The sequence below is a fragment of the Mauremys reevesii genome, linkage group 25 (assembly GCF_016161935.1).
Source record: "Mauremys reevesii isolate NIE-2019 linkage group 25, ASM1616193v1, whole genome shotgun sequence".
In the NCBI taxonomy this organism is placed as follows: domain Eukaryota; kingdom Metazoa; phylum Chordata; order Testudines; family Geoemydidae; genus Mauremys; species Mauremys reevesii.
In genome coordinates, this window is record NC_052647.1 from 18,648,641 (window position 1) to 18,768,827 (window position 120,187).

Below are 120,187 nucleotides of genomic sequence, written 5' to 3' on the forward strand. Positions count from 1 at the left end.
AAAGCAAAAGGTTACATTCAACCCCAAACCAGGTTTGTTTGGGGTTTTTTTTCCCCTACTAACCAAACATTTCAGAAAAAGTTTGTTCTGGATCAACACACAAAAAAATTCCCCCAATTTTTTGGCATTGCCAGCACACCAAAAATTCCATGGCCCACAGCTCTAATCCCAAACTCAAACATTTAGGACCAGCCTCAGCTGGCTTTAACTGGCTTCTCATTTTTCTGCCTACCACTAGATACACAACTTACTTTTGCACTGTCAAAACAGTAGAAACGGGCCTTAATGTAACTGAGAATCCAGCATCATCTCGTTTGAGAGGACGTGCATTTCCTTACACAGCGAAGTGTCACGGACACGCATTCGCAAGTGCAAAACCAGAGGTAACTTCTGAAGATCATTCCGTGGCATGGCATCATGCAGAATGCAGAATGCTTTTTTCCTTCCCCCCCCCCAGCTAAAAGAATTTGGCAAATTTGGGAAATATTTGTTACTCCTTAACTGGAGAATATTCAAAGGCCTTTTGAAGAACAGAGAATTTTCATTGCCAACCAGAGTTCCACTGTTAATTTCAGACAATCCCAGTGTACCCACTGCCACCAATTTTATATACATTTCCTATGGTGCTTTACAACCTACCTGCTCTTGCTTCCATGAACCCAGAGCAAAAACTGCCACTGATTCAATAGGAAGCAGGGTCAGGCTCCCCTACTCTGGAGGACTTCCAGTTTGCTTAGGCAGACACAACACAAACAACCAAGAAAGCTGAAGCAGCCAGTGCTGGCGAGGAGATCAGTGCCGGTAGCGTTATTAAACTTACTCCACTGAAGAGCTCATCTACTTTATCATGGTCCTTATCAACACGGCACATGTTAAGTGGATTTAAAACTGGCTAGCGGTAGGTCTCAAAATGTAACTGGCAATGGGGAATCATCATGAAATGTGTGTGCTAGTAGAATCATACAGGGATTGGTTTTGGGCCCTACACTACAGAACATTATTATCAATGAGAGACACCAGGCGGGCGAGGCAATATCTTTTATTGTTCCAAGTTCTGTTGGCGAAAGAGGCACGCTTTCGAGCTACATAGAGGTCTTCTTCAGGTCTGTGTACCTTAATAGTTTGCCTCTTTCACCAACAGAAGTTAGTCCAATAAAAGATATTACCTCACCCGCCTTGTCTCTCATATCCCGGGACCAACATGAGCAATAACACTGCAAATGATTTTTATGAATGACATGGAAGAAAACATAAAATCATTATTGATCCAGTTTGCAGATGGCACAAAGACTGAGGAGTTGTAAATGATGAAGAGGACAACCGAGATATAGCAACCTGGATCGCTTGGTAAGCTGGCCTCAAGCAAACATGTATTTTAATACCGCCAAGTGTAAAGCCATCCATCTAGGAACCAAGAATGCAAGTTATATCTATGGAAGAGAGGACTTTATCCTGGAACAGCGACTATGAAAGAGACTTGGACGTCTCGGTGGATAATCAGCTGAACATGAGTGTGTTTGGTTTTGAGAATTTTTCGAGAATTTTTCAACAAAGGTTACGGTGGATCATTCATCCTTGGAAGTTTCTAAATCAAGGATGGATGTTTTTCAGAAAGAAATGCTCTAGTTCAAACAGGAAAAAAATCAAGGAAACTCTATGGCCTGTGTTATACAGGAGATCACATTACATGATCACAGTGGTCCCTTCTGGCCTTGGAATCTATGACCTAAGACTGTTTTAAAGGAGACCCACACACACACACACACACACTGTCCTCTTCCTCCTCCTTTTAAATGGAGTGAAGGGAAGGTTGTTTTGCTTTAACCTACAATTGGTCTTTTAAAGTGAAAGTCCAGACACGTGGCTGGTTGTTCTGCATTGAAAAATGTCACCAAGGGAGGGTCACATTTTTGCTGCATCCATCATCTTGCACAATAGGATCAAACAGGGCAGAGTAAGTGAGCTGACGAATTGTAAGAAATGATGTGTTTGCTTGGAAAACCCAGCTGAGTGGGAGTACTTCCTTGAGTGAATTATTTCATTGCTATCATAAACTTCCACTAGGAAAGCAGCACCAATTAGCCACACATTTAGCAGTCTCAGCAGAGAGGCTGAGCATCTGATTGATGGGGAAAAGAGAGTCACTGTCTCACCCCACTCCACCCAACCAGTGTGGTTTCTATGAGTCAGGAAAGCGGCATTAGTGGGAATGCTTGTGCCACTGCCATCTGTTTTGAAAATAACCAGAGAAATTCACACTTAAATGTCATGCAGCACCTTGCACCGGCCCTGAATTCACTTAATCTTGGCTTGGGCATCAGCTGAGCTAAATGGCCATAGCTCCGCTGGCTTCAGTTTACATGAGTGGTGGATCCGCCCTGTAGATTTTAAGGCCAGAAGGGATCGTTATACATTCCAACTGCTCTCAGGCATGTAATCTCCCAAGGAACAATCCTGGCTCCAAGCATGCTCCTTATGGGAATGGAGCCGACCCCACTGTGCTTGCAGAACGAGTTGGTTGCCTTATTGGAAGCCATCAGGCAGCCTCACCTGCCCCCAAATGGGAATGTCTTGGGTCAATGGCTTTATAATGCTCCCACCTCTTCCCTTTCCGGACCTCAAACACCCCTGCATGCTGCTGAGCACCAGGGCTGAGTGGTCATCATGCAAGGGGATGCAGATCACGCCCCTGCTTACCTTCAAACTCCTTGCACCCCACCCTACGCATGGTATTTTAACGATTTCAGACATGTCATGAGACCCCCATAGCACGGATTTTATTTTCATCAGCTAGGCCAAAACTAGATAGATATGAATGAAAACCATCTATCTGGGTATCTCAATCTCTCTCTCAGGATAGGGATTTATCTGCCTGTTGTATTTGTACCATGCTCATCATCATGGTCACTGAACATCAAGGTGTCACCATCAGGTGAGATGTTATCCCAAAGTCCTGACCACCTGCAGTCTAGGAGCACCTAGAACTCCCAAGGGTTTTATCTTTCCCCACAAAAGTATGGAAGTTCTTGCCAGTGTCCTGTCACAAATTCCCATTGGGTCATTCCATTCTGCCCAAATTCGGTTCCCTGGTTATTTCTGTTGAATGCTGGATCCTTCTCTCTCTGCCCTGAATTGCTATCAAGTATTGGGGAGCACTGATAAAAGGTCTTTGACCCCTGAGGTCAATGCATTTCTGCGATGGACAAAGTGATCCTTTAATGTTTGAGCTGGTTGACATATTTCATTCGAAGCAATGTTTTCAACAATAACAAAAAAATAGCATTTTCATCCAAATGTTTCTTTCCACAGGAAATGTCCATTTTTGATTAAATCTGGGAGGGAGGTGTGACATTGCACTCAATATGTTTTATGGAAATATGCTAATAAGTGTGAATATAATGTAACTGGAATATGCTTCATGCAAAAGGTCTCTTGTAAGGTATCATTACAAAGCTTATAATCTACTGAGTGTGTTCATCCTATTTATATGCATGTATCATTTTTGTGTCTAATGCTAGAAATATGAAGTGTAACTCTGAAGTCCTGTTGTAATTATGCAAAATGTGCGTCATTCATGGTGGTTTAGAATCTTGATGGCTCCCATTGACTAGGACAGTTGGTTGTAAATGGCTCTGTTTACTTGCAAGCCTTCCTGCATTTGTGTGAGTCAGGCTGGGAAGAATGGAGGTTTGGGGTATCACAGGACATGTGACCATGTCACCTGGTACTGGAATCCATCTTAAACCTGGTGCTTTTCCATTTAGAAAGAGGGGTGGGGACCCAGAGAGACAAAAGATTCCTGCCTTGTGCCAAAGCTACAAAAGGGCCTGCCAGTCATGAGAAATCCCCTAGTTACCACCTGAGCTGGAACTAACAAGGACTGTACCAGGGGAAAGGGTTGGGCCCAGACTAGGAAGGAGTCTAGTCTGTGAAAGAAGCTTATTGGAACATCCCAGAGGGTGAGATTTACCTGTAATCAGTTTCTTGATGTATTAGGCTTAGACTTGCGTGTTTTGTTTTATTTTGCTTGGTAACTTACTTTGTTCTGTCTGTTATTACTTGAAACCACTTAAATCCTACTTTTTATACTTAATAAAATCACTTTTGGTTATTAATTAACCCAGCGTAAGTGATTAATACTTGGGAGAGCAAGCGGCTGTGCATCTCTCTCTGTCAGTGTTACAGAGGGTGGACAATTTAGGAGTTTACCCTGTATAAGCTTTATACAGAGTAAAATGGATTTATTTGGGGTTTGGATCCCATTGACAACTGGGTGCCTGGGTGCTGGAGAAAGGAGTACTCGCTGAGCTGCTTTCAGTTTAGTCTGCAGCTTTGGGGGCATGGTTCAGACCCTGGGTCTGTGGTGCAGCAGGCGAGCGTATCTGACTCAACAAGTCAGGGTTCTGGAGCCCCAAGCTGGCAAAGAAAACAGGCTCAGAGGTAGGTCCTCAAAAAAACCCACCAAATTGAAATATAACTAAAACCTGAAAAATATTGTTAAATCTGGCAAAAGTTTTCTGTAAAACCAAAAAATGTTGACCAATCTAGTGAAAGTTTTCAATTTTCCATTGCTGACAATTTTTTAATGGTTTGGGGGCGGGGGAGCTTCTATGGAGTTTTTTGGGGGTGGTGGTTTTGGTTTGGTTTTGTTACAAAAATTTGAAAAGCTTTGTAGAAATTTTTTTAAAATAAAATTATCTTTTTGTTTTAATTTAAAAATTTTGTCCGGGGAAAACAATGAATATTTCCTACCTACATCTACCAGAGTTGATCAAATGCTTTCAGCTCTTTCAGTGGGTTTATAATTATTACAATGTAATAAATAACAATAATAAATTCCTTGGGCAAAAACCAAACTAACCCATTGTATTTCTTACTGTAAAGTTTAATGAGATACGATGCATCATGCAGCAAGAAAAGGAACTGAAAAAAGACAAGCAAAAGTCACTACCATGACAACTGGTTGGGTGACAATTGTCACCATGACAGTTGGTCTCTTTGAGGCAATACATAGCAGGTTATTGAGCTGTAAGGGACACCGTTCGTTTCTCTTTTGGATGTCAGGGTTGGGTGGCAGGGCTGAGCTGCAGCCATTAGATGATAAGAGAAGGCACCATCTTCTAGACTCTCCTGCTTGTCGATTTCACCGATGTGGAGGTGACGGTTGTTTTCGCAATGGTACTGGACCCGCCTCCAGATCCGTACCCTCCCTTGCCTGCACTGTATCCTCCACCAGAGACGGATCCTCCACCTAAGGTATATCCACATCTTCCACTTCCAGAACTGAAACCAATTCTACCACCACTGCCTCCTCCTCCTCCAAGGCAAATCCCACCTCCAGAGGTTAAGCTGCCACCCACCATGGCTGTGGAAGAAAACAAAGGCAGTTGGTTATTCCAGAAGCAAGCCCAGGAGTCTTAGTGAACAACCTACAACCTGACACCACCTCTAACAGAACAAGATGAACGTGCAAGCTACTTACCGATGCTCACAGCACTTTGGCATTCTCCAGACATCCTGCAAGGGAAAGAAAGTGGTATGTGTTACACATCCAACAGAGCCGTTATACTGCTAGGAACCCTGCAATCAGTGATATTTCATCTGCTGAAGGCCAGGGTCAGTTTTTGGTCAGGAACTGGAATTTCCATTCTGCAGGATATTCTCACATTTTGTGGGTAAAAAATTATTCCGGTTCAGAATGAAAAGCTGAAATTTCGAAATTTGCCATGAAAGAAACATTTCAAACTTATTCGTAACAGTGTCATTTTGACTTTTGTATTGTATTAAAATATTACCTATAATATATGTATTATGTACACATGCTACTAAATGTAATATAATGTTAAAATTAATATTCTCCTATCATCTAAAAAAGTCAAAATGAAATTAGACCGAATGATGCTACCAAAAGGGAACATTTCAACTTTGTCCTGTTGAAAAATTCTCAAAACCAAACACGCTTCCACAAAACATTTCAATTCCTACAAAACTGCATTTTTCAATGGAAAAAAAACTGTTGATGGATCTAGGTGGTACAATTAGACAAGATCTGTATTCTCTTCATTACTATTTTGCCATAGCAGCAAAAAGCCCCAACCAAGATCACACAGCGTAGTAGACCGTTCCTGTCTCAAAAGAGTTCGCAAGCTAAACTGTGAAATAATATGGGGCTGGTCTTCACTACGTGGCTAAATCAGTGCTGGTGTGATTAATTAATCCACCTCAATGAGAGGAGGAAGCTAAGTCAATGGGACAGCGTCTCCCATTGACATAGCACAGTGGAGAACCAATGGGACAGCGTCTCCCATTGACATAGCACAGTGGAGAACCACTTCAGATCAATGTAAGTTACCTCACTTAACGCTCATAACTTAGACTGACTTACAGCAGTAGGGTAGACCAGGCCAAAGGCACACAGTCTTGCTTAAGGTCACCCAGCAGATCAGTGGCAGAGTAGAACCCATGTCGCCTGAGTGCCCACCCAAAGCCCTATCCACTAGACCAGACCACCTCTTGCTCTTAAAGCAGCAGCATGTCCTAAATGCTAATACGCCAATATTATTCAGACTGCCGCCTTCGTTGCCAGGGAGTTAGGGGCATCGTTTTAAAAGGGTGAGTACGACATGTGCTAAGTTTCCCCATTGACTTCAAAAGATCTGGTCCTCATTATATTGCCCTAACCTGCATTCTTCTCCTTCCAGCAGCTTCCGGTAGGTGGCGATCTCAATATCCAGCGCCAGCTTGACGTTCATCAGCTCCTGGTACTCCCGCAGCTGACGCGCCAAATCTCCCTTGGCCTTCTGCAGGGCACCCTCCAGCTCAGCCAGTTTGCCCTTGGCATCTTTGAGGACCAGCTCGCCTTGCTGCTCGGCATCGGCAATGGAGGTCTGCAGCTTTCCACACTGCAAGGCAAGACAAACATCTGACGGATTCTTCTGAGGGTAGCACAGAAACCCAGGCCTGATCCTCCTTTGCCCTGTAGTGTATGTCATTGGCAATGGTGCAAAGTGAGCGTAAACCACTCCCATTTTGGTGTGATAGTGGTTTACCTTCCATGTGCACTGGTAAAAATGACTGAACGAGGGAGAATCCGGCTGCCGGAGCTTTATATTACCCCAGATTTTGCAACAATAGTGAGATCACCACAGTGGTTTTCATTCGTAAGCGTGGTACAAATCCCAAGACCGGCCACAAATGAAACACACAAACTCACGGCACAATCTGATAAAAGCAGCAGTCACGGTATTGCCCAGGCATTCAGAAATCATGGCACCAAAAAATCCTGAGATCAGAATTCATGAGATCATACTAAATAAGTTGGGGCTTCTTTTTATCAGCCTTCTGGTTTTGGAGTCTGTAGTGTTCAAGTTTCATCTCTGCAATCATGAGGCCCTTTCTTAAATGAAAGCTGAAAATCTCATGTCATCACCTGATTCCAGGAGCTGGGGCTTAAAAAAAAAAAAACAACCACCAAATACCATGCAACGTGTGATTAAAAAAATCACAAGAATTGACAACATGGTAGTCACCACTCAAGAAAGGCAACTAGACTAAACAAAACTAGAAGAACAAGGGGTATAGTGGTAGAAATTATGTTAAATACTCATCAGCACTTAGCTGTTGTTGAGTCTATAGGGAGACAGATAGACCTCAATATTTTCCTTTAGCCAGAGCGCTTATGACATGAACAGAGATGACTGGAAAATGGAAATGTGCATTTTTCTTTTAAAAAATCCCAAATTGGGGCAAAAAGCCAAATATGTGAAATTCTTCACAGGAAGGGATTTGCAGAAAAATTCCATTTTAGGAGAAGGCTCTAGTCAAATTTGTTTTCTCCAGGCAGGACTTGAAATTAACAAGAGCTTTTCCGGGAGGAAACTGGGGAGTTGCCATTTTGATTTTCCCAAAAGAAAATTGAAATTTTGTGAAAAGGGCTTTTTCTAATAGAAAAATCGTTGCCGTGGAAAGTTCCTCATGAGCTCTACGTCTACCAGATTTGACTTGCCTGCAGTGAAACACTAAAGGAAATCATCCCAGGTTCACACTCACATGCATGAAAAAAAAAGCCATACCTGCTTCTTCACATTTTCTATTTCAGCCCGTAGCCTCTGGATCATCCGGTTAAGCTCTGAGATCTCGCTCTTGCTGTCTCGTAGACTGTCTCCGTGTTTCCCAGCTGTCACCTGCAGCTCTTCAAACTGGTGTTCAGAACCAACATAACCGGGTGGTGTCAGACAAAGGCTAGTGCGTATACTCTTTGCAGCAAACCATCACCACCTAGGGAGTTATCTCCCAAAGAGGACTCTGTTCAGAAGAATCCAGTAGAGTATTCCAAGTAGGGAGATGGCCACCCTCTTGGTCCACATACCAGGGATTGAACCGGGGACCTCCAAAGCTAAAAATTATGAGCTGCTGCTTGAGTTAAAGCTGCAGAAGTTGAGGCAGCTGGCAATTCATCAGCCCAGTGGGATACACTCCCCAGTGGGTTGCATTTGTAGCAGAGGTTCGTAACTCATGGGACCGGCTGTTTTTACATGCCTTCTCCTTTTGCCACTCACTTGGGGGGAATTGCTACTACTGAGGAAGTTTGCTTTTTGGAAATGCACGTGGGAGTTTCACACCTGTGGCTGCCAGCAATAGTGGGGTGTTACTTCACGTTCCTGGGCGAAGGGGCACTTTGGGGTCTAACCATCTAAGGACCCGCTGTGGAGCTGCACGGCAGCACCAACTGGGGTTGCTTGCGTCTTATGTGCACGGCTTAGCCAAGTTGTGAGCAAGTGGTATAGCAGCAGAGACACAGTCTTTAGCAAATAACCTTACAGAGCCCCGTCCCTACACATACACCACCCCCATCACAGCTTAGATCTCAGTCATCTTGGTCTGCAGCACCAGGGAGGTGACAGCCTCTTTGCCTTGGCCAAAGCTGCATGTGAAAAGACAGAGCATCCTACCTGTGGATGGCAGTCGCTACTCAGCTCTACAGGATAGCATTAGGTTTATATTTGTCCAGTGGCACATGGCATTTTGCATCCAAACTCCCTGCATCCACTGAAGCCAACGGCAAAGCTCCCATGCAAGGCATGATCAGGACCCTAGATGCTGGAGGGCTCACCTTGCACTGGTAGCAAGCCTCTGCCTCCGCTCGGCTCCTCTGAGCAATCTCCTCGTACTGCGCTTTGACCTCCCGGATGATGCTGTCCAGGTCCAGGTTTCGGTTGTTGTCCATAGACAGGACCACGGAGGTGTCAGAACCGATCTGCTGCATCTGAGACAGTTCCTGCAAGTCCCATAAACATGGACTTTAACCCCACCATGTTTTTCATTGTACCTGTTCCTCTCTTTCTCAGCCCTTCTCCATTTCAGATTCTCCCTGACTAGAGAGGTTGGCCTGAATTTTCTGAAGCGCCTAGTGATTTGGGCTGCCCAGCATCAGACACCTTCAAGAGACCTGATTTCAGAAGCACTTCCTGAAACTCAGCCCCCCCCTTTAAATGTATCACAAGTTGGGCCCTCCCAGGTCACTAGAGTTTATCCAAGAGAGATTTAAGAGATGACTTGATCTCCGTCTACAAGTATCTTCTCAGGGAAGAGATTTCTGATAGCAGACAGTTCTTTAATGTAACAGCAAAAGGCATAACGGGATCTAGTGGTTGGAAGGTGAAACTAGACACATTCAGATGAGAGACAGGGTGCGCATTTTTAATAGCGGTGAGGATGATTTAACCAACTGGAACAACTTGCCTAGGGATGGAGTCTCCATCACATGAAGTCCTTAAATCAAGACTGGACTTCTTTCTATAGGAGATGCTCTTGCTTACAAAGTAGTTATGGAGTTGATACAGAAATTTCTGGGTGAGTTCTTTGATCGTATTATACAGGCGGCCAGACTAGATGTTCACAACGGTCCCTTCTGGCCTTAAACACTAAGAATCTATTTAGACCCTGGTGCTGCTTCAGTTTAAATTGGAGAAAGGCTGCTAAGACAAAACCCCATCCTACACAGTTGACATGGATGTATTTTAGAGAAGAATATTCATCCGCAGAAAGCCAAAAATCCCAATCCCCAGCTATCTAATGGTACCATCCAGCTGTTTAGAATTAGCTCTCCCGGGCTGTATTCCCCAGCTGACCAAGAGAATGGCAAGCCACCTTACCGCCTCATACAGACATCTCAGGAAGTTGATCTCATCAGTCAGGGAGTCTAGTTTCGCTTGCAGCTCCACCTTGTTCATATAGGCCACATCCATGTCCTAAAGGAAAGATCAGTAATAGAGTGAATCTTTCCATCTCCTGAGGCTAATAAAATCAGGCTTCTATTTAGAGCTGGACAGAAACCAGATTTTCCATTTTGCAGGAAAATCCATGATTAAGATTTTTTTTTTCCTGTTCTGAAATGAAACGAAACCAGAAATTTCCTGCACAGCTCAGTTTGGGCGAGGGAATAATAATTTGGGATCAATTGAACTGTTGTTGTTCTGAGTTTGTTTGTTTGTTTCCAATAAAAGTGAAACATTTTCTTCCGATTTTGCTCTTTTTTTAAACTTTTAAAAAAAACTTTTAAAATGAAAAAAAAGTGAAATGCTCCTTTCCAAAAATATCAAACTGGGACATTTGGACATCAAAACACTTCCTTTCATTTTTTAGCTCAAAACGAAATTTCCTCAACATTGACACATTTTTCTAAACTTTTCCGTTTTGACGAAAACTGCATTTTGGGGCAAAAAAAAGTTCGGACAAAAAAATACTTCTAATCACTTTTATTAGTGATGCTTCCAAAAAATGGTCTCTAATGTTAGTCTGCCTATAGTAAACCCGAAGCTAGGACAAGCTGGATTGTGTACTGAGGAAGGGTATTTCTATGCAAACTCATACAATATTGTCTCGTCGTTTTCTTGTGCTCACTGTCTCTCTGCCTCTACCCTTTTGTCTTACTATACTTTGATGATAAGCTCTTTGAGGCAGGGACCATTTTTTGGTCCTGTTTTTGTACAGTACCTTGCACAATGAGGTTCTGGGCCAGGACTAGAGCTCCTAGGTTCTATTGCAATATAAATAAAAAATAATAATGGAGTAAAACACCTATTGAATTAAGGCTAATCATGTACAAAAAAGAAAGAGGCAGGCATCTGTGTAAGTGGTGTTTTTGTCTACACGGTTTGTGTACTTCGCCTTCAGCAGTAGAAATACTTGTACCCAGCAACCTTTTTCCTGATCTATTTTGCTATGATATCAGCCTGACCTGAACTCTTTTCTGAACTCAGACCTGAAGAAGAGCTTTGTGTTGTTTCTCTTACCAACAGCAGGGACACCCAGGGGGCCTGGGGCAAAGCAATTTCAGGAGGGGCCTTCCATAAAAAAAAGTTGCAATACTATAGAATACTATATTCTCGTGGGGGGCCCTGCAGGGCCCAGGGCAAATTGCCCCACTTGCGCCCCCCTCTGAGCAGCCCTGACCAACAGAAGTTGGTCCAAACTCAAGATAGGCCAAGATCTTAAGATGCGTTGGGGAGCAAGATTCACACGGTGGTGTTCTGTTAAGATGAAGCTAACGTTAAAGAGTAGAATTTTACTGAGCAGCAACTCTTAGCATATTCTGAAGACCGTTTTAAGAGCTATCTTAGCAGCGTCCTAGCCACAGGATATGCAGTGGAACAAAGAACTTTGAAAATAGCCTAAGATAAGAAGTGTGTACCAAAGAAAGGAAACAGATAAGAACCAGAAGATACACAATATGGGTAACAAGGGCATAGTGGCTCCTAAATCATAGGAGAAGTAAGACCTTAGGGGTCATCAAATGAAATTAATAGGCAGCAGGTTTAAAACAAATAAAAGGAAGTTCTTCTTCACGCAGCGCACAGTCAACTTGTGGAACTCCTTACCTGAGGAGGTTGTGAAGGCCAGGACTATAACAATGTTTAAAAGGGAACTGGATAAATTCATGATGGCTAAGTCCATAAATGGCTATTAGCCAGGATGGGTAAGAATGGTGTCCCTAGCCTCTGTTCGTCAGAGGATGGAGATGGATGGCAGGAGAGAGATCACTTGATCATTGCCTGTTATGTTCACTCCCTCTGGGGCACCTGGCATTGGCCACTGTCGGTAGACAGATACTGGGCTAGATGGACCTTTGGTCTGACCCGGTACGGCCGTTCTTATGTTCTTACCCTCTGCAGACTGGATGCAGTCAAACGCCGGGGAGGTCTTCAGCAGTAACTGTTTGTCTCTCTGTGTGTGTGCTGTTTTTACTAACTGTTACTTCAATAAATCCAATCAAAGCTGACTTACTGTGGGTTTGTTACTGAACGAATCCCGACTCGAGAGAACCGCTCTCCCTAAACATATAATCACAGTTTAAAATTGTAGCAGTCATTGCTTATCAATTCATTGGTTGTTGATGATCAGCAAAATTATGAACGATCAAGTCTCCCTTTGTTCTTTTGGGGGGCACTTTTAAACAAACAGTTCCTGATAATCCCAACCATTTTCTGTTCATCGCTTAAAGCTTCCTGTGGGTTTTTACCCGGCTGATTTTCTCACCTTTTTCAGGACCACAAAGTCATTCTCCACAGCTGTCCTCTTGTTTATTTCCTCTTCATACCTGTTGAGTGTAAAGAGAGAAAACAGGGTCCAGTTGCTTATTTTTATTCTTGCCTAAGTCATTGGCAACAAAACAAGGAGGCAACAAGACCCCTTTGGCAAAAATCTACCACCATGTCTGAGGATTTATGGACAAACAGCAACATTTTGCCTTCCCAAATGAACCACTGATTGCTGCCATCTTTCTAAAACACCCAACCCAACAAAGAGCCCAATGATGCACATACTTCCTAGCGAGAGTAGCATGTGTCCTCCACCAGGAGCTTCATTCACTTCAGTGGGGCTACTCATGGTAGCCAACTTCACACCCGACAGCAAGGGTTTGCAAAATTAGGCACACAAAGTGGTACTTCCATACTACGTCTGATAGCCCAACTTATTATGATATAACTGCACTCAAGTATTGAATCATGATCTCTCAGGGACTTAGCAGTGCAAACACCTATCAGGTCATCTGGGTCATCTGGGCTAAAACAAAGCAGCAATTTGTTTTTTTAGTGTTTTTTGTTTTTTTTTTTTTTTTTTTAAAAAAGTCAAGGAAAAATAATATATAAATACAGGACTAGAAGGGACCTCCAGTGGTCAGTGGTCATAGTCCATCCCCCATCCCATGCTGCTGGAGGAGGTAGGATCAATCCATCTCATCTCTGACAGATGTGTTTCTCTACTGTAAAAAAAAAAATATGGTGGTGGTGGGATAGAGAAAAAACTCTCTCTCTTGGCCATGTGCTTGCATGTGAGAGATGTGAGGCTGAGAGAAGAGGTTCTGGATGTGAGGGAAGGAGGATTTTGTTGACTTCTGTGAGTTTAGAGTTTTAGTTTATGTTTGTGGAGTGGATTTCTCATGGAACTGGAAAACAAAAATGGAACCCATCACCCATCTCTCTCTCTCTCTTCTTCTCTCTCTCTTCTCAAAAACAACAGCCAACAAAACGCATCACGGACTGTGGAATCTGGTGCTTTTGTTAGTGTTTGCAGATACTTTAAAAAGATCTTCAGGGAGACCAGCATTTCTCAAATTGGGGGGGAATTGGGTCATGGTGGTGGGGGGGGGGTGGGAGGTTATTTTAGGGGTCACGGGGTTGCTTGCCTCCCTCAGCGCTCAGCGCTGAGCAGAGCTGGGTGCCCGGCAGCTGCTGACTGAGGGCCCAGCAGCAGGCAGGCAGCAGCAGCAGAGGTGCCATGTGATACCATGACAGGCCATCCTTGGCAGCTGCTGCTGCTGCTGCCTGCTCTGCTGGGCAGAGCTGGGCTCCCCAGCAGCAGCCACTGAGCTCAGCCCCCCAGCGCAGCGCAGCCAGCCAGCAGCAGCGCAGCGCAGAACAGCCTGCAAAGTGCCACAAACCCAAACCCTAACAACCAACAAACAAACTTTTTTCCCTTTCAATCCATCTTTGAAAAAATAATTTTTTAAAAATTTAAAATCAGAAAATAATAAATTTTTAAAATTTAATATTTAAAAAAAAACCACCATGAAATGACTGATGACCATGAATGACTAATTGATAGGGCCCTACACATACATTATTCACATCCAAGAGTAGTCATTCTTTTTGTCCAATCTTAAAATCAAATAAATTGGTTTTTCAAAAGTCCTACCATTCCATCCATTTCTTCCATTTTCTTCCTTGACACAAAGAAAAAACTGCTGACACAAAAAATTACTCAAGAGCTTACAAATCCACCATTACTAATACAATTATAATTAAATATAATTAAAATCTAATAATAATTATAATAAATCTCAAAAGGTCAACTATAATAAATAATTCTCTAAGATTTCAATTCTCTTTTTTCATCAGTAGAAAAATGAGTTGTTCAAAATGAGTTGAAACAAAATTGATGAAAAATGAAATGAAAATTTTGAAAAATTGAACAAATGTCATCAAAATTTTGAAAAAAAAAATGACCATTTCTACAGCTGTTTGAAAGGGTGACGTTTTCATGAACATTTTGACAATTTCTTTTCTCAGCATTTGAAATTTTTATGGACATTTCATCCACATTTCAAATTTTGAAGAGTTTTTTTTTTTTACCATCTCTACAGCTGGTTGAACCACATGATTCAATTTCTGTGACCATTTTGTCCATTTTTTTGGTCAAAATTTGAAATGTCAGTAAAAATTTTACCAATATTTCAAATTTTGACTTTTTTGAAAAATCAAATTTCAGAACATTTTCAAAAAATGTCCACCAACTCTAATTATTACTAGAAATTGACCCAGACCAAGCCCCAGAACCCAATAATCTGAACTTTGGCAAATTTCCAATTGGCTTCCCAGCTTTCTGACTGGAGTCTGACTGCAATGATTATACTTTATTATTTCCTTACTTGTTCTTGAAATCCTCCACCAGATCTTGGAAGTTCTTTCGCTCGGTATCCAGCTGTCGCCTCTCATTTAACAGGCCGTCTAGCTGCTTTCTCAAGCCATTGATATAAGCCTCAAAGAGCTGGTCAAGGTTCTTTTTAATGGGCCCTTGGCCCTGTTCCTGCAAGAGTTTCCATTTCGTCTCCAGAACTTTATTCTGCTGTTCTAGAAATCGGACCTGAAAGCCAAAAGAAAGTGGTTGGGAAAAAAAAATTAGTTAAAATTTTCATCCTTCTTTTTTGTTTGTTTGCTTATTGTTTTTGACCAAGTCTAGTGAGTTTTACCTTTTGCCCTATACACCTATCCTGAGGGCAATGACTCAGCAACCCTGCTCCAGAATCCTCTTGAATAAACAGGAAAAAATGCTCCTCGAACAGCAGAAGCAAATATTTGTGCAGGGATTTGTTTCCAGACAAAATTCTCAGTCACAGGCAAAAGAAACTCGAGTTTTCTCATCACAGAGACACCAATGGATTAGAAGGATCCACACCAATAGGGATAACTATGTAAATGGATGGTGTTGACAAGATGGGAGATGACATTTAGCAGGGAATACATCGTTCGATTTGTTGCCTTGGTAACCAAGGCTAATGGTCCAGTAGGTAGAGCAGAAACCCATGGTTCAATTCCCTAGTCTACCAATAACCTTCTCTGTGATCTTGAGCAAGTCACTTCCCCTCCCACTCTTTGTCTTGTCTATTTACAATGTAAGCTCTTTGGGGGAAGGGGCTCTCTTTTGCAAAGTGTTTGTACAGTTACAGGCAGCTGGGAGGGGGGGCACTGATCTTGTGTGGGGTCTCTAGGAGCAATAGAGTGTCCCTTCCCCCACCCATCTCACCTTGTCGATAAAGGAGGCAAATTTGTTGTTCAGGGTCTTCATCTGCTCCCTTTCCTCTTTCCGCACTTTCTGGATCTCTGGGTCGATCTTCAAGTTGAGAGGAGTCAGGAGGTTCTGGTTGATGGTCACTTCTTGGATGCCACCAGGTGGGCAAACAGGAAATCCAGGGCCATCCCATCCACCATTGAATCCTCCTAAAGCCCCACCACCAAAGCCACCGCCGAGCCCACCACTGAACTGTCCCCCAGACCCAGCACCACCGCCAAACCCTCCATCTGCTTGGCCACCGGCCCCAAACCCTCCACAAGTGCCACCAAATCCACCAATGGAAATCCTTTTATTTCCTCCCAAGTTATGCAGGCTCCTACTGCCAAAGCCTCTGGGACTCCAGGCTAAGCCCGCGCATCCTCCGCGTGACACCGTGCTGACTTTGTTCCCACCACCAAAACAGGCAGAGCTGGAGCTGAAACCCCCAATGCTGCCTCCCAGGCTTCGGCCATAACACTGGCGAGACATAGCGGCAGCTTCTCTGCAGCAGAAGAGAAGAGAGAAGGAGACCTTGATGGGGCAGCTACCAGAGGAAAGTCCCAGGGCAAAAGCCGTTGAGTCCCTCTAAAGACAGTGCAAATCTCTTCCTTTTTATCTGTTCAGGGAGCTGGCGAGGTAACAGGGGAGTGGAGAAAGGTGTCAGGTTTTGTGTTCCTGGGCTTAGATGAGCCATCGCCTTTGCCAAAAAAATTGACCTTCCCTGAAACACACCCCAAAGAGCTAAAAAACCTGCAGCAGTACTGTTGTCTTTGGGAACTCTTGTTTGCCTCAAATTACTTGTGTTTTCCTTGTACCAACCCAGAATAGATTATCCAGCGTCTTACTTCGATGACACGGCATTCTAAATTCCTTGACATATTTGCCCTAGGGCAAGACCCTTCCTATATCCAGATCACTGACTTTTTAAAGTCTGTTGGCAAGTGTTGGTTTAGTGAATTCAGAAGAAATACCCTGCCTTTCACAATTCAGAAGACAAAACAAAACAACACAACACACCCCAGGATTGCCCCATAAATCAACTTTCTGCTTGGAAAAAAAAAATGTTGATTTGCATTCTCCAAAATCAGTTTCTTAATCCAGAGGGAAGCGGCCTGAACTATAACAATGAAAAGAGGTTGTGGGTTTACTTAGTTAAACCATTAATCTCCATTGTCATTTCTCGGTCCTATTTAAGAGGACTGATGGCACGCTAGCTGGAGAACATACATAGGTGTGCAGAGATGTGAGGAGTTTCATTACCAACCGTTCTAATCAAATGTTTAGTGTCTGCAATCTACCATCCCCCTTTCAGCCTCGGCTAGAAAAGACAAGGTCATTCGCTATATGGCAAGCAGAGAAGAGAGACTGAGGTGACACTGTTGCCCAAGATCCCTGCAATGGCAGGGAATTGATTAGGGGAAATATGCATTGATGAGCCTAGCAATCAATCCACACCCTATGCTGCAGAGGAAGGTCAAAACCCCCAACACCCCAGGTCAGGTTGGCCTGGGGGGAAATGCCTTCCCAATCCCAAATGCGTGTATCAATATGTCCCACCTGCCAGGCATCTAGGAAGAGGATTCTCTGGCCCACCTCAGAGCATTGATCCACCCCATCCAGTGCCCCATCTCCAACACGGACCCATTAGCGGGTTGCGCAGAGAACTGGCCCTCACTGTCTTTGTCAGGACATCACATTCAGTTAATGACGATGTGTGTGCTCGTGGCGAGGGGTATTCTGCTTTTAGTATGAGTCATTCACTGGGCCCTGCGTCCAAACTACATCAGAATAGTGCTAGTGATCTCCACCCACTGAGGTATCAGCAGGTAAGTATGCCCAGTGTTCTGTGATGGGATGTTAGATGGGGTAGGATCTGAGTTACTACAGAGAATTCTTTCCTGGGTGCTGGCTGGTGAGTCTTGCCCACATGCTCAGGGTTTAACTGATCGCCAGATTTGGGGTCGGGAAGGAATTTTCCTCCAGGGCAGATTGCCCTGGAGGCCCTGGAGGTTTTTTGCCTTCCTCTGCAGCATGGGGCACGGGTCATCGGTCACTTGCTGGAGGATTCTCTGCAGCTTGAGGTCTTCAAACCGCAATTTGGGGACTTCAATAACTCAGACATAGGCTAGGGGTTCGTTATAGAAGTGGATGGTGATATTCTGTGGCCTGCATTGTGCAGGAGGTCAGACTAGATGATCATAATGGTCCCTTCTGACCTTAAAGTCTATGAGTCTACCACGCTGGTTAGAAAAACCATTCCTTCTGGGTTGGTGAGGACAGGAAAGATCCCAGTGTGGCCCTGTACATCACAGCCCATCAGTGGGTTGTTGGTCTGTCTCATGGGGTTTCAACAGGTCAGGTGACCTTTTGACATGAAATCAGGAACATTTGGGTGAACTGATCCCAGGCTATTTGACTTCGGAAAGAAAACTGGTGTGGGCAATGAGCATACCAGCGTTGCAATGGTCACATCGGCTAGTGTTACATGCCTTTATTGTGTTTCACTAAACACACTGAAACCTGAATGAAAGCCTGCTTTGTGACACCATCTCGTGTCTTAAGAGCCCACCTAAAATATCCCATACGTGTCTGGAGTGAGATGAATGCGGACCTTCCTTTTCTTAGAAGCCCAGCGTGATCTAGTGACTGGGGCACACTCTACCACAGATCGGCTGCACAACCTTAAGTAAAACATGCCACTTTTTCCCCTCCTGTGTTTTGTCTATTTTGATCTTCAGAGCCGGGACCGTCTCTAACTCTGTCTTTGCAAAGTGCCTAGCACAATGAAGCCCCGATCTTAGAGCTTGTCTGCACGTCAGGTTACTCCACAGCAAGCCTGGGTGTGAATCCGCAGAGCGCCATATAGTAACTCATCATGTAAACAAGCCCTTGGGCGCAGGCCGAGGGTCATGCAAATGTAAACAACAGCACCTAGTACTTCGCATCAGTAGAGCTCAACATTCTTTACAGGCCAATCTGATTATCCCCATTTTACAGATGGGAAAACTAAGGCAAAACAGGTCATATGATTTTCTCTACGTCACCCAGAAGGCCAGTGACCTGACTAGAAGCCAGGTCTGCTGAGTCTCCATCCAATACACGACTCACTAGACCACTGGCCACTCGTGTAAACTGGTTTCACATTGGCCACTTAAAACAGGAATCACTGTGCATATATTTATACAGGTGTCTTGCATCTGTTATACTGCAATTTCAATATGCTCCTACGCACTTTTTTGGGGTAGCTCCTGGCTGTATAGAATTATAGACACAGAATAGATAAATACAGATATAGAAGAGTCTATAGAGAATTTAATGGAGATGATCACCTTTCTACAGACTTCCTGCCGACCAACCTGCCGAATTCTACAGCAAGGATAAAACTCTCTAGCAAACTTTATCAGGCGTTCCTAGTGAATGCCCTTTAATTTCTACAGAAGCTTCTTGGGTTGCAGTTATGAGATTCTACAAGGCTTTTCCATAAGACTTCATGGTACTTCACCCAAATAGTTTATGGGCAAGGGCAGACACCGCCCCCACCCCTCCAGCCGCAGAATTCAGCTCCAGCTGCCAGCTCTGATTCCTGAACAAGGAGGGTGGCTCAGATTTGGTGTTCTGCATTGGGCCTATTTGAGTGACGTACAATAGCTACTGCTCTAGATTCGGGTCCATCTCCGTCACATGTCAGGCAAGGGAGACCTAGCGACCACAGGAGTTGAGCTAGAGGGGAATTTTTGAACACGGTTTTTCTTTTAGCAAATGCGGATTCTTCAAAATGGAAACTTTTCACACAAGCATCTTGGCTTCAACAAAACTCTCTCAGGTCCAGCCTAGAATTTCTCGGGGCAGGGGTGGAAGGGGGAAGCCTAGGATAGATTAGCCGAGCGCTCAGTGGTTAGGGCACTCACCTAGTTAAAAATCAAGCACAGCACAAATTTGCACCTGCACCTCCCGCAGCCCAAGAGTGAAAACAGCCGTCAACCCCCCTCATTTTTCACAAAACGGAATTCTGGCTTTCCAGCCAGCCCTACGCAGGCGCAACTCTGTTAAATCACACCAGCTCCACCACTGTAAAATTGTGTGATCGGAGGATCAAGCTTCTGACTCGGGCTCTAAAAGATTGTGCCAGTTTCCTGTGCTCACCAGCCATCTCCGATGGACGGCAATCACAGTAACTAACCTCACCCTGAAACTCTCGACCAACTCTTGGTACAAGGTACAGCTAGCAAGACAGCTCTGTTGTAGAAGTACCGAAGTCCCATGAATGGGGCATTGGATTAAGAGGCCTGGGTGCTGCTTCCACATCTGCCACTGACTTTGTGTGAAACCCCTGGGCACATTGTTTCTTTACTCTGTACCTCAGTTTCCCTAGCTGTAAAATGGCCACCTGCGAAGTGCTTTGCAGATCTACGGCTTTAAAAGGTAGGTATCATTATCCCTGATAGGGCTGGTGGGGAAAAAAAATTACGTCTCCGCCCTTCTTCCAATAGAAAACTAGCATTTCAACGCACAGACACTTTTCATGGACCATGTCGGCTTTGGGGAGAAAAATGTGACTTTTCATCCAAAAATAAAATATAAATAAGTAAATAAAAGGTTTTAGCCTGAAAATTTCAGTTTTTCAATGAAAAAGGGCAAACTTTTCCATGGGGAAACCCCCCCATTTTCTGACCAGCCACTCTCCTTGACACGTTGCAAGACATTTTTAAAGCTCTGCCACGTTCTTTTTCTTCCACCCTCGTGAGATTCTTTCTGCTGCTTCGGCACTAGTCGTCTACAGGCTCTTTCGCTGCAAAGGAGGGGGGGAGGGAAAAACAAAGCAATACAAATCGAATTGCTTCATTCAACTCTTAACTTATATTGTAATTAGCACCGCTGTCCTTAGTCACACAAATGCGAGATCTTCACCCACACGTTGCACCAACCCCAGACTGTTCCTGAGCCAAGACACGGAAGCCAGATTTTGTGCTGCGCACTCTGCCACCGTCTCATTTCTTGTAAGGCTTGTGAGTAATCTTTCAGTGACCCAATCCTTCAAATCCCACTTGTTTTGCCACAGCTCTTTCTGCATCTAGCTAGACCATACATGGAGTCTAGTCAATAAACTCACGCAGAGGACCTCTGGGGATGGGGAATCCCCCCAGGAGGCCATAGATTCGGAGGAAAGACATTCCCTGCACTGGAAATGCAGCCTTAAGGCCACACCATCTTCTACCTGAGGGGACTGGCCAATGAATTTGCACAGCAGGTGAAAATTCACACTGTGCAGAATAGAACTTGCACTATGTGCCATTAGTTTGAAAGTTTAAGCAGTGCATAGGCCTTTTCCTGGTCGTGCACAGGGCTGAATTTCACCTACTATACATAACTCTCTGTCCAGCCCCAGGAAACCTTTTCCGTGCCAGAACTCCTGGATCCCCCATGTCCCTAGCTCGCCCACGGCGCAAACGGCTTCTTTGCAGGGCTTCTCCTCATACTTCCCCCAGGGCGTGCAATGAAATGAATAGGTAAGGCACTGAACTCAGCTCTCCACTGATGGGAGGGAGGTGGAGTCTGTCTCTCTCCCGTCTTGCGCAATTGACAAGTCTGCTAGAAAACCGAATCAACCTGTTTGACTGTTGCAGGCCATTACAGGGAACGTTGTTACCGGGAGTTTCCAGAGTAGCTACTTTACCTTATGTCCTACACGTTTACAGTGGGGCATCCCATTCACTTTATCTTCTGGGCATGACAACAGCCAGCCCAAGTCCCCGGCCCATGGGGTACTTGAGTGGGCCTGCCCGCTTGTGATCATAAGACGTGGCATCATGTTATAGAAGTCGATGGGCTGCCCGCCCCTGGGGCTCTCTGGCCGCCCATCTCACAAGAACAGAGCAGAAGGAGAAGGTCAAGGAGAATGACTAGAGATCCTGAAAAGATCAGGAGCCTAGATTTTGCTAGCGATTTGCAGTGTCCAACCCCTGGAGAGGGCGCCTGCTTTTCAGAGGGGCTGTGTTCAGAGCTTTCAGATCCCTTTAAGGTGTCCCAGGCCAGACACCCCAAAAAATGACTGCTAGTCGCTTTTGAGAATACAGGCCAGGACTTCTTGGTTAAGGAGCCATTTAAAAGAAAGGGAATTTTGCCATTGACAGCTATGGGGTGCAGTGTCATGCTGTTAAGACATATGAAAGGGGATAGCGCCAGGTGCCATAATAATGACGGGTAGGTGCAAAGACGTTCCAGGAGGCAAGCGGTCATAATTCAAGGACTGTTGGTAACAGATGTGAAGCCGATCCCTGGGAATGCTTCTTTGGCTTCTCCCGCTCTTTGCAATGTTGTGTTAATTTCAATGGAATAAGTGGGCCCGTGGATCCAGCAAAGTAAACATACTCCTGCCATTGCACAAGGTTTGGGATTACAAGTACAGAGACCGCAGGCTGCTTAGTGAAACGGCAAACGCTAGAAAATCCACGCCGACGTTTGGAAATGCACTGATGAGGATACACAGAAGAAAACGAAATCTAAAGCCTTTTCAAAGGGAAATGGAGTGGCTATGGAAAACCATCTTAATGAAAACATATTCAAGCCCCATTTCTCAGAAAGAGAGGGAGGATATTTGACTAGGGCTTCTTGATCTGACAAGCAATCCTTTCTAATGGGGACGAAAGGGCTAGTTCTGTGGTTGAATTCTGACCCAGCCTTTGGCAAAACAGACCAACACCAGAAGGAAACGAAACAGGATAGGAAAGCCGAGGGCAGGGGGGAAGCATGGGGTTTTGTAGATGTTTTCTGGACATAAGATGACCGATCAGTCACAGGTAGATGTTCCCTACCTGTCCCCTTGATTTTCCTCCTCTGTTTTTATTTTCTCCTTCCTCCCATTGCCTTCCCCGCCTCCCCCAGCCTCTCTTGTCACATCTCCATATTTTTCCCTCTTGGATGTTCCATTCGTTCCTCAGCAGCTGTTATGCCCAATCCCTGAATATACTGTAGATCAAATTCCCTGATTGGAAAAAGACGCCATCACGATGCTAAAAGAGGAGAATGCTACTGGCAGAGCTCCAAGACCCCAGAACTAGCCCAGATTTGATCACTTCCCAGGCACACTACACAGAGGCACCTGTTTATGGAAAGAGCTGGGATATGTTCCCTAGATGAAGGAGGGAGGTGGTTGGCTGGCTGAGTTCCCGTGGAACTGCTGATTTTAATGTTTAATTTACACCGTACCCATTATATAATTAATTATGTTAAGATACCTAGAGCCTTGGGCTAGGCCTCGCTCTCATTTTAAAATTAAATAAATCAGCGGCACACCTGGGCACGTACACACTGCCATCAGAGGTGTATCCAAAACAGGACGCGGATACATCCCAGAGCTAGTTTTGATCTAGCTACCTCAGATATCCATACCCGCTGCACACGCCCGCATGGGATCCTGGGTACTTGCTCAGATGATCCCCCTTGCTGAAATCCGTGCTGCTAGGGACTCAGCACGAGCTAGCTAGGGTGTGTCTACACCTCGGGTTGTCGTGTAGACGGAGCCTTTGTCTTCTTGACTAGAGGCACGTAGCAACCCGTGCAGATTACCCTGTTTGGAGCAACATCTTGAGACCTTTCTGCCCTCCATATTTCTTTCTCTCTCTGTGCCGCCTTCTGTCACGCAATGCTAGGCAACATTGCCAACCAGATGCGGGATGAAAAGACCACCCCTCCCCAAAGAAGACCAGGGACACCACAATCCACACACCCCAAAACCCCTGGCGGGATTGTCACGCCAGTTGCAAAAGAGATCTTGAGCCAAGGATTCATGGGGTGGGAACACGCTGCCACTAGCTGAGCAGAACTGCCCTTTGAAATCAACGGGGCGTAGCGTTGGAAAACCTGATGGAACAACATGGCCCCGGAGTAAATTGCCTCCAAATTCATTCCACCTCTCTAATCTCTGGTGCCTGTCTCATTGCAGGCTGGAGCGAAGGTTCAAGTTACAACACCTCCTCTCTATTATCATCAGTGACTATTGTTATTACGTTAAAATTGCAGCAGCACCCAGAAGATGCAAGGCTACTTTGCAAGCACTGCGTGCAGGGCCGGTGCAAGGATGTTTCGCGCCCTAGGCAAAACTTCCACCTTGTGCCCTCCCTCCCCGCGCCCCCACCCTGAGGCACCCCCCACGGCAGCTCCCCCCCTCCGCCCTGAGGCGCCCCCCTTGCGGCAGCTCACCACCCTCCGCTCTGAGCCACCCCTCCCCCCGCTCACCCCGGCTCCGTGCACAAGCACCCCAAGCATGCTGTGGCCACTTCACTTCTCCCGTGGGCGCCACAAGCTTGGGAGGCGGGAGAAGTGAAGCGGCCACGGCGTGCTCGGGGAGGAGGCGGGGCAGGGGTGAGCTGGGGCAGGGAGATCCCTTGCGTGCTGTCCCCCCCCGCCGCCCTTACTTGCTGCAGGCGGCCCTCCCTGTGCTCCCCTGCCCCCTCCGCCTAAACGCCGGCGGCGACCGATGATCCGGCCGCCGCGGTCGCTGCTGAAGAAAATGGTGCCCCCCAAATGCCAGCGCTCTAGGGGACCGCCTAGGTCGCCTAAATGGTTGCACCGGCCCTGACTGCGTGATGCATCGAGTCCCTGGCTTAAAGATCCCACAGCGGCAGGCGGGAATTCCTTCCCCTACCAAAACCCAACCCACAACCCACGCAAGACGTAAGTCCCATATAAGGCTTTAGAAGCAGATCCTTAGCCGCTGTAAGGAGATGGAGCGGTGATAATTTATGCCACCCGAGGTTCTGCCCTTTGGGGATTCATTGGGATTTCTGTGATTTATGGGGCTTACGCTGCACAGGTGTGAATTTCCAGCGAAGCACTTAGACGCACGTTTAATTTAAAGCATGTGAGTAACCACATGCTTTATCTTAAGCACACGCTGAAGCCCTTTGCTAGAGCAGGGCCTAAATGCGTTAAGTGAAGTGGGGGGGGGAAAATAAATCAGACACTCCCAGAAAGAGAGAAGTAGCTGACTGAACGCAAATTGGTTTTAAATGCAGCTCTTTGCAGCCGACACGACTTCTGTGCTCTGCAGGGCAGTGATACTTTTAATATGCGACTTGCTTGGGGCTTCAGATCAGCCCCTTACAAGTCAAACTATTCCAGCAGACTCGGTCGCCCCTCAGCTCCTTGGAATGTTAACATTTGGTGCCTCTCCTGTTTCAATCTGGACCCGATCCCCCGAGGTGGCAAAGGCTAGATTGTTAAAGGGATTTAGGCACCTCAAGGTGCTGCTAGATGACTAGTGGGATTTTCAGAAGAGCCTGGGCACCTCAGTCCTGAGTGCCTTCAGCTCCCAATGAAGTCAAAGGACCTCACTCCGTTTTCTACTGAGGCCAAACTATCCCTGGGTTTTCCAGGGGAGTTGTGGGTAGAGCCGGTTGGGAACATTTTGACGGGTCAAAAAAATTCCTGACTAGCATGAGCAATTCCTAACCCGAACAGCAAACGTTCCTGACTCTTTTCCTCTCCCACTGCGGCACTGCAGACCAAGGGGGCTTCTGCTGGCTTGGGTCACGCAATGCTTCATGCAGAGCTGCAGTGCAAGGACTCCCAGCGGCTGCAGGTAATCTTATGAGAGCAAAGTGGTTATTAACATACCTGCCCTACCTGAACGCGTGTTGCACAGCGCCCATTCCAATAGGCTTGTGTCTTGCTGTTGGGCATCTCTCCGATTGTACCAGAACACCAGGCCTGTAATCACCTGTTCCGCCCAAAACCTCTCCCAAGCCGCTGTTCTGTCGTTGCAATTGGAAAGGAGATTACTGAACAGATAAATCTGACTCGGTGCACTTGGAAGATACCACAGCGCAGAGACCTGATTCTCCACTCACGTGCAGCTGTGTAGATCAGGAGTCACTCCACAAAGCGGGTAGAATTATACTCGGCTGAATCAGGAGTAAACCCCATGCAGCCAAGCCAGTGTAAAACTGATGTAAATGAGAAGGGAATCAGGTCCTAAAATAAGAGAGAAGAGGATGGTCATTCTCTCCATCTCCCGTGCCACATTCTGGGAGCAAAGGAGATTTGGACATAACCAAGACACCTCCCCTTGAACCTGCCACCTCTGGCTTTATTTCAGCGAGACACGGCCTTGACTGTCCCCTGTATGCTTGTGTCTTGGCGCCATACATGTTCCACCAGGAAGAGGCCTTAGCAGGAGGTACAGTGCAGCCAGGTCCTACGGCAGCAGAGTACCTTTGAAGAGTTACCCCTGAAAACCTTCTCCCAGCAGAGGCGAGCGGGTAAGAAAGGGTGACTCGGCTAGACCTCTGGGGCCTGATTCTGATCTGACACACGCGGGTGTAAATCCACAGTGACACCAGTTAAATCAATGGTCTGACACCACAGGAAAACTAGGGTAAGAGGTCAGAATACTTCTCACCCAGCATGCCCTAGGGGTAAGCTTGAGGAAGTATAAAGAGCTGCCCTCCTCCATCCCATCCTTCCTGTAACATCTAAGGGCCTGACCACTAGCCAGGGACTCTGTTGCATCTTCCCTTTGCGGTAGACTGATTCAGCACCCTCGCCTCTTGCTCACTCGCATTCCACACCCACTGCACGCCTGTTGGCAAGTACCACCGGCAGCAAGGTTCTCACACTACAAAGCACATCAGTGAAAGACAACAGAGCACTCTGCTGACTCACCGGGCTCCACCTGGCTCAGCCCTGCAGAGATTTAGTTGATGGGTTGTCATCAGATGTGTAGTCAGGGGACAATAAAAACATAAAAACGGCCGTACTGGGTCAGACCAAAGGTCCACCTAGCCCAGTGTCCTGTCTTCCGGCAGTGGCCAATGCCAGGTGCCCCAAAGGACACGAACAGAACAGGTAATCAAGTGATCCATCCCCTGTCGCTCATTCCCAGCTTCTGGCAAAAAGAGATGGAGCTAGTCCCAGAAATGGGAGGTTTTCCCTCTGTGGAAAATTTAAAATGGAAAAAAACAAAACACAGTTCAGTTTCTTTGCTTCTTGCTTGCATCTATATACCTGCCCCTGGAAATTTCCACTACTTGCATCCGACGAAGTGGGTATTCACCCACGAAAGCTCATGCTCTAAAACGTCTGTTAGTCTACAAGGTGCCACAGGATTCTCTGCTGCTTTTACAGATCCAGACTAACACGGCTACCCCTCTGATACTTCAGTTTCTTTGCAATTTCCAACCGGAAAAAAAAACTTTGCATCATGCCTCCCGCACCCCTTCTGTGCATATCAAGGGCTTATTAACACCGAAAGCATTACTGGGTGCAATGGTATTTACGCACCAGCGCATAGATTACTCACGAGTACGGGGCTGCAGGATTCAACCCCTCGAGCCTGAATCTCCACTGCCCTGCGACTTGCGTTGGCCTTTACGCCAGTGTAACGTAGGCGTAAACCACGTTGCAGTTGAAGCGAGAGCAAGCTGCCCTGGTGTAAGTGAGCACCCCAGGGAGCAGAGAATCAAGCCCTTTCGGACAGATCCTTGGTGTCAAATCAGCACACCTCCGCTGGTTGCAGTGGAACCTTGCCCATTCACACCTGCTGAGCATCCAGGCCTCTCTCTTAAGTGGAGCAGGGACTTGAAGCAAGATCTCCTACAGGCCAGGTGAGCGCCCGAAGCACTGGGGGATAGAGTCGGTCTCACTTGTTCTGTGGCCCAAAAAGACTATTGGGTTATTCATACAAAGGCGAACAGCTTCAGCGGGAGAGATCGGGAGAGATCCAGGCCACAACATCCCCTCACACAGAGGTCAGGGCGCGCTCCTGAGATGTGGATTCCAATCTCTAGCCCACAACAGGCAGAGGGCAAACGTGAACCTAAGTCACCCCCCTCTTGGCTGAGCGCCCTAACCTCTAGGCTAGAAACGGAGGAGGAGGCAGCCCTCATTTGGGGAGGGGGGAGGAGAGAAAGGGCCTAGATATCTAATGTCAGGAGAGGATTCACAGCTGTGAATCCAAAGGGCAGATGAGCGTCTCCCTCCAACCCAGAACTAGACCCCGAACTCCCTTTGGCATTTAGGCCCCACCTCTTGCCTCAACGTTTGCTCAGGCAGCCCTCCCCGCCCACCTCCCTTTGGTGAATCCTATTCTCAGGCACCTAACTCTCCCCATGCATCCCATAGGGAGCCCGGGCCTCTAACTCGGGGTTGCGAATTCCATTAAGGCTGCCGCACCTAAGGCCTCTTTGTGGATCTAGCCCTCCCTCGCAAGGTGGACTCTCTGCAGGAGTTAGAGATGCCTGTCAGACTTCTACGGGGACTGAACTTTTCAGTGATGCTCCTCAATATCCCCTTGGTAGCTACATAATATGCCTGTTTCAACACCAGACTGTAAATTAGCCCAATAGAAATTATTCTTCCTCCACGGGCAGGAGAATCCAGAAAGCCCTCGGATACTGTGGTGATGGGCACGATCTAAAAACCTAGAAAGAGGCGGACGGAGAACCCCACTTGGGCTGAATTTAGAACCTATTTGAAAAAAGGGTGGATTCTAGATTTGGGACAGAATTTAAGATGAGATCTTTAGATAGCCATTATGTTTCAAAGCATACTACCAGCGAAGTTAGGTACAAACATAAATACTCTTGCTGGAAGGTTGCAACATAACACGCCTTTTTTTTTTACTTAGAATTCAGGCCACCACTACAAGAACCCAGAAACAGAGAGAGACAAAGCAGGCTGCTCCCAAAAGCAGAGAGGTACAACCCACCACACCTTATTTTAGACTGACCAGCTGCAGACTGACTGCTGGTAGGCCCAGATCGCACACTTCCCTATAGAGTCCCCTGGCCTGCAAGCAGGACCAGGGAAAAAAAACCTTGAAATTTAAAGTGACAGTTTACAATTTTAAAAACACCTTTCAATGCATAAAAGCATATTTTAATAGCTAGCATGTTTTAACTCCCAGCACTGTGAGTCTTTTAAGCACAGGAAGGACACGGCTGTGGTGAAGGCTCAGATTTGAGAGTCAAGATTTTTGGAAAGGGAAATCATGCCTCACCAATCTATTAGAATCCTTTAAGGGTCAACAATCATGTGGACAAGGGTGGTGATCCAGTGGATATAGCGTACTTAGATTTTTCAGAAAGCCTTTGACAAGTTCCCACACCAAAGGCTCCTAAATAAAGTAAGCTGTGATGGGATAAGAGGAAAGGTCCTCTGATGGATCAGTAACTGGTTAAAACAGTGGTGGACAACTTGCAGCCCATCAGGGTAATCCAACTGCGGGCTGCAAGACATTTTGCGGATGTGGATTGTCCGCACACACGCCCCCCCCCTACACACACACACACACACACACACACCCCTCCCAGGTTGCCACCCACCACTGGGTTAAAAGATCGGAAACAAAGGGTAGGACTCGAGAGACAGTTTTCAGAATGGAGAGAGGTAAATAGTGGTGTCCCCCAGGGGTCTGTTCTGGCACCTGTGCTGTTCCACGTATTCATAAATAATCTGGAAAAAGAGGTAAACAGCGAGGTGGCAAAATTTGCAGATGATACAAAACTACGCAAGATAGTTAAGTCCAAAGCAGGCTGCAAAGAGTTACAAAGGGATCACAAAACTCTGGGTGACTGGGCACCACAATGACAGATGAAATTCAGTGCTGATGAATACAAAGTAATGCACATTGGAAAATATAATCTCAACTATACAAATCAAATGATAGGGTGTAAATCAGCTATTACCACTCAAGAAAGAGATCTTGGAGTCAGTGTGGAGAGTTCTCTGAAAACATCCACTCAGTGTGCAGCGGCAGGTCAAAAAAGCAAACAAACAATGTTGGGAATCATTAAGAAAGGGATAGATAATAAGACAGAAAATATCATATTGCCTCTATATAAATCCGGGGTAACGCCCACATCTTGAATACTGTGTGTGGATGTGGTCGACCCATCTCAAAAAAGATTTTCTGAACCTTTTCCAATTCCAGTAAAAGGGCAACAAAAATTATTAGGGGCATGGAACAACTTCCATATGGAGAGAGATTAAACAAGACCTGGCCTTTTCAGCTTGGAAAAAAGACGATTAAGGGGGGATATTATAGAAGTCTATACAATCATGACTGGCGTGGAGAAAGTGAACAGCGATGTGTTATTTACTCCTTCTCATAACACAAGAGCTAGGGGGTCACCAAATGAAACTAATAGGCAGCAGGTTTAAAACAAATAAAAGGAAGTATTTCTTCACACAACCCACAGTCAACCTGTGGAACTCCTTGCCAGAGGATGTTGTGAAGGCCAGAAGACTATAATAGGGTTCAAAAAAGAACTAGATACATTCATGGAGGGTAGGTCCATCGAAAGCTATTAGCCAGGATGGGCAGGGATGGTGTCCCGAGCCTCTGTTTGCCAGAAGCTGGGAACAGGCAACAGAGGATGGATCACTTGATGATTTACTGTTCTGTTCATTCCCTCTGAAGCACCTGGCATTGGCCATTGTTGGAAGATAGGATACTGGGCTAGATGGACCTTTGACCTAACCCAATATGGCCGTTCTTATGTTTGGCGAGATCTGGGTTTTATCTACCGCACCCTGTGATATTTTGAACAAGTCCTGTCACTGCTTAGTGCCTCAGTTTCCCCCATCTGTAAAATGAAGCTAGGCACTGTGCAAACACAGACTAAAAAGATGGTCCTTGGCCCAAAGGTCAACAAACGTAAACCTCTCGGCAAGTGGGGAGCATCGTCATGGCAATTAGCACCTGAATCCAAGTGTTATCGTAGTTAGGCTCCTCTGAAAAGCCCTGCCTAATTTATGGACATTTCAGGGGTCCTCAGAGACTGGTGTAATACCACTAAAATGAAATGGGTCCGAGCATGCCCGGGCTGCCCAGTACACTAATGGAAACACATCGAGGCTATAGTCACAAAGAGGAGAAACCAAGAAGCTATTTTCGAAGAAATGTAGAACACTGTCCCATCAAGACAGGAGCCACGAAGCTGCAATTTACTAAGATGGCAAATTGCAGGGTTGGGACATGAGTTAATAACCATGAGGCAGAAATAGGAAGGTGGAGCCTAAGCAGCGATGAAAGAAGACTATTAAAGAAAATTGCCGGCACACCTAGGCCGGTCATTGTTATACCTTCCAGAGAACAAAGGAACCCCTGGGCTTGCAATGAAGGTTTTTCTTAACGCACTAAGCTACTTCATTAACATGTAGCTTACAGGCAACACCTTCCCCGTGGGAACTGGTGTCACTCATGTGGCCCTCTGTAAATACTTAAAAAATAATAATAAAAGATTATACACCTTTGCCCGATTGTGCATTAGCATTAACCTCCCTACGTGTCTAGTATTTTCCTACTACAGGAAATCAGCATCTCTATGCCTCTGGAAGATTTAAGGCCTGTTTCTCTTCTGCTTTGCATTTTGCAGCATCGTTTAGTCATAGCTTTGAAAGCCAGAAGTGACCACTTCCATCTAGGGCTCATCTACGAAGAGCAGTAATTCACGCGATGAGGCTGAGAGGTCCAAAACGAATGTGCTGCGCATCGATTGGTCCACGTAGACCCTCCTGCAGCCTATGATGTTTGAAACTGTACGACATTAAAGTGCATTAGGGAACTTTTCGTGCATACCACGAAGGTCGCCAGGGACCAATTAATGCACAAAACTTAGGTGCCCTTTAGAAATCACACCCCTGGTAGTCAAGTATCTAGAATGTGTTGAACTAGGACCCAAATTTATGGAGCCACCATCTCTTTAATATCAGAGGGGTAGCCGTGTTAGTCTGGATCTGTAAAAGCGGCAAAGAGACTGACAAACGTATTGGAGCATGAGCTTTCGTGGGTGAATACCCACTTCGTCAGATGCATGGTAGTGTACGTTACTACTCCATGTCGACAAGCCCTTTCTCTGATCTTCTGCACATCCAAACGTCATCCTGCTCTGTCCAATCAGAATGGCAGCATTTTACATTCATTCGCAGGATGGGCAGGAACCGGATTTTCCATTTCATGGGAAATGTCACAGGTTTTAATTTTTTCCCACTGTGAAATAGAACAAAACGTAAAGAGTTTTGAAATAGCCTGCAAACCAAAATTCACTTCGGCTCGATCAAAACATCTCGTTTCAAGCAAATCAAAACATTTTGTTCCAATTTGAACCTTTTAAGGTCGATAATCAAATTACATCAACGAGTTTTATTCTCGAAATAAAAAAAGTTCTGTTCCTAAAGTGTCAAAACAGGACACTTGGCCATTAGCAAAACGTCTCTTTTGGGTTTCCCGCCACCAATGCAAGTTAGTCTTAATTGACTGATATTCAAAACATTTTGATTTTTAGGAAAGTGGCATTTTTTGCCAAAAAAATCTTTGCAATGAAAAGAATTCTAACCCGCTCTGCAATCTTTGCAGAAGCATCAGTGACAACTCAAGATGTGAGGTAATGGTGGAATCAAGCCACTAACCTAGAAAGAGGCCTAAGTGGCAAAAATATGGATCTAAGTTTAGGTCAGGATTTCAAACTCCAGTAACCAACATTAAAGAGATGGTGGCTGTATAAATTTGGGTCCTGGTTCAACACATTCTAGAGCCAAGGCCAAATTCTGCTCCAATAGCTTGTGTAAATCCAGAAGAGCTCCACTGAAATCATTGACGCGCCTCCATATTTACATTGGCGTAACTGAGCAGCAGTTCATAGAATGTCAGGGTTGGACGGGACCTCAGGAGGTATCTAGTCCAACCCCCTGCTCAAAGCAGGACCAATCCCCAACTAAATCATCCCAGCCAGGGCTTTGTCAAGCCTGACCTTAATAACCTCTCAGGAAGGAGATTCCACCACCTCCCTAGGGAACCCATTCCAATGCTTCACCACCCTCCTAGTGAAATATTGTTTCCTAATCTCCAGCCTAAACCAGTTGCCCCATTGCAAAAGATTAAACTCATTGCAGTACCAGTGGGCTCCAGACCATTCAGGCCTTGCGTCAGCCCCGTGTGAAGGACCTAGGGTGAATTTCATCCAAAATTCACATGCGTTTCCAGCTCCAGATTTTGAAACTCAGCTTCGCTTCTGAGCTACCCAGTTTTTCAGATTTGTGATCCAACTTAGGCCTCTCTCAAATTTCTACCAAGAAGTCAACGCGGGAACATCTGGGACTGCAGCAAACCTGAGAAGTTACACCGGGGCCAACAAACTCTCTCTCTCTGCACGTGCCATTTCCACCTGACACTGGAGATACCACAGCACTAAAAGGCCACAAGGGAGTATGTTTCTGGAATGGCCAAACTAGGAAACGCTGGAGAATTTGCAAGATTGTCCAATCTTGAGTTATTTCCAGGTCAAAAGCCAGATAAAGCATGACACGTACATTCAGTAGGACTGTCCCGAGCTTCATAATATTCCATGTATCAGAGGGGTAGCCGTGTTAGTCTGGATCTGTAAAAGCAACAAAGAATCCTGTGGCACCTTATAGACTAACAGACGTTCTGCAGCATGAGCTTTCGTGGGTGAATACCCACTTCTTCAGATGCAAGAAGAATATTCCATGTTTGCCCTAAAGCCCAAGCACCTGGAGTCACGTGACTAGATGAGACTCTGTTTTCATTTGTGTTTACAAAACTCGAAGTGTTTTGTAAACACACCCAAAGGGTGTGTATTTTATTATTTTTAAAGTCTCGTGATTTTCAGCCACTCGTGGATTTGTGGGGAGGGCAGATTCATGATTTTTGAACACCTGGGGTTGACCATAACGCTGTTCACACAGGCGTGTCGCTGGTACCACGACTAAGTTAGAGCCAAATCCCTATCATAGCTCCACTCGTGTCAATCAGGAGTAACCTCGCGGGTTCTGGTTTTTGCCCTGGGGTCTTGAACCCGTCCCCAGGCCTAGCTGCATTTGTGCGTCATCCTGACGGGAGGAGGAGACACAGCATGAAAGTGGGAAGAGGGGGCTGGTTGCAAAGCAAGAAGCTGCTTGACATGTGTCCAGCTTGAAGGGAGCTCCTCGTTTGCCAGCAATGCCACCTACAGGCCGCTGCTGTCTTCCTGCTGGGCCGGTCAAAGCAAAGCAGGCAGCTGGCTGGGAACCGCTGATGCAGCCTGGAGATTAGAGGTTTTCCCTGAGTAAGCATCCCAGGCCAGCAGCCAGCTCTTCATTTCCTAGGGGGGAAAGAAGGGATGCTCTTCAGCCACGCTCTAGCTACTTATAATCAAGATCCGCAGCTGCAGTGAATTGTCCGAGCTCCACTGGCTTTACAAGAGCTGTGACAACGGACGCCCAGCTGAGGATCTGCCCCCGCCCTCCAGAAGTAGATTGATTCACTGTCCGCAAGAGGTTGTGTCTCCCTGTTCCTCGGAGGAGGATTCAGCCCAGGGTAAGAACTGCCACCCTCCGTCCCCCCAGCAAATCTGCCAAAGACACCTGCAGAATCAGCAGGTGGCACACTGCCAGAGGGGTCCCATGGGGATTCGGTGGCATGGGGTGCTCTGCATGGGTGCCCCTGCCAGGGGTGAATGAGACCCATCATCAGGCATAATCCCATCCAGGGATGGGGCAGCAGAGAGGAACCAGCAGAGAAGCCTCAAGGAAGCCGTGTCATCTCCTCACTGGAAGAATGTGTTTTGGGACCTAGATTTCAGGGGCCTCCCTTTTCCCCCACCATCTCTTTACGGGATCCTGGAGGCCCTGGCGGGTTTTTTTGCTATGTCAGACCTGCCTTCTAGAGAGATCAACTTTTCGAGGGACTGAATGGTTCCATCTCCAGCTGTGTTCATCTTGCTTCTGTTCTGCAGAGAGACGCAGGCAAGCTTACCTCCAAGGACCAGGCTGGACAGACAGACAACTGAAAAGTTTAAAGAGACCGTAGAGTGGACACCTAAGACAAGGTACTTGCCTGCTGGACATGATGGCCCTTAGTGCTACTTCCACTGTATATTGACGCCATGTATGTTTCTTCTTCTTTAACATTATATGACCAAGACCTAAAAATAGGTAATAATTGGAGATATACCAATCTCCTAGAACTGGAAGGGACCTTGAAAGGTCATCGAGTCCAGCCCCCTGCCTTCACTAGCAGGACCAATTTTTGCCCCAGATCCCTAAGTGGCCTCCTGAAGGATTGAACTCACAACCCTGGGTTTAGCAGGCCAATGCTCAAACCACTGAGCGATCCCTCCCCCCTGGGAAGGCTTAAGAAGTTTCAGTAAAACTGAAACATGACGGGCATTACAGGTGGCACAAATCCAGGCCAGGTGCCACATTCCTCCTCCCACTCGGCCCATGCCACCAACTCCTGCCCGCTCCCCAGCCCTGTACCTGCATCCCGCTCTCTCTCACTTGTCCTCTTTGTGGTAATTTCAGACCCAGTTCTGGGGACCTGACCCTGCCACCCTTTTCCGTGGGAGTAGCCACTCCCCATACTGAGAGTCACATTGACCTCAGTGGCTCTCCGGGGGAGGATGAAGGAAGGTTTGCCATGGCATTCATTTGCCACAGAATGGGGTTTTAATCGCTCCTGTTGGACTGTGGCCAGAACTTGCGGGTACAGAAAGAGTGGCGCACCCAGGGAAGCGCGGATGTCCCAGTACACAGAACAAGAATGGAACAAAATTGTTAAGCAATCACTTTGCAGACACCTGGACGATAATAAGGTGATAAGTAACCGTCAGCGTGGATTTGTCAAGAACAAATCATGCCAAACCAACCTCCTAGCTTTCTTTGACAGGGTAACAAGCCTTATGGATGGGAGGGAAGTGGTAAATGTGGTACATCTTAACTTTAGTAAGGCTTTTCATACTATCTCACATGACCATCTCATAAACAAACTCAGGGAATACAACCTAGATGGAGCCATTATAAGGTGGATGCATAACTACTCTCTGGGAACGGTTTTCCAACCCGTTATCAGTGGTTCACAGTCAAGCTGGAAGGACATATCAAATGGGGTCCCGCAAGGATCAGTTCAGAGTCCAATTCTATTCAACATCTTCATCAGTGATGTAGATAATGGCATAGAGAGTGCACTTATAAAGTTTGCAGATGATACAAAACTGGGAGGGGTTGCAATTGCTCTTTGAGGAGAGGATTACGATTCAAAAGGATCTGGACAAACTGGAGAAATGGTCTGAAGTAAATAGGATGAAATTCAATAAGGACAAATGCAAAGTGCTCCACTTAGGAAGGAACAATCAGTTGCACACATACAAAATGGGAAATGACTGCCTAGGAAGGAGCACTGCGGAAAGGGATCTGGGGGTCATAGTGGACCACAAACTAAATATGAATCAACAGCGTAACACTGTTGCAAAAAAAAAGCAAACATCATTGTGGGATGTCTTAGTAGGAGTGCTGCAATACAGGCACAAAAAGTAATTCTTCCGCTCTACTCCACGCTGGTTAGACCTCAGCTGGAGTATTGTGCCCAGTTCTGTTTGACACATTTCAGGAAAGACGTGGACAAATTGGAGAAAGTCCGGAGAAGAGAAACAAAAATGATTCAAAGTCTAGAAAACATGAGCTATGAAGAAAGATTGAAAAAAAAATGGGTGTGTTTAATCTGGAGAAGAGAAGACAGAGAAGTTTTCAAGTACATAAAAGGTTGTCACAAGAACAGTTTTTCTCCCTCCTACTTAACTTCTGAGGATAGGACAAGACGCAATGGGCTTAAATTGCAGAAAAGGCGGTTTAGGTTGGACATTAGAACAAACTTGGAATGCTGGTGCCTGGAGCCGGCCCTGGGTAAGATACATGGGGGATGACAAATGCTTGGGAAGAGCTCTTCCCCCATAGAGACAGAAAAGATCATTGACCTAACTTACAATACTATGACTCTTACCACAAACCCCACCAATACAACACAATCTCGAAATACAGATCTATACACAGCTTTCTAGGGTTTGTTTTTTTTCCACCCCCCCAAGATAAGCAGAGAGGTAGGTACGTAGGCAGGCAGCTGAGCCGAATTAAAAATATATATAATTTTTCACAAAAAAGTGTTTGCAAAGAATCTTCTAACTTTTTTGCTGGAAAAATATCTCATCAGAAATTTTTCAAAGTAGGTCTGGCAGGTGGGTGAATAGATCCTCTACCATATTTAAGAGTCTTTTTTTCTTTTTGTTTATAGAGAGCTGTTCTCTGGCATAATGGACAGGCATATGTTATAGCAAGGTATCTATTATAAAGACAGTCTACTGGACAACAAGGAAGGGAGGAGTGGAAGAAGAAATGCTTGTTCTAGGCACTTGTCTGAGCCTTGCTGAATGTTTACTCGGACATGTCAGAAACACTCTGTGGTACATGGTAGACTTGTGAGCAGTAGCTATTCACTGCCAATGGGTCAGCTGCTATCTTCACTGATGGCTCAGGGCTTGAATCAGGGACCTCCAAAGCCATGCTAATGCCCCAAGGCCACCTAGCTGCTGCTGTAAGAGACTCGCATCCTCTGGAGAGCGGGCACAGAGGACGATACACATGCATATGCTGTTTTGGCCTGGAGTTCGCATCTTGTTAGATCCCTAACGCTAGTCAACAGCTGCTTCAGGAAAACACTCAAAGGGAGGATCAAGAGATATGGAGAAAACTGCAAGCGGAGAGCCCTCTGGTAGAGGAGGAGATGGTGGATCAAAGGTCTCAAGGATTGTCAGCACATGCTTCCTCACTTGTTCCCAGCAGCGAGACGTCATTACCTACAGCCACATTTCTACCCTGTCATTCTCATGGAGATCTAGACACCCTAATGTGCTTTCCGCATTGCTAGGCTAGATATGCACACGGTCGCCACAACATGGCCACCTGTCCAGGTTTTCCCGGGATCATCCCTTCTTCGAGGTAGCCGGGAAATCCGTTGGGGCACTCAATGCACAGAGCCAGCTGTCCAATTGTATGGGCTGCGGACTATCCCAGAGCTCCTGGGTTTTTGGACCTTGAAGGTGAGAAGCCTCATGGAATGTCATCTTCAGACTAGACCCTAGAGGCAGGGCATCTACCTAGCAATTTGGGGTCTGGATTCAGAGCAGAACCAAACCCTTCCCAAAGTTCTGGGGGGACTCAGTTTTCAGACAGCTCCACTGTCTAAACATTGTGCTGTTTTTTTGAGGGGGTGGGGGGAGTTAACACAGAAAAGTAGTTTTTTTCCTGCAAACTGAACATTTGCATGGGGAAATGTCCCTTTTCATTGAATTTTTTCATGCTTTTTTGGAAAATGTTGGCAATAAAGATTCGACTGTTCAACTCCAACATGAAATCAGTCCTACTGTATGGAGCTGAAACCTGGAGGACAACCAAAACAACCACCAGGAAGATCCAGACCTTCATTAATAGCTGCCTCAGAAGGATTCTCCAGATCCGCTGGCCACACACCATCAGTAACATCCACCTCTTGGAGAGGACCTGTCAACTCCCAGCAGAGGAAGAAATTAGAAGGAGAAAGTGGGGCTGGATAGGACATACACTACGCAAGCAGCCAACCAACATCACCAGACAGGCACTGCGGTGGAACCCCCAAGGCAAGCGGAAAAGAGGCCGTCCAAGAAATACCTGGTGACGCGACCTTCAGGCTGATAGCAAAAAAATGGGCTATACCTGGAACCAGCTAGAGCGAATGGCCCAGGATAGAGGACTCTGGAGATCTGTGGTTGGCGGCCCATACCCCGATTGGGGTGACAGGCATGAGTGAGTGAGTGAGTTGGAAAATGTTGGTTTTCAGAAAGCAGAAATCAAAAATCCAGGGGTATTAAGTGAGAAATGCCCAGATAATCCCAGAAAGTGACCCGCACTTCATGCTGCAGAAGGTGAATAAACCACCAACGTCACTGCCAATCTGAGCTGGGGAAGATTCTCTCCTGACCCCACATATGGCCGTCAGTTAGACCCTGAGCATGAACCAGCCAGCCACACACCTGAGAGAGAGAATGCTTGGTGCCACCTCAGAGCACGGAGTCAGCCTACCATGTGTCCTGTCTCCAGCCGTGCCCAGACCTAATGCTTCAGAGGAGGGAGGCTGAAAAACCCTAGGAATGCATGTAGCTTTGTGCGTGACAGCAGAAACTCTGGAGTCATAACCCTGCCTTTTCCATTGATTCACTATGTGGCCTTGGGCAAAGGGCTTAATTCCTCTGTGCCTCAGTTTTTCCTGAGGAAGGCTGTAAAATGGGGCTAATGGGTCAAAGTGTTTTAATTGCCAGATGCTCACAGTGTCCATGATTTGCTGCTACAATAAACCATGTGAAACACTGCAATAAAAAATGATATTGCAGCAACACTTACAAACCCAACACGTTTCCCATACTGATCTCTTGATATGCAACAAATTCCATGTAATGCTCAGCTCCGGTATTTCTCCCAGGGTTTTAGCTTGTCTTTGATCCCCCAAGCTAGCCTGGACCTGGAAAGGCCCTGTCAAAAATCTGCAGGATGAAACCAACAGAAAACATCTGGATGAACCCAGGTTTTAAACATCAACAGGCATTTTGTCCTGCTGCTCTGATGTCCGTAATCAACGCTCTGCCACCGTTAGCCAGGGAGGATGTCCTGCCACCGCACATCTCCAGCATCATGAACGAGGACGGACTTATTTCTGTCTGTGCTGATATTTTAGTTCACAAGCCAGGTTTGCAAGAGCACTCAGCCCCCAGCAATTCTCCATTGGGGGACAGGGGGGAATTTCCTCAAGAAGAGAGGCTGGGGGCTAAATGCTTTTGAAAAATCTGGCTGCTACACTACTTAAGAGCCTAAATGGAAACTGAGCTCTTTGGAAAAGCTGGAGCTAAAATGTGTAAAAATATGGTGGGTTGGTTAGAGGACCAGGGGGAGAAGGGGGCGGTGACCAAAATATGGAAGTGTTGGAAAAAACCTGAAGTTATTCCCCCCTCCCAACTAATCAATTGTTAAACTCCAGGATTTGGATCCAATTCTGATCTCACTTACACCTCTGCTAACCTGGAGTCACTCAACTGAAGCCTAAGGGGGTGATTCCTGATTTAAACTGGCGTAAAGGAGATCAGAATCCCGCTCCCTACTTCGAAACCCGAGGACTGGATTCTGATCTCAGATTCAGTGACTCCACAGGCATCGCTGGGGTGAAAATGGTGCAAAGCCAGCGTGAGGCTGGAATCTAGCCTGACCGGCAGGCCTGACAGTAAACTGGGGTAAAGCAACATAGCGCCAATGACTCTAAGGGTTTGTCTACACGACCCGCTGGATCGGGAGGCAGCGATCAATCCAGCGGGGATTGATTTATCGCGCCTAGTCTAGACGTGATAAATCGACCCCCGAGCGCTCTCCCATCGACTCCTGTACTCCAGCGCCACGAGAGGGACAGGTGGAGTCGACGGGGGAGCGGCAGCAGTCGACTCTCCGCGGTGAAGACACCATCGATCTAAGTACGACGACTTCAGCTACGTTATTCACATAGCTGAAGTCGACGTACTTAGATCGACTTACTGTCACGTAGCTGAAGTTGCGTAACTTAGATTGGGGGGTGGGGGGGAATCAGTGTAGACCACGGTCTGGTTTCAATTCCCACCGTAGAATCTAGAGTAGCTCCACCGTGTTCAATGAGCTAAGTAACTTCCTTTACCCTGAACTCTGAATACCTCCATAATTATACTTTGCACTAACACACACTAGCATCTTACCTCGGAGTGCTTTATAGAAAGCAATTCTCACAGCCATCCTACGAGCAGGTAACTTACGATAGGTGGCGAAACCAAGGCAAGGGAGGTGAAGTGACTTGTCTAAAGTAATTACTGGGAGAACTAGGATGGGAACTAAGACGACAGCGATGCCGCTACGTCTTCAGTAAGGAGATGCATAATAGTTAAAAGCCTCTAGGCTTTAGCAACCAATACACAAGATGCAAAGGAATTGGATCATTGTTCTTATGTTCTCACACACACACACACACACACACACACACACACACACACACACACGCTCCCCAAGGCAGTCTCCTTTTCCTTCTTACACTTAGGCCTTCCTCAGTAACTGCCTGATCTCACCTCCTCCCCACAAAATTCACCCTTAGGATCTGCTGGGGAAGGGACTTTCCTCTTCAAAGGGGCTGCTCGGATTTAGGCAATTCATGTCAGGAAAGAGCTGCGATGGAGCCCAGCGGCAGGGAGAATCTGATCAGAACATCCAAGCTAGAAGGTGAATGGGAAATGTCCCGTACCTGGACAGAAAAGTGCTGGAACGAGGCAGCACCCCTGGCCTGAAGTGATTTCCAGTTTTGTTGAATGGCTTTCAGCACCCCACTACAGAAACTGTTCCAATGCCTCTGCCTTTGTCAATTTCATATTTGGTCCCTGGAGATAGGGGAGGCCCTCTGGAGGAAACAGAGTGACAGCTTGCACCTAAATCCACTAGGATTGTGCGTTTACCCAGGCAATTTTAGACACCGGAAAGAAAGACACCTCTCTTCCTTTCAGAGAGGGGAGGAAATATGACCACTGAACAAGCTTGCGCTGCTGCTTTGCAACACAAACACGGTCTCCCGACTCAACTGAAGCCGCAGAAAGGTTTCCACCAGCAAACCCTGCTTCTCTTGCAACCAGATGTTTCCTTTTCCGCTTCATGTCCGTGGTTCTTGCTTTCACACACATGCTAACAAACACCGCTGGCCTCGCAAACTCAGTCATTCCAACATCAGTGTGCTGCAAGGATTGCAGCGTGTCCAACATACAGTCAGGAGGCAGCCTCCAGTGAACAAGGGGTTAACGTCAGTGCATCTTCTCCCTCCCCCTACACTGGGGCTTGGGGGATGGGCTGGTAGAATAGCTACCTGGAAGCAGAGAAGACAGACTGCCTCTGGAAAGGGAAGTTTCCACTGAGGGTGGGGGCGGTCATTAGGTTTCTCACCATTAGGCTCTTTGATTCTTCCTCCTCCCCCTAAAATATTGTCCTCTAACTTTCAGGAATAAATCTGGTCTGATCTTGATTCCACGGATGTCGATCAGGAGCGACTCCCTCAAAGTCAACAGCCGTACAGGGGAGGAAGCCTGGGGTTCTGCTCCTGAATCAATCCATCACCTTACACCCTTTTCAAATGAGTTAAATAAGGAATCAACCCAAGATAGCCTTTAGAATAGGCATGTGCCTCAAACCCTGCACGCCTCTGAATTGCAAGGTGGGGGGAGGGGGTGGAAATATGAACCCTGATCTGGATCCAAATTGCAAATACCCCCCAAAACATAAACAGGCCCAACCAACTCCCTAAGCAGAACCCCCAAAAATGTGATTGTTCAGAATCTTGCAATTTTGCATCTTGAGCCACATCTATGTTAAAACAAACTGCAGCTAGAATCTGATGGAGGGAATAGAATGGACGATACGCTCGATGCCCCCAGGTGGCCCCATGAATCAGATGACATAGGAGCTGCCATCTTCTCCATCCACCGCAAGCACCAGAGCAGGATTGATTGTCCCCTGCAGCTCATCCTCCAATGCTCTGTCCAATCTAGTCTTAACATCCTATGCACTGGAGCCACGCTTGGGTGAGCCTGCAAAGACGTAGGTAAGCGTGACCTCTAGAGGGCACAGACATTATTGCAGGATGATGCTTCCCATGGAGCACAGTTAAGTCCACAATAGGGACCAGATGTCCCGATTTTATAGGGACAGTCCCGATTTCATAGGGGCAGCCCCATTCTGGGGGATTTTTCTTATATAGGTACCTATTACCCCACCACCCCCTGTCCTGATTTTTCACACTTGCTATCTGGTCACCCTAGTCCACCACGAAGCTTTCTCCGATTTCGTTTTCATTCCAGGTTTTAGAACCCAGGAATTTTAAAGCCTCCCTTTGGACGCTATACCAATCCATCCCGTCACATCCTGGGTAATATTATCCCAGAAGGCAACGACCCCTCCGAGATACGCTACATCAGCAGAAGTTTGAATCGCCTTTTTGCATGATGTCACGAGATGCCAGAAAGGGGTGAATAGAAATCTACGTATACTCTAAAAGCAAAACCTTTGTATTGGCTTCAAACAGGCAAAAATCAGCTGTCCAGACAGCTTTTGTTCTTGTTGACTGTTTTCAACAAAGAGCCCCTTTTTGCACTGGGTTTGAGGACAGGAAGGAATCAAAGGGTGTGCGTGTGAAAATGTGAAGAGACAAGCTTTGGGTGGGGCCTGCATAAGCTATAATTTTCAATTGGAAAAACTCCAAAGCAAGCCAAATCTTGCTTTTCAAGGGACGGCCAAACCACACCCCGTTACCTGAAAGCCAACAAACCGCATGGAGGAACGCACAGCCTGACATGCATGAAAAAATATAATCCAAATATAATACACAGGCCACATAAAAACCAACCCTCCCCCCCCCCCTTTGATTTTGGGAAAAAACAGATGGATCAACTAGACGGACAATTCTTAGATATTTCTCCAGTGGAGAGTTGTCCACTAGGTGGACCAAGGATTAGGGAACAGAGGGATCAAGAGGGAGATGGATCTTTCAGAGAGCAAAGTACAAAGCTCTGATATGGGCAACAGTAAAAAGCCAAAGAACAGAAGAAAAGGGCTTGCAAGGCTACGCTCCAGTTACTGATGAGCTCCAAAGAAACTCCAGATAGACTGGACCCAGATTTCTGATCTCTCTACCAGGGCCTGATCCAATGGCCATCAGAGTCAATGGAGAGATTCCCATGGATCTCAGTAGCTTTTGGACGAGTGCCTGCAAGATTATTCAGTCTGTAGCAAGGGGGGTGGGGACGCTGGGCTAAATTCTCTCCCAGTGGGACTCCTTAGAGGTTTCTAAGGCCCAGCTTGACAAAGCCCTGGCTGAGATGATGTAGTTGGGGTCCCACTTTGAGCAGGGGGTTGGACTAGATACCTCCTGACGTCCCTTCTAACCCTGAGATTCTATGACAGAGGAGAATTCGGCCACCATTAAACGGTGAATGGCTAAAATGCGGAGGGTGCACAGTTGGCAGGGGGGCAGCAAGCCAGCCTCCCATGAGCGCAAGGAGTGGGGACAGACGTTGCATGGGGCCGCGGCTAGATCCAGGATGAGAAGCCGGCCTATCGCACCCCGCGGAGATTGCTAAAGGTATGCACAGAAGACTCTGGAACCAGACAGCCACACGGCCTCCAGTCTCATCCCCTTTGGGGCAAGTCTGCTGGAGGAGACAGAACCGGGGGAAACGTCTGGTAGTGATCTGGGGAGAGGACGGTGCTGCCCACAGGAGAGCACAGCTGGGTGCAAGGGCCTGTTGCTTCTGACAGGCAAATGGTAAGAGCAAGAAGGGACCCAACCGTCTGGTCTGTCTGAGCCGGGTTAGCACTAACCCAGTGCTGGAAAGGGATCACCTGGCCTAGACAAAGCAGCCTAATGGTTAGCACACGGGGCATGGGAATCAGGAAACCTCTGTTCAACAGCAAGGGTAGGCAACCTACGGCACACATCCCGAAGGCGCCACGCGAGCTGATTTTCAGTGGCACTCACACTGCCCGGGTCCTGGCCACCGGTCCAGGGGGCTCTGCATTTTAATTTAAAATGAAGCTTCTTAAACATTTTAAAAACCTTATTTACTTTACAGACAACAATCGTTTAGTTCTATATTATAGACGTAGAGAAAAAGAGACCTTCTAAAAACGTTACAATGTATTACTAGCACGCGAACCCTTAAATTCGAGTGAATAGACTCAGCGCCCCACTTCTGAAAGGTCGCTGACCCCTGGACTATCGCAAGGCTAAAGAAGGAACCCCCTGGTCCCAGGGGCTGCAGACAGCCCAGCCCCCAGGAAACGACCTGGATTCCTTTTGCACTGTTTTGTTTACTGCCGGGCGCGTCTCCTCATGGGCTGAGTGGGAGGCAGAGTGCTGGATTCTCACCACACCCCGACGCTGCTCTCAGAACCAGGCAGGACGCTTGGCAGCCGGCCCTGCCGCTCCCTAGCATGGCTGCTGACTGCCATCAAAAGAAAGCAATGCGAGCCAGAGGGGGACAGGTTGAGGGGCTGGAGGGTGGTTTGGCTTTTGGGGTATTTCCCCCCTCCCCCTTCCACCCACCCACTCTTTGCTGCACGAGTGGAATCCCTGTAAAGATTCCAAGCGAAATCGCTAGCGTGCAGGGCTGGGAACAAGACTCGCCTGCAAGTGAGACCATCCATCGCAGTAGTGACACGGCCCTCATCCCCGCAGTGTCTCAGCAGCTCACGCCAGCTCTTCCGTAGATCTCAGCGGAAGTCGGGATCGTTATCCCCATTTTACAGATGGGGAAACAGAGGCACGGGAGGACGACCTGCCCGTGGTCACCCGGCAGGCCCGTGGCAAAGCTGGGAATAGAGCCCATCTCTCCCGACTCCCAGGCCAGTCGGCCTCACAGCATCCCTGAGAGATAAGGCAGTATTAGCCCACCCATTTTACAGATGGAGAAACTGAGGCCTGGGGTAGATTAAGTGCCTTGGCCAAGGTTAACCACAGGATTGGAAGGCTGTGGCTGTAGACAGGAAGGGAAGCCAGGTCTCCTGAGTCCCAACCTAGTGCACAAAGTCTCTCAGAGGACGGCAGCCAGGCCAGGCCACTTTGCGTATGAAAATCCCACCCTCCCACAAAAACATGTTTCATTTCTTTTGTAGGAAATCTTCCTCCCACCCCCCGCCGACTCCAGTCGCTGCGCCTTACACCTTGCGTGGGGGTGAAATTCACCCCGCCTCATGAACAGCGACCCCACAAGGCCTAGGCACCACCTCTCCCTTCACATAGCGCCTCAGCCAAGCCCTCTGCACAGGGATGAATTCTAACCTCGGGGAAAGAGCTGAGCAGCAGCCTAAGAGGGAGACGGCCTATCTCCAGCCGGGCAGCTCTGAAATCACTGGTAGAAGGGAGACTGAGCACACACAGGGACAGGGCTGGGCCTTGAATCGCAGAGTCCTGTCACCGCCGGTCCCCTGCTCTAGCCACTAGGCCCTACTCCCTCCCAGAGCCAGAAGAGGAACCCAGGAGTCCTGGCTGCCTACACTCCGCAAGGCAAGGCAACCAGCCGACAAGCAAACCCCCTAAAGCTCCATCTGTGGCAGGGGATGGCAAACCCCTTTGCCACCTGCCTGGGAACTCGGACAGCAGCACATCAGGAACGTGGGGGGACATTGCTAGGGGAAGCCCCAGTGTGACAGCATAAGGCCTAATGCAACGACAGGTCAGCCAGGACGCAGCACAGGCCCAGCGTGTGAAACACGTCGCCACCCGAGGAGCAACCTGGCACCAGCCCATTGGGCTGCAGCAAAGGACTCGGCCACTCCCCTGGGGATTAGCACCCAGCGCGGTCCTTTGCTAGCACGCCCTGCCCCGGAGGGCGTTGTACGGAATCCCTCGATGACTCAGGAGACCTGGCTGCGGGCCACCGCTCCCCTCTCCTGGCCCGCCCAGGACAAGCTGAGTCAGGAGCTTCTGGTTGCTTCTCTCAGATTCTGGGAGCCTCCCTCTGTTCCCCCCACCCCACACACACACACACACACACACACTCCCTGTGCAGCCAGAACAAACCAACTCCATTGGTACCACGGCAATGGGGAGCGAATGTGCTTTGCAAAGCCGTGCAAAAAAAAAAAAAAAAGAGAGAGCGAGATGAGCCCAAAATGCTCGTGGGAGACGCCCAGAGGGATGGATGATCCCGAGGGATTTGCTCTCAGAGTCGCAGCTGGGTCAAAAGCTGCTTGGGAGAGAAATTCGCAGTTACCCGCAGTGCACAGCGCTGGCAAAAGGGGCCGTTTGCTCCGGGCCCCCTGTTTGAGAGGGACCCCGCGGCAGCGAGCATTGCACGGGGATCTGGAGGGGCGGGCGGGCCAAGCCTGAGCGACACAGCGGCCCCGGGCCCCAGCTCGCAATGCTTGGAGGGAGAGAGACTCAGTTCTCCGCAAGAGCTGCCCCTGCAAACGAGCCCGTCACAGGTCAACCCAGCGGGGGCTGGGCGTGGCGCAGACTCAGTGAACGAGGCCATGGGCCGGCAGTGATGGCTCCACAGGGATTGGCGGTGACACCCGGGATCTCGCCGGTGCACGGGGTACATGTGCGTCTGGGGTATCTTGAGCATTGCAGGGCTGCCCCATCTCTGGGCCACAGCTTTTTCCAGCGGATCCACAAGCCAGCAGCTGCTGTTGTTCTCAATGGGAAGTGGCCAGGGCCTGGGGCGGGGGCCGGAGATCTCCATTGTTCCCCACAGGAGCTGCCAGCTTGCGAGCGTTTTTTTTGGATATCTGGCCACTTCACCAAGCTGCCCAGGGCTCCGAGTACTCTGGCCCCGATCCAGCAACGCACTTTAGCATGCACTTTGCGTCCAGTATGTCGGCCAGCCCCTCAGTGCCCCAACACACGTTCTTAATGCTTTGCTGCTCCGAGACGTAGCGTGGTCAGCGCTTTGCAAGACCAGCCCCTTGAATGGTAGCCGGGACGGGGGTATCTTGAGCAGCGAGTCCAAGAACTCGGGTTTCAGCACACCGCCCTGGTGGTTCTGAGGGGGCTTTTCGTCTCAGGTGTTTTGTTCGGGTTTGAACCGGCTCCACATCCAGACAGAGGTTGCCACGTGCAGAAGCTGCCCAACTCTCAAGAGTGAAACGGACTCGAAATCAGAGTGAAACTGACTGGCTGGCTCGCCCTGTCCTAGCTGCCTGAAATGCCAAAAAGGGAACAGACAGAGCAAATCAAGCCCTTTGCTCAGTCCTGAACCAGACCTTCAGCCCGTGTAAACCGGCCTAGCCCTATAATCCAGTATTATGTCTACTGCCCTGACTGCTTCATTTAGCTGCCTAAGTGAGCTGATCTCTTTCAATATTGCCAATCCCAAGCCTTCCCGAGCATGCGTCAGGCCTCAAATCTTGAAATTTGCTTTAAAAAAAAAAACAAGGGTTTTTTAAATGGCGTTCCTTATTCTTTGGTTTAGGAGCCTTCACGATACACTTAGGTTGTGTTTTTAAGCCACAACCATGAGGGTGGAAACTTTTTTTTTTTTTTAAAAAAGCAACGCTGACATTCTCATCTCACCTGACTCCAGGAGCTGGAGCTTTAAGGAAAGCTCCAAAGCGCACAAGACTCATGATCAAGTCAGAGTTGGCAACACTACAAATCAGGAGACCAGTGGCAGGGTTAGCAGGAGCAGGAGACGATTGAGGCCTTGTGTTTGGGAGAACTCTGGAAAGGGCAGAGCGGGGACGGCCAGTTAGGGTGACCAGATGGCCCGATTTTATAGGGACAGTCCCGATTGTTGGGTCTTTTCTTATATTGGCTCCTATTATCCCCCACCCCCGTCCCGATTTTTCAAATTTGCTGTCTGGTTGCCCTATTGCCAGTATGAACAAGGGGAACTCCCTGCTGCAAAGGAGAGGGAGACTGGAACAACCAGCTGCTCTGCAGAAGACCAGGGCCCATGAGCAGACCCCTAACAATGATGGGTCTGTGCAGCAGAAGCCAACGCACCGTTACTGTGCAGGAAGAGCCAGATCTGAACCTGCCTCCCCACTGCAGTTCCCTTAAGGTGGCTCCTGGCCTGGCTTTCCTCCTTTCTCTCTGCACCCCTGCTGCCCCTCACTCTGAAGTGGCGTTCGCCAGCTCCACGGGGCAGCGGCACGTGAACCTCTTATCTCTTGCAAGGCCTCCGCGCTGCGCTCCCAGCGCCACGCCTCTGCCAACAAACCCCTGTTCTTGTTCCAAAACCCATAATCGCCCTCATGCAGCCAGTGCATTCCCAGCCCTCTGCCCGGGCCTGTCCGGGCGGGGCCGCCCCACCCGCAACCCAGCTGCCTGGAGCCCCGCCAGGAACCACAAGCCCGGCGTTTAGAAAGCTCAGCAAAAAAAGCAGTTCCCAAGGCTTTCGTCAACGCAACCAGGCTGGGGAGGGGGACGGAGGAGACAGCTGTAGTGCTGGGGGCTCCAGATCCCCCACCCCCCAGCCGGGCAGGGAGATTGGGGGAGAACTGGACCCGCCCCTGCCGTTAACTGGCTTTTCAAATTGCACCTTTGGAAAAGGCGTTGAGCCAAAGGGTCGTCAGTGATCAGAATAAGGCCTTTGATCAGTTCTTCCCCCCCACCCCCTTCTTTTTTCAGATAAAAGACACACACACACACACACACACGGGATCAGAAGACAACCCACCCCAGCTTCGGATTTTTGCAATGTGCAAACCCAGCCAATGTGTAGCTGCAAGCTCAGGTCAAACCCCCCGCCCCCAAGCGCCAGCCCTTCAGCATAGCAAATGCCCCCTTTCATCTGCAGAGCGCCAAGTGGTTTCCAAAGCCTCACTCGTGAAAGCACGCAAGCCCTCTGAACCCCAGGTAGATACAGCAGCACGGCCTAGTGGCTCTGACCTGGGAGCCACAACTCCTGGGTTCCGTTCCCAGCCCGGCCATTGAGCTGCTGTGCCTCTACCCTGCTCTGTGCCTCAGTTTCCCTCATGTGTAAAAGAGGGGACAATGATACTGACCAATCGGCTGGCAGCATATGGAGAGTTATTCATGAAAAGTGCTAGGTGAGTGCCGAGAGCGTCTCACACCTGGAGAAACTGAGGCAGAGAGAGAGAGAGAGAGTAGTGACTTGTCCAATGTCAGTGCTAGAACTGGAGAACCCAGGGGTCTGGCCTCCAAGATCCCCCTGTTCTAGCCACTAGACTCAATGAGGACGCATGCAATGGATAGGAGCAGCATGTGCTTCTCTCTATACTCCCCAGCTCCAAGAGGGAACGCTCCCAGCTCTCCAGGAGAGCCAGAACTTGGAGGGGTCTGACCACGCATGTCCTTGGGGAAACAGCTGTCTAGCGCCTATCTCCCAGCATGAATTAGGAGCAAGACACACACACACACACACACCCCTCTGCCTCCACCTCGCTGCAGGATTTAATGGGAGGGCACCAGGATATTTAATCCCTTTAATTAAAATAAATTACAAGCTTTGGCTCAACGTGGGTGCTTACGGCAGGTACAGAACATTCGGCTCTAGCTTGCAGGAAGCTGCGGGATTTTCTCTGGTAGCCAGAAAACGGGTTCCTGGCCCCTGATGCAGAGAGAGGCTCCCCAGCAATTTAGTCTCGCTGTTCCCCTTGCCGCCACCCTAAGATCAGGAGCAGTCAGTCCGCCATTTAAACAAAGTTGAGGCACAGATGAGAGAATCCCATCCGGGTTTTAAGGGGGAGATTGCACCATCCAGCGACTCCAGCAGACGTTAGGGGTCCTGGGTGCTCCAGGATTGCAGACAAGCCACTTCCCCGCACCATGCCTCAGTTTCCCCATTGGTAAAATGGCGGGGAGGGGCGCAGTGATCCTGCCCAGCCAGGCGTGGGGAGGATTAAGAAGTGAGGTCAAAAGTGGCTGCCAGTTTCCTGAGACCTTTTCAGAAGCCAGGCTGTCAGGTCGTGTCTAGCCCCCACCCCCCCCATCTTAAGTCAGTGGGGTACAAAAAATCAGGCACCCTAAAAGTAGCACCCCTCAAAATGAGTGGCCAGGTTTGCAGCATAACCGATCATGGGAAGCCCGGTGGGTGCCGGGAGTCCTGCACGGGGACGGCCAGGCCAATCAGCGAAGAGAACACCGCGGCGGCTGGGGCGGTCCCTTCTGCCTGCCGTTTAAGGCAGGCGCTGGCTTGGCACCATGAGTCTGTGGCGGGTGCAGCAAAAGCTGGGAGAACGGAGCCAAGAACGGCAGGGTCCTGCAGGGCTCCCCAGCCGAGCGCCTCCCCTTAGCTTTTCCGGTGGGGGCACCCTGACTCCAACATAACCCTGGGGCGGCGTCAGCTAGCAAGGTGCTGCAGGGCCCTTGCCTGAGATGGGACAGACAGGCTGCTGGGGAAGGGGGGAACGGTGCTGCAGAGATGGGGGGTAGCTGAGAACAGGGTTCCAGTCTCCCTCCTACCACAGCCCCGAGGAGAGTGTGCAAATCAGTGTAAGGCAGGCATAGGGAAGTCTCTTCCCCGGTCCCCCTCCACTTGCAGCAGCACCAATGCAAGGAACACAGATCTGCAGGCACCAGGGGCAGATTGGGCCCAAGAGGCAGAAATCCTGCAGAGGACAGAGCCAACGGCTGGCAGGAACTCACGCCCGAGGCAGCCCAGGGGCCCCCTCCCTCGGATATCTGCAGCACCACGCAGGTAGCAGCAAGCGATGCCAGTGCAGGACAGGCCGGGGGAGCCTGCAAGCCCAGGCAGATTCAGGTCATCCCTGGGCAGAATCTGGGGGACAACGGGCAGGTGTTTTCCCAGCGGATAGATCCTAGCAAGGCCCCAGTCTCCCCTTACCCCAGGCACGGGCCGCGTTCACATATGATGCAAAGCATCCTGGCTGTGTGCGGTCCTTCCTCGGGCTGTGAGCTCTTCCGGACTTGAAAGATCAGCCCTTGGGAGGGAGGCCACCAGGGAGAATTGAGCCACAAGAAGTGTGTGGGGGGAGGGGGGGCGGAATCCAGTGCACAGCTGATCCTGAAATCAGGGCCTCAGGGGGTGCTGTGCCGTGCGGCAGGGGGTGTCAATCAGCTGGAGAAATGGCCTTTGTACCTACCCCACAACTCACCCCCGCACACACACACCGTTTCAGGGGGATACACAGTTAGGGCCGGGCCTCTGGGTTCTATTCCTGGCTGTAGCCCTGACTCACTGCGTGCCCTGGGGAACGAGAGACTTGTCCACATCTCACGCCCATGGCTGAAGAAGGAGCAGTTTTGCCTGGGATGAGCTAACAAGGCTTTTCTCGGTGAGTCACAGGGGTCCTGTGTGCGACTTAACTCCTTAGTGCTTGCTAAGGGCTTTGAGGTCCTGAGGGGAAAGACTTCGGTGAGTAATAGCATGAAACGCCTGCAGCCCTCCAGCCCAGAGAAAGCCGCCTTCTAGGGCAGATCCCTGCCTATTTGCTTTGGGATCAAGGCCCCATAATAACTTAAGATAGTGTCATTAGGACTTTCCCCTCTCCTGAATCATTCCATTCCCGGCTGATGCATCAGCTCCAGAATCCTATGCCAGATAGGGCCTGAACTAAGGTCTGGTCTACCATGAAAAAATTTGCCAGCATATCTATGAAAGACACCACTAGCGGGCATAGCAGTACCAGCAAAATCCCCACAGTTATGCCAGCCAAAAGCTACATGGGTGAGAGGCAGCTGCCTCTCAGCGAGTTTGCTCTTCTCCCCTCTTGGCCAGATGCAACAGAGTCAGCGTAACTAAGTGACTTGCCCAAGATCAGACAGGAAGCCTGTAGCAGAGCAGGGAAATAAACCCAGGTGTCCTGAGCACCATGTTAATACCCGAGACCGTGGCCCATTCGTGCTCTGCCGGGATGATGCACTGAAATGCAGTGACACTGTGCACAGATTTTTTTTTTAAGATCGCACATCCTGGTTGAAGATCAGCTGAAGGAAGAGATGCTAACTTGGATTTTCAGAGTCACTGAACACCGCCAACGGCAGGGAAAGTTCATGAGGATGGATGGCACTTGATTCCTCTGGAAACTGGCAGTGCCCCATAAAATTATTATTATTAAGCTGCTTGTCATCCATCCATCAAGGCACTGAGCATCACCGTTTTACAGAGATCATGCCTACACTCACACTAAGTCAGGTGAGAGCTGGGGACAGAAGGCCCCAATTCCTTCTCTCCTGGGTTCTGCTCCTGTTCTAATCACTGCTCAGATCCGGGAGGAGAACCCAAAAGCCCCCGTTCACACTTCCCTGCTCTTAACCCCCAGACCGCACTTTGCTCCCAGAGACAGGAGTAAAACCCAGGAGTCCTGCTCCCAGCCTGCTGCGGGCTTTAAAAAAAGTTGACGAGAGTCCTTGGTCCTGCGGCTGGAACTGGCCTTAGAACAGTTTCCAGGCCCAGCTCACCAGCAGGTCTAGCAGCTGGCGTCTTCTCCGCACTGAGTGAAATACCCACAGGAGTGTCACAGATTCACCTGCCAGCCACTCCAGCCTGGAAAACACCGGCTTCGTTTCTGTTCCTTTGCTGCCCTCCAGTGGCTGCTGCCAGTTCTGCAGCCGCTGCTCATCCCAGCCTCTGCACAGTGTATCACAGACCCCATCACTGAGCCATGGGGGGCCGAACCAAGAGCAATCAAAAGAATCCAAGTCAGAGACGTGGACAAGGCCTAGTCAGTCCCCTCATCCATCCAAGCACCTTGGACAGGGCAGAATTGTTCCCTACATCATATTCCCCTGTGCTTTGGTAGGGGGCTCCCTGTCCAGGGGCCAGTTACCCAGTCTCACATTTCCAGGTCAGGGAGATCTTCCTGGTAATTAAGCAAAGCTCCCCACAGCCGTCTTTATTTCAATCCATTGCCCCTAGTTAATTTCACCCACAAGCCCCCTGGCCAATTTCATCCGCAAGCCCCTAGTTATTCACCCTATAGACCAGGGGTGTGCAAACTTTTTGGGCCGAGGGCGAAACCTGGGTGACCTATCGACAGCACCTCAAGAGTCTGGAGAAGTACCACCAACGATGCCTCCAGAAGATCCTTCATGTCAAGTGGCAACATCGCCGCACTAACACCAGCTTCCTCGCTTCCAACGTCACCAGCATTGAAGCAATGATCCTCATGCACCAACTTTGCTGGGTTGGACATTGTGTGCGGATGCCAGATTCTCACCTCCCAAAACAAGTCCTCTGCTCTCAGCTCACCCATGGTCAGAGATCTCGCGGTGGTCAGAGGAAACGCTACAAAGACACACTGCAAGCGTATCTTCAGATGTGATGTGGACATCACCAGCTGGGAGGAGCAAGCCACAAACCGACCCCAATGGCGCCATATCCTCCATTAGGCAGTGGCTTGCTTCGAGGAGAAGTGCCTTACCCTCGAAGCTGAAAAGAGAGAGGAGAAAACTTTCTCCCAGCAGGCAGCTGGCCTGCCACAAAATGTCTGTACCTACTGCGGACGGATTTGCGGTCCAGGATCAGACTCCTGAATCATCTCAGAACCCATATGTAAATCATGGTAGAGCTTATCCTGCAATTGAGAGACCGCCAACACCAATCAATCGTGTGGTTTATGGTCCTTTTAGACAGTCTCGATTTAAAAGTTGCCAGCGAGGAAGAATCCACCCCAGCCCCTGGTAAGTTGTTCCAATGGTTAGTTCCCCCCTCTCACTGTTAAAAATGTACACCTGATTTCCTCTTCACAGGATGAGTCACGGACATGGTAGGAAGGAACCTCCCAGGATTTACGTGTCCAGGGTGAATACTTTCGCTGTGTGTTCCCCTCAGTTTGTGACTCTGACACACATTGCATCCCAGCTTTGAGAGTTTGTCAGACACATTAGGATGGCGTAGGGTGACCAGACAGGGAGTGTGAAAAACCAGGACGGGGGTGGGGGGGTAAATAGGAGCCTGTAAAATCGGGACATCTGGTCACCCTAGGATGGCGGGGCCTGGTGTGCGCCCTGTCTGGTGTGCTGCTAGCTGGAACAGCTGCCTAGCTGTACTTCTGTAACTTAAAGAAAGTTCTGAGGCTCTGTTGCTGAGCTCTCCCTCAGCCCCAGCCTGGAGGGCTTGTGGTCTGGTCTTTGGTCCCTACCCTCTGGCCTCGGTGCTCCTAGCCGGAGTTAAAGGTCCCGCCAGCATAGCCATTGCAATGCACAAGCTTCCATACTCCACCAAGGTGAAGTCCCTTGGACTGTGGGAAATCCAGAGGTCTGAAGGTGGACGTGTGGCAGCCCTCAGGGTGGGTGGGTCTGTCAGGATTGAACCCTGGACCAAGAAGTACAACAATTATCCAGCCAGTTGGAAGATTCGCGGGAGGAGCTCGCGGGAAAGGGGGCACTCCTCACATGTATCCAGGCACGATTTGCCCACCTGTCCAGAGCCTCCATCGGCAGGGCTGGGTGGAACTCAGCCCACCCTGGGTGCAGGAGACTGATACCAGAGGGCTCTGCAAGGAGATACAGAGGGGCAGCATCAGACCTTGTCGTCGGAGGCCTCCCTATGGAAAGCGTTGCATTAATGCAGCGGATCTCCTGCTCTTCCAAGTAAAACCCACTGTGTGGCTCTCTGGCTCCCTCTGGTGGCAAGCCCACGTATGCCTCCGCTACTGCATCTGGAGTTTACAGCTAGGGCCATACTAAATTCATGGGCCATTTTGGTCAATGTCAAAGTCATAGGGGATTTTTAAAATCAGAACTTTCATGATTTCAACTATTTAAATCTGAAATTTCACAGTGTTGTAATTGTGGAGTCCTGACCCAAAAAGGAGTTGGAGGGGGTCGCAAGGTTATCGTAGGTGGGGGGCTATGATATTGCCACTCTTACTTCTGCGCTGCTTCCTGGGCCACTCTCCGGTCTCTCATCTCTGAAGGCAGCTCAGAAATAAGGGTGGCAATACCACAACCTCTCCCCCCCAATAATCTTGCAACCCCCCTGTAATTCCCTTTTGGGTCAGGACCCCCAATTTGAGAAATGCTGGTCTCCCCATGAAATCTATATAGTGTAGGATAAAAGCACACGAAAGACCAGATTTCACAGTCCATGAGACATTTTTCCATGGCTGTGAATTTAGTAGGGCCCTATTCACGAAGCTGGTTTTATGGCTATGGCAAAGGAAGCCAATACTTTCGGCTCCAGGCTGGGTTCAGTCCCTGCGGATGACCCAGCCAGGGGTGTCTTTGCAGCAGAATCCCTGCAGCAGGAGACCTTGCTCAAGAAGCAGACAATTAGTCAGCACAGGAGGTATTAAAAAAAATATTGTATTGCAGCCTGTCGAAGTGTTTTGCCACCAGAGGTCTCCCTTGCATTGAGGATGAACAGGGTAGCATGGCTGCTCTCCTAATGCAATATTTTTGTTCCTGATCTTACTGTAGAAAGCTGGCCTCTTTCACCAACAGAGGCTGACCCAAAAAAAGACATCATCTCACCCACCTTGTAGGTGCTAACGTCTGCCCACAAGAGGGGCTGATTCCCCAAAGGTTTAGCTGCGTTACCCGATCACCAGCCTCTTGTGCATCAGGAAATACAATTTCTCAGCACAGCGTCCAAGACAGGTAAAGGGCTGGTTTGATTTCTCCTGGAGATGGTGTTTATATCCTGGTCCAGATTTAGGCTCCTGTTTGAGTTAGAGACTGAATCAAGATTCAGGCCGGGGCTGCTGCTCCACCAAGGTTCTGTCCCCAAAATAGCAGATAACTTGCCAGTCTTCCACCTCCTCACTGATGGAGACCTGCCCGGCTCAGCTGATCTGGAACCAAAGCCAGCACCTGCCAGACTTTGTTCTGATTCAAAAGCAAGACTGTAGGATTCATGAATTGCTGACACTGGAAGGGGGTGGGGGCTGGATTCAAGCCTCGGACTTGGGCTCTCTTCGACATCAGCTTCACGTTCTTTTCCAGCCTTCCTAGGAATACCGAGCGCTTTTCAGCCCTAGATCTCCAAGAGCTTTACAAAGGACTATCGCCATCCACACTTGACCATGGGGGAAATGGACCCACACAGAGGGAAAGTGCTTTACCCAAGTTCATCCAGCAGCAGAGCCAGGAATGGAACCCAGGTGTCCTGAGGTCTAGGCAGTACCTAGCAGGCCACATTGCTGTAAAGTTTAAGGCCAGCAGGGACTCGATCATCTCCTCCGACCTCCTGGATATCCCAGGCCGCCACCACCACCCAGCGCCCACACGCTAAACCTGACGCCCAAGATTAAACCCAAGTATTTCAGCTCTCCAGTGACTAGACTGCTGTGCCACAGGCAGAGAATAGGGGAGACGGACTTGCACCAGTGCCCAGTGGCAAGGAAAGGATTGAGATACTCCCCCATAATCCCAGCAAGGGACCCGCACCCACATGCTGCAGAGGAAGGCAAAAAAAAAAAAAAACCCAAGGTCACTGCCAATTCCTTCCTGGTCCCACACACGGCCATCCGCTGGACCCTGTCCAGGTGAGCAGGAACCAGCCAGCCAAGCACTTGAAAGAGACTATTCAGTGCCACCTCAGAGCCCTGGCCCATCCCAATCCCATCTCCCATCGTGGCCCTGCCTGATGATGCTCCAGAGGGAGGAGATCACCTCCCGGAATACATTGGGAGGCACTGCCTGGCTTTGCAGAGGCGCTGAGATCCTACCATAACAGTTACAGGGGCCACATGGAGGGAGACCAAGGCCAAAAGAGAAGGAGGAAGAGGAGAAGAAATGTCTGTTGCCCTTCCAGCCCTGCTACCCCAAGGAACAAAGCACAGCTCTGACCCCAGTCCGTGTCTCTGTTGGGTTTCCATGTTCTAACAAATGAAACACAATGGAAGAGGAATTGTGTGGATCCCGGCAGCATCCCCAGGAGGGGCATCCATAATTTACGGGCCATCACGGTAATGTGGAAAAACGAAGGCACCATATGGCAAGCGAACCTGTCCCCCTCCGGCCTAAGGCAGGTTGTTTGCACTCACCCCACAGGCTGCCAGTGTTCCAGGAGCTCCGTGGAACAACATCTGTGGCCGGATCCCACATGCTGATTCACACAGAAACAGACTCTGGATCCCAGGCAGAGTCCTGTTGAAGATGATGGGGCTCTGCGTGGGCATCAGGATCTGCCCAGGATTGGGGCCCTCATGAATAAACAAGGGGCGTTCACTGTATTGTCAGTTGTGGAGTCGGATTATTCTGACATCTGCTGGGTAAGTTCTTTGGGCAGGGACTGTCTTTTGGTTCTGCTTGGACAGTGCCTAGTACAATAGGGTCCTGGTCCGTGACAGGCACATAGGTGCTACCATAATGCACCTAATAATGTACAGCACCTAGCACACTGACTGGACATCTCCCCAGCAGGGCTCAAAACACAGGCCGTTCAAATGCAAAGAGTAGAACTTTACCACTCGAACAGAAGTAGTAAATCCGTTGGCTGCCAGCAGTAGTAGGTGCTTATCCTCTACCTAGACCCCCGATAATACAGCATGTCACACTTGCTCTTCATTTTTTTTGTCCTTCAGCCACCATTTTAAAAGTTCCAGTCATCCAATCCAGGAGCAGGAGCCATCCCATGTGACTTGGGCAACCAATCAACACATGACCAGTAGTATATAGGCAAAGTGGTGAGCTGCCCAGAGGCTGAAGTTTGTTCCCGTTAGCTATTTGGTGATAGAAATCGGTGCCAGGCCCCCTGAGATGCTAACCAAGGAGCCTCAACCAGAAATGTTTCCCCTGCAGCCTGAGCCAGACCCCAGTGCCCGAGTCTGCTTTGGCTGCAGCGAGGAAGGAACTAGACGCTTAATCTGTCCTCTCTAGGTTCTCATCCCTGTAGGATCTGAGCACTTTCTAGTCATGCACTAAGTGACGCGACTAACCTCCGGCACCCGTGCCTCACGCTCTCTCCCCAGGGGGAGAATTGTGCGTGGCGTGGTCCAGCCGGCTTTTGTTTTTAAAGGCCCCCACAGCTATGCGTTCCCAGCAGAGAGGGCAGGTCAGAGCAGGAGGGCTGTTGGACGCATTCCAGTCGCTCTCCGGGGAATAAAAACATTTCTTATCTCCAAAGAGGAGCAGCAAGGAGAATCAAGCCAGTTTTCACCTGGAAGCAATTCCCCCATGCCCCAGCAGGGGGCACTGTGCCACCTAGCAGAGAAACTTGCATGCAGTGCCCTTGACAGGAAACGCTGTTCCAGCAAAACCTGGATGGCTTGGGGCACCCAGGACCCAACCCTCAATTGGCCTTGCACCTTGCGTTAGTCATTTACACCTGTTCCTAAGGATAGGGCATGAGCTGGGGCTTAGGAGATGCAGGGCCAATTCCCAACTCAGCCACAGGCTTCTCGTTTGACCTGGAACAAGGCACTTAGCCGCTCTGTGCCTCAGTTTCCCCATTTGCACAATGGGAGTAATAGCCCTGCTTCACAGAAGGGTTATGAGGCTAAACACTCAAGGATTGTGAGGTGCTCCCGTGCTATGGTAACGGGCCGTATCAGTGCCTAACGTGGGCGTACAATATTGGTGTAGAACGCGACCGGGTCCAAATGCTTCAGCACTGGAGATAATCCCCCATTAAGCCATAGTGGGGCAGTTAGTCCATACCAGAATGAGTTCACCAGCAGAGCTCCTAGTGTAGACACAGCTGACAGCAGCAAGGGTGCTTATAGCAGATGATAGATAATATGATTTGTGCTTAGTTGTCTGTTTTGGGAATGTGCTTGGTTGTTCTAGGAAATGATGCTATTGCTGAAATGATGATGACCTTACAATAACTAATAACAAATATTGAATAGTACCAGGAGATCAAGGAAAAAACGGAACGTTTAGAGTACAGTATAGATAAATGTATATGTATATATCCCAAAAAAAAAAAAAAAATAAATATCATCACTCTGGTCTGATATGTGAAAAAAAAAATATAATATATATATGCTGTTCTGTTGTGTGTCACTCCTCTGGTATGAACGGGGGCACCGGGCAGCAATACCGGTTCCAATCCAACTGCTATCTGTTTATACTTTACTTCTCTCTCTGTGCTCCTTGGGGTAATTGGAGACTCCAGGGGGAGAACGAGCCCCTGGGCTACAGATACCAGCTGCCACGGAGTCACTGGGCGATGCTCTGGAACTACTCCATACAAAGCCAGCCAGAACTTCCTCTCTCGGAGCAGACTGTCTTCAGGGTAAGAAGCTTCCACAGCTTCCACCTTCCTGGGTCTGACCTCAGAGCATTCAGCATCCCCTTCTCACACCGGGCGCTTCCCACAGTGAGTCCACACAGGCGAGGCTCCTGGGGAAGCCAGAGGGCCCTGCCCCCCAACTCCGCAGTCAGACGTGACTCTCAGCCAGCGTAACACAGAAGGTTTATTCGTCGACAGGAACACAGCGTAGAACAGAGCTTGCTATTACAGACCTCAGTGACTTTCAGCCAAGTCCATCTTGGGAATCCTGGACCAGATGCCCTGGATTCCCCCTCTTCCAGCCCCCCCCCCACACACACACACACACACAGACTGCCAACCTCCAGCCACCCAACCTCCAACACCCACCTAATGACCCTCCTCCTTCTCCTTGTCTCAAAGGTGTCACCTGGTCACAGGTTACATAGATGCAAACAGCTGGGCAGTCTCACCTGCCCTGAGGGCCTCAGCAAAATCACACCCCCAATTCCCACCACCGAAGCATTAGTGCAGGACGCTGGGAAACTAAGGTACACACAGTATTAGTATAGGACGGTTAAGACTGACATGCAACATAACAAGATGAATAAAACCCCCACTTCATCACATCAGCTCCCCAAACGAGCTAAACGATGCTGGCACTCTTATGCCAATACAACTGTGTCTACACTAGAGCTTTGCCACACTATAAAAAGAAAAATCACACCCCTTAGCAATATTACTGTACCAGCAAACGTGCCTGGGGTTGATCTCATCAACCACCAGGACATGGGTGGCCACACCTAGTGTTGGGAGCAGGAGTCAATCAGCAGGAATGAGAGACCAGAATCACAGACCGGATACCAGGGGTCAGAGCTGGTATCAGAGCCAAGTTACCTGGAGTAAGGCCAGGCCGGACCCAAACAGGTACAACCACAAATGGTACAACCACGAATGTTCTCAGCAGCTGCTAACCTAAGAGTGGTCTGCTTATTCTTCCTGCCAATCAGGCAGCCAACTCCAGGCCAGCTGTGCTCGTTAGGTTGCCCAGAGATGGCACTACCAGGCCCTGGTTCCTGACAGACCTGGCTTGAAGGTACGTCTACAGTGTAATCAAAGGTGCGATGGCAGCACATGTAACATCCCCAAGCTGGCTTTGAGCTGGCCCGGGCCACCACACTTATTTCAACGGGGTTTTTTACTTGAATTATTTTTGCACATTTTTTTTTTATTGAAACAGATTTTTCCACCAACATTTTGGATTCTGCCCAACGGCGGCGCTGGGTGGATAGCGTGGGCTGTTCTTTGTGCCAGCGGCTGGGCTCGGAATGTTGAGCCATTTCTCACGTTCGCTCACACTCGCTCCCCCCGTGCAAAAGTGCAAAAAGTGAGAAGAGGCCAGCTAGGGGCACCATCTCCACCCACAACAGCTGGCACGGGCTCTGGAGCGAGACCCAGCGTCCTTGCAGAGCAGGAGGAGAGGGGATATTTCGAGGGAAGAGAGGGAATCTCTCGCCCATTTGGAGAATGGGGGGCGGAGTAAACATTTACTCAGCTTCTGCGCCCCCAGTATATAAACTGCCAAGGCTGCCCAGAGATATGATCTGCTCTGCACTCCCCAGCTCCTGTCCCAGCTGGCAAGGGAGAGAAATGTCTCTTCTTCATTCCCTTCCTCATTCCTCCTCTTCCACCGGTTTCTTTGTTAGGTCTCTCCTCCCTTCCAGTTTCCCCAGATCCGGCTTACTCCCTTCCTGACCCCATCCTGGACTTTTCTCTGCTCCTGTGATGCCTGGCTCATAAAAGCCCTTCCCCTGCCCTCAAATCCTCTCCCACGCCCATCCCAGACCCCCGTCCCTGCCCAGTTTGAGCCGGTTGGAATACATCGGTCAAAATAGTTTGCTGTCAGAAAATGCCATCTTGCCAAATCTGAATTTTTTTGCGAAATCATCTCCATTTCTATGAAATTTCTTTAGGAAAAAAATCAAGGGGGGGGGAGAAAAGTTTTGATTTTTTTGTTTCGGCACAACTTCTTGATTTGAAATTTTCTTTACTTTATATTTAAAAAATTAAGAATAAACAAAGGTCAAGGGGTTGTTCCGATTGTGGCCTGAAATGGTCATTGTCTCGGAATTTCGTTCTGCAAAAAACTTTGACACTTTGGCTTTTTATCCCAATTCAGGATGATTTTTTTTTCCTCCCACAATCTCCAAATTTTTCATGGACCAGCAAATCCGTCTTCTGACCAGTCCTATTCCCAATGCACCCCACTCACCCAGCTCTGCTCAGTAACATCGAGTGGGTCGTTGATCCCAAAACAATCACAGACCAGCTCCCCTGCTCAATTCCTGACTCCAGCTCCGACTTCTGGTTCGAGCTCTGACCCTTGGTTCTGTCTCCTGACTACGGCTCTGACCTCAGAACTGTGCCTGGCCGCCGTCTCCAGCTCTGACCCCTAGGCCTGACCACCACTGCTCCAACAACTAGGCCTGAGAACCCCCCCACACACACACACCGGTCCTGACAGCTGGGTTTTTTAGCACAGGCAGTAGAGGAACAAACTCTGTGGATCAGGGACCTGTAACACATGCTCACTAGTGAGTTTCACTTGTCTTGTAAGGAGAACAGAGACGTTATCCAGAGGTGAGAAGTTTATTGGGTGAACTAAGACCCTCTCAGGGCAGGGGAGAGAGAGGAAAGAAACGTAGACTGATAGGGATCAAACGCTGATGTCAGGGGACACTGGCAAACCCTTCATCCCACTGCTGCTTACGCTCCCCCCATCACCCAACTCCTCTATTATCATGCACAGAATTTGCAAACGCTGCTAGATTCAGGGTAGGGGGGAGGTCCCAGATTTCTGCCCCCGTCCCAGTCTCCCCCTGAGACTTACTGGCTTAGCTGATCAAGAAAGGCCCATCTGTTAAGGCCCTTGTCAAGGCTGAATCCCCACTACCTCACAGCTTTTCTCTGCCTTAGGCTTGGTGAATGCAAAAAAAAAAAAAAACTTTGGACCCAGGAAGGAGCACTTGGGAATTCCTCCCTGTGGGGTACCCTCAAGCCCTCCCCCACGAAGAGCTGAGAAAGAAAACAGAGAAATCAGCTGTTGCCACCGGCTAATCAAACAGCATGTGCACAAACCTCTCAGGACACCAAAGATCCAATCCTGTTCTTAAAAAAGGTAAATTTTATTAAAAACAAAACCGGCTTGGAACTTCGGCTTTTGCTAGATTTTAAAAGTGCAATTCCAAAATAGCTTGCTTGGGGGCGGGGGGTCAGCTTAAAGGTTACAAGCAAACAAAAGCATCCGGGGTTAGCACAGAGGAGTCCACAAGAAATAAAAGAAATAACCCTGATCGCGTCTTTTTAGACATTCCCTATTTTTACTTACATATCTGAGGCTCCCGGTACGTAGGTTCGAGGTATGAATTGATCATCTGTAATCAAACCCGGCTTAAAGCTGCTTATAACATTACTGCCCCATGTCCCTGCAGCCCAGAGAACAAAAGACAAATAGCAAGTTTCTTTCTCAATTTTAAAAAGTTCTACCTTCCCATTGGCTCTTTTGGTCAGGTGCCCACTCCTTGTCTTTCACTCCTGGGCTTGTTAACCCTTTACAGGTAAAACAAGCAGAGAACAAACCAAGAGGGATTGTACAGCTAACTGGCTGGCTGGGTGTCCATCAAAGGGAGCTCCCCTCCCCATTCAGGTATCACAACTCTAACGTAGCAGAGGACACCTGAGGAAGCAGGACACCAATTTTCCATCCCCAGGTTTATTTTTCTCAGTCAGCCTTTCCAGGGGGAGGAACCGGGGGCAGCACCAACGCTTACGAGCTGCCAAATTTGCCAGGGAATCTTGTGCTCATCCCACCTGGAAGAGAAGAAGGAGATGGGTGCATTAGCTGACGAGCTTCCAACCCTGCATCCCAAAAACAACTGATCAGGGCAGTGCTAAGGAGGGGAAGAATCAAGCATGCTCAAGGACAACACCTGTAGGAGACAGACCCACCATCCCAGATCACAGGCCAGGACAGTGACCACGCAAGGTCAGAGGGATGGGCCAGATGTGGTCTATATGCATTAACCACAGCTTACTGGTTGCATCAGCAGCCATTAGAAGGGGCTCTCTGCTACAGGCTCCACTTTGCTTATGTAACCCACACCCAGAAGGTGTGTGGTGTTCTGACCAAGCTAGTGGTATGGAGATGACTTAGAAAAAGAGATAACATTAGTCTGCTCTACAGCCTTAGCTAATGGCCATGTACTAAGGTCCCCGGTTCAATCCCGCCTGCCGCCACCGAGACTTGAGTGGGATGAAACACACTCTAGGAAATCTTTTCTATTTATGATTTTTTTTCAGACTTTCCCATGGAACATTTTGAGGCTTTTCAATTTAAAAACAAACCAAAAAAACCATCCCAAACCAAAACAATGTTTGTTTTTTCTAAAGCCACATTTTGGTACAAACGTTCAGTTTTCTAAACCGACCAAACAAAATGTACGGAAAACTGAAACCAAAAAAAAAGAATTTTTTTTTTTTTTACAAAACTCCAAAAACTTGACCCAAATTTTTCAGTTTCTATAAACCAGAAAATTTCAGCCAGAATGGAAAATTTCCATGGAAAAGTTACACATTGGTCAAAAAGCCGTGTTTTGCCAGGAAAAAAAAATGGGTACATGAAATTTCGGCCACCGGCAAGCTTCCCAGCTCTGTGAATGTGGACGACACCTCAGACCCATTCTAGTGAAGCAGAGAACAAGGAGCACCCACCAGCCAGGCCGGGCCTTTGTCTATATCCTGCCATCTCAGCCAATGGGATGGCATGGGGGAAACTGAAGGCAGTAGATGGACTTTTTTTGTCATTAACCTGATTGCCCTGGGGATGAGAGTTTAAGCAAACACGAGGCCAGAAAAGGTCAGAATCTAGCCGACGGTCCCAGCACCGGACAATGGCACTGGAACACTTTTAATAGTTGGGGTGCTGAACGCCAACCCCCCTTGCCCCGGGCGTGGGGCCAGCAGCCAGGACCCTGGGTGCGGGGCCGGCATGGAGCCCCCGGCACAGGGATGGCAACCAGCACTCCAGGCGTGGGGCAGCAGCTGGGACCCCGGGGGACAGGGGGCGGCAGCCGGGACCAGAGGTGCCGATTCCGTGGGTGCTCCGGGGCTGGAGCAGCCACAGGGAAAAATTAGCAGGTGCTCCACACCTACTGGCAGCCAAGCTCCCCCCCCCCGTTCTTCTCCCCCCCCCCCTCGCTCCCGAGCACACCGCATCCCCGCTCCTCCCCTCCCTCCCAGCGCTTCCCGTCCCCTCGCCACCTAACAACTGTTTGGCGTCACTTAGGACCAGGGCCGCCCAGAGGATTAAGGGGGCCTGGGGTCTTCGGCAGCTGGGGGCCCCCACCGCCGAATTGCCACTGAAGACCTGGCACTTCGGCAGCGGGTCCCGGGGCGGAACGACCCCCCCACCGCGGGGTCTTCGGGGCACTTCGGCGGCGGGTCCCGGGGCAGAAGGACCCCCCCACCGCAGGGTCTTCAGGGCACTTCGGCAGCGGGTCCCGGGGCGGAAGGACCCCCCTCTGCTGAATTGCCGCCGAAGACCCGGAGCGGAGGAAGCTCTGGGGGCCCGGGCCCCACGAGAGTTTTCCGGGACCCCCAGAGCGAGTGAAGGACCCCACTCCAGGGGCCCAGAAAAACTTTTGTGGGGGCCTGGGGCAAATTGCCCCACTTGCCCCCCCCCCCCCCGGCGGGCGGCCCTGCTTAGGACTTTCCAAGAGGGAGGGAGAGGAGCAGGGATGCAGCGCACTCAGGGGAGGAGGCGGAGAAGATACGGGGTGGGGGGGGACTTGGGGGAAGGGGGTGGAATGAGGGCAGGGCAAGGGCAGGGGCTGGGGCAGGGGTGGGGTCGAGCACCCACCAGGCAAAGGGGAAGTCGGCGCCTATGGCCGGGACCCTGCATGGCAGCCAGGCTCCTTGACATGGGGCAGCAGCCAGGACCAATGGCACAGGGCCAACAGGCGGGACCCCGTGCAAAACCTGGGGGTGCTGCAGCACCCCACGCTCCCATAGTTCCCACCCCTATGGCACCGGATGTGATTGTCGACAGTGGGGTATGTTCTGCAGCTCACAGGATCAGGACCTTAGTGAATCACAAAGGGCAAATGTCTCCTCTCCGACCCACGTGACAGAAGCTGTCTCTCATATTCTGCTCTCCCTGCATGCGCCAAACTCCCACTGGCTAGTAAAGTCCAGCACCGCTATGCGGCTGGGATTTTGTCCCGGTCTACGGGCTGCCCTGCTGCCCGACTCCTCCCCGGTGTCCCAGTGAAATATATTTACTAGAATAGCCGGTTGTCGTGGTCAGAATGCTCAGGTTTTGCATCCTGGAATCCAATCTGCAAAGTGGAAGAATGACAAAACTTAGTGCGGGTGGGGTGCAGAGAAGGACACAGTTAGTGCTGTGCGTGCGAGCCACTGTCACAGACTCAGAACAGTTCATCTGTGTGTCACGAGCCCCATACTGCTAGCAGCTAACAGAGATTCTCCTTTGGCTCAATCAATAAGGGCCTGTATTGTGAAGTAGAAGGACCGGGGCTCTACCCAAGAAGATTTGAGCAGAGAATTAGCATGCTGCATAGCCACCAGAGTGAAGCCCTAGGTAGGTAGAAATATTTCTTACGAGATCATTATCCTTATGTTACTAATGAGCGGTTAAGTGACCTGCCCTAAGCTCACAGTGAGGCAGCAGCTAACCTGGGATTAGAACACACGAGATCCCAGCTGCTTTACTCCATTTCATCCACTGCATGAGGCTGGCTTGTAAAGGATATAGATTGCTGGGAACCGAGTTAAAGCCCAGCCATTTGGCACCTCACTGACTCCATGACTCACTCCCCGGGAAGGCATTTCACCCCTGATTTATCACAGCCGCAGACAGAGGCTGCCTGCGTAACATACCACCCTAAGGGAAGGTGTCCAGTGCTCAGCTGGGAAGCGGCTGGCACGCTTCTGCATGAACAATTATCTCCATAGAATGCCGTCTAGGGTGACCAGATGTCCTGATTGTAGGGTCTTTTTCTTATATAGGCTCCTATTACCCCCCACCCCGTCCCGATTTTTCACACTTGCTGTCTGGTCACCCTGCGTGTGACTAATCACACACACAGGGCCGGCTCCAGGCACCAGCTCAGCAAGCAGGTGCTTGGAGCAGGCCAACGGAAAGGGGCGGCATGTCCGGCTCTTCGGCAGCGGGTCCCTCAGTCTCTCTCAGAGGGAAGGACCGGCCACCAAATTGCCACCGAAGACTGAAGCGGCGGCGATAGAGCTGCCGCCAAAGTGCCGCCGATCACGGCCTTTTTTTTTTTCCCCCACCGCTTTGGGCAGCAAAAACACTGGAGCCGGCCCTGCACATACATCAGAACGTTGTTGTGCACCCGCAGTTAAAGGACCAGCAGCCCCGGGTTAAGAGATAATTACGGGTCAAGTACAGTTTATTGGGGGGAGTCACCCTGAAACAGAAGCAGAATATGTACAGGCCGACCAAGTGGCTCCTCCAAAGATTCTCCACACACACACAATGTCCACTTTGTCCCGCACAGCTAAACTAATTTCCAGTCTGCTTGTTTCTGCAACTTCAGCTAAATTTGAGGGCAGAGTTAAGGAGAAAGCTGTGAAAAGCAGAGGCATGTGGTGCCCCGTGGTACTCTCGGAAATAGAGGTCTTCGTGATGCAGCCCAGAGGAACTTAATTTGTACAGCTCAATCACAAACCCGTCTCCTCCGATGACATGGCAACCTTGGTCAAAATAAACCTAGCACTGGACTGGCCTGGCCTGTTGGGGCCAGTGCATAAGGACTGGACTCATCTGGTCTCTCTGATTGGCCCTCCCACCAGGAGAAGGCATCCAATCGCATCGTGTGCCGCCTGCCCCCCTTCCAAACCCACCTGAGCTTCTTTCCCAGAGAGAGGTTAGCAATCAAAGGGTTAATCCACCTAGTTCAGAGACAGACAGACAGGTGCACCACATAGAAGCCTACTTTCTGGCACTGGGGGCTGGCCTAGGGTACTCAGCTCTCTCATTGGTTCTCCCATTGTTGGGTGTGGGGGAGAGCCATCCAATCATGACACACGCCATCCCTTCCCAAAGCCCACCTGCTCTCCTCTCCTTCCAGCAGCTTGCTGTAGGTGGCGATCTCGATATCCAGCGCCAGTTTGAGGTTCATCAGCGCCTGATACTCCCGCAGCTGGACCGCCATTTCCTGCTTGGCCGTCTGCAGGGCTTGTTCCAACTTCTGCAGCTTCTCTGAAGCATCCGCCACGGCGATCTTGCCTTGCTCCTCAGCCTGGACAATGTCCGCCTCCAGCCTGGCATTCTACAAAAGAGACATTTGACAGGTTTCCCTTGAGACCTAGGTCTCTCCTTGGAGCTATCTATGGAGGAAAGGGTGCAGCTTACAGCAGAAATCAGCTGGGGCATTCTAAGGCCAACTCACCCATCATGTGGGCATCTCCAAAGACAGCTAGTTACTGTGTAAGTGGAAATTTCCCATCAAGAAAAGAAGTAAGCACCAGAAGAGAGGTAGGGTCCTTATAACTGACAACACACATTTTGGAAGGGGTATTAAGGCTTACGTATCAGGGCTTAATCCAGTCTCTAGTATTAGAGATCAGGAGGAGATGAGAGGTGGGTGACATTTTTCATCCAACACTTATTTTTCACTGCAAAATGCAAATTCACATCAGCTGAAATATTTTGTGACTTCGGGATCCATTCACTGAATCGCTTCAGACGAAAACCAATAAAACAACAACAGAAAAAGCCAAAATGTTTTGTTTTGACATTTACAATGTGGGAACTGGGAATTTAAATCAGATCTCCTGAGTCCCAGTCCAGCACAGTAACCAAGATTGTAAGGGGCTGAGATAGATCCCCAGCAGGTCAGAGAGAGACAGAGAGACAGATATTCTAAAGCCAGAGAGGACCATTTTGATCAGCTAGTCTGCCCTCCTGTGTTACATGGCCCATAGAATTCCCCCCCAAATACTTCCTGTTTGAACTAGAGCAGATGTTTTAGAAAAAACATCTGATCCTGATTTTAAAGTGTCCAATGATGGAGAATCCACCACAAATCGTTCCAATAGTTAATTACCCTCACTGTTAAAAATCTGCCCCTTATTTCCAGTCTGAATTTGTAGCCTTTGGATCTTGTTAGCTTTTGCCTGCTAGATTGAGGAGCCCATTATCAAATATTCGTTCCCCCATGTGATGATGATGGACGATCACTAGTTACCGAGTATGATCATCTTCCATGGGCGTTATGGGTCCTCGGGTGGCTAATAAGGCCAATCCTTGAGCCGCAAGTTCTATTACAATGAGGGCAGATGTTTTCAGGCTCAGCAGGAGGCTGTTGAGACTGGCTTCCAGTCATGGTCTCCTTCCTCCTGCGCTTCTTGTCCTCTTCAGCTTGTCGGCGAGCAAGTTCCAAATGCAGGGGACCATCAGGTAGGACTTCGCTCCATTTTAAGCGATCCTGGGCAAGTGTCTTCCAAGTGTCAATGTCAATATTTCACTTTTGTAGGTTGTCCTTCAGCAAGTCCTTATAATGCTTCCATTGTCCATCTAAGTTATGGTGCCCTTCTTTCAGCTGAGAGTACAGGACCTGTTTTGGGAGGCGATGGTCTGGCGTCCGGACAATGTGACCAGTCCAGTGGAATTGCTGACGGATGATCATTGCTTCGATACTGGTGGTGTCGCAGGGCAGAGGTATAAAATCTTTGGGTGCCCTGCTAAAAAGCCGGTTTCTCCTTAGGGTGGCCGGGTGTATGGGCCAAGACCCTTAGCTGGGAGCCCAGCTGCAGTTTCTAACGAGGGCAGGTTCAGGGTGATCTGCTGAGCCTAGTGGAACCAGCTGGGTTGATGACTGGGAAGACTATAAACCCAGGGAAAAGCTCAGGGAGGGGGAAGCCAGACAGGAAGATAGGAGGGTTGAAGCTCTGTCTCTGCTGGCTGACACAAGCCTCAAAGGTCAGAGGACCCAGTGAGCGGTCGGAGCTGGGACAGGTGTTGGGGGAAATTGGGACTGTACAGCCACCGTAAATAAAAGAACACGGGTGAAGCACCTGCAAGAGGTGTCTGAGACCCTTTCTTTGGCCAGCCCAAGCATAGGGCTCAGGGACAAGAAGGAAACTTGTGCCACCCTGTAACAGGTGATCTTTGCCTCTTCCAGAAAACTAATATTGGTGCGCCTGTCTTCCCACTTGATCTTCAGAATCTTACGTAGGCAGCGTTGATGGTGCCTCTCAAGGACTTTCGAGTGGTGTCTATAGGTTGTCCAAGTTTCGGACCCATACAACAGTGTTGGGAATTAACAGCTTGATAAACAAGAAGCTTGGCGTCTGTTCGAATGTTGTGATCTTCAAAAACCCAGTGCCGTAAACGAGAAAAAGCTACACTGGCACAGCTCAGGCAATGCTGAATTTCTGCATCAATATCTGCCTTGGATGAAAGATGACTTCCAAAGTAGAGAAAATGATCAACATTCTCCAGCACCACTCCACTGATTTTGATAGATGGGGCACGTAATACCTCATTTGGAGAGGCCTGATAGAGCAATTTAGTCTTCTTGATATTAAGAGTGAAACCAAGACATGCGTATACATCAGCAAACACATTCAAGATAGTTTGGAGATCTTTCTCCGAGTGGGCAAAGATTGCGTTGTTATCAGCATACTGAAGTTCCACAATAGATGTTGTGGAGATCTTACTCTCGGCTTTCAGCCTGCTAAGCATGAACAGCTTCCCGTCCATTCTGTAAATGATTTCAACGCAAGCTGTAAACTTCCCAGCAATTAGGTACAGAATGATGGCAATAAAACCCGCAAACATGGTTGGAGCGATGATACAGCCCTGTTTGACTCCTGTTTGTACTTTGAAAGGTTGGCTCCAGGAGCCGGTGCCACTCAGAACAGTCACTTTCATGTTATCATGAAGCAACTGTAGGACATTGATGTATTTATCAGGACATCCACTCTCAGAAAGTACAGTCCAGAGGGCAGGGCAATTCACTGAAACAAAGGCTTTAGTTAGATCAATAGAAGCCATGTACAGCGGTCGGTTTTGCTCTCAATACTTTTCTTGCAGCTGCCGTGCTGTGAAGATCGTATCCACAGTTCCACGACATGGTCAGAAACCACTGTGACTCTGGTAAGATTTCTTCTGACCGGGGCAGAAGGCGGGTTGCAAAGATCCGCGCCAGAACTTTGCCTGCAATGGCTAGGAGGGAGATACCACGATAATTTCCACAATCCACTTTATCACCTTTCCCCATGTAGGTACCTACAGACTGTAATCAAGTCACCCCTGAAGAGATAGATGGGAATGCAGTCACTGTCCTAACCAATGCATGCACTGGTCACATTCAGGACACAATTAACATCCTGCCCACACTACAGAATAGAATCACATTGTGACTGGGTCCCCGAGCCCGACTGTCGTTAGAGAGAAAGTCAGACACACGGCAAGAAGCCTAAAGGGAAGTCCCTTTCCCTGGTCACATGGCCTCAAGGAAGGGGTGGCACAAGCACCCTAAAAGTGGGGGGAGCCACAGGTGCCCAAACCGTGGTCCTGCCCCTCCGTGCTGCTCTGTCCCCGAGACTCTGCCCCCCACCGTCCCTTCTCCCCGAGTCCCTGCCCTTGCACTGCCACTTCGGCCCAAGAGCCCACCCCCCACACTCACTACTCTCCGCTCCCTCCCTCACCCATTGTTCGCCCCTTATGGCCAGTAAAAAGTGGGAGGCCCATGGCCCCCTGGCCTCCTCCCCCCATTCTGACACTCCTGCCTCAAGGTCTCTCCAAAAGAATGGATGGAGAAAAGGACAAGGAGGTGCTGATCTTCACGTGCTGGGTGATGGGTTTTCAAGAGAGCCCCAGTATCCAGCATGGACAAGAAGTAATCGGGAGAGTTAGGTGAGAGATGAGGGGAAGCTTTCTAAGTGTAAGGATAGTTAAGCATTAGAACAGGTTGCCAAGGGAGGTAACAGGTTTAGACAAACTCCTGTTGAGGTGCTCTAGAGTAGACTTGGTCCTGTCTCAGCACAGGGCTGGACGAGATGACCTCGTAAGGTCCTTTCCAGGTCTACGTTTCTATGATTATATGCACCCAGTGTGCCGAGCTCTTGGAAAATCTGTCCCTGTGGGCACCGAATCACTTCAGCAGAGCTCCCGCCCAGGGCTGGATTTGGTCCCCTCCCTCCACATGCGAATCCCCAGCTGTTTCCTCGCCGACCTGTTCTTTCAGGGCCGCAATCTCCGTCCGGATCCGTTGGATCATCCAGTTGAGCTCATTGAGCTCGGCCTTGGTGGCACGGAGCTCTTCCCCGTGCCTGCCCGCTTTCTCCTGGATCTCCTCGTACTGCGTAGGGGGGAAGAGAGAAGGAGACCCTGAGTCCAGACCAGGATATAGAGAAACAAGTGAGACTCGCAGCCTCAGTGAAGAACCTCATGCTAGCTATGCCGTGTCCCTTCACTGCCAGCAAGGGTGCAGAGCTGGGCACAGTACAAATTAGGGTTCCCCTCAGAATTGTCATCTATGCAGCCAATGTCCTGGGTCAGGGAGGAAACAGCCTTATCTTCCAGCACTGCTCCTTGGTCGGCCAAGGAAGATGGGGGAACAGTTTCCCCCAACCTCCTGGATCAGGGGGCCCAATGGAGCAAAGCCAAGTTCCCCCCCGTTTGTGGCAGTCCCCTAACTCCACTGCGCTCTCAGAGGGTTCAGTGGGTGGCTGAGGGGAACCCCACCCACAAGACCTTCAGCTGGGGTGGCAGGAAAGGCCCGTCACAGAGGCTCTTTGGTTGGGGTAGCATAGGGGGTTATGTGGCAGGAAGACCTCTCCACCAGGGCGATGGCCTTGCACACAAAGCCCACGATAGACCCCTGCCTGCTTGACAACAGTAGGTCAGGGATGAGGAAGGCCGCAGCCCATCTGACTAGGAGTGGCAGAAAGAAGTGGGTCTTAGGTGGTGGACTCCTGCTGTCAGCACCGCCCCAAGCAAGGGATGAAGCCGCCGGGCAAAGGAACCAAGACGCTGCCTTCTGAGGGGGTGTCTAGGGCCCCGGCTTGCCCGGTTCCATATTGGCACTTCTCTCTCACATGGACAAGGCCTCACACACTACCCTGTCCTTCTAAACAGCAGCCTCTCAGGGCAGAGACGGGCCTCGCTCACCATGATCCGATACTTGTTCTCGGCTTCCTCTTGGCTGTTCTCAGCCATCTCCTCATACTGCACTCTGGCCTCCGCAATGATGCTGTCCACGTCTAGCTTGGGACTGCTGTCCACGGATATGACAACGGGGGTGTTGGACATCTCTACATTGGCCTGCAGTTCGCGCAGCTCCTACATGACGAAGAAAACCCTCATTCGTTACAGCGAAGGACGGAGAACTGAACTACATCCCTGCAGCCGGCTCCCATGGAAACTCCCTCCCCAGGCTGATATAAATCAATGCTGCTGCCTCTTCTGGACCCTGAGTGCACCACTGGTCAACCCACCTCCAAAAAGGATATTGCAGAATTAGAGGGGTTCGGGGAAGGGTGAGAAATATGATTAAGGGGCTGGAGAAACTCTTATGAAAAGAGATTGACAAAATTGGGATGGTTTATCTTCCAAGACGAGACGAATAAGAGGGACACAATAAAAGTATATATAATAATGAATGTCTAGAGAAGGGCGATCGGGGTCTCCTTACACAAGAACAAGGGTACGTTCCATAAAATTAAAGGGTGGCAAATTCCAAATACAGACTAGAAAATACTTTTTCCACACAGCACGTCGTTCGCCTGTAGAACTCATTGCCACAGGAAGTTAGTGAGGCCAAGAACGTCACAAGATTCGAAAAGGGATGGAACATTTATAGGGATGAGAAGAATACCCAAAGTTATAACAGTTTACGCTGACAAATTTAGGGAGGGATTTAACACCTCATGGTTCAGGGGTGAAGCCAATCTCTGTCTGTCAGAGGTCAGGATGAGCCCTAACATGGAGGTAGATTATTCCACATCTGCTAATTCTGTTTTTCTTACAAGTAGCTGGTGCTGGCTACTGTAAGAAACAGGATAGTGGATTAGATGGAACTCAAGTCTATTGGAAGATGGAAGTCCCTATATGCCTAGTGTCTTAGGGTATGTCTACACTGCAAAAAAAGACCCGTGGCAGCAAATGTGAGAGCCTGGGGTTATAGACTCAGGATCACGCTACAGTGCTATAAAATAGCCGTGTAGACGTTCCCACTCCGGCTAGAGCTCAGGGTCTGAGACACAAACCCCTTGCCGGCTTTCAGAACCTGCACTCCAGCCTCGATGGGAATGTCTATACGGGTATTTTTAGTGCCAAGGGGGGAACTCTGTGAGCCCAAATCTGTAGAGCCGGACTCGGACACTTGCTGTGGCAGGGTTTTTTGCAGTATAGACGACCCCTTAAGGGGCTGAGCGGAGGAGCTCCTGAGTTCTGATCCCATCTCCGCCACTTTCATGCCAAGTGGCCTTGGGTGAGTCATTCTGTCTCAGTTCTCCTGTCTGTAGAATGGGAGTATGACACTTAACGACAGAGGAGTTTTGTAAGAATTAATTGGTGACTATTTATACCAGTTGTGGGCCCTGAACAAACCCCAAACAGCCCCTGACCATTGTGGGGCTTGAAATCTGGCCTGGAATTTTGCAGCTAGTTTGAAAGAGTCAAGTGAACCGTGGAGGCAGGTCTGCCCCTTTAAAAAAAAAAAAAAGACACCACCTCTGGCTCTCTAGAATGGGAGGATCTTTCATTACAGGAACTCAGTGTTACTCAATGGAATTCATCAGGAAATGTACAGACACTGCACACACCCCTAGCATGGGTATAAATAGCAGTGTAGCTGGTGAGGCACTGCTTAGGCAGGTAAAGACAGCCCAGAACTTTTGGGCCTGTACCCTGCACAGCATTCTACGCATCCATGCAGTGCGTCCCCCATCTACACTGCTAGCATTAGCCGTGTAGTGTCCCACTGCCTGCCCCCTGCTAGAGCCTTTCACTGCCGCGTGTAGCCACACACCCCAGCGTGGACGCAGCCCGTACCTTCTGTGCTGCCACAAAGTGTAGACAAGGGAGAGAAAAGTCACTTGCCTTGGCATAAAGCTCCATCAGGAAGTGGATTTCGTCGGTCAGATCTTGCCACTTGACCTCCATTTCCTGCTTCTTGATGTAAGCCTCGTCCACATCCTGAGAAAAGAGTCCGGGAACCCGTGAGTCAGTCTTCAACCCTGGTTACTAAGACTGGAAGTTCTTTGGAGGTAGGAGGCCATCTTTTTGTTCCGTGTTTGTACAGAGCCTAGCACAACAGAGTCCTCGTCCATGACCGGGTCTCCCAGCCAGGCACTCCCACAATACCCATAATAAATAAATAATAATGCCCGATGCCTAGCGCCAAACCCAGTCAGAAGTAGCATGGACTCACCTTCTTAAGCAGGACAAATTCATTCTCCCTCCCACTCCGGTCGTTGATTTCTTCTTCGTACCTGTGAGCAGGAGGGAGGGAATCAGGGTACGTATGAGTGGCTGGGAGTTAATTCTCTTACGGAAGCTACTGAGATGTGGGGACCATCAGAGGATGTTCTGCAGAGCCCCCAAAAAACCTCAGCTGAAGTCAGTGGGAGCTGTGGGTGTTCCCCGCCTGTGACTATCAGGCCTTTGCTGTTGCAGCTGTGGCTGCTGGCATCCCTAAAAGTCAACTTTAGGACTTGGCAAAAGAGAGCGGTGGTGCAGCCTAGTGAGTAGGGCACTGCACTGGGACTCAAGGAAGCTTGGCTCTAGTCTTGTCTTTGGCGCTGCCCTGCTGTGTGATCTTGGACGAGTCGTTTCCCCTCCTGCCTTTTGTCTGTTTACACCATGAGCCTTTCAGGGCCGGGACTGTAGCTCACGATGTAGCTGCGCAGCCTCCAGCACAATAGGGCCGTGATCAGAGTTGGAACCTGTAAGCACCATGGGGATAGAAATATGGACCGGCTTTGATATACTGGGCCTGATTTAAACCCACCAGGGGTGCGATGGAGCTAGTCTGGATGGGCATTGGTGTAGCATGGGTGCTCCGGGGGTGGAGCACCCACGGGGGAAAAAAATGGTGGGTGTTCAGCCTCCCCGATCAGCTCCTTCTTATCCCCCCAGTGCCTCCCACATCCCATTTGTCGGCGGCCCCACTGACCAGCGCCTCTCCCTCCCAAGGCCTCCCCTCCCTCCCAGCGCTGCAATCAGCTGTCCCGTGCAGGACACAGGGCACTGGGGGGAGGGGAAGGATCAAGGGTGGGGCATCCTTGGAGGAAGGGGGCAGGAAGAGGTATGGGGCAGTGGAGTGGGGGCAGGAAGAGGCAGGGCAGGGGTGCGGCCATGGGGGTTGGAGTGGGGGCGGGGCCTGGGGCAGAGTAGGGGTTGAGCACCCCCCAGCTCATTAGAAAGTCGGCGCCTCCGGCTGAGAGAGATGATGGAGGTGAGAATCAGAGCTGTGCAAACTAAAAGAATTTTAGTTATAAGCTAGGGACGCACCAGTTGCAAGTAACGGAGGAGGAGAAGGACCTAGGAGTCCTGGTTGATCGTAGGATGACCATGAGCAGGCAATGTGATGTGGCCGTTAAGAAAGCAAATGCGGTATTGGGATGCATTAGGCGAGGTATTTCTAGTAGGGATAAGGAAGTGCTAGTCCCGTTATATAAGGCGTTGGTGAGACCTCATTTGGAGTATTGTGTGCAGTTTTGGTCTCCCATGTTTAAGAAGGATGAATTCAAACTGGAACGGGTACAAAGAAGGGCCACTAGAATGGTCCGAGGAATGGAAGGCCTGTCATATGAAAGGAGACTTGAGGAGCTCGGTTTGTTTTCCTTAACCAAAAGAAGGATAAGAGGAGATATGATTACACTCTTTAAATATATCAGAGGGATAAATACCAGGGAAGGAGAGGAATTATTTCAGCTCAGTGCTAATGTGGACACGAGGACAAACGGATATAAATTGTCAGTTAGGAAATTTAGGCTAGAAATTAGACGAAGGTTTCTAACCATCAGAGGAGTGCAATTCTGGAACAGCCTTCCGAAGGAAACAGTGGGGGCGAAGGACCTCCATGACTTTAAGACTAAGCTAGATAAGTTTATGGAGGAGATGGTATGATAGGATACCGGGCTTAGTCAATAGGTTAATTAAGTGCCACACTGGTAAATAGTACAATGGGTCAATGATATGTTATTCTTAACCTTTTTCCAGAGGGTATGGCTGGAGAGTCTTGCCCGCATGCTCGGGGTTCAGCTGACCGCCATATTTGGGGTCGGGAAGGAATTTTCCTCCAGGGTAGATTGGCTGTGGCCCTGGAGGTTTTTCGCCTTCCTCCGAAGCATGGGGCAGGGGTCGCTTGCTAATGGAGTGGGGAGATCAGCTAATGTGGCCTGCATCTTGCAGGAGGTCAGACTAGATGATCATATTGGTCCCTTCTGATCTATGATTCTATGATTCTATGATACATTTTTTCAGTTCACTAATAGTGCCAAAAAATCAAGGGGGAGGGGGAAATATTCTCCCCGTTCTACTGGGCTAGACTTGGGGTGACTATGAGCAAAAGACCCCCTCCCCCACTGAGCCTGGAGACACTAACCATACTGCAATTTTGCCCATTGATATAATGGACCGAGTTCATCTGAAAAGTCACGTCCCTGAGGAGATGAAAGCTAAGGACGATGCCTGCACCCAGGCAGTATTCATGTCCGAATGCTTCGACGGAGGCAGTATCCCGTTAGAGGTTTTGCCTTTAGACCAGGGGCGGGCAAACTTTTTGGCCTGAGGGCCACAGCGGGGTTCCGAAACTGTATGGAGGGCCGGGTGGGGAAGGCTGTGCCTCCCCAAACAGCCTGGCCCCCGCCCCCCTATGCGCCTCCCGACTGCCCCCGCTCAGAACCCCTGACCCATCCAACCCTCCCCGCTCCTTGTCCCCTGACCGCCCCATCCTGAGACCCCCCCACCCCTAACCGCCCCCCTGGGACCCCACTCCTATTCAACCCCCCTGCTCCCTGTCCCCTGACTGCCCCGATCCCTACCCACAGCTATGCTCCTGGGACTCCCACGCCTGTCCAACCCCCTGTGTTCCCTGACCACTACCTCCAAAACCTCTGCCCCATCCAACCGCCTTCTGCTCCCTGTACCCTGATTGCCCCCTGGGACTCCCTGCCCCTTATCCAACTCCCCGCCCCCTTACCATGCCTCTCAGAGCACCGGGACTGGCAGCCGCGCTGCCCAGCTGGAGCCAGCTACTCTGCCACACTGCCCGGCGGGAGCTGAGGCTGTGGGGGTGGGGGAACAGCAAGGGAGGGGCCGGGGGCTAGCCTCCCCAGCTGGGAGCTCAAGGCCCAGGCAGGACGGTCCCTCAGGCCAGATGTGGCCCATGGGCCACATTTTGTCCACCTCTGCTTTAGGGCCTCCTTCTCCCATAGCTGATGGATCCAGGCCTGGACGTGCAAAGGACCCTAGCTGGAATCTTTACCCAATTCTTTCAGCGTGGTGAGAAAGTCCCCATGGGCGGCTTCATAGTTTGGACTCACTTTCGCTTGAACTCTTCCAGAAGGTCCTGCATGTTGCCCCGCTCGGATTCCAGCCTAACCCTCTGTTGCCCCAGGTCCTCCAGCTGCTTCTTCAAGCTGTTGATATGCACCTTGAACACGTTTTCCATGTTCCTGGGTCCAGTTTTCTCGCGCTGCAGGATGCTCCACTTGGTCTTCAACACCTGGTTCTGCTGCTCCAGTGTGCGAACCTGGGGAGAGAAGGAGTCTGCATCCTCAGACTGGTGGGACTATGCACATGGGAGACCTTAGGCCAGACTTTTCAGCTACACTAACGCCTCTTTGCTTCACGTCAGCAGTGGAAAAAACCATCATTAAAATGGGTGTAAATATAACTGGTGATTTACCAGAGCCAGTGTGCTCCAGTACATTGAGCAACTGGCTTAGGACTGTGGAGAGCTGGCACCTGGGTAAGCTTGGGCAAGTCACTTCCCCTCTCTGTGTCTCCTCCCGACCTGTGTCTGTCTATTATTTAGATTGTAAGCTCGTTGGGGTGGGCATTATCTCTTGCTGTGTGTATCTGTACTAGAACTGGGCAAATGATTTTTTTTTTGGTTCATTATCCATTTCAAAGAGTCAGAAAAAAATTATTTGGGGGTCAGATAGAAATTTTTGGCTAATCGAAAAGTCAAAAATAATATTCATTTTGGATTGAACAAGCAGTCTCGTTTCTACAAAATTAAAATGTTTTTGACCATTTGTAAACATTTTTTTTAAAAAGTAAATAAAACTAAAGGACATTTTGCAACAAAATGTCATTTCAAACAGAAACATGAAATCATTTTGTACCGATTTTTTTAATTGTTTTGTTATGTTTTGAAACAAACCATTCAGTGAAATCAACACGAATTAACAAAACGTTTTGGTGTCACTGAACTTGAATCTTTTTCTAAAAAATTTCTCTCAGCTCTAGTGTGTACAGCACCTGACACGCTAGGGCCCTGATCTGGAAGGTTTTATTGTAATATAAATAAGAATAGCATTCAACCAACTCCAGCCGCAAGTACATTTTCCTTGTGCCACGAGCTTCCCATTTTTATTCAAGCTACGCCAACTGTTCTTCACATTCACAGTTCCAGTTTCACAATTTCTCAACGCCCAGATATTGACACATGCCCCGACAGAATTGTTTGTGCTCCCTGAGCAGCTGTGTCCATGAGACGGGGAATCTGCACACAGGCTGAGAAAAGGGCTTTCCAGCATTAAACCATAGGGACTGACTTTGTGGGTGCTCTGGGGCTGGAGCACCCCCTCCCCCCTAGCACCTCCTGTCTGCCAGCAGCCCCACCAACTGGATCCTCCCCCTCCCTCCCAGCACCTCCCGTGATCAGCTGTTCCTCAGCGTGCAAGAGGTGCCGGGGGGGGGAAGGGGGAGGAGTGAGGGGGGCGCACTTGGGGGAGGGGGCAGAACGGGGTTGGAAGAGGCAGGGCAGGGTGGGAAGAGGCAGGGCGGGGTGGGGCCTTGGGGAAGGGGAGGAGTGGGGGCAGGGCCTGGGGCAGAGCAGAGGTCAAGCATCCCCCCCAGCACATTAGAAAGTCAGCGCCTCTGCATTAAACTGTGCTGAAACAGACACTGCCTTTAAAAACAAATTAAGAGCAAAAATGACTCTCTTGACAGCCTCATTAACCGATCATAGGAGACTTTTGATCAGAACATCAGTCTGACTTCTGGCCTTAAAGTCTATGACTCTGACACTAGAGAACTGGGCCCATCTCCTTATTCTTTAGCCACGAAGGATAATTTATCTATGGGAGGAGAACCTGTTCCTACGAATACCCTATGTACTAATCTTTCTCCACTTCAGGAAGTATTATTATTGCAATAGGACAAACCTCACTCCCTTCCACAGATGGCTACAGGACACATCTACTTGGAGAAAACATTTGGTCCTCATGGAAAACTGATCATTTTTCCAGGAGAAGACTTAGGAACCCAAGAATTCCCAGACTGGATCAGACCCACAGCCATGCAGTCCAGTATCCCATCTCTCATAGTGGTCAGTACCAGTTATTTCAAAGGAAGATGCAAGAAACCCCACAATGGACAGATGGGATAATCTGCCCCTCAGGGATGAGAGAGATAATTTAGAGAACTAATGGCCAATGCGGCCATCGGGCTGTGGGAGCAATAAGAAAGAAGCATTAAAGAGGGTTGGCCTTTATCGTAGCATGCTCATTGATTACTCCAAGCATGAACCAAAAGACATATTGACTAGTTCCGGGAAGCCTCTTTTGCTTCCCAAGTTGAGTCCTATAAAGTCTCGATCTTCCCCAATCTGTTTAGAAGACCTAAGCCTGAATAGCGATTTTGGGTGCTCAACTTAAGACCCCTTAAAGGGGGTTGATTTTATCCCAAATCGCCGAGCGCCCACCTCTGGAACTGAAGTCTCTTTATGGCATTTCAAGTTGAGCCCCTCCAAAACTGACTAGTCTAGTCGCTTTTGAAAATATAGACAGCAATTGTAACATTGGGTGGGTCTGCTTGAAAGCGTCCCATTTAGGGTAACCTTTGGAGCATCAGATAAGGCCTAGCTAGCTTCTGGCATTGGCTGTGACAGCTCTTCAGGCTGATTATCTTTGGTACCATATCGATCCCCTACAGGTCGCACAATGATTAAACCCTCTTTATTGCCTTTACTTATTCCGCTGACAACAAGATATTAGCAACTTGCCACCTCTGCCCGTTGGGCTGTATGAATCAGTTTTCGCTGGTTTCTCCTGTTCTTATGAGGTAAAAAGTATAGGAAAGGAAGGCGACAGAGCTCTTCACAACACAGATCCACCTGTCAAAGAGAGGACGCTTGGCGTTCGACGAGCCAAGGCTTACCTTGTCGATAAAGTGGGCAAATTTATTGTTGAGAGTCTTGATCTGCTCTTTCTCCTGAGCTTTCACGCGCTGGATCTCTGGGTCGAGCCCAGTCTCGATGGGATTCATCAGGCTCCGGTTGAAGTTCACTGCTACGAGACTACCCCCGATGCCGGCCCCACCACTCATCCCCAGCCCCAAGGGGCTCCTGGCTCCTCTGAATTTGCTGCCACCGGCGCTGGAGATGGCATAAGTCACGGGGCTCATTCTGGGGTGGCCAGTGAAGGCATAGGACTGGCTGCTGAAACTGTGGGGGGAACTCCTGTACTTCTTCCTGATGGAGATGACAGACATTTTGAGGACGCCGGTGGAGAATGAGGAGGTGCTTGGTAGGCAGTCGCAGGCGCTGGAGGAAGGTCTGTAAAGGCTGAGATCAGTGCTGATTTATATCCAGGGTGGCTGATTTATATCCAGGGCAGGGACACACCTGAGTGGCTGTGCAGCAGTGGAGGGGCGGAGCTTCACTGAACCCGGTTCATCACCTGCTTCATCAACATGGGCCCAACCTAGTTAACGTCTTCAGAGCCAGCAGAGAGAAAACTGTACACCTTCAGCTTTTCAGCCACAGGGAGTCTTCCTTTTATCATGTCCATGCCAAACAGCTGTGTTTGGGTAGTCATTGCAAACTCTTCCATTACTAATTATTAGAGGTTGTGGAAACATTTTCATCATGACGTATTTTCGATGAAGAGCAGCTTTTCGTTCAAATGAAAATTTTCATAACTGTCAAAATTTCCTGGGTTTTTTCCCCAATAGAGAAAAGAATTGGTAATATTTGTTATTTGTCCATCAGTAAAAATGTTCAGTTTTCAGTAAAAGTTTTCACTTTTCTGTCAGTTTTGTAGTTAAAATTTTGGGGTTTCAGTCAAAAAGTAATTTTTAGTTTGTTGTTTAGTAAAAATGTGCATGGTTTGGTACAATTGTTCTTTTTTCTGTCTGCTTTTAATTAAGTAACACATTTTGGTTCTTTGTTTTTGAATAGCGATAGTTTTTAGCCTAAACTGAAAACAGCTTTGGGTTTTCAACAGAAAAGGGAACATTTTTGAGAGAATTTTCTTTAAAATATGAATATATTTTCTAAATTTCCCATGAAAAATAATTAGCATTTTTCAAACAACTCTATGATAATATACCTTGTATAGTCAACGATTAGATAGATAGATAGATAGATAATCACTGTCAAGGCTGATTCCCAACAATGGCACTTCCAGGTCAGAAGGTGGGGGTCCGCAAGGATTAAAAAAACAAAGTCCTAGAAACATTGCAGTGAAAAGTCTCATTTTCATCAAGTTTTAACAGGAAGAAAAGTTATTTTCCAACTGGCTACAGTCTTGGTTTGTTACTTAGCCTGGTCTACACAGCAGTGTTAGGTCGACATGTGCCGCGTTAGGTTGAATTTATAATGTGTGTGTCTACACTACCGAGCCCTGTCTGCCGACCTAAAGGCCATCTAAAATCAAAGCCTGTACTCCACCTCAGCCAGCGGCGTGGCGCTAGAATCAACCTTCCCGGGTTGAATTAGGGGTAGTGTAGATACAATGCTGTGTAATCCGATGGGATTGGCCTCCGGGAGGAGTCCCAGAGTGCTCCGATGTGACTGCTCTGGACACCACTTTCAGCTCCACTTGGGGTGAAAGTAACTTAAAGGACTTACCGGTACGATGGAGTCCTGGGCGGGGGCGTGGCCTCAACCAGAAAAGGCGGGGCCTCAACCAGAAGGGGCGGGGCCTTTCAAGATTTACAGGCCCTGGGGCTCCAGCTGTGGCTGGGAGCCCCAGGACCTTTAAATCACCCCAGAGCTCCCAGCTGCAGAGGCGGCTGGGAGCTCTGGGGCTCAGGGGTGAATTAAAGGGCCCGGGGCTCCGGCCGCCGAAGAGCTTCGGGCTCTTTAAATTCCCGTCCGACCCTGGCTGCTCGAGCTCCAGCGGGGATTTAAAGGGCCCAGGCTCCCCGCAGCTGCCAGAGCACCGGGCCTTTTAAATCCCCGCCCGAGCCTGGCTGCCGGAGCTCCGGCGGCACTTTAAAGGGCCCGGGGCTCCCCACAGCGGCTGGAGCCCTGAGCCCTTTAAATCACTGCCGCGGAAGCCGGTCCAGTCTGGCACGGCGTACTGGCTTTTGTCGGTACACCGGACCAGACCGGACTGGCTTGCTTTCACCTCTGACTCCACTGCACTTCAGCCAGGTGCACAGGAAAAGCCCCAGGAACGTTCGGATTTCATTTCCTGTTTGATCAGGGTGGAGAACTCACCAGCACAGCTGACCAGGCCTGCAAACACACTCCAGGAGACACTGGATCTGATTGCTGTGTGTGGAGATGAGTCTGTGCAGGCAGAGCTCCGAACCAGCAGAAGAAACGCGGACATCTATGCCAAAAATCACACAGGCCATTGAGGACAAAGGCTACACCAGGAACACACAGCAGTGCCGCGTGAACATAAAGGAGCTCAGGCAAGCGTACCAGAAGACAAGGGAGGCGAACAGTTCTGAGCCACAGACATGCCGCTTCTATGAGCGGCTGAAGGGGGGCTACAAGGAGGATGGAGCTCGGCTGTTCTCAGTGGTGGCAGATGACGGAACAAGGAGCAATGGTCTCAAGTTGCAGTGAGGGAGGTCTAGGTTGGATACTAGGAAACACTATTTCACTAGGAGGGTGGTGAAGCACTGGAATGGGTTCCCTAGGGAGGTGGTGGAATCTCCATCCTTAGAGGTTTTTAAGGCCCAGCTTGACAAAGCCCTGGCTGGGATGATTTAGTTGGGGTTGGTCCTGCTTTGAGCAGGGGGTTGGACTAGATGGCTTCCTGAGGTCCCTTCCAACACTAATATTCTATAGTGGGGACATGCAGCATCAACTTTGGAGGAGGGATAGCTCAGTGGTTTGAGCATTGGCCTGCTAAACCTAGGGTTGTGAGCTCAATCCTTGAGGGGGCCTCTTAAGGATCTGGGGCAAAAATTGGTCCTGCTAGTGAAGACAGGGGGTTGGACTCAATGACCTTTCAAGGTCCCTTCCAGTTCTAGGAGATTGGTATATCTCCTATTAGTATAGTATTGTAAAATCAGAGGCTAAATGTCAACTTCAATAAATTCAACCTAATTTTGTAGTGTAGAGATACCCTTAGACTGAGCTTTTTGGCTCAAGGGACATCTCTTTATTCTGGGTTTGTACAGCACCTAGCACAATGGGGAGAGCTGGAAACAGGTTTCCTCTTCCATGAGATTTTCAAGCGTTCAGAAAATTTTCCCCACCCTGAATCAGGACAAAAAAAATCAAAATCTTGAAAATGTTCATGATCCGGTCATCTGAAAATGTTTAGTTCGGATCAACTGAAACATTTTGCTTTGACACTTTCAAAATGTTTTGATTTTTTTTTTTAAGGTCACAAACTAAAAGACTAAAAATTTCAAACAGAAAAACCATTTCAACCCCCAAAATCGGAGGGTTTTGACATTTTTAAACATTTTTCAAAACTTTTTTCAATTTGTTGCTAAAAAATGTGTCCATATTGATGCATTCACCTAAGCTGCAATTTCAAAGAATCAGAAAAATGTTTAGTGCCTCCTTTGGTCTTACTGCAGTCAGGCAAAAGGAAGACATGGACTGATTCCGTATCACTGGGAGAACAAAACGCAGGCATCTCTCAGCGAAAGTCAGCACAGGACACAAGGCAGACACCACCATTATCAGTAACAGTTTTATTGAGAAAATGGAGAAGGTACCGCCCTCCGTGGGGAGGGGAATGAGAGAAGAAACGGCCAACACAGCTTCAATCTCTATCAACTGAACATTGTACTGCAGAAGGAGGAAAGAGAGATAATGTCGCTTACAGTCACTCACACCCACACCCTGCCCACAAGGCGGTGGAGGGGCTGGGAGAGAAAGGAAGAATCACACATTTCACAGAGTTGGCCTCAATGCTTTAGTTCCACCATCAAAAAGATTTGCTCACAGTTGTGCTGACAAAGCATTGAACCGGAGATGCCCAAGCTGGGGAGGAGCCTTGATTGCTGACCCACTGGGAACAGAACTGGAAACTTCCCCCACCCATCACCTCCCCCAGATAGCTGGGAGGGAGAAACCACCCTTTTCCTCCCTCCCAGCCACCCAGAGATCTCGTGTCATGGCAATGGAGAGCCACAAAGCAGTGGACTGACGGTTAAGGTCCTGGCATCATGTGGCCATATGACACCAGTCCCCAAACTTTTTTGGGCACACCCCCGCCCCCCCCTTACTTGGTTTGCACCCGCCCTGGGAGCTGCATCCAGGAGCGAGGCTGCGGTCGGGGGCTGTGGCCAGAAATGCAGCTGGGGGCAGGGCCGGAATGGAGCTGGGGGCAGAACGGGGCTGGGTGGCGCTTCCTCCCCACCCCGTGGGGGTTGGGGTGGGCTCAGGCCTTGCCACGCCACCCCCCGAATATTTCTCTGCACCCCCCTGGGGGGGCACACCCCATAGTTTGGGACCCACTGCCATAAAAGAGATTGAGGGCTTTTGTAACAATCAAGACCCCATTTTCCAACAACCTCAGAGCCTGGGGGTGTTGGGACCCAGACCAATTCCCCTAGGCTCTAATCCCAGGGCAGCGAGGCTGGCATCGTGCCGCAAGGACGTCATGATGCCATGTTGTTGGCATTCTGGCAGCACCACACGAGGGCCACGCCACGGGGGCGCATTTATGACTCTCTGCATCTGTGAGAAGGCAGCTCAACAGCTGTGGGCGACACCAGTGGTCCAGGCCTGAGCCAGGCCTCCAAGCTGAGACAGCGCTGGATGGAGCAGCAAAGGAAAGAGAAAGGACCAAGGGATGGAAACCTGGCCATCTGGACTCTAATAGGTGGATTCTCAGCCCCTCCTCCCCATGCCTGAAGGAGGAGAGAGAGCAGGCAGGGGGAGCATCTGGGGCATCAGACGACTCATCGATTATCACAAGAGAATTTGCAAACGCTGCTGGGTTCAGGGTGGGGGATTCTGGGTTCCAGCCCTTGCCCCAGTCTCCCCCAGAGTCCTAGCGGCCCAGCGGATCAGGAAAAGCTCATCTCTTAAAGGCACTTTTAAGCTGTGGAGGCTCATCCGGTGGCTGCTCAGTTGGACAGGACGTCTGAGGTCTCAGACACCAGTCTCCCATCCCTGGTCTCAATTTTCTTGATCACGACGGCCTTCGACCTGCGCGAGCTCTCCAGTGTGGGGGAATTCAGGGAGTAGCTGCTGCCCGAGTATGAGCCGCTGTATCCTCCCCCGTAACCACCGTAGGCACTGCCAAGCCCACCTGGAGGGGAGGAGAGAGACAGAGGACCAGTAAGACCACGCAGGATGTGCATACGGTGCATACTCCCCAACCAAGGGCAATGCTGACCGCATGGATGGCTCAACCCACATTCTGTGGGCCTGCGTGTCAGCCAAGGACTGAGCGCTGTGGACCCTGGAAGGCTACAATGCTTGATCTCTTCTACAAAACCTGGCCCAGAGCTCTCCTACAGTTGAGTCAGCAGTGCAGCTCTGCACTTCAGAACCAAGCCGGGGAGGACATCACACCGCATGCGAAAGGCTAGATCTTGGGCTAGGTGCTGCCAGGATGGAGTGGTCCTGAATCACTAACTGGATTCCCCCGAGGGCGGAGAGAGGGCGTGGGTCAGCCTCTAGCCAACACCCCATTATAAAAGCAGAAGGGGATGTCAAGGACACAGGGGGGAGGGATAGCTCAGTGGTTTGAGCACTGGCCTGCTAAACCCAGGGTTGTGAGTTTAATCCTTGAGGGGGGCCAGCTAGGGATCTGAGGCCAAAAAAATAGCTGGGGATTGGTCCTGCTTTGAGCAGGGGGTTGGACTAGATACCTCCTGAGGTCCCTTCCAACCCTGATCTTCTATGATTACAAAGCATCTAACCCTGCAATGATTCCTTCCCTCATCTTCTAGGTCAGGAGCTCAGCCTTGGAAAAAGAAGCCCCTGGCATTAGAAACCATCCCATTACTGGGGCTTATGCGGGGGGGGAAGGGGCAGATAGAACATGCCTATCCCCATTGCTGCAGAGAAAGAATCACTCCCCAACACATCTGGTTCAGTGCCAGTAAGACTGAGCGACCAGGGGGAAGGTGGACCAGGCCCAGTTCGGCAGGGTGCTAGTGCCCTCAGCTCCCGCTGAAATCAGTGAGAATTAGGGCCCTCGGTGAGTTATAAGGGGCCAATTTCTTCTCCCCAAGCCACAACCCTGGCTCTGTGGTTCTGCTCTCCCGACATGTGTCAAGCTCCTGCTGAGTAACAGCATCCACCCTCACCACAGGGGGATTCTGCCCCAGCTCAGAGTGCTGCTCTGTTGCCCCACATTACCAGCCCCCATCCCCTTTACCTGAATAGCCGGTCGTCTTGGTCTGAATGCTCATGTTTTGCATCCCAGACTCCAGCCTGCCAAGCAGAAGAGGGGGACATGAGTTATCCGTGCCCGGATGGCGTCGAACAGGGATGGGGCACAAATTAGGGCTGCGTGGAATGTGTAAGCCACTGCCAACATGGCATCAGAACAGCTCATCTGTGTGTCATAGACCCAATACTGCCAACAGCAGAGATTCTCCTTTAGCTCTATTGATAAGGGCCTGTTACTTTTGAAGCAGAAGGATCTGGGTTCTATCCCGGCTGCCCCTGGGAACTTCTGAGCATCTGTGGCCTGCCAGAAATTTACAAGAGCGAAGCCCTGAGTGGAGAGGGTTTGTTACGGATATCACTACTCTTGCTTTGCAGATTAGCCACTGAGCCAGCAAAGGCAGGACTAAAACCCAGGTGTTCCTGGCCATCTGGACAAGGAGGTCTCAAGCAGGGGGCTGTGCTGCAAACAGAGGTCAGGTGGTCGTGACTAGGGTGACCAGATACCAAGTGTGAAATATCGGGAGGGGGTGGGGGGTAATAGGAGCCTATATAAGAAAAAGCCCCAAATATTGGGACTGTCCCTATAAAATTGGGACATCTGGTCACCCTAGTCGTGACCAGCCTGCCCTTTCCGTATGGCTGAGTGGGATGAGGGGAGGGGCAGAGCCGTCCTTACCCATATGCATTTCCTGATGCCCTAAGCAGCTGCGCGCTGCTCCAGCCTCCGCCCCGCTCCACTGCAGCCCCACCTCTTCTGCCCCCACTCCACCCCTTCCCCAAGCCCCGACCTCGCCTCGTCCCACCCCTGCTCAGCGTCAGCCCCGGCCCCATTCCCCTGAGGACTGAAGGGGTCGGGCCTGCACTCACGGGGAGTGGAGCGGGCTAGGTCTGGGGGAAATTTTCCCCCTCTGCCCCCCCATCCCACCCCTCAGAGGCCTGGGGCCTCACAAAGCCCCACCTCCACCCCCAGCACGGAGGCCTGGGGCTGCACAGGGCACCAAAACGGCTAGGGACGGCCCTGGGGAGGGGTATCCCAGTATGGGAAAGCGAGTGAGTGCATGGAAAGGGTTTGATCATCCCCACACTAGGCAACACTGCCCCTGCTGCATCTCAGAATTCACGGCCCCCTGGCTGCACTGTACTAACTCCCTGCTGGGAGCCGAGTTACATCCCGGCCACTCTGCACCTGGCTCCCCCCCGAGCTCCCTCCCCCGCCCCGTCCTCACACAGCGGCTGACACTGCCTTGCCTGACACGCGCAGCAGGGCTGACTCCGCAGCCGCGTGCGGACACCATCATCGATGGGACGCCTGCGAGACGTTCGCACCAACGGATGCGCTAGACAGACGAACACGTGACGGCAATAGCCCAATTAACGGGCCTGCACCCCCCATAACTAAGCTCTGTCGACCTGTCAATCAATTACGGATTATTCGCGGGAGTCACCCTGAAAAACCGAGGCCAGATGTGAGGCTGTCGTGATGGTGGATGTACAGTGCAAGTCCCTTAAAGGGCCAGCAACCCCTCGTAGGCTCCACGCAGGCTCAAACAACCTGTTTAAACTGGGACCAGCAGTCCAATTTGCACCCAGCATGTTGTGGGCATCACTGAGGGTGCTCTTTGGAAAGCTGGCGCTAGCAGGACATCCTGATTAGGGTGACCAGAGAGCAAATGTGAAAAATTGGGACGGTGTGGGGGGCAATGGGTGCCCACCAGGGCCGGCTCCAGGCACCAGCTTAGCAAGCAGGTGCTTGGGGCGGCCAGTCCAGCTATTCTGGTGGCAATTCGGGGAGGGTCCCTCACTCCCACTCGGAGCGAAGGACCTCCCGCTGAATTGCCGCAGATTGCGATTGCAGCTTTGGGGGGGGGGGGCTGCTTGGGGCAGCAAAACCCCTGGAGCCGGCCCTGGCACCCACATAAGACAAAGCTCCAAATATCGGGACTGTCCCTATAAAATCACGACATCACCCGAATCCTGATGCACTCAGAAGTCAGCAAGGCTCCGCACACAAGGGGTTAATGTACAGACCTTGGTCTGAGACAGACACAAACCACACTGGAGCCAAGTTCCAGCCCCGCCTCCACCCCTCAGCTCTCTCATTGGTCCTCCCTCTAGAGAGGGGGGCAAAGCCATCCAATCATGACACACGATTCCGGCCTCCCACACCCACCTGCTCTCCTCTCCTTCCAGCAGCTTCCTGTAGGTGGCGATCTCGATATCCAGCGCCAGCTTGACGTTCATCAGCTCCTGGTACTCCCGCAGCTGGCGGGCCATGTCCTGCTTGGCTCTCTGCAGGGCGGCCTCCAGCTCAGCCAGCTTGGCGCTGGCATCTTTGATGGCCATCTCGCCGCGCTCCTCGGCCTCGGCAATGGCTGCTTCCAAGCTGGCACGCTGAGGGGGGAAGGCGGGGCGAAGCATTAGATGGTTTCTCCCAGAGCAGGGGCCGCTCCCAGGATTCTTATCGGAGGAGACTGAAGCTCCCGGGAGAAATCTGCTGCGGCATTATAAAACCAACACACTAAGGGCTGGTCTAAATTTTAGCACCGATGTTGCTGCCCCAATGCAAACTCCCAGTGTAAACGCACTGCACCCAGGCCAAGCTGGTGCTTGCAACTGGGCAGTTTCCGCCCCCCCATTTCAAACCAGAGGAAGTTATGTGGGTCCATGCCCTGCTTTGCACCCATGGCAGATAGTTTGCACCATCAGGTGGAAAATATAGATCAGCCTTGAGCTCTTGCATCCTACTCAGATTTTCCTTTCTCCCATCATACAGGCTTCTCCAAAGGACATTGGGGAGCAGGGAAGTGAAAATCCCTCCGCAAGAAAGGGAAGCGGGCTCCTGTCTACACCAGGGCTGCAAGCATGTCACCGTCACAACACACACTCCCCGATCCTGTTTCTAAGCGCTGTTCCATTCTGCAGTGCAGGCCGACGTGAGGGATTGGCGAGGTGCTTAGTTGCTAAAGTCCCAAGAGTTGCGAAAGAAACTAGGGAGAGTGGGAAATTGACTCCACAGAGAGAGAGAGAGATATTACAGGGAGAAAGAAAAGCCAGATCAGCAGCCGAGTTAAACAGGCAGAGACAGTTTGACTTCTGTGGTGCTGTATTGATTACAGCCGCTGAAAAACTGGCCCAGAGACAGATATTAACCATGCCCTCAAACCACAGTTGTGCTGCTCGCGGTTAGGGAGCACATGGGGAATTTCCCATCTACACTAGAGAATAGGGCTCTGTTGCCTCACCGCCGCAGTTATAAACCAAGATCTACAAGGTGGATTGAGAGGGATCTGTAGACTGGCAAGCTAAGAAGGGTAAGAGGGAATCCTTTCCCCAGGTCTCCGGGGCAGGCACCGTGCCCCCAAATAACTGCAGAAGGAGGACCCAAGGGTCTGGTGCAATTCTGGAGAAGTCAGCGGTTGTTTCTCTCACCTGGCCTTTCAGGGCATCAATCTCCGACTGTAGCCGGTGGATCATCCTATTGAGCTCGTTAATCTCAGTCTTGGTGTTACGGAGGTCGTCCCCGTGCTTGCCCGCCACCGCCTGGACCTCCTCGTACTGCATGGGAAGGAGAGAGACAAGGAATTGAGAACAGAGCGCGCAGTGTCATCAGCTGTCCTCCTTCCAGGAGTGCAGGATCCAGGCCAGGATTTAGGGAGATCCTGTGTGGGGAGAGATGGCAGCTCAGGCTGGGAGATAGAGACTCCCAAGGTTAGTCTGAGTCCAGCAGCCTCAATAAAGGAATCCTCTTATAATCATAACAGCTGAATCCTGGCTCTTTACCAGCAGGGAAACAGTATAAACCAGGGGTCCTGTCACAACTGTCCCTCCTCTGGAAGGCTCCATTTTTAACAGCTTTAATCAGCCTTGCAAATTTGCCAGGAAAATTCACCAGGCCTGGCTCAGAGCTTGCAAATGAAAAGACTGGTGGCATTTCATTTCCCCTTCAGTCAAATCCTCCTCCCCAGGAGGAGGTGGGATTTTGCAAGGCTGGATTAAATTCCATGTGTCGGGAAGGGAAATCAGAATGAAAACCACGTAATATTGCTGCTTAGAAAGCCCCGTGCATAATGCTATGCAAATTGCAGTCAGCTCTGCAGCTAAGGGTGTCATCCCAGCTTCCAGGGGCGGAGGAACCAGTGTGGAATCTCTCTGTGCAAAGTCTCAGAGTGCACATTGCAAGACCACCGCAGGATTAGAGACAGCTGCCCCGGGGTGGAACAGCGCAGATCCTGCAGATTGGGAGCTCGGGACAGGACTAGCAATGAGGTGCTTCCGGTCTGGATTGGAGTGATGCATGAGCTGCGTGGGAGCCCAAGGCTGGACTGCCAGGGGAGTGCGGCAAGCACCGCTGGTGTGCAGGAAGCACTCGCCGTTCCCGCATGCACGAAAGCTTATCCTTAGGAGTGAGGCTTCTACCTGGGGCAATCAAAGGGAAGGGAAGTATGGTCCAATGGGTAGGGCACTGACTTGGGAGACCTGGCTCCAGTTCCTGGCTTGTCACTCAGCCCCTCTGTGGTTCAGTTTCCCATCTATGAAAGAGGGATGGAAGCCCTGCCTTGCCTCCCAGAGATCATAGAATCTCAGGGTTGGAAGGGACCTCAGGAGGTCACCTAGTCCAACCCCTGCTCAGAGCAGGACCAACCCCCACTAAATCAATTTTAAGATGTGGGGAGGATAACTTGGGAGGTTCTTATACTATCTTAGATAGACACAAAAAATCCAGGCCTGGGCTTTCATGTGAATGTGGACTGCATTCCAAACTTTTTGGCCTGAGGGCCGCATCAGGTTTTGGAAATTGTATGGAGGGCCGGTTTGGGGAGGTACAGCCTCCCCTAACAGCCAGGTGTGGCTTGGCCCCTGTCCTCTATCGCCCCCTCTGCTTCTTGCCCCCTGATGGCCCCCCTGGGACCCTTGCCCCAGCCAACCCCCCCATTCCCTGATGGCACCCCCAAGACCCCTGCCCCATCCACCACCTCCCCCTGTTCCCTGACCGCCCCCCCCGGGACTCCTGCCCCATCCACCACCTCCCCCCCATCCCCTGATCGCCCCCAGAACACCCACCCCTGACTGCCCCCCGCCACCCCATCCAACCCCCCCTACTTCCTGACTGCCCACCAGGACCCCTGCACCCATTCAACCCCCCCGTTCCCTGCCCTCTGACTACCCCAACCCCTATACACACCCCAAACGCCCCTGCCCTCTGTCCAACCCCCCTGCTCCCTGTCCCCTTATCGCGCTGCCTGGAGCACCGGTGGCTGGCGGTGCTACAGCCACGCCACCTGGCTGGAGCCAGCCATGCACCGCGCAGCACAGAGCACCGGGTCAGGCCGGGCTCTGCAGCTGCGCTGCCCCAGGAGCTCACAGCCCCACAGCCCAGAGCATTGCGCCAGCGGCAGAGCGAGCGAGCTGAGGCTGCGGGAGAGGTGGAACATTGAGGGAGGGGCCGGGGTGAGCTTCTCGGGCCAGGAGCTCAGGGGCCGGGCAGGAGGGTCCCGCGGGCCATAGTTTGCCCACCCCTGTTCTACCGCCTCAGATTTCAGCATTAGGTGGTTTGTGCCCCATTTGAGAGACGGTGGGTCTGTGATGCCAAGGGTGTAGCAGGCTCCATGCGGGGAAGTGCTGTGGCCTAGGGTCTGCAGGAAGAACAGACGGGGGTTCCTTGTGGCCTGAGACTCGGAACGTGTGACCCAGCTGTGGCAGATACGGCAATCCCCTGTAATAGCCTTGAGAAACTTCATTCAGCTGAGTGTAAGTCTCTTTGGAGACCATTGTGTTCAGTGCAAAGTTGCCCTGAACTGTGACTCCAGCCACTAGAGGGGGACAGTGAGCCTCGCTGCATTTGAGAATTACGCATGCATATGCAATGCCTGCTACGGAAGGCTTCTGTACTGCAGGGGACGTGTCATATGCTCGGCTCACCAGCTGGAGGGAAGGAAGGGGACAGCTGCCACCTAGCGGACGTTCCCATGGGCAGTGCCACGCTCCCTGACCCACCCATGTCAGCTCGGAGACCAGGCTGGCTGCATCACCAGCAGTTCCGGGGCACAGACGGGCAACTCACCTTGGTCTTATACATGGTCTCAGCCTCCGCCCGGCTCCTGTTGGCCATCTCCTCGTACTGCGCTCTAACCTCCGCGATGATGCCGTCCAGGTCCAGCTTGCGGTTGTTATCGATGGTCAGGACCACAGAGGTGTCAGAGACCTGGGACTGCAGCTCACGCAGCTCCTGGGTGCAGCGGGGAGGAAGCATACGGATCATCCGTCACCACGGAGCATGGAGAACTCAGTGCACCCACCAGCGTTCCCAATGCCTTGCCGCTGGCTCCTTTCCCAGACTAGGGTTACCATATTTCAAGTTCCCAAATAGAAGAGATTGTAAGGGTGGTAATACCAAAACACGGACATGGGTTCAGATTTCAAAAATTCCCACCCGGATGGAGCTTGGCGGACCAATGGTAACCCTGTCCAAGACTGATCCAGCCACTGAATCCACTGGGGCTGATGTTGGCCAAGATCCCCATCCTTCCACTCAGGGGCGGCTCTAGCCATTTACGCCACCCCAAGCACGGTGGCACGCCGCGGGTGGCGCTTTGCCGGTCGCCGGTCCTGCGGCTCCGGTGGACCTCCCGCAGACGTGCCTGCGGATGCTCCTCCGAAGCCATGGGACCAGCAGATCCTCTGCAGGGAGGCCTGCGGGAGGTCCACTGGAGCCGCCTGCCGCCCCCCCGGCGACCAGCAGAGTGCCCGCCGGCGACCAGCAGAGCGCCCCAAGCACGTGCTTCAAGTGCTGGGGCCTGGAGCCGCCCCTGCTTCCACTCACCAACCTCAAAGGGCCAGGGGGCAGCAGCAGATGCTGTAGGATTGATGGCGTGGCTATCCGGGGAGGGGAGAAGGGAGGTGTCACCATGCACCCTATGTGCAAACAGTCCCAGCCCTTTAAAAATCCCTCGTCTCCTGCAAGACGACACTTGTCTTTGCAGGAACTCGGTGTTATATTCAATGGGATTCCCCCTGCAGGCCAGGAAGGAATTTAAAGGGCCAGGGCTACAGGACTGAGCCAAAGGGAGACATCACAGACCTCATCATACAGCTGCCTCAGGAAGCTGATCTCATCAGTCAGGCTTTCCAGCCGGGACTCCAGCTCCACCTTGTTCATGTAGGCCTCGTCCACATCCTGCAGGAAGGGAGCACGGACCCCATTAGAGAGACCCCTGGCCCTCTCTGCCTGTGGCACCCAGCCGAGCCTTGGAGCAGCGCAGCCTCACCTTCTTAAGCAGGACAAATTCATTCTCCTTCTCAGTGCGGTGATTGATTTCATCCTCGTACCTGCGGGAGGGGGGAAAACTGTCAGGTCTGCGGCAGGGCTGGGAAGTCATTCTCTGATGGATGCTATGAAGGTGTAGTGACCATTGGAGGTGCGGGGGGGCGGGATATAGACCCATCTAGGAGATGCTAGGAGGCAGGGAGACCCCTAGCCAGGCACCCACCAGTGACCTGGAAGGCGAAAGGACAGGATGGGTTTGGGAAACTGTGTTCACTGTTGGGTGGGGCAGGATTGTGCATTGGGGTTTATATGTGAAATGATGGAGGAAAAACCCCTAATGATGCCCACCCCACCGCCACCAAGAACAGCCGAGAATTCCCCCCCGCAACCCCTGGGCGAAAGTCTCTGTGCAGGGAAGCAAGGACCACACAAGCTGGGCAGGTGTTGATAACCTGGCCAAATACAACGAATGCCCTGAAGGAGGCAGCATGCTGATAATGGGTGTTGCCTTTGAGGGCCTCCTTGTGCTAGAACGTTGGAGTGCGATCCCAGGCCTTGGTTGTGCCTGGAATTTCTACCCCCCTTTCGAGGGAACAGGAAGGTGTCTCCCCCCCACCCCCCACACCCTCGTTAGACTCACTTGTTCTTGAAGTCCTCCACCAGGCCCTGCATGTTACCCAGCTCAGCCTCCAGCTTGAGCTTCTCCTGCCCCAGGCCGTCCAGCTGCCTGCGCAGGTTGTTGATGTAGGCCTCGAACATGCTGTTCATGTTGCTGCGGGTGGTCTTCTGGCCCTGCAGCAGGTCCCACTTGGTCTCCAGCATCTTGTTCTGCTGCTCCAGGAAGCGGACCTGGTGTGGGGAGGGGGAGGAAAGCAGAGCCTTGCTGATTACACCTGCAGAGCTCAGTGTTCTGTGGACGTGGGAGGCAGGAATCTCCTGCCGGGAGAGTTACAACCTGTTGGGCACGGATGGCTTCTTCCCACTCATGCTCCTGAAATCACCTGCCATCCCTCCCACTTGGTCCTGATCCTTCTCTCACATGTGTGAATCAGGAGTATCTCAAGGAAGTCAATGGAGTTCCCTGGTAGAATCAGGTGTAAGTGAGAAGACAGCCAGGCCTACAGTAACTGAACCAAGCCTGATTCTGCTCCCACCTCCACTCAAATCCAAAGTAGCTTCACTGCAAGCCACAGAGTTCGCCTTGTATAAGTGACTCTGTGCCATAGAGACTTATTCTGCCTTTGGACGTGTGCACGGTTTAATCCAATGGGAGATGAGTCCAGGTATCGGAAGGGGTGGTTTTCCCTATTGAGCCAGATTCTGCTCTCAAAGTAAATCCAGCGTCACTCCATTAGCTTCAGTGGAGTGACTCTGGATTTACACCGGTATAACAGAGCGGAATCTGACCCTAAATAAATTGTGTCTGATTTACACACACTAAGGCCCATTTTCCCTACTCTGGGGTGTAAAGCAGCCTCAGTGTAAATGAGAAACAAGCCGAAGGAAATAAGTGGAGTCATTCTGGGTTGACGCTTATGTACCAGAGGGGAAGGATTTCGCCTTTGGTATTTATTTTCTTGAAAAGTGAAAGTAAAATGATCAAAAAGGCTGGGCCTTGTCTGCATCAGAGACATCTGCATCGAGACTGTTCCATCAGTGCAAACCCCTAACGGAGGCGCATCCAGCACCAATGCGTCACAGGGTTTACACCAACGCCACCTGATCTAGTCAGTTACCAGAGCCCACCCTGTCAGCACAAGCCTTGCCCGAGGGTCAGAACTCCTCCTACCACACGCCACAGCACTGAACTCACAGTCCCTACACCAGGGGTGTGAAGGAGTCTGAGTGTAAACGAGAAACAGGCCCAGCAAAGAGGAGTCACTCTGGATTGACACTGATGTAAGTGCCCTTCACCGCACGGGGGTTTCTCTTGAGCAGGTAGGACGGCTGCCATCTCAACGGACCGAGGACATGGGGTTAGACTCAGCCCCCGCTGACTACCATGGACACTGCTGGAGTACGTGCAAAAAGCTGTCTCGTTTATCGCGTGGCCGGGCTAAGGGCACGACGCAGCCCTCTGGCTGTGCCAGTGGAAACCAGGAGCAACACCACTGAAGCTGATGGCATAACGATGGCATCAAATTAGTAACAGGGAGAAGAATCGGGCACGGTGGAGTTACTCTGGATTGCCACCAGCGTCCCAGATTACCAGGTGACCAGATGTCTCAATTTTATAGTGCATCCGACGAAGTGGGTCCTCACCCACGAAAGTTCATGCTTCTAGACGTTTGTTCGTCTATAAGGTGCCCCAGAACTCTTTGCCGCTTTTACAGATCCAGACTAACACGGCTACCCCTCTGATACGTGACACAATTTTAAAGGGACAGTCCTGATATTTGAGGCTGTGTCTTATATAGGCACCTATTACCCCCACACACACACCCTGTCCTGATTTTTCACACTTGCTATCTGGCATCCCTTCCTCTGGGTAGGGTGACATCTAGCCTGGAGTTCTCTACAATCCTCTGCAATGATCTGGGCTAGGGTGCACCAGAGGATTTGAGCCAAAGGAGTGGCCAGGACCCTTGGACTCCTGTTCCTGCCAAATGGCCCCGCCTTAGATAAGGAGAGGTAAACACAGGCCTTTGCTAACAGGCAATAAAACCTGTTTGTTTAAATCCAAACCAAGCACAGTTGCCCAGGACCAGTGAGGGGTGTGGTGGGAGCGGCTTTCAGGTTAGATTGTTCCATTGCCTGTAGTTAAGCATTTCCTCCAGCTGGCAGCCAGTGTGTGTGCGTGTTTAAAAAAAAAAAAGAGGAATCTGGTGGCACCTTAAAGACTAACAGATTTATTTGGGCATAAGGGTTCATGGGTAAAAACCGAAAGCTTATGCACAAAAAAGTCTATTAGTCTTTAAGGTGCCACCGGACTCCTCGTTTGTGTGGCTACAGACTAAGACGGCTCCCCCTCCCCTCCCCCACTGATATTTTTTAAAAACCAGCTTTCCAAGCCCAATGCTGGAAAAGGGCAGAAAGAATCCAGCTGCCCTTTGGCCAGGGCACCAGCCTCTGAAGCAAAAGCCGGAACAGGAGCAGATGCAGGTTGCCTGTGGGGCAGGGGGAGGGTGCGGGTTAACGCCTGTCCCCTGTAAGTGGGGACCACTGTGCTGCCATATACCAGGGCCTTGGAAATACTGAAGGAGAGAAGAAGTCTTGCTGCAGCCCCTCTCGGCCTTACCGCGTGCAGGGGGATACATCTTTTTCCAGGCTGGGATCACAGGCGCATGAGGATGGGAAAAGCCACTGGGTTCCTTCTGGCTCATCCCAACTCCACTAGCTCAGGACTTTTCCCGGCTGTATGTATGTTAGTCCCCAAGATTTTGGGTGCCTCCATTTTCAGGCCTGATTTTCAGAGGTGCTGACCCCTGCTGCAGCTCCCGCTGGTTTCAGCAGAAGCTGCCCGTGCCTGGCACCCTCAGGCACCAAGCTCACCAAGTTGGGCACCTGGAATCAGCCCCCACTTTCAGACCACAGCACCCACTGAGAGCAATGGAGAATCCCCCCCAGCCACGCCCTTTAGCAGGAGTGCTTTGCAAGGTGGCACATTCTCCCCATGTGCAGGCACCTTCCCTTTTAGCGCTAAAGCTGCTCTCCAATGCCAACGCTTTGACAGCTGCTCGGGGGCCTGGATTGGCAGATGTCCCAATGGGGAACCTCTGCGTCTCTTGCTCCATTCCGCTCCCCCACCTCTGGGAAAGGGGCTTTTCCAACCCACCAGGCGGTGCAGTGACCGAAAATCTTTGTAACTAAGACAAGCAGAGGAAATTTTTCTCCATATTCTCATGCACCTGTAGGAGGAGCCTTTGGCTCAGGAGTGGCTCAGAGGGATCTGATCTGGCTACAAAACTGTTCCGATTCCCCTCTGATTGCGGGGAAATTGGCTAGCAGGTCACTGCTCCCCTTATATGCTACAGGGCGGAGAGACGTTACCCCGAGATGTTTACTGTACGCACCCCCGTACCTCACTCGAGTCACTGTGGGTGGCATGGGGCGTAACTGAGAATAGAATCCGGACTATCTCCTTCCAGCCTACAAGTGTTACAGCAACAGGGCAAGTCTGGTTGACTTCTGCCCATCCCCAGGGAGCACACCCACTTCTCTGCCTGCCAACCCGGCTCTGCAGCTACCAGCTTCGCCCGGGTGGTGCCAGGACTCACCTTGTCGATGAAGGAGGCAAATTTGTTGTTGAGGGTCTTGATCTGCTCCTTCTCCTGCGTCCGCACGTGCTGGAGGTTGGGGTCGATCTCCAGGTTTAGGGGCGCCAGCAGGCTCTGGTTGACGCTGACGGCGGTGATGCCACCCCCGGAGCCAAGTCCCCCGGAGCCGAGTCCGTAGCCCACCGACGGTCCCCGCATGCTGCCGCCTCCGTACCTGCTCCCACCATAGCTGGAGTAGGACGTGCTCATCCTGGTGCTGCCCACGGGGCCAGACGTGTAGGAACGGCTGCTGAAGGCACGAGGGGGAGCAGAGGTGTTGCTCCTGTAGGTCTTCTGGGTTATTCTGACAGACGACATTTTGGGGAAGCTAGTGGAGGACAGGAAACACTGGTTGAGCGAGCACAGCAGCTGAAGGACAGGCTCTGGAGACAGAGCTGAGTGGGGTGTGTGCAGAGTTATATACCGGGCCATCAGGGGGCGGGGCTCCAATGCCTGGAGCACTGACTGGCTGCAGGCTGCTGAGGGGGCGGGGCTACCACAGAGCCAGGCCAACACCTGCTCCCTCCACCTGCCGCACCTAGTTAACTCTTTCAAAGCCAGAGAGGGGCAATCAAATGCATCGGCCCAGCTCCGAGAAGCAGCGTTGAGACCGGCTCTTTGCGTCCCCTCACTGTTGTGTTTGGAGAAGCACCTGGAAAAAATACCAGAGGGGGGCAGCAGCCTCATGAACTGGCCCAAGGTCCACCCAGAGAGAGCAGGAAATGCAACTATCCGGCCAGCTTCTGGTCTCAGTGATACTGGGGTGAACCCAGAGCTGGCACGAGGCATAAGCAGAGTTAGGGCCCCAAGCAGCTCCATGGGGCCCCCTATTCGTTTTTAATTACATAGTGAGGGGGCAAAAACCCGATTACTGCTTAGGGTCCCCAATGGGCTAGCACCGCCGTTGTGTGGCTTGGCTGGAGTTTACGCCACCAGAACCTTGCGCATCATTAGGGAAACTGCCAAACACACATGAGTTGAGGTTTTGTTTCATCAGCAGGTGCCCAGAAAACAAAAGGAAAAGAAAAAAGCAGAGGAGAGAGAGACAATAAGGTGTTTTGCAATGGCAGGTACCTGAGGTCCTAGGTCCTTTTTCACAAGGTTCAGGGCTTCTGCGCAACAGGGAATTGATGCTACGCTCCCCCCATCACCACAACTTCACCAGTAAATGCAGTACTGGGAGCACTAGCGTAGACGATACTTTGTAGTGCAGATGCTGTTGGAAGCACAACAGCGGTGAGCTGTCACAAGCAGCAAAAATATCCACACAGGGACACAACATGCATAGCAGACAAGGCAGGATAGACGTGCACTTCCAGACTTGTGTAAGCTCTTATGCATGGCTGGCCTGGCAGAGGTGCTTCAGGCCAGCCTTGGGGGTTACTGGCAGATTTGGGGGATCCTGGGCTGGAATGACATAGGGGGCTGCAGGTCAGGACTAGAGCTGGGTGGGGAAAAGTTTTCATCAGAATGTATGAGATTTTTAAAAAAATTCTCGTCTCAAATTCAGGAGAAAAAAGTCAAAATACTGAGAATTTTCATTAACCAAAAATCCGGAAAAAAAATAATAATTGGTTTGGGTCAACTGAACCTGTTCAAAATTCTCAAAGCTTTTCCATTCATCCGAGCCACGCTTTTGGCTTGCAAAATTCCTCTCGTTATCTTACATTGCAAAACGACAAGTCATTCCAAAGCGGAATTCTTGGTTTGGAAAATGCCAAAGCAGAACATTTCAAACCTTTTTTTCTTCAAAAATTTTCCAGGTTGAGAAATTCCTCAAAACCCACCTTTTCCCGTTCCAAGTTTTAGGGTTGACTAATCTGCATTTTCCAGTGGAAAAAAAAAACGTTTCATTGGAAAAATCCCCACCGGCCGTAGCCAGGACTGATAAGCCGTGGCGTTTTCCAACATGCTGATAAGGGATGGCATTTTCCAACATGCTGGCTGGTTTATGCCCACGAAGTCAGGCAAATTAATCCAAACAAATGTAAAATGCAAGGGGTGGGGGCAGACTGGGTCTTGCCCACATGCTCAGGGTCTAAGTCAGGCCTGCACAACAGGGGCTCACTGTGCGGCCCGTGGGGGGTGAGTAGGCAAGTGGCAGGTGATGGACGGGGGCTGAAGAGGTGGGTGGGCAGTGGTGGGGGATGAGGAGGCGAGCGAGGAGTCAGTGGCTGACCTGTTCTACTGATCTGGTCTGGCTCCCATCCCCTCTGCAAGGGTTGCTGCCTTCCACGCCTTCCTCAGTCACACTTCGTTCATTCAACAGGACAACTGATTACAAAGTTGAGGGAAGATCTTATTCTACTTCTAGCAAAAAGACATTTTTCTTTTACCTTAATTATACTATCTTAGGGGCCCGTTTATATTACCAGGGTTCAATACTGCTGTTTCAGTGGGGCAGCACTGGGGAAGGAGGGTTTGTTTCCACGGGGCAGGCGGTGCTGGGGGGAGGTTGTGTTTCAGGGGACTTGGTGGCACTGGCGGGGGGTCGGCAGGGCCGGGGGGTTGTCGGCCCTCAGCTGTTTTCTTTGGAGTAATATGGCCCTCGCCACTTTACGAGTTGTGCAGGCTGGTCTAAGTGATTGCCACAGTTGGGGGTGGGAAGGAATTTTCCCTCAGAACAGATTAGCGGGGGATGGGGGTGACCAGATGTCCCGATTTTATAGGGACAGTCCCGATTTTTGGGTCTTTTTCTTATATAGGCTCCTATTAACCCCCCACCCACTGTGCCGATTTTTCACACTTGCTGTCTGGTCACCCTGGGGGCGGGGGGGGCGAGTGTGGTTTCACCTTTCTCGCAGCATGGGGCATGTGTCACTTGCTGGTTTGAACCAGGAGAGGCAGATGGTCTCTAAAAGTGGGGGGGCCACTGGCACCCTCACAGTGGCCCCACCCCCCTGTGCTGCCCCCTCCCCTGAATGCCTGCACCTCCCCTTCCCTCCAAAGTCCCACCCCCATACCGACCCTTCCCCCAAGGTCCCGCCCCCAAGGCCTCGCCCTCACACCGCACCTTCCCCCAAGGCCCCCTCCATGCCACCCCTTTCCCCCCCAAAACCTCACCCCCTCCTCCCCATTGCTCATCCTTTCAGCTGGTTAAAAAGTGGGCGGGCCGTGGCCCCCCAGCTCCCCCTGTTCCAGTGCCCCTGGTTTGAACTAGGGTTGCCAGTTTTGGAGTTGGATGTATTCCTGGAGGTTTCATCACATGCCATCATCTTTAATTAATTCCTGGAGACTCCAGGCCACCCTAGTTTGAACTAGGGTAAACGGTGGATTCTCTGTAACGTGACACCTTTAAATCAAGCTTTGAGGACTGCAGTAACTCAGCCAGAGGTGCTGGGCCCACCACAGGAGAAGGTGGGCGAGGTTCTGTGGCCGGTGATGTGCAGGAGGTCAGAGTAGAGGATCATGACTGGTCCCTTCTGGGCTCGAAGTCTCTGAGATTGCAGGCACTAGTAATAAATAGATTACAAGAGTATCTAGTTAATTGTAAACATCGTGAAATCCCAACAGCTCCAGTGAGCAGGGCATGTAGTCAGCCCAGCAATACTCACACCTCCAATTATCGATCAACGTTATCCGAAAGCGCCACAGGAATGTGAATTCATTGTTTCATTCACTGTAGGTGCTATATATTCATATTTAAACAGCATGACAGTCAAATGACTTCGACTGGTTAATAATTCAACCCCACCATGCTCTAGTAGCATCTGCTGCAAAGAGCCGCAGTAGACACATTAAAGAGAACCTCAGTCGGAGTATCACTGAGTTCGCATGACAACCAGAGGCAGCGACTCCATGGGTGCTCCAAAATTAGTGGATGCTTAGCACCCATCGGCTGCCAGCTCCCCCCGCCCAGCACCTCCCGCCTGCTGGCAGCATCACCAGTCAACTCCTCCCCCTCAGCGCCTCCCGCCTGTCGCAATCAGCTGTTCCGCTGGCGGGAAGGAGGAGCAGGGACCGGGCCCGCTAGGGGAAGGATGTCAAACTGGGTGGGAAGAGGTGGGGTGTGAGCGGGAAGAGGTGGGGCGGGAGTGGGGCCATGGGGGAAGGGGTGGGGTGGGGGTGGGGCCTGGGGCAGAGCAGGGGTGGGAAAAGGCAGGATGAGATGGGGCCTTGAGGGAAGGGATGGAGTGGGGGCATGACCTGGGGATGAGTGGGGATTGAGTACCCCCAGGGAAAGGGGGAAGCCAGTGCCTGTGATGACAACAGAAGACCCAACCTCCATCCTTAGAGGTTTTTAAGGCCCAGCTTGACAAAGCCCTGGCTGGGATGATTTAGTGGGTGTTGGTCCTGCTTTGAGCAGGGGGTTGGACTAGATGACCTCCTGAGGTCTCTTCCAACCCTAATATTCTACGATTCTAAGACAGAGCAGCTAAGCCTCTCCTGGAGGGACATTTGCATGGTGGCCATTCAACCATAGAGACCACGGAGAAGATGGAGGAGTCATGCTGAGAAAGTTCTATCATCTTGTAATGGGAACTGTCTTCAATGAGAAAAATATGCCCTTCCCTGGAAAAGGTGGTGTCCACTGGGGAGAGTGCCCAAAGCCCTCTGTGGTCTATCCAGCCAGGGAGGAGGAGACAGAGAACAGCCAAAGAAGAGTGTTTGGAAGGGATATTACATCTTGTGCTTCAAGATCTAAGTTGAGCTCTAACCATTACGAATGAGGATGAGAATTCTGTGAGGAGGACAGGTAATCTTACACCTGCCTATTGCAGGTTTCCTGCTCCTTCCTCTGAGGCATCCGGTGCTAACCATTGTTGGAGAAAGGATACTGAACTAGATGGAGCTTGGGTCTGGCAATTCTCTCTGTTCCCCAACCTTCCCCTCCGCCCCCTTGGATTTTGGAGATCCTTCTCCAACCCCCATCCTAAGCACATGCACCTTTGTGGATTGGGGGTGAGTTCCTGAGTTCTGATGAGTGAGCAGGACCTGCCTCTGGCTCACAGATGCGGATGGGATTAGTGGTTCATCAGGAGATTTACCTGGGAAAATGGCCTCAAGGAAAGGGCAGAGCATTTGCCCACTTAGATCATTCAAGCTTTGACCGATGGCCTGGTGTAAGATCCTTGGGTCCGTGTATCCAGGATCGGGGGCTGTGTCCACTGCAGGGGAGGGGTGTGAGCTGCCAGATTTGAGGAGTGCATGACAGATGCCCCTTAGATCTATGGACCCATCTGCTGGATCCATTCCCAGTCTTGGATCTAGATCAGTAGATCCAAGAAGCCTCCATAAATCAGCAACTGATTTACCCCTCCTTTAAAAAGGGACATGGGCTCACATTCAACCTGGGCCCACGGTCAGCCTGTGGAACTCCTTGCCAGAGGATGTTGTGAAGGCCAAGACTAGAATAGGGTTCAAAAAAGAACTAGATAAATTCATGGAGGATAGGTCCATCAATGGCTATTAGCCAGGGTGGACATGGATGGTGTCCCGAGCCTCTGTTTGCCAAGAGCTGGAAATGGGCAACAGGGGATGGATCATTTGATGATTACCTGTTCTGTTCATTCCCTCTGGGGCACCTGGCATTGGCCACTGTCAGAAGACAGGATACTGGGCTAGATGGACCTTTGGTCTGACCCGGTATGGCTGTTCTTATGTTCTTATTCTTCCCAGCCTTCCACCCCAACCCAGACCCATTAGCCTGAATGGAGTGTAGTTTAGGATCAAAACTGGCCCATAGCACTTGTTATGATCATTGGTCCACTGGCTCCTATATGCTGCCTGATGCTTCTATAGAAGGTAACCTCCCCCACCACACACACACATGCAGAACCTAGCAATGGATTTTACTAAGCCTGGGGCAGGGCCTCTGCACCTGTGGCTCCCCGCTTGTTAACGGGGATGACTGCGCTCAGCAGGTTGGAACGTTCTTGGCAGCTGGCGAGCACCAGGATTAGAGCCTAGATAGTGGAAGGATAATGAGGCGGGATCCTCAGGGCTGAACTTGTCCCTCATTAAAGGGAGCGACTGCGCCGGTCTAGGAGAGTGAAGGTGAGGCACCCTCAGGCAGGGCTTTTTCCCTTTCTTCTAAGTGGCAGCAATTGAGGCATCTGCCTTTGATGGTCTGCCAGGAAATGATCTTCTCGGAAATTACACATGGAAAGTCAAGCTGGAGAAAACAGCTGGTGACTCTGACCAAGTCACTGGATTCTACTGGAGAAGACTCATCTGTCTACCTATCCCCATATACATCCATCTATCTATCCATCCTCAGATACATCTATCTATCCCTCCCCATACACATCTATCTAATCTGTCTATCTATGTCCATGCACATCTATCCATCCATCCATCCACTCCATATTTATCTATCCATCCCCATACAGATCCATCTGTGGATCCCCATATATAAATCTAATCTAATCTATCCATCCATCCCTGTAACACATTTGCCAGAGGATGTTGTGAAGGCCAAGACTATAACAGGGTTCAAAAAAAGAACTCGATACATTCATAGAGGATAGATCCACCAATGGCTATTAGCCAGGATGGGCAGGAATGCAAAACAATGCCCTGAGGTTTCCCTAGTCTGTTTGCCAGAAGCGGGGAATGGGAGACAGGGGATGGATCACTTGATGATTCCCTGTTCTGTTCATTCCCTCTGGGGCACCTGGCATTGGCCACTGTCAGAAGACAGGATACTGGGCTAGATGGACCTTTGGTCTGACCCAGTCTGGCTGTTCTTATGTTCATCCATCCTCAGATGCATCCATCCCCGTACACATTTATCTATGTAACCATCCACGCCTATCCATCCCCATACTCATCTATCTAATCTATCTTTGCCATGTAATAAAGGTCTCCAAGGGAAATCTTTATGCCGCACGTGTTATAGGCTCAGTTCTCCTACCCCTCCTCCTATGCCCCGCAAAGCCACTGCTACATGCAAGCAATAGACACTCAAGTTATGTTAGAATGAGGTTTCCTGGCTTTTATCCTCAGCTGGCCCAGCATTACCAGGGAGGCAAAGGGGACGTTTGCACCCCCAAATCAATCTTCAAGGGGCCCCAAATTATTGTCAGAAAGGCCAAAATACGTACGTCATCAGACATTAAGCAGTGGAACAGCCACCGATTGGAGAATCTTCATCTGTTATATAAATTACAAATCACGGCAAAGTACTGAGCCAGTAGCCAAATTTTCCTTTTTTTCAACTCTAAAAATCCCAGATTTTCCAGGGGCCTAACAAGCACCCAGGCTCCTGGAAGACTGATTGTTTTTTAAATAGTGACATCCCGGGGGCCCTGAAATTACCCATTGGCCCCCCAATACACCCCCCAATAATGGGCTCCTAGAACCAGTCCTGATTCCCAGTCCAGCATGTGGCCACTCCCAGCTCGGCTTTCAGCGCACACAGGGTTGGGGGCGTCTGCTGTCATCGCTGGAGAAATCTGTGGCTACAAGCTAAGGAAGAATCTACTGGTACTGTATTAAAAAGCCTGCAGCGCCACATCTCAGAGCCCAGCTCAACTGACTCAGGGTTGCAAGGCTCAGGCTGCCCAGCTAAAAACCGCAATGTAGGCTTGGGCTGGAACCTGAGCTCTGAGACCCTCCCTCCTCGTGGTCCTCGGATCCCAGGCTCCAGCCCGAACCCAACCATTTACACTGCATATTTTAGCCCCACAGCCTGAGTCCCAGTCAGCTGACTGGGCCAGCTGTGCTGCGAGTCTTTTACTGCAGTGCAGGGCCACCCAGAGGATTCAGGGGGCCGCTGAATTGCCGCCAGAGACCCGGCACTTCGGCGGCGGGTCCCGGGGCGGAAGGACTCCCCGCCGTGGGTCTTCGGGGCACTTCGGCGGCGGGTCCCGGGGCGGAAGGACTCCCCGCCGCAGGTCTTCAGGGCACTTCGGCGGCGGGTCCCGGGGTGGAAGGACTCCCCACCGTGGGTCTTCAGGGCACTTCGGCGGCGGGTCCCGGGGTGGAAGGACTCCCCGTCGTGGGTCTTCAGGGCACTTCAGCAGCAGGTCCCGGGGCAGAAGGACTCCCCGCCGTGGGTCTTCAGGGCCCTTCGGCGGCGGGTCCCGGGGCAGAAGGACTCCCTGTGGCGGGTCTTCGGGGAACTTCGGTGGCGGGTCCCGGAGCAGAAGGATCCCCTCCGCTACCAAAGACCCAGAGCAGAAGAAGCTCCAGGGGCCCGATCCCCGCAAGAGTTTTCCGGGGTCCCCAGAGCGAGTGAAGGACCTCGCTCCAGGGGCCCCGAAAAACTCTTGTGGGGGCCCCCGTGGGGCCCGGGGCAAATTGCCCCACTTCCCCCCACCCGGGTGGCCCTGCTGCAGTGTAGACGTACCCTTAAGGTCCGAGCCCTGTTTGCCCTCAGCATCAAAGCACGCAAGGGAAGCTTGGCTCCCCAGCAGCTATGCCAGGCATTTCACAGCCTCTGTTCAGCAGGGCGGTTGCCACACCCCAGGGCCTTTAGAGCGGCTGTTCATTCTCATGGGAGACCTCTGCGGATTAGGTTATCCAGAGACCGCCTTGTCCAGGGATTCTCCCTAGTAGCCTCAGGCTAGGACAACATAATTATAACACCATGGGATCAGCACCATCCATGTCTGCTCCAGCCCCAAAGCACCTCCCCAACCGGAGCCTCAAACCACAGGGCCAGAGGATAAAAGCCAGGGACCTACATGGGCGTTGCTTGAATATTGCAGTGGATTTGGGCGGCCTGCGGGGCGGGGAGGGGACTGACTCTGTAATAAGTGGGGGATAAAGACCTACTTTAGGAGATTGTTATTGCAAGGCGGGGATGGGTGGATGAACAGAGAGACGGCTGGATGGACAGAAGGCCTGATAGACTGAGAACAAGCGGGGGGGGGGGGGGCGGGGAGTCTCCATTGTTCTCAATGGCAGCTGCTGGGTGCAGGGCACTCTGGAGCACCCGGCCCTACATGCACAGCCATGTACATAGAGGTCTATCACGACAGGACCTGCTGCAAGTCATTGGGTAGGAAAGCAGCAGCAGGAGGAGGAGAATTACACAGCGCTGAGGATTTGGGAAGGGGGGTGGGGGGCTCCAAGCATTGAGGATCTATAGGAAAGAGGTGCCTTTGCCAGTGGCTGGGGGACCCCTCTGTCATGCCCTGCAGTGCCAGGGGACCCCTGTGTCATAGAATCATAGGACTGGGAGGGACCTCGAGAGGTCATCGAGTCCAGTCCCCTGCACTCATTCACTGCAGCACCAGGGGCTGGGGGAGCCCTCTGTCATGCACTGCAGTGTCAATGGGGAACCCCTCTGTCATGTCCTGCAGAACCAGGGGCTGGGGGAGCCCTCTGTCATTCATTGCAGTGTCAATGGGGGACCCCTCTGTCATGCCCTGCAGAACCAGGGGCTGGGGGAGCCCTCTGTCATGCCCTGCAGAACCAGGGGCTGGGGGAGCCCTCTGTCATTCACTGCAGTGTCAATGGGGGACCCCTCTGTCATGCCCTGCAGAACCAGGGACTGGGGGATCCCTCTGTCATTCACTGCAGTGTCAATGGGGGACCCCTCTGTCATGCCCTGCAGAACCAGGGACTGGGGGATCCCTCTGTCATTCACTGCAGTGTCAATGGGGGACCCCTCTGTCATGCCCTGCAGAACCAGGGACTGGGGGATCCCTCTGTCATTCACTGCAGTGTCAATGGGGGACCCCTCTGTCATGCCCTGCAGCACCAAGGACTGGGGGATCCCTCTGTCATTCACTGCAGTGTCAGTGGGGGACCCCTCTGTCATGCCCTGCACCGTGCAGACAATGGCTCTAAAGAATCCCAGATCCCTCTTACTGAGAAAGCTCCGCAGCCCCCAATGCAGCCTGAACTCCCCCAGGAAGAAGCCCTGCCTGCTTCCCTCCTTCCCCTCCACTTCATGTCTCATGGAAGGCAGAGGAAGAGGTTTGCTGTGGGGATCCCCTCCCACCCCATCCCCATCCCTTCCTTTCTTATCAGGAAAGAATTTGCCGCTCAGACAAATATTTCGCTCCTGCTGAGATACTGCAGAGGGAGTGGGGCTTGGAGCCTGGCCAGGCACGGTTCACCTAGAACGGGGTGGGACCGGTCCGACGGGTCCCCATGCCCTTTTATGGCGCTGTTCAGTTTGTTGGTGAAACAAAGAGCACAGGGGTTTGGAATTACAGACACAAAGGGGAGTTACCCTAGGCTAGCTGGGCAGGTGTGTGCAGCCGGCGGAGCTTGCAGGGCCTTGCAGATTCTCTCCTGGCCCCTCTCCATGGCTTGCAAGGCTGAGCAAACAGCAGCATGCGTGGAGGGATATGGCTGGCCTGACACCTCCCACCCTCACAGATCCCAAAGCACTTTATTAATAACCCCTAGCCTTTCTCATCCACAGAGCCCAAAGCAATGGCAGTGGGTATTGTTGTCCCTAGATGAGGAAACTGAGGCACGGGGGAAGGGACTCACCATGGACACCCAGCAGAGCCGGGAATAGAACCCAGGTGTCCCAGTCCATGGCCTCGCCATGCTATAGCTAACAGCACACGTTACCTACCGCATATTGGAATCACTTTGCCCAGCGTCGAAGTGCGGCCTCCTCTGGGGTTGACCCGTGGCCGCTCTTTAACAGTGTTGCAAGAATGTAATGAACAGCCAGAGCTGGAGTCTGGCCAGACTCAGAGGAGCAACACTTCCCCAGCCAAAAATGCCCCGGGGGGGTTAACGGGCTGCTCGGTTCTCAAGAGCGGGGCAGGTCAGTGCTCAGCTCCTGCTCAGAGGTGCCCTTAGACGGACCTGGCTCACCAGTGAGGACTAGATTGGGATGCCCTAGGGCTCCGGGATATCGGAAATCTGGACCCAGATGTTGAGATTCGGGCCGTGGCTAGAAAAGGTTCTGATCCCGTGAGACGCACTGACTCCCTCCACACAGATCCACCGCTTGACCCAGGGAACCCTTTAAGACAGTGGTCCCCACACTTTGGAGGGTTGCGCCCCGCTTGCCCCTGTCCACGCCCTGCAGGGCCAGGAGCGGGGCCGTGGCTCCGGGGAGGGGAACGCGGACAGGTGTAAGGGGGCCGAGGCTGGGACCGCAGCTGGGGCTGCGGCTAGGGTGACCAGATGTCCTGATTTTATAGGGACAGTCCCGATTTTGGGGTCTTTTTTCTTATATAGGCTCCTATTACCCCCCACACCCTGTCCCGATTTTTCACCCTAGCTGCGGCCAGGGCTGGGAGCAAGGCCAGGAACTGAGCCGTGGTGGGGGCCGACAGCCAGGCCCCCCGGCCGGGTGCAAAACCATGCCGAGGCTGGGGACAGGGATGGAGCTGAGGTCACCGCTAGGGGTGGGGCCAGAGCAGAGCTGGGAGTGGGGCAGGACTGGGTGGCACTCCCTGCCCGCCCCCTTGTTGAGGATAGCCCAAGCCTGCCGCGCCCCCCTAGAGAGATGCACCCCACAGTTTGGGAACCTCTGCTTTAAGGGCTAATCAATACAACTAGGTCAAAACAACTCCTCCCCAGTCTCTTTTAAAAAGCAAGGCGTGCTGCCCATTGGCTGCAGATCTTAGGCCATGGCCCACATGACGGGCCAACCACCGCTGTCACTGGCAACTTCGCCAGCAGCAAGGCCAGGGTCAAATGGACCACAGAGGCCATGCTCCGCCGGGCATAGAGACCATACGTGATTTGCCTGAAGTCACACAGCAAGTCCATGGCAGAGCCCAGCAACAGAACCCGGCTGTCCTGAATTCTAGTGCAGTGCTCTACCCACTAGGCCATGTTCCCTTCCCCATTTCACAGAGGACTCCAGTGTCATAAAAGAGAAAGGAGAAAAGGAACTCGCATTTCAGGTCCTTAGAGTGGGACTCATGCTGTGTTGAAGGGCTTTTCATCTGGCTAGCCCCATTCACACCCATCTGTCTGTCTGTCTATCCCCGCATAGATCTATCCCCATTCATATCCATCCCTACACATCTTCTGTCTAGCCTCATTTATAACCATCTATCTAGCCATTCCTACACATCTGCCCCATGGATCTAATCCAGATATCCAGGAAACTCAATACTTCTACTCAGGCTTGGCAGCATTCGATTTTTTGTAAATATATGTAATTTAAACGGATAACATCTATGTTAAACATTAAAAAATGCTTCAAAATTATCAATTTAATTGTTCACAGTTCCACAAAATTATGGGTTTTAAGCATACCCCCCCCCTCATTTTTGTCAATTTCAATTTTCACCGTGGCCAGAAATTAGGCAGGGGGAGGCAGTCAGACAACAGGGGCGGGGGCTGACAATCATTATTTAACAGCAGCAGGTGATCAGATTCGAACTGTTAAAGCTTTATAACCGTTAAAACACAAAATGTCAACAGCCCGTGTCAAACTAGACAAGGTAAATAGCCTTCAAGCCAACACTCTGAGCACTCAGGCGCGGGGCCGGCGCAACCCATTAGGCGAAGGGCGCTAACATTTGGGGGGCGGCGACCGCAGCGGCCGGATCCTCGGCCACCCCAGGCGGTGGCATTTTGGGGGCGGGACCTTCCGCCGCCTCTGTCAGGGGTGCCATTTCGGGGGCGGGACCTTCCGCCGCCTCTGTCAGGGGTGCCATTTCGGGAGCGGGACCTTCCGCCGCCTTGGGCGCCAAAAAAGCTGGCAGGGCTCCTGCTCAGGCGGCATGGCTCTCACTCCCTAGCTGTGAATTTCGATCATTAGCAATGGAAATAGATGTTGACCAACATTTCCAGCTAAAAATCGAATCTTTCCAACCCTACACCTCACTCGGCCTGTCTAACCCGCATGGCTCATGCTGTCCTGCCTGGGCTACGGCAGGCCGGATGCCACTGTGCAGGGAGTGGAGAATTTGACAGCGGGCGCCTCTCAGCCAGCACTTGAATCCTGGAACGATTGGCACCCTAAGAACCAGCCATAAAAGCTCCAGGGGAGCCAAGCCACTTCCTTTCCTTATCATACACATCTGCAACCCCACCCCGGTTGCTAGGACGACGGCTAATAAGCCCTGTGGGCCTCTTCCTTGCAAGTGCAGCCAAGTCTACGGGTGGCCCGGGGTTTATCGGTGGCTCCATTCACCTGCTTCAGGGTTCTGGTTCAGTGGGTCTCGGCTCCACTATTCATGCCCTGGAGTTATTCCTAAAGAGAGCCCAGGAAGGCGCGTGCCAGCCCCCGGCCCCTTTCTAAAGCCAAGGGCAGGTTCTGCAAAGCAGTTCAAATGCTGCCAGCTTTCACTGAAGTACTTTGGGACAGGGTCAGATCTCCCAGCAGGGCTTTGTTTGCAATGGGTGGAGCTGCGGTTTACTGCCGGAGGCCTGCAAAACCCGGCACTTTGCAGCCAAGGTCTAGGAAAGAGGCTTATCTTCGCCCAGGCATCAGTCACTTCAGTGCCATTGATTTCAGTAGGTTACACATGGTGACACCAAGGGCAGAATTTTGCCCATTGACTCATCGCCGGGGGTGGGGTTTGATCTTGGAAGACCCTGGCCCAAGCCAGGTTAGAGTGACCAGACAGCAAGTGTGAAGAATCGGGACGGGGGTGGCGGGTAATAGGAGCCTATATAAGAAAAGACCCAAAAATCGGGACTATCCCTATAAAATCAGGACATCTGGTCACCCTAAGCCAGGCAGACACTTAACATTAACCTCCGTAAGGCCACCCACCAGATGGTGCCTGGGAAGGGTCAATCTGACTCTCTAAGGCGTTCAGCCCCAGATGCCCGGAGGTGGGGCTGAAGGAATCAGGACTCCGGGTGGCTGGGACCAGTGCTCGCAAGGCCCAGGGCTGGGGTTGGAGGAGCTTGGGCGGGCTGGGGCAGGGGGTCCAGCAGCCACAGTGAGGATGCACTGGGCTCCGGCAGGGGATGGGGACGGAAGGGGAAGAGGAGGGACGGGGCCTCGGCCAGAAGGTGAGGTGCCAGAGGCTAGCCTCCGCCAACGACCGGTTCACCCATGCACGATAACCCGGAGGATGGGCTTGCGGTTAAGGAACGAGACCCCGGAGATTTACATGCTAGTCCAGGCTTCCTAGGTGGCCTTGGACAAGTCAGCTAAGAAGTAATAATTTTTTAAGGCGCAGTGACATGGAATGCTGAATTCTTTCACGGCTGCAAGGTGCTGTGGTGATATGGGCCATACAAGTGCTTAGGTAGAACATCAACCCTACCCCTCTAAATTAAAACGGGGAGCAAGTCAGGAGGCTGCTGGCTCAGCGACTCAAAAATCGCCAGCCCGGGGTCAGATACTCAAAGCCCTAAAATCCAGGGAGTTTGGGTGCAGATTCCAGGTCCCCCTCCTACCCTTCCAATTCAGCGTACCAGGTCCAAGATCTCGGCTGGCTGGAGAAGCCGGCAGATAAGCTTCATGAAAGTCATTCCACAAGTCTGATTCTCCACCGCCTTGGCTGCCCCTCTGCAAATTGTCAAGTATCAGAGGGGTAGCCGTGTTAGTCTGGATCTGTAAAAGCAGCAAAGAATCCTGTGCCACCTTATAGACTAACAGACGTTTTGCAGCATGAGCTTTCGTGGGTGAATACCCACTTCGAAGTGGGTATTCACCCACGAAAGCTCATGCTGCAAAACGTCTGTTAGTCTATAAGGTGCCACAGGATTCTTTGCTGCCTCTGCAAATTGATGCCGTTAGTCATGTTTTACGCTTCTCTTGCACGGGCGTCAGTGACGGCACAAGGGCTCTCACCTGACACTGGTTTTACCCCAGTGGATCTCTGTTAACTTCAGTCGAGTGCTCCTGATTTGCTCCGGGGATAAGCACCAGGAGAATCAGGCTGCCTGCGTCCTCAATGTTGTTCTACGGTGACTTTCTGCACTGCTGTCTGTCTTTGGGATGATTGACAACGTTTGAGGCTGCGCGGTTCTCCTCTTTATCGCGATAGCTCGGGCAGGGCCCAAAATCAGGTTCGAAAATGATGCGGCCGCCCCAAACACAGCTCTGTCCTAAGCCTCCGGCTCCGAGGCATTACGGTAATACAAACAATACTCCTTCGTTCTACCCCTGAGGCTGCAGGCTGGGTCCCAGGGCTGGATACACCCACTGCAAAAGAAAAGCCACAACTGGGTCAGGATGCAAACGATTCCCCATTAGGAAGGGAGTGAAGCCAGAAAGTGTGTGCGGGGGGGAGGGGTCTTCAAGCCAAGCCATCAGAAGGTCAGTGTGGTTCATCGCAGGAAAGGAAGCCAATGACAGGCGCATGGAAAAGCTGCGACGCAGCCTTCGTGGGGCTCTGGTGGGACAGACTGGGCAGATCTTTGGTCCATCCTCCAACGGACAGCATGGCAGATGGACATTAAACGGGGATGGTGCTTGATGTAGGCCAAATGGGCAGTGTTATGTTACCACCATACCATCCAGCTGGTCTAAGCAATGGAGCAGAGGTGACTGAGTAGGTCAGTGCATGATATTATCCTACAGTCTCTTCTGCGGCGCTTTGTCCTCTCCCAGCTCTGAACAGGGAACTTAGGGTGCTAGTCTGGGACTTGGAGACCCAGGTTCAATCCCTCCCTCTGCTGTTGACCTCCCTTGTGGCTTTGGGCAGATGACTGAGGCAGAGCCTCAAAGATCTTGAGGCACCTAACTCCCCCGGAGTTCAAGAGGAAGATCTGGGCCTCAGTTCCCCATCTGTGAAATGGGGATAATAGCAATGCCTTGCTTTTCAGGGATGGTCAGAGGATAAATACCTTAAACTGCGAGACACTCGGTTCCTATGGCCACAGGGGCTGCATGCAGCGAGCTAGATTTAAGGGAACGCTAGATCCTTGGGCGAAACAAAGAGCTGTTTGCCCTTTGCTAGGCTCTTTGTCAGTTTCCAAAGAAACTTGTGGTGGGTGACAGATGAGTGACAAATGATCAACTTTCCAGTAAGTGAGAGAGTTCCTGCGCGTTTCCAGAAACATTTCGCGCTGCTCCCAAAGCAAAGGAAGCAGAGATGGGGGAGGAGGAAGGGCGAAAGGTGAATTCCACCAGGCCTGGTGCTGGCTAGCAGACCAGCTGCCCTCACCACTCAGGAATGTACAGGGATGCTGAGATTAAGGAGGAATGATTGCCTAGAACGTTTAACCCTTAGGGAGCCGGGCAGCTGAGACTAAGTCACGGGAAACAGACATTTGTAGGAGTTTGTAGGGGGTGATGTTGCAAGGATCAAGGTGCGTTTCCAACCCCAGGGGATCCAGGCAGGTCAGGATTCCAGCCATTTCTCTCTCTCTCTGCTTTCAGAGCAGCTGGTCCTGAGGCTAAAACCCTAGTTGGGCATTCAGGACACCTGGGTTCTATGCTTCATTTTGCCACTTCCTCCTGCAGGAAAGTTGCTTTGGTCCAGATCCTCAAAGTTCTCTAGGCACCTAACTCCCATGGGAATTAGGCACCTAAACACCTTTGAGGATCTGAGCCCTCCTCTCCCACTTTTTGTGGAATCAGATAGATTATAAATTCTTCGAGACGGGGACCGGCTCTCACATGGGGCCTGGAGCCTGGTTGGGAACCCCATGGTGCTATTATAACATGAATAATAATAATAATAATAATAATCTACAGCTCTGTGTATGTCCAGTCACCTTCTCTGGGTACCAGTTTGTGCCCTGTGGGAAAACCCACTTCCTCTCTGGGGATCAGAGTTGCGGGGAACCCAAGAGGGCAGATCTGGGGAGTGAGATCTGGGCTGGAGTGTTTCCTGGGAGGAGGAGGGTGGAGGCTGAGCTGATTTTGCCCAGCACTGCACCTGGCAGCAGAAAAACCACGTGCTTCCGGCGTGTGTGGCGTACGTTACAGCTTTGCTCTGGGTGCTTGTGACGAAGTGGGAATGTTCTTAAGGTTTTCTCTGAATACTGTGTGGGTGCCTCAGTTTCCCCTATGCAGTTCTTAAGTATCTCGGTGGGGGGATAAGGGTGTGTGATTGTTGCAGAGCCCTAGAGAGCCAGCGTGATGCTGTCTGCACAGAGAATGGCCTTCTGGCAACTGGTGGCATGGGCCCCTCCCCAGCAAAGATGCCATTGAAGATGTTGGAGAACAAAAAGATCAGGTGACCTCCTGGCCCCAGAAAGAGACAAAGGCCAGAGGAAGGGCTGGACAGTTTCAGTTTGGAGCTGGCTGGGGAAAGAGAGGGAGGCCCAGACCCGGCGTCTGGCCTCCCTGGCCCCAAGATGGACCTGACTTAGGGGTCCGGTTTCTGTACCTACAAGCTCTGTTTTGGACTGTGTTCCTGTCATCTAATAAACCTTCTGTGTTACTGGCTGGCCGAGAGCCACATCTGACTGCAGAGTTGGGGTGCAGGGCCCTCTGGCTTCCCCAGGACCCCGCCTGGGCGGATTCGCTGTGGGAAGCGCACAGTGTGAGAAGGGGGACGCTGAATACTCCGAGGTCAGACCCAGGAAGGTTGAAACTGTAAGTGTCTTGCCCTGGAGACAGTCTGCTCACAGAGAGAAGGCGGCTCCCCCAGAGTCCTGCCTGGCTTCGTATGGAGTAGTTCCAGACCATCGCCCGGTGACCCCGTGACAGTGCTGGCCTGGCTTCCTGGGTGTATCGCCAAGAACCGAGGGCAATCTGGATGGGGAGCTGCATTGACTTTGGTGGGATCCAGCCCAGAATCTGGGTCCTGGATCGTGCACCTCTCTACACACGCTCAGGCAAGCTGAGCTCAGCCGAGTGCCTTGTGCAAATAGGGCCAGATGCCAGCACTGGGACATGGGGGTGGATTGGAGCATTTCCAGCAATGGGTCCTTTGCAACAGAGTTCATTCCCCTTATGAGATTCCTAAATCCTGAGTCTGATGGCCTTGCCTGAGAGCTTGGTACAAGACCCACAGGTATCGGTCTGCTCAGCAGAGCCAGCGCTAGGCCTAAGCAGACGAAGCAATTGCTTCAGGTCCTGAGCAGCTCAAGGGGGCCCCCTATTCACTTATTATGCTTTGGGGGGGCAAAAATATTCCTGCTTACGGCCCCCCCGGGCTAGCACCGCCTTGGTCTGTGGCTCACGGAGGAGTTAGCCACAGACTTTGGAAACCAGCTGGAAAGGCTGGGTTTGCTCTCAGTTGCTCAATCACCACGAATCTAGGGGTCAGCTCAGCAGTGCTGGCTGGTAACGATTCTAATCAGAGCCAGAGAGGCTGGCGGAGCTCGTCAGGATAAACTATGCCATAGATTCACAAGGCTCTTTTCTCCCTGTCATATATACTCATATTTTTCCCCAGTTATTTTGGTAAAGGACACGATCACCCCCGGAGCCTTGGGCCAGGTTGGCGGCCCAGGTGTAATTCAGAGCAGCCTCGGGGCAGCTCTAAGGACACATCAGCACACTTGCCCCTTGTGGTGGGCTGGGGGTGCAGGGGCTACATGACCCTTTGACCCATGCAGAGGGGGCTCCCATCTGGCTATTTGCCGCGCTGCTTTGCGTCACCGGCATGGGACCTTAATGGCTGCAGGCAGGCCCTCAGTTCAGGGGACACGAGCCGGGCCCTGCGTGTGTGGATGCAATAAATCAATCCATTAGCAGTGCAATTCCCCTCTCTGCTCCTTTGCTCACACTTCCCCCTATAAGCAAACTGGGAGCCCCCTTCATGAACCAGGCTCAGAACTCCCTGCCCCAGAGAGCTTCCAGGCCAGGTCTCTGTCCTTTCACTCCCCTGCCTTCTCGCTGTTTTCCACCCTGTTTTTTCACTGCCTTGTTCCCTCACCCTCCTTTACGGACAGGCTCCCCACTCCAGAGCAGGGCTGCCCAGAAGGGGGGTGGGCAAGTGGGGCAATTTGCCCAGGTCCCCAAGCCCCTCAGGGGCCCCCACGAGAATATAGTATTCTCTAGTATTGCAACTTTTTTTTATGGAAGGGCCCCCCCAAATTGCTTTGCCCCAGGCCCCCTGAACCCTCTGGGCGGCCCTGCTCCAGAGTAGGGAGGGAAACCTGCGGGCATTCAAATCCTAGTCAAATGTTCAAGCCACCCAGGCTCCGAATTAGGCAAAACAAGCTTGCCCGGGGGTGCTGGCTCCTATCCTGCCGTAGGCCAGGGGACACAGACAAAGCGACTGACCCTGCTTTTGCTGATGGGTGTCAATGAGTAACCGCACTGGCCTTAGTGAGGCTGATTCCCCTCTCATCTGGTGTAAATCAGGAATAACTAAATTGAAGTCACACCCGATTTGCACCAGTGGCAACTCCATGCACGGAATTGGAGTGACTGGATTCACACCGGCCGACCGGATCAGAATCCCGCCCTGACTCTACTGCCATCGATGGGCTGCTCTGGATTGCCACCGCGCTCAGCATCCAGCCCTGGCTCCATGGGGTCCCTCTGGATTTACACGAGGGGAACAGGAGAATCCAGCCCAACGCCTGTAAACAGTTTTTTGTAACTGTTGAGAGGACTGAATAAAGCTCCAATTTAAAAGATTAAAAAAAAAAATTCTCATGATTTAAATGATGTAAATTCATCCAGTGGCTTAGACAAGAGGGGCAGGGACAGAAGGAAGGCAAGAAAGAACTCCCTTTACCTCTGCTTCACCTATTCTACCTCACGCCGAACAGTATCACCTTTGTAACTCATGTTTATCGGTTTGATTCCCCGGTTATGGAGCAATAACTATATCGCTGCTTAATCACCACTTCCGCCGGCCCTTAGTCACGCTGGGAGAGGTCTGGGTTCCCGACTCGGCCAGGAACGTACAAAACAGAGCCCACCGCCCGGACCCACCTGTGGGTAAACAGACTCGGGGCCCAGGCATCAGTGACTAACCTCCCAGGAGCGCCCGGAGAGGGAAAACACGCCAAGGGGTGGGAGGCCGGGACGGGGACAATGGATAATAAAGGCAGGTGCCAGCCAGTGTCAGGCAGCCGGCCAGGATTCCTGAGCGGAGCACGCTCAACCCCCTCTCTCTAGTGCACCTGGACAGCCTCTGCGGGGGTGAGCTGAGCTGTCGACCTGCTCTTCTGGGGCGTGGGCTGTGTGCAGGGCTAGAGGCACTGACCCCAGAGTGGGAGGCGCAGCGTTTGCAGAGAGGACGCTGCAATATAATTCCCTCTCCGCCAGCCCTTTCCCACTGGCTAGCTCTCTGCACGGCCCCACCTTGGACAAGGCAGCCAGCCAGGGCTGTCACAGGTCAAAGTCTACCTAGCAAGCTCCTTTCCTACCGCAGCTTGTTCAGGAATGTGCAAGCCAGAAGCCAGGCACTCCGCAGCTACACCCAAAGGAGCATTTCCGTGGGTTGCCTGGGAGGGGTGACATTTGAAGGGCTAGTGCTCCTCAGGCACCCCCGTGCGATCTTTCATGCTGGAGAGCTCCCTGTGCATTGCAGATGTTTAATCCAGCCTTGCCATCAGGTTGATAAATATGAGCCTCTGAGTTTCGGGTGGGGAAACTGAGGCAAGGAGCTGGTACGTGATTTGCCCCTTTTCACGCAGGGCTGACAGAACCCAGGACTCCTGACTGACTCCCCAGGGTTAACCTGGAGACCACACTCCCCTCCTGCAGTCTGGTAGAGAACCCAGCTGTCCTGGTTCCCAGTGCCCAGGAGACCTGGAGTCAGGTAGGGAAGCCAGGAGCCCTGACCCCCAGTCTCCTCACTACCTCCCAGAGACAAGATCACAGTCTGAGGGTTTTGATTGGCAGCCCCCTCTTCTAACCATGACACCAGCTGAAGGCCCCGGGAGCTGTGACCGCCCAGAAGAGAGTCCCCCCACGGTGGCTCAGATTGGATGCCCAAGATCAGTGCCCCATTTCCAAAGAGCCGGCCTTGGTGACTCACCCCTATGATCTCATCAGAAGCTTGCCAGGGAGCCAGGACTAGCTGGCTCCCAGCTGTGAGTGCCAGACACCTTCCGAAGAGCAGCTTGGGTGTTATTAACCCTGTGACCAGCCCCCCGGAGGCAGAAGGTAGCCGGGGCCATCAGCACACCATGAGCATCATGTTCCCATGGAGCTGGTATTGGAGCTTATTCCGGTCACAGATCCCGAACACTCAGCCGGGGACGGGGGAGTTGATTTGCTGCCATTGTTCTCTGCAGAAGTTTGGCAGTTCATTGGGCTAGAACCACTCCCTTCCGCCACCCCGGCCTGTAAAACTAGAGCTCCGTGACCGGACACTGCACTCAAGGGCTCATTCGCAGGGTGAGAAGAAACAGTCCCTAGCGCCCCGCAGCTCCCTGCTTTGGTGCTTAGCCAGTGGCGGAGCTCATGGGGAGCAAAGAGCGTATGACACCCCCCCGCCCACACACACCCTTTAGATGTAGGTGTGGTGCTTTTCCAAGCATGTTCTGCAGTTGACGAAAGGACGGGAATTTTGACACGGGGCTGGAGAGCGAACCAGCCCCACATTGACCCAGCGGCAGGGGCTCCTGTACCCCAGAGACAGGCCTGGCTCCCCGCTCTAGGCATTGCGACGCGGCACACAGAGTCACATGGCGCTGTGACCCCGTGCACAGTGTCACGACGCCATTCGCTCGCCATCATAACAGAGGGGTGGCCAGACCAAATCTGAATGGAGCTGGTTCGGGTAACTGCACCTGCATTAGAATCATAGAATATCAGGGTTGGAAGGGACCTCGGGAGGTCATCTAGCGACCCAACCCTCTGCTCAAAGCAGGACCAACCCCAGCTCAATCATCCCAGCCAGGGCTATGTCAAGCCTGACC

General features: G+C 50.9%; 3 protein-coding genes across 4 annotated transcripts; all 3 read right to left on the reverse strand.

Moving 5' to 3' along the window:
• Nucleotides 1-4,952: 4,952 nt before the first annotated feature.
• LOC120390851 (keratin, type II cytoskeletal 4-like) lies at nucleotides 4,953-62,774 on the reverse strand. 2 transcript variants are annotated; one of them, XM_039513776.1, is made up of 11 exons: nucleotides 62,656-62,774; nucleotides 62,406-62,430; nucleotides 15,805-16,333; nucleotides 14,930-15,144; nucleotides 12,538-12,598; nucleotides 10,155-10,250; nucleotides 9,113-9,277; nucleotides 8,073-8,198; nucleotides 6,682-6,902; nucleotides 5,483-5,517; nucleotides 4,953-5,365 (listed from the first exon to the last, which is right to left on the reverse strand). In XM_039513776.1, the coding sequence occupies exons 3-11, from the start codon at nucleotides 16,318-16,320 to the stop codon at nucleotides 5,121-5,123; spliced, it is 1,680 nt and encodes a 559-aa protein (XP_039369710.1). In that variant the 5' UTR covers nucleotides 16,321-16,333; nucleotides 62,406-62,430; nucleotides 62,656-62,774; the 3' UTR covers nucleotides 4,953-5,120. The 2 variants fall into 2 exon arrangements, with proteins under 2 accessions (XP_039369710.1, XP_039369709.1); XM_039513775.1 differs by lacking the exon at nucleotides 62,406-62,430 and having other exon boundaries at nucleotides 62,656-62,757.
• A 319-nt stretch (nucleotides 62,775-63,093) lies between these two features.
• Nucleotides 63,094-81,048, reverse strand: LOC120391013 (keratin, type II cytoskeletal 8-like). Its single transcript, XM_039514191.1, has 9 exons — nucleotides 80,716-81,048; nucleotides 77,871-78,079; nucleotides 74,753-74,813; nucleotides 74,422-74,517; nucleotides 72,490-72,660; nucleotides 71,552-71,677; nucleotides 67,419-67,639; nucleotides 65,607-65,662; nucleotides 63,094-63,137 (listed from the first exon to the last, which is right to left on the reverse strand). The coding sequence occupies exons 1-9, from the start codon at nucleotides 81,046-81,048 to the stop codon at nucleotides 63,094-63,096; spliced, it is 1,317 nt and encodes a 438-aa protein (XP_039370125.1).
• Nucleotides 81,049-84,429: 3,381 nt separating this feature from the next.
• Nucleotides 84,430-99,023, reverse strand: KRT8 (keratin 8). The gene is made up of 9 exons (XM_039514290.1): nucleotides 98,585-99,023; nucleotides 95,008-95,216; nucleotides 94,369-94,429; nucleotides 94,182-94,277; nucleotides 93,165-93,329; nucleotides 90,533-90,658; nucleotides 89,274-89,494; nucleotides 87,090-87,145; nucleotides 84,430-86,012 (listed from the first exon to the last, which is right to left on the reverse strand). Exons 1-9 carry the CDS (start codon nucleotides 98,939-98,941, stop codon nucleotides 85,828-85,830), a joined length of 1,476 nt encoding a protein of 491 aa, XP_039370224.1. The 5' UTR covers nucleotides 98,942-99,023; the 3' UTR covers nucleotides 84,430-85,827.
• Between the last annotated feature and the right edge of the window lie 21,164 nt (nucleotides 99,024-120,187).

What these genes read in the sequence shown, in the direction of transcription:
- LOC120390851 (XM_039513776.1), bottom strand. Translation starts at nt 16,320, where the DNA reads ATGTCTCGCCAGTGTTATGGCCGAAGCCTGGGAGGCAGCATTGGGGGT. An exon ending in TTGCCTCCTTTATCGACAAG is followed by an intron (nt 15,145 to 15,804) that starts GTGAGATGGGTG and finishes TTTGGCTTTCAG; the next exon opens with GTCCGATTTCTAGAACAGCA. An exon ending in GTGGAGGATTTCAAGAACAA is followed by an intron (nt 12,599 to 14,929) that starts GTAAGGAAATAA and finishes TACACTCAACAG; the next exon opens with GTATGAAGAGGAAATAAACA.
- LOC120391013 (XM_039514191.1), bottom strand. Translation starts at nt 81,048, where the DNA reads ATGTCTGTCATCTCCATCAGGAAGAAGTACAGGAGTTCCCCCCACAGT. An exon ending in TTGCCCACTTTATCGACAAG is followed by an intron (nt 78,080 to 80,715) that starts GTAAGCCTTGGC and finishes TTCTCTCCCCAG; the next exon opens with GTTCGCACACTGGAGCAGCA. An exon ending in CTGGAAGGAGAGGAGAGCAG is followed by an intron (nt 65,663 to 67,418) that starts GTGGGCTTTGGG and finishes TCCACTTTGCAG; the next exon opens with ATTGGATTCCAGGATGCAAA.
- KRT8 (XM_039514290.1), bottom strand. Translation starts at nt 98,941, where the DNA reads ATGTCGTCTGTCAGAATAACCCAGAAGACCTACAGGAGCAACACCTCT. An exon ending in GTGGAGGACTTCAAGAACAA is followed by an intron (nt 94,430 to 95,007) that starts GTGAGTCTAACG and finishes CCCCTCCCGCAG; the next exon opens with GTACGAGGATGAAATCAATC. An exon ending in CAAGACGACCGGCTATTCAG is followed by an intron (nt 86,013 to 87,089) that starts GTAAAGGGGATG and finishes CCTCCCCTCCAG; the next exon opens with GTGGGCTTGGCAGTGCCTAC.